The 142863-nt window shown below is 33.6% G+C and overlaps 13 protein-coding genes and 2 long non-coding RNA genes across 24 annotated transcripts; 10 read left to right on the forward strand and 5 right to left on the reverse strand.

The window, feature by feature from the left end:
• The first annotated feature begins 12183 nt into the window (after positions 1-12183).
• On the forward strand, positions 12184-19661 carry LOC7494569 (uncharacterized protein At1g32220, chloroplastic). The gene is made up of 10 exons (XM_002305254.4): positions 12184-12479; positions 13289-13418; positions 13519-13607; positions 13689-13744; positions 13830-13885; positions 14785-14878; positions 17902-17981; positions 18223-18265; positions 18716-18807; positions 19312-19661. The coding sequence occupies exons 1-10, from the start codon at positions 12418-12420 to the stop codon at positions 19489-19491; spliced, it is 882 nt and encodes a 293-aa protein (XP_002305290.1). The 5' UTR covers positions 12184-12417; the 3' UTR covers positions 19492-19661.
• Positions 19662-20808: 1147 nt separating this feature from the next.
• On the reverse strand, positions 20809-21650 carry LOC112327156 (stress-induced protein KIN2-like). The gene is made up of 3 exons (XM_024598763.2): positions 21514-21650; positions 21234-21302; positions 20809-21051 (listed from the first exon to the last, which is right to left on the reverse strand). The coding sequence occupies exons 1-3, from the start codon at positions 21565-21567 to the stop codon at positions 20977-20979; spliced, it is 198 nt and encodes a 65-aa protein (XP_024454531.1). The 5' UTR covers positions 21568-21650; the 3' UTR covers positions 20809-20976.
• Positions 21651-27220: 5570 nt separating this feature from the next.
• On the forward strand, positions 27221-29693 carry LOC7468373 (proline dehydrogenase 2, mitochondrial). Its single transcript, XM_002305255.4, has 4 exons — positions 27221-27888; positions 28406-29051; positions 29144-29384; positions 29487-29693. The coding sequence occupies exons 1-4, from the start codon at positions 27304-27306 to the stop codon at positions 29524-29526; spliced, it is 1512 nt and encodes a 503-aa protein (XP_002305291.4). The 5' UTR covers positions 27221-27303; the 3' UTR covers positions 29527-29693.
• A 2446-nt stretch (positions 29694-32139) lies between these two features.
• On the reverse strand, positions 32140-35953 carry LOC7468374 (probable inactive ATP-dependent zinc metalloprotease FTSHI 3, chloroplastic). Of its 3 annotated transcripts, none has more exons than XM_002305938.4 (5): positions 35803-35953; positions 34542-35505; positions 33544-33867; positions 32863-33163; positions 32140-32593 (listed from the first exon to the last, which is right to left on the reverse strand). In XM_002305938.4, exons 2-5 carry the CDS (start codon positions 35385-35387, stop codon positions 32394-32396), a joined length of 1671 nt encoding a protein of 556 aa, XP_002305974.1. In that variant the 5' UTR covers positions 35388-35505; positions 35803-35953; the 3' UTR covers positions 32140-32393. The 3 variants fall into 3 exon arrangements, with proteins under 3 accessions (XP_002305974.1, XP_024455043.1, XP_024455044.1); XM_024599275.2 differs by having other exon boundaries at positions 34542-35718; positions 35803-35902; XM_024599276.2 differs by having other exon boundaries at positions 34542-35896.
• Positions 33163-33689, forward strand: LOC127905196 (uncharacterized). The gene is made up of 2 exons (XR_008058978.1): positions 33163-33343; positions 33421-33689. It is a non-coding gene; the product is annotated as an uncharacterized LOC127905196 (long non-coding RNA).
• A 6809-nt stretch (positions 35954-42762) lies between the features above and the next one.
• LOC7494570 (dimethylnonatriene synthase) lies at positions 42763-44718 on the forward strand. Its single transcript, XM_002305256.4, has 2 exons — positions 42763-43741; positions 43909-44718. Exons 1-2 carry the CDS (start codon positions 42812-42814, stop codon positions 44527-44529), a joined length of 1551 nt encoding a protein of 516 aa, XP_002305292.3. The 5' UTR covers positions 42763-42811; the 3' UTR covers positions 44530-44718.
• A 2686-nt stretch (positions 44719-47404) lies between these two features.
• LOC7468375 (uncharacterized) lies at positions 47405-55133 on the forward strand. Of its 5 annotated transcripts, none has more exons than XM_024600196.2 (9): positions 47405-47619; positions 48461-48671; positions 48824-49019; positions 52154-52324; positions 52409-52525; positions 53653-53850; positions 53943-54002; positions 54088-54186; positions 54564-54683. In XM_024600196.2, the coding sequence occupies exons 2-9, from the start codon at positions 48550-48552 to the stop codon at positions 54651-54653; spliced, it is 1053 nt and encodes a 350-aa protein (XP_024455964.1). In that variant the 5' UTR covers positions 47405-47619; positions 48461-48549; the 3' UTR covers positions 54654-54683. The 5 variants fall into 5 exon arrangements, with proteins under 5 accessions (XP_024455964.1, XP_024455963.1, XP_024455962.1 ...); XM_024600195.2 differs by lacking the exon at positions 54564-54683 and adding an exon at positions 54710-55133 and having other exon boundaries at positions 47408-47619; positions 48438-48671; XM_024600194.2 differs by lacking the exon at positions 54564-54683 and adding an exon at positions 54710-55133 and having other exon boundaries at positions 47408-47619; positions 48447-48671.
• Positions 55134-62447: 7314 nt separating this feature from the next.
• LOC7468377 (S-adenosylmethionine decarboxylase proenzyme) lies at positions 62448-65167 on the forward strand. 3 transcript variants are annotated; one of them, XM_024598904.2, is made up of 4 exons: positions 62448-62619; positions 62705-62776; positions 63473-63630; positions 63718-65167. In XM_024598904.2, the coding sequence occupies exon 4, from the start codon at positions 63874-63876 to the stop codon at positions 64957-64959; it is 1086 nt and encodes a 361-aa protein (XP_024454672.2). In that variant the 5' UTR covers positions 62448-62619; positions 62705-62776; positions 63473-63630; positions 63718-63873; the 3' UTR covers positions 64960-65167. The 3 variants fall into 3 exon arrangements, with proteins under 3 accessions (XP_024454672.2, XP_052308485.1, XP_002305295.4); XM_052452525.1 differs by having other exon boundaries at positions 62710-62776; XM_002305259.4 differs by lacking the exon at positions 62705-62776.
• Positions 65168-69084: 3917 nt separating this feature from the next.
• LOC7468378 (uncharacterized) lies at positions 69085-73589 on the reverse strand. 2 transcript variants are annotated; one of them, XM_002305939.4, is made up of 7 exons: positions 73409-73589; positions 71947-72066; positions 71720-71863; positions 70985-71131; positions 70471-70568; positions 69765-69975; positions 69085-69446 (listed from the first exon to the last, which is right to left on the reverse strand). In XM_002305939.4, exons 1-7 carry the CDS (start codon positions 73488-73490, stop codon positions 69361-69363), a joined length of 888 nt encoding a protein of 295 aa, XP_002305975.3. In that variant the 5' UTR covers positions 73491-73589; the 3' UTR covers positions 69085-69360. The 2 variants fall into 2 exon arrangements, with proteins under 2 accessions (XP_002305975.3, XP_024454687.2); XM_024598919.2 differs by having other exon boundaries at positions 71720-71866; positions 73409-73584.
• Positions 71099-72261, forward strand: LOC127905242 (uncharacterized). Its single transcript, XR_008059099.1, has 3 exons — positions 71099-71231; positions 71399-71594; positions 72168-72261. It is a non-coding gene; the product is annotated as an uncharacterized LOC127905242 (long non-coding RNA).
• Positions 73590-87119: 13530 nt separating the features above from the next.
• Positions 87120-90004, forward strand: LOC7494571 (protein MICROTUBULE BINDING PROTEIN 2C). Its single transcript, XM_002305260.4, has 5 exons — positions 87120-87505; positions 87592-87675; positions 87862-88221; positions 88831-89049; positions 89546-90004. The coding sequence occupies exons 1-5, from the start codon at positions 87296-87298 to the stop codon at positions 89741-89743; spliced, it is 1071 nt and encodes a 356-aa protein (XP_002305296.4). The 5' UTR covers positions 87120-87295; the 3' UTR covers positions 89744-90004.
• Positions 90005-110584: 20580 nt separating this feature from the next.
• Positions 110585-111552, forward strand: LOC7468382 (stress-induced protein KIN1). The gene is made up of 3 exons (XM_002305264.4): positions 110585-110752; positions 110851-110919; positions 111191-111552. Exons 1-3 carry the CDS (start codon positions 110693-110695, stop codon positions 111263-111265), a joined length of 204 nt encoding a protein of 67 aa, XP_002305300.2. The 5' UTR covers positions 110585-110692; the 3' UTR covers positions 111266-111552.
• Positions 111553-113734: 2182 nt separating this feature from the next.
• Positions 113735-114688, reverse strand: LOC18097634 (NAC domain-containing protein 101). The gene has a single exon (XM_024599649.2). The coding sequence runs from the start codon at positions 114686-114688 to the stop codon at positions 113735-113737; it is 954 nt and encodes a 317-aa protein (XP_024455417.2).
• A 9009-nt stretch (positions 114689-123697) lies between these two features.
• LOC7494572 (stress-induced protein KIN2) lies at positions 123698-124568 on the forward strand. Its single transcript, XM_002305262.3, has 3 exons — positions 123698-123842; positions 123933-124001; positions 124276-124568. The coding sequence occupies exons 1-3, from the start codon at positions 123783-123785 to the stop codon at positions 124348-124350; spliced, it is 204 nt and encodes a 67-aa protein (XP_002305298.1). The 5' UTR covers positions 123698-123782; the 3' UTR covers positions 124351-124568.
• Positions 124569-127755: 3187 nt separating this feature from the next.
• LOC7468380 (NAC domain-containing protein 101) lies at positions 127756-128709 on the reverse strand. The gene has a single exon (XM_002305940.2). It carries the CDS (start codon positions 128707-128709, stop codon positions 127756-127758), a length of 954 nt encoding a protein of 317 aa, XP_002305976.2.
• Positions 128710-142863: the final 14154 nt, after the last annotated feature.

Genomic DNA, 142863 nt, shown 5'->3' on the forward strand with positions numbered 1-142863 from the left:
AAAAAAAAACCGTCAATATTTTAAATTTTTATTTTCAATTTTTTTAAAAAAAATTCATGCTTTGAAAAAATGACCGCCACCATTTTAAATTTTAAAATTTTAAATTTTGAAAAAATAACCGCCAACATTCTAAGATTTCAAAATTTGAAAAAAATAATCCATCTATAAATATTCTCATATACCTTAACATTTTTTCTCATCATTCCATTGTTTTCTCTCCAATCAAAAATATATTTCATTAAAATTCATCATGAATCATTCTAATTTTAATTTTTATGATGCTTTTGATTTTGATGATGATACTCCTATGTTGGCTTTTCAAGTTGCTGCTGCTGTGGTTGCTGAAGAAAAATCGAATAATCAAGGGCGGAGAACAGGGTATCGTGGCTCTATTCTTGGCCACAATATTGTCAATCGTAATAGAAAGGAAGGTGAGTTAAGGTTATATAATGATTATTTTGCTGAAAATCCTAAATTTACTGAAACTCAATTTCGAAGAAGATTTAGGATGAGTCGTCGTCTTTTTCTTCGAATCGCAAATGCAGTGGAAGCTCATAATCCATATTTCAAACAAAGGACAGATGCTCTTGGTGCTCTTGGTTTATCTTGTCTTCAAAAGGTAACTGCTAGCTCACAGAATACTTGCATATGGTATTCCTGCAGATCTTACTGATGAATATCTTAAATTGGAGAAAGCACTGCGATAGAAAGTCTTAGAGCTTTCGTCAAAGCAATTGTAGAAGTTTTTGGTGATTGGTATCTAAGGGCACCAAACGAGGCCGATATTTGTCGATTATTATCAATTGGAGAGCAGCGTGGATTTCTAGGGATGTTAGGGAGCATTGATTGTATGCATTGGAAATGAGAGAAACCCCAATTGCATGGCATGGGATGTATACTGGTCATTGTCGTGAACCAACTATAATTCTAGAGGCGGTGGCTTCACAAGATCTTTGGATATGGCATGCCTTTTTTGGAATGCCTGGATCATTAAATGATATTAATGTTCTTAATCGGTCACCTATCTTCGCTGCACTTGCTGAAGGTCATACTGCTCCTGTCAATTATACAATTAATGGGCATGAATATACAATGGGATACTATTTAGCAGATGAGATTTATCCTAATTGGTCAACTTTTGTTAAGACAATCCCAAGGCCATTAGGAGCAAAGAGAAAATATTTTGCAAGTAAGCAAGAGTCTGCAAGAAAGGATGTAGAGCGGGCATTTGGAGTGCTCCAATCTCGTTTTGCAATTGTACGTGGACCTGTTCGATACTGGGATGAAGAAACGCTTGCAAATATTATGAAAGCTTGCATAATAATGCATAATATGATTATTGAAGATGAAGGAGCAATGAACCTTGGATTTGACCATGAACGTGAAGTCAATTCCTTTATATCAGTGTCACATGGTGAAATACCATAACTACATGATTTTCTTCAAACTCATAATCGAATCAGGGATAGAGCAACTAGCTCTCAACTACAAGAAGATTTGGTTGAACATTTATGGGAACAATATGGTAACGAGTAGAATCATTAGCTTTGAACTTCTTATGTCATCATAATTTTCAAGTTTTTTATGTTTTTTTTCCATTATGGTTGTTGTCTTTTAAGTTAATTAATCCTACTTATTGTTGTTTTTCATTATGGTTGTTGTCTTTTAAGTTAATTAATCCTACTTATTGTTGTTTTTTATTATGGTTGTTATCTTTTAAGTTAATTAATCCTACTTATTGTTGTTAAGTGTTAGAAGAACTTCAAAAAAGTATTATGAATTGATACCACTTTTATAACAATATATTTAAAATAACCAATAAATTTTTAAATATTTAATAAAAAATACATTACATTAAACAATAAATAAATCTAGTTAATTAAAAATACATTACATTAAACAATAAATAAATCTAGTTAATTAAAAATTAAAACCCCTCTTTTGTATAATTTCTAACTTTCTATTTTGAAAATACGCTGCAGAAATTGGATCCAAATTAGAAATATCCATTTTCATAATTTGTTCTTCTTTCTCAATCATGTCCAATTCTTGTTTCTCTTGACTTTGTTGAATCATCATAGCTTGTTGCTCTAACATAATTTTTCTGTCTTGTTTCTTCTGATCCTCAATTTCAACTAGAGTATCCCTGAATTGTTGTAAGAGATTTGTTGCAGTTGTCTCCCCAACTTTATCTTTTCCTTGTTTACGTTTAAGTCGTTCCTTTGCAGCCTTCTGACCAATTGGTCTATCTTGATAAATCAACGGTTCACTGTCTTCTCCTAAACTAACAGAATCAGGGGTAGATGGAGTTGATGAAGTCGAACTTGCATTGACATGACTTTTTTGTTTCTTGTTTGACCTTTGATGTTGACTTGCACGCTCAAATTGTCATTTGGGTCCTTTTCTTAAGATAACCCAACAATGTTCTAGTTGAAATCGTTTGCCAACGCAAGAAGCATACTATTTGTCGAGTATCATTAATCTGGTAAGTAAAAAATTAGAGAAATTAAATAATGTTAAAATATATGTTAAACAATTTAACATGAAAACGAATAATAAAATTACCCTTGATTCTTCGGTCATTCCACTTTGCTGACGATTTTCAATTTGAGTAACAAATCCAACAAATTTACCGACTTCTCTATTTATTTCTTGCCATCTATTTGAGATGCTTATTTGGGAACGATTACTCAAGTTTCCTCCATTCTCAACAAAGTAAGCATGTACTCGAGCCCATAACTGTTTTGTTTGTTGTTCAACTCCTGTAATTGGATCTTTGCTTGTATTTAGCCATGCAGAGACAAGTAAACAATCTTCCTCTGGTGAGAAGTTTTTACTTCTTTGTGATTTTTTTCTTGTATGGACATTCAAATTCGAGTATGTTAAGTCATCAATTAATTGATTAGAATCACTTGGTTGAGAGAGAATATCTTCTGACTCACTCATAAGAAAGTTGGTGAAAGAGCTTGGAAAATTTGAATCCATCTACATTAAAAAAAACCTCAAGTTAAAACCTTATAAGAGAGTATAAAAGAAGCGCACATTCAATGTCTAGCAATTTTATAGTTTACATACATGTGAATTAATAACAAGCATTGCATCCTACTTGTTCTAACATTACAATTTGACTATTTTTTGGAACTAAGAGAGGATTAATATAGTGGTTTAATTGTATTTTATACAAGACAAAATATAATTAACCTCAAATTAAAACAAACAACCAAAAATAAATTTTAAATATGTCACTCTATATTTTTATCAATATCAGCTACCATTATTACTTCCTTTTAATTTTATCAAAGATAACAACATAAATAAAAAATTGTTTTCCTTAACCCATATCAAAAACATAAAATAACAAAGAAATAAAAATCATCACAAATATCAAATTAACAATAAAAAATCTACAAAATCAAGAGATATTAAAGAGTAAATATAAAAAGCTTTTAAATAAACATACCTTTTAATTTTAGCTAATTAACACAACTGATGTTATTAATTAATCAGAGAATAATTGATTCTTGTTTTTCTAAATTTGAGAGAAGAGTGAGGCACAATACAAGATTTTAAAAAAAAACAAGTTTTTTCCTTCCTTTTAAAGAAAAAATAAATACTGTTGCCAACGACTATAAAAATAACCGTTGGCAACGTTAACTTAAATTTATCTCTTCTACATGAACCTGTAGAAATGCCTCTGCTTAAATTAAAAAGTCATTTTGGCTTCTTTAATGGCTGCTCCGTTGGAATAACTTAATAAAAATCCTAAAGGTAAAAATACATGTTTTTGAATTTAGCTCTCCATTTGCATCTCCGGTTGGTGATGCTCTAAAACTTAAAAGAGTTTCAAAATTCCAGGCAAATTAATAATAATAATTTAACATAAAGTTTTGTATTTACGTTTATCTCATGTGATGTTTGATAAATTAACTGATTTGCCACTTGATGGATGTGCTTGGTTATCTGGATATTCCTGCTCTGCTGTCAGATTTGTCATGTCCACCCTCAGTACTGGATGGGCTTATATTCTGGATCCAAATAACACTTTTGGTTCAGCTTGGACTTAGCCAGTAGTTTGGGCCCTTTATTTCTTTTTGCTCAATTAATTTATTTCGCCTCTCGAAGAATTTCATCTATTAATTTTAATTTCACAATTCTCCATATTTCTCAAAAGAATTTAAAGAATTTTTATTCAGTGTCGTTCCAGAAGAGTGTAATAAGAAAAGTTAATAGATATAACTCAAAAATATATCTAAGAAAATAATAGAAAATACTTAGATCGATGAACAACCAAAGATCTACATGCCTAAATTATTATTGCACAATATAAAAAAGAAGATAATATTCATCTAGTTATAAATATTTATTAAACACTATAAACTTTTTCTAACAAGGAATTTTTTTCAAGTTAAAAAAATAGATGCAATTACATGAAGTAATGAAAAGTCTTCGCATGAAAACTAAACTTTTTATGAGTTGTGATCCTAGCTAAGACGTGTAGGTTTAATATAAATCTTGTATCCAGATTTATTAGTTGTTGAGTTTGACCAATAACTAGAAATTTATCTAAAAAAACAAGTTTTTGGTGAAACGAAAAACTCTCCAATACTTAAAAATTTAGTGTTATCCTAGAATAAACAAATATACTTATATAGAATATGTCAATAAATTATAAAAAAAATTATGTGTGGACAATTTTGTATTTTAACTTCTTATAACTCAAAAAAATATTTAACGTGTAAATATTGGAAAAACACTATATATGCTGACTTAGAAATACTATTCACTAGAATAATGTAATGAATGTTGTGCCTCTTTATCCAAAAAAAAAACTTAACACCAGTTATCAAGGGCATTGAAGTATTTTCATAAGGCTCATTTGTCTTACTAAATCAACCAAGAACAAATAAGTTCTTTTTTTTCCATTTAAAAGCACAATGAAACGAATATATTACTTACTTTTGGAAGCAAAAAATTTAAAATTGGTGTTAAAGGTTATTTTTGTATTTCTATAATGATTTTTCTCATTATTATAATATCATCTAAGAGGCAATTTAGTTTTTGATCAAATATAAAAAAATAATAAATAATTAAAATATACAGTGAAACGATGAAAGTGCCCTTAAAAACAAATTTTTTAAAACTGGAGTTAAAGGGCTTTTTAATCTTTTCACAATGATTTTTTTTGTTTTTGAGTTAATTTATAAGAAATTTGGTATTTGACTAAATTAAAAAAAAAACAAAACAAAAATGTTAGGCGTGTGAAGTGCACTCCTAAAAGCGTGGGAGGGGGCACATGCAGTGCCTCTCAATGTCAAAAAATACCCTTCCACCATGTCACTAGAATCTCCTACATATCCTCTCGGTGGAGTGATGCGTGTCGGCTATGGTGGTTTGATTTGTTTTTAGTAAACCTATATTTTTTTTTCTCTTTTTTTCTCTCTCCTCGCTTGAAAAGTACATTTTGGTCCTCTTTATTGTTGGTATTTCAACTTCAATCATTATTCTTTTTATTTCAAATTTCTATTCCTGATCCTTTTATAGAAATTTTATTTTTTTTTCAATTTCGTCTATCAATTCCATCACATATATTGTTTTTTTCCAAGTTGGTCTTTATTCTTTTAATTTTTTAATTTTTTTCATTGGTCTTTTTGTAAAAGTTTTATTGGTTTTCAATTTCATCATTAAATGCAAATTTATTGTATTAAGTTTTTCAATTTGGTCCTTATTGTTTTGATTTCTAATTGTTTTTCTTGGCATTTTTGTAAAACATTAATTTATTTTCAATTTCATCATTCAATCCAAATTTATTGTATAGTATTTTTACCAATTTGGTTTTCATTCTTTTTATTTTTTCCCATGTTGTTAATGTAATAACTCAGTTATTTCTCATTCAATCGTGACACATTGGTCAATCAAACAACATGAAAATAGAATTTATAATATATATATATACACACACACATCATCACGCCTATCGATACTTTCCACAACAGTGTTTATAGATCAATTCTAAAAGTATCATTAATCGATATCGTGCAATGCTCGTATAATCACATAATTCGAAATCTTAATATAAAAGAATACACAATACGATGCATTCATATCATTATATCTTCATACTTATAAGTCCACATCCCTGTTTCTAGAAAGTCATCATTACAAGTCTTTTATAAAAGTGCCGATCGACAAATACCTAGTCATTATATTGTTATACAAAATGCATATCACCTAAATATATGATTACATAATTTATAACAAAACACGTGGAACGAAGTTCTATGCACCTTGACTGCATGACGTCTCTGTTACAATTCAATTGCAATATAAGAATAAAAGAATGATTCTTGAAATAATAATAATAATAATAATAATAATAATAATGAACAAAATTACATGATTGAGCATTTTACTATTAACTTGGATAGATAAATTCTTATTGTGAACTTCATAAAGCAAGGTCATTAATGATTTCATCGTCTGATAATAATCTTATACATGCATCCCAATCATTCAACTTGAGCTCTAGAGTCCAAGGTTAACCCTTTCCCCGGTCTGCCTTGATTCAAAAATCTGAATACTATTAACCAAACACAAACTCGATATTCTATTATGATTATCTGATATAGGTTCTATTAGCCAAAACTAAACACTTTATTCAATCTCGGTCATCTGTCATGGATACCATTAGCCGAAGCTAATCACATCGTTCAATTCTAGTTATCTGTCATGGATACCATTATTCAAAACTAATCATGTTATTCGATCCTGATTAACTGTCATGGATACCATTAACCGAAACTAATCACATTATTCAGTCAATTATATCATGAGTAATCTCACACGACCATGTTTGAGTAGCAACAATATGCATAAAATCCATTGTAAAGATTTAACATAAATACGGATAATGGTGAAGACCACCTACCTGCTCCTCCCATGGAGTGTCGTCGTCCGTCTAAGGTCCAATCCCGGTCGCATCTCCTGATACATCAAATGATCACCAATCAATATTTTCGCATCCAGTAACCTCATAGACTAATACCATACACATTTCAAGAATACACATGTTCACATGCAAGTGTTCTTCATATCATATACTCATACAATGAAAGTCATAATATCCAGACATTTCTCTCAATTTAAATGTAGGTTACCCACATAAATCCTAGGGTTTAATTCTTGAGTCTCGTAGTGGGGTTAGGCAAAATTGACGATGGAATCGTCAACGAGAACTATATCATTTCTGTCATGAAATTTCATCAACGAAAACTAAGTCACTGCTAACATAAAAAATCGTCAGCGAAAATTAAGTCATTGCTGACATAGAAAATTATCAGTGAAACCTAAGTCATGGTTGACACATGCAATCATCAGCGAAAAATAAGTCACTACTGATCTAGAAATCATCAACGAAACTAAGTCACTGCTAACACAGAAAATTATCAGCAAAAACTAGAAAATCATCAGCGAAAACTAAGTCCCTGTTGACTCAGAAATCATCAACGAAAATTAAGTCATTTCAGGCACTACTTTCCCCTATGTTACGCCTAAAGTTTACACTAAGCTTTCCCCTCATTTAAGGTTTATACACTCAAAATCATTCATATTCATCCATATTTTGTTTTTGTAAAGGTCCGCACTTGTGTCCTTTCATTCCTTATTCTACTTAAATCTCATCATTTAGTTGTTTAATCTTGAATTAAAAAAAGTGTAAGAACCCTAAATCTTTCATTTTGAGTTTTCTCCCTCTCCATTGTCCGAAATCATGAAGTAACAACCAAGAAAGTGGTACCATTCTTACTTCACGATTTTAAACAATTCTAGGGAAGGTTTTGGGTGAATATCTTCTTCTCTTCCTCTCGATTTTCTTCTCCCTTTCTTCTACTGTTCCAGCCGGCCCTCTAGGCTCTTTGTTCTTCATGTTTTCGGTTATCACTCCTTTCTCTAACTCTCCATTCACTTAAACACTTAAGAGAAATAGCATGCAAGTTGGTTTGGTTAGGTTTTTTTTCTTTGAAGGGGAAGAGTTTCTGCATCTAAAGCTGCTGCCTTTTTAAATGGGATGGTGATGTTTTGATGTTGGTCATCCTTATTCTTATTCCTCTCTTTGGTTAACTTATGGTCGGTCCCCCCTACAATTCTCACCTAGAATAGGCCGGCCAATACCATTTAATTATTTTAGTTTTTGCAGTTAAAGTGATTTTTCTTTTCAATTTTACCCTTTAATCAAAAAATTATTTTTATTTTAATGTTAAATTTATTTCTCATTCTTTTGATTTTTTTGTCCTTTTGCTAAATTGAATTTTCTTTTTAATTTCAATCTCCAATCCAATATAAAATTTATTTTGTATTTCAATTTTGATAATCATTCTTTTAATTTGTTATTTTCTTAATCCTTTTTTGTTTAATTGAAATTACTTTTTTGGAATTGAACTTTATTTTTTCAGATAGGGTGCTTCGAGTCTAATGACCCGAGTCAAAAGTTTGCAAAGTTAACATGAGTTGATGTTTTTTTAAATGGGCTTTATAATTCTCTTTATTTTTTTTCTACCGTGTTAATCCAATCTCATGATTTATGTGACGGGTTTGACAGAATATCCCAGGTTGGCTCAGCCTTGATCACTAAGGTTATAAGTTTATTATGCTAACTTAAATTGACTAGAGATAATTTTTTAATGTATTTTTTACCCTATTTTATTATTCTATATTTAATGGGCCGTGAATTGAGTTGCTTTATTTGTCTCATTTTAAAAACATTTTTTTTCTGAGGTTATCCTGATCACTTTTCTTTTTATATTCAATCCATCTACTATTGTTTAATTAAAATAAAACCAACTTATTCAACCCAGTCGGGTCTATAAATCGAGCCTCAAATATTTTTTTCTTTTTTTAAAAATGTTTTGCAGCACCAAAACATTATCTTATATAAAAAAATAATTTGTCCCCATGGCAAATCACGACCATCAAACCTACTCACGTCTAATTAAAAATTTATTATAAATAGTCATCATCAATGAGCAAAACTAATCGGAGCTAACTTAAAATTATAAACATGTAATTTGATACTTAAATTAACCTAATTCATTATATTTATTATTATAACAATATCTAAATGGTGTGGGGGAATCACTGTTCCCCCACACCTAAATCACTGTGAATTATAAAAGTAATCCACAATGTTTTTTTTTTCAACTTTTCTATTTTTTCTTTTTTTTGCATTTATTTTTTCTTTTTTTTCATTTATTTTTTTTTGCCAAAATTATTTTTGTTGATTTTACTTTTTAAATATTGACCTGGTTAAAATTTTCATTTTGTAATTTTTTTCTTTAAAATACTGTGGATTGCTACGATATTTTTCCACATAGTTTTTCTATTTTATTTCTTTATTTTTCAAAATTATATTTGTCGATTTTTTTTTAATATTAAGCTGATTGAGAATTTAGTTTTATAATTTTTTTCTTTAAAACATTGTTGATTTCTACAGTGTTTCTCCGCATGGTTTTTTTTTTTATAATTTGCTCCGAAATTATCTTTTTTTATTTTATTTTTTAATATTGAGCTGATTAAAAATTACAGTTACAATATGTGAGGAAAGAACTGTAACTTTCCTCGAAAATTACTGTTGATTGCTACAATGTTTTTTCCCACATGATTGTTTTTCTGTTTTTGTTATGATTTTCTCTAAAATTATCTTTGTCAATTTTATTTTTTAAATATTAAGCTGGTTAAGAATTGCAATTACAAGTAAATACAAGTTTTTTCTCACAAAACACTATGGATTGATACAGTTTTCCTCACATAGTTTTTTTCCAGTTTCTTTTGTGTTTTCTTTTTTTGTAATATTTTTTTCAAAATTATCTTCGTCGATTTTTTTTTTAATATTGAGTTTGTTAGAATTTAACTTTGTAATAAAGCTTAATCATGTGGGGAAAGCATTATAGCTTTCCTCATAAAACATTGTGAATTGCTACAGTGTCTCTCCGCATGGTTTTTTTTTTGTTATAATTTTTTTCAAATTATCTTTTTAAATTTTATTTTTTTAATATTGAGTTGTTTGTGAATTACAATTACAAGTAATTACAAATAAGGCTAAATCATGTGGGGAAGCACTGTAGCTTTCATCACAAAACACTGTAAATTGCTACAGTGTTTCCAACATGATATTTTTTTTCTTTTTTTGGTGTTTGTTTTGTTTTTTTTTTTTCTAAAATTGTCTTTGTCGATTTTTTTTTTAATATTGAGCTGATTAAGAATTTAGCTTTGTAATTTTTTTCTTTAAAACACTGTGAATTGTTGCAGTGTTTTCCCATATGATTTTTTATGATTTTTTTCAAAATTATCTTTGTCGATTTTTTTTGAATATTGAGTTGGTTAAGAATTATAATTACAATAAAGTTAAATCATATGAGGAAAGCGTTGTGGTTTTTCTCACAAAACATTGTGGATTGCTATAATATTTCTTTAAATGGTTTTTTATTTTATTTTATTGGGAAAAACGCTATAGTTTTCCTCACAAAACATTGTCAATTGCTACAACGTTTTTCCTCATGGGTTTTTTTCCTTCCAAAATTATCTTTGTTGGTTTTTTTTTTAATATTAAGTTGGTAGAGAATTTAGCTTTGTAATTTTTTTTTGCTTTTTATTAACTGAAAAGCTAAATCATGTGACGAAAGCACTGTATCTTTCCTCACAAAATACTATAGATTACTACAAATCATTTTGTTTAGTCTCTAAGTTTTGTATTATCAACACAACTTTTTTTTCCGTCAAGAAATATTTACTCCATCATATCTTTAATTTTTATTACTTATTTAGCGCTGGTTCACAATTATAAAACTATCAAGTGCATTTGTTTTATAAGCTCGCGGCCATGTCATCTCGTAGAATACTCTAAAAGGCGTGGGGAAAGTACTATAGCTTCCCCCATGCCTTTTATGCATTAGTGTTTCACTGTGCACAGTGAAACTCTTAACTGTTTTTTTTTTGTTTTTAATTTTTTTTTTGTTTTTTTCCTGTTTTTATTTATTTATTTTTTGTTTTTTATGCTTTTATGAGTTTTTTTTTTTGGTTTTTTTTATTTTTTTTCTTTTAATGAATTTTATTTTGTTTAATTTAGTTTGTTAATGTGAATTTTTTTTTTAGTTATCAGACTTTCATGACACGGATCTCGGGTTTGACGAGTTAACCCGAATTTTTTTTTTTTGCTTTTTTCCTTTTTAATCAATTTTTTTCATTTAGTTTAGTTTGTTAATTTTTTTTCGTTTAACCCATCGATTTTTTTTTCTATTTAGTTATCAAACTTTCATGACGCTAATCCTAGGTTTGACGGGTTAACCTGATTTGACGGGTTAACTCAGTTGATTCAGATTTTTTTTCTTTTTCCTCATTAGTAACATGCTTATGTCTTTTCTTTGTTTTTGGTTTTTTTATTTTTAATTAATTTTTTTTTAATTTACGTTGTTAATGTTCAATTTTTTTCTATTTAGTTATCAAACTTTCATGACACGGATCCCGGGTTTGACAGGTAACCTGGTTTGACGGGTTAGCCCAGTTAATTCTGGGTAACCTGTCAATTTTTTTTTTCAATTTAGTTATCAAACTTTCACGACACGAAACCTGGTTTGATGGGTTAACCTGGTTTAAAGGGTTAACCCAGTTAATTCAGATTTTTCTTTTCTTTTTCTTCATTAGTTTTTTTTTCTATTGGTTTTTTTTCTAATTAATTTATTTAATTATCACACTTTTATGACACGACCTTGCAGCCAGACTCGCATCCAAGGCTATTGGGTCTAGTATTGCAGTTAGACCTACCGGGTCATGTAAATTTAATGTCATTATTAATATTATAAATATTACTTTTGGGTCAGGTGTTACAGCCAAACTCAAGATTCTTGAATATAGTTTTGCAGAAAGACCTAACACTTTTAGATATTAGCTTTTTTTTGGTATTTTTTATACAAAAAAAAATTAACCCGTGGCATCGCGCGGGTCATGTAACTAGTTTTTTATTAGAACCCGTTTGGTATATTGACTGTTTATTTGCTAAAATTTATTTTTTATTTTTTATTATTTTAATATTAAAAATAAATTTAAAAAATAAAAAATATTTTTATATATTTTTAGTTGTAAATCACTAATATCAACCACCCTGTAAGAGAGAAGTCAGGAGTAAAAGAAGCAAAGAAAATTACTGGTAATTAGTGAAGACACGTTCCATGTCTATGTCGCGCCACTCTGGTAGTTATAGCTATCGAAGGTGGCAACGAAGCCCGCCTTCATCTTCATCTCCTCAAAGAACTAGATTCTATCCTATACTTAGATTTCTTCTGTCCAATAACTCAAGCAATCTGATTCTCCGTTTTCTTTTCTTACTCCAAATTCTTAAAAGCAAAATAAGAAAGTGAAAGCATAAACAACATGATGAAGACCATCATTTCACGCTTGCTACATTCACAGTCTCCACCATTTCTTAAACCCCAGTAAGTGCTAGCAATTTCTAAATAACATGTTAGTGATTTTGTTTTTTCATTTCTTGAAGTTATATGGCTCTATTCTCATCTGGGTTTTTATCAATTTTCTGAATTGAATGATATATCTATAATTGACTTGCTAAAATTACAAGAAGTTAACTAGGTAGGAGGAAGTTTTTTCTGATGATTAAATGAAGGATTGAAAGTGTTAATTACTTACAAGAATTTGTGTTTGTCAACACGGATATGACCACATTTGATGACCATTAAACATACATGGCTGGATTATTAATTAGCTTTTTAATGATTAAATAGATCAAAGATGAATTATGGTGAAAAGGGAGATGGGATGATAAAATGTTGTAATTATAACTGTTCGTGAATCTGCTATGCATGTTAATGAGTGATCATTGGAGAGGATATTCGTAAAAGATATGAAGGATGCTGGGTGAAACAGGGGTATGCTTTTGGGGCTCGTTGCAATTGTTAATGTGCTTGTCAAGTTTAAGGAGATAGTTTATCTAATGGTCAGTGTTGGATGTATCTGAAGGTGATAAAAGTACCATAATGTGGCTGAAGCGAATCATACATGAATTTTAATGGACCCGATGTCATACTAAAATGATCTATTATGATTGATTCACACTTCTTTCACATATTTTCTTGCATTTTTTTTTATCCAAACCAGAGATTTTAAATCATTTCATCCTGAATTTTTCCCTCAATAGACCGAATTTATATTATCGCATTACAGCTTTCGTTTATTACACCTGCTCCTGGTTTTTAATCCATTATATCTTCATGGAAAATCATTTCAGTTGTTACCGAGACAGTTCACTGTTTGCAGCTAGAATTGGAAGATTCTTGTCTACAGGCTCTGAGAAGGTTGATGGATCATCAAAACTTGAAGAAGCAGAGAGAGAGGAATTTACACCTCCAAGAGAAAAGGTTTCTTGCTCTGTTATAAAGAGACACCTCTCAGATGATTATTCTCTATTTAGAAGTAGTTGATATTATTTTCTTGCTCACTAGAAAGCGATTGGTTTAGCTACTTGTTTTAGGTGGAAATGGATTTGTTGGGTCACATATATGCATAGAAGCTCTAGCCCATGGTTTGAATGTATCCAGCTTGAGCAGGTATTACTTCCTTAATAGGGATCAAGAAAGAACTGAAGGTTTTAGAATACTGCCATTGCTAATTCAACTTTTACTTATCAGGTCGGGAAAATCTTCTCTACATGATCCTTGGGCTAACGACATAGTCTGGCATCAAGGTTACCCATGAGTTGTATTTTCGTTGTTCCTTCCCTCCTTATTGGAATGTGAAGAGTAACACTCCTTTTCATTCTTTGCCGACAGGAGATCTGCTTTCACCTGATTCACTAGGGAATGCACTGAATGGAGTGACCTCTGTGGTATGAGATCTTTTAATCAGTTCTCTTTAGTATTAGATAGCATGATCAGAAGATGAAAAGGAGAAGAAAAGTTGAGTTCAAGTACTGATATTAATCATATAATTTTGTATTTGCAACCGCTGATATGGTCTTGTCAATCATTATGGCATGTGTTGGTTCTTTTGAGTCTTTTGACAAATTAGAGCATGTTGTTATTGAATAGACTATATTTGTTAGTAAAAAATGACAGAATGATCACACTTTGGTTAGTTGCAAGTTAGAAGTTTGTAACATACAAGTACATTCGTGAAGTTTTATGTTCCATGCAGTGATACGTATTGGATTATCATGTGCATTAATGATAGGGTTTTTTAGAGGAGAGATTTTTAGTTGTTAACTTGTGCTTGTCATTCTAATTTCTGCTAAGATTACTTTAGCAGTTGGTTTACCTAGTGTGGAGACCTTGTAATTATCCTGTCTGTTTTTAAAATGAGGTATTAACTTCTCAATTAGTTTCATAAGAAAACATTAAATCTGATTACAACTTGACAAAGTAAATGCTCTAGTTCTTCATCAATTGTAAGTTTGAGCTGTGAGAATTCTTTTGATGCTTGGATAAATGCTTCAACATTATTCTAGTTCTTGTTCTACTGCGAAACTCGCAACGATTGCATCTTTAGTGATATGATTTGTTTCATTTGATGGTGTAAATTTTTGTGGGTATATTGCTTTGAGACTGCTAATTTGTATATCAAAATGTTGTGGCATATATACACAAACACAAATTTTTGCGCTAAGACACAAATGCCTCTCTAAGTTTGTTGAGTTTCAAAACTTTGTATTGCAATGAAAATCCACTTTTAAATAACATTCTTGGGTAGATGTTGGTTGTTGTTTTGATTTTAAGTCAACTTTTGTAGATCTCATGTGTTGGAGGTTTTGGCTCAAACTCTTACATGTATGACATCAATGGAACTGCAAATATAAATGCTATTAGAGCTGCCTCAGAACAAGGTTTGGTCTTTTTCTCTGAACATTTCCTTTTTTTAACTATTTAATCATGTCCTAAATATTCAATATATGCCTATCATTAATTTAATTTTTCAGAAAATTTCTGTCATAGGATTGAAAGATTAGTTGGTGATTTATGCAAGAATAAAAAAGCAAGGACAAGAGAAGCCGCTCTGGCTAGAGGATGAACTAGGAAGTAGAGAGATTGCCGTTGTTTTTTTTTATCAGGAATTATCATCTTTAATAATCTTTGAGTTATTGCCTTAGGTTGATAAGTGCCTCCACATTCTACCAATAGTTATTGGGCTCACATGCCACATTTAGTAGGACAAGACTAGTCCATTGGCTCGCGCTATGACATAAGATCAAGCAAAAAAAATTTTAAGCGCAAAAAAAAAAAAGACTAGGCATTGGTGACATATCTCCTAAAAAAGAAATAGATTTTAACCATAAATTGAACAATATTTTTTATCTAATATTGAGATTGAAAAACATTTGATCTACTTAGGTTAACGAGGGTTGACCTGTGAAATTCACGGTGATAATCTTGAAAAAAAACAAATTGAAAAGATCAATCATTAATTAACTCAATAATAAAGGACAAATTAGGTAAAAAAAACAGCATTAAATTAAAAAAAAACCTAATTAAACACGAGTCAACTAAGCAAACTCGCGACACACGTCATCAAAGTCAATAAATTTTTTATTCCAGAGATTATTTTCATTTAATTATATGATAATGAAACGCTTGATAATTGTTTTAGGAAACATTTTCTTTAAAAGTAAAAAAGTCATGACAGGCACGTGGCGCCAAGATAGCAAAGGTAGATCATTGATAATAAATGGTGAAATTGCATTCTTTTAGGTTTGAGTTAAATAAAAAAAATAGATCATCGATAACAAATGATGAAATTGTATTTTTTTTTTAAATTGAAGGGTAGAAAAAACATTAAACAAAAAAAACAAACAAATAATAGTCCGGTGGATTAACTTGTTAAACCTGGAAAATAAAATAAAAAAACAAACATTTTTTTTTTAATTTCTTAAGGGGATGGACAACAAATGTTTATTTTTTTTTTTAAAGACAACAGACGATATGCTTTTGCTTTTTGCAGAATCTGGTGACCAGAAATTGCTGGAAAAACAGGGCCTAGGTTTTTTTGGCTTAAAAATTCATTTTCAATTCATTTTCGACCCAAAACACTTAGAAAACACCTTGAACATCTTGATAAGCCTATCTATGGCCTCAAAAAACAAAAAAAAAAGCTCAAAAAACCGAAGTTAACCCGAATCTAAAAACATTCCCACGGTCAAATCTATCTCCTCGGGAAATGAGAAAGAAAAAAACACCTAGGTGAAACTTTTCTCATGAAATAGAACCCATTGACACTGATTTAAACCATTTTTGTGGTTAGAATCGTCGTCAACGGCTACTTTCTCTCTCTACGCTGAAATCTGGCTGTCCTCTCTTGTTCTTCTCACAAAAAAAAAAAATTTGAAAAATGAGAGAAATGAACTTTGGTACCAAAATTGAATTTCTAACAACTAAAGGGACCGATCACCTATAAACCGAAAAAGATGGGGGCTTTTGTATGGAATTCAAAGCCGCCACCTATTGTAGCCGTTTTTTTTGCTTTAATTTTCTATCTTTCAATCCAATCCTCTCTTTTAAAAAAAGAAAAAGTAATTGAGTGTTAATTTGGGCTCAAAAGAGCTCAACTGTGCAAAAAAAATGTTTAAGGACTAATTAAAAGTTTAGAAAAAAATACACTATTCCAATGCAGCGTGATTTATGAGAGAGTGAACAATGCATTATCAACAGTAAAAACACCACACGGTTTAGTTTTTGTTAATACATGATATAGGATTTTTCTGTAGTATGTTTATCATTTTCCTGATAATTGTATAAAATATTAGGCTGTTTAGCTGGGATAATCAAATATTTGGACATGCATGCATCTTGTATATTATCAAGATAACTTGTTAAGCTATTGCATATTTAAAGAATTGTACATCTATTAGTTCTATGTAGCAAAAGTCCATAATTTTAAGATTGGTGAAGATAAAAGCAGTTGGATAAAGATGAATTGAAAGTACAGGGACAAAAGAAGTTCAACACTAAAAAGAGAAGGAATACGTTTACAAATCTGATCCCCCTCCCTCTTTATAACTTCTGCTTGGAGCGCTGAGATTTTCACCATTTTAAGGGAATTTTGGATCAGGGAAACCCTCCAGTAGACTCTTCTTTTCCTTTTACATAAAGATTCATGAAAAAAAATTAAAGGGTTTGTGACTGTAATTGTTTAAGCTTTGTTTAAGTTTGTTCTGAATATTATTCTCTGAGGTCCTTGATAAAGCTGAGTATATGTCATCTCTGGAATCCGTAGTCCACAATCAAAACAGAAGTAATGGTTATTCTGCTATGACATGGTGAAAACAGTTGGGAGAAGTCTTTAGTGAAGCTTATACCATTCGGTTCTGTTATAAAAATATATTAGAAAGTATTTTATCTGTTTTTTTCTCTTAACAGAGAGAGATCATTATGCATGTTGAGTTAGGGTTTGCTAAAATCTGTCGTTTTGGTGCTCTAGTAAAACTGCGATTGTAAAAGTTAATGATATCCTTATTCTCATTTAGATATCCTCTCATACCAAGATTCTATTACCTTTTCCTTCATGTTCTATACTTTAACATTTTGTTAAGGTATTTATAATGATGGATGTAGTTCTAAGGTGGAAACCTCCATTTCATGTTTGATTGAAATAGTGAGCTGCCTGCTTGTTTTCTTCAATAACTTGCTTGATTCCTGCAAATATTTTTCCTTAGTAATCTAATGGGACACAGTAAGGATTTAGTGGTCATGAATCATGATTACTGAAACTTGTGTTCATGTGGAAAACATGTTTCAGGTTAATTTGATGGCTGCCAAAATGTGTTGTTATTCACCTTTTGCATGCTTTTCCAGGTTTACATGTTGAGAATTGATAAATATTGCTGGAATCCTAATTGTTCATGGATGTCTTCAGGTGTCAAAAGATTTGTATATATCTCTGCTGCCGACTTTGGTCTGGTGAATTATTTACTAAAAGGATATTTTGCTGGAAAGGTACAATTTGTCTACTCGTTCATATATTATTTCTCTATAATTAAGCTTCTTGTTATTAGGCCAAGCAAATTGTATGATATTTCAGCACTCGTAGTTCCTATACTTGTCCAGTCCCTTACAGGACCAATCCACATGAAATCTTTTCATTTCTATACATTACTTGTAATGCTCAAAGATTTGTATCTTTATGGCATCAGTTTTTTCAGATCATAACTAGCTTCTAATCTTTCTACTTATGCAGAGATCAACAGAAACCGAACTACTGGATAAATTCCAGCATGGAGGTCAAGTTTCCCATTCTCTTGCTATTGAAATTTGACATTTGGATAATTCTCACATTGCGTAGTAGGGTATTAGTCCAACACAGTTTCAGTTTTATTTGTATAGTCCTTGAATTACAAGTGTTAAATTGAAGTTTCAATTGAAATTTATTGTTCTTGACAAAGTCATGCCCAGCTTTTAAGTCCTTCTATTAACATCAAAATTGTATCGCAAGAACTTGTCCTGATCTGTTACACTGATCTTCTTCCTTATTCAAACTTTCCATGAGTTATACAGCTGAATCTTTACTATATATTGTAAGTTCTTGCTGGCTCCATACACCGGCAATTGATATAAATGAGCATTTGAGGATATTCTTTTATTTTCTTCCTATTCTGGCAGTTTGTACGGTGAAGTTAGAGAGAGCAGTTTAATTCCTATAACCACTTTCCTTTTATTTTTTTTCATTACAGGTGCAATACTCAGGCCAGGTTTCATACATGGTACTCGCAGGGTTGGGAGTGTTCATTTACCTTTAAGTATCATCGGGGCTCCACTGGAGATGGTAATGCACAAAATCTATTCCCCTTTGACGCATTCTTCTGATTCTGTGTCTTACATATTTTACATTCTTCTAGAAAGGACTGATATGCAAGTAATACATGGTTAGTCTTCTTTATTTTAATTTTCATGAGAAGTTGTTTAAGCAAAAAGGAAAGATAAAAATGAATAGGAAGTGCGCTTTGTCTGTGGAGAGTGAACAAATGCAATTGTAGCAGTACTGATGCACCATAGTGCTGTCCTTGGATCTAGCATTCCAGAAGTATTCACCAATTAGAAATTTCTCCTTGGATGATAATTGTTTCTTTGGGATGCCATGGTCCATGTTTAGCTACATGTTTGATATAAAACACCCTCTACTCATCATGCTGGTTAATACCTTTTACATATATACCTTCTAATTGTATTTAAATCCACTCCATTATGCAATTACTTGGTTTCATACTCTTTGAAGCTCAAGATGATGATAATTTTATCTTCATATTTACAATTAGTATATGGATTGCAGGTCCTCCGACATGCTAAACCACTGACCCGACTCCCACTCATTGGTCCTCTTTTTATACCGCCTGTAAACGTCACTTCAGTGGCAAAGGTTGCTGTAAGAGCTGCAGTTGATCCAGCATTCCCTTCTGGCGTTGTTGATGTATATGGTATACGACAATATAGCCAGCAAAACCCCGCTTAGGCTCAGTCTGTGCTTTTGTTTTTTTTCCTTTAATACAAGTACAACAATGATGTAGCTGATCTTTACTAGCAATGCCACTGTCCTTGAACATTATAATCTGATCCCAGTTCCAATTGAGATCAGATCATTTTTTTATAAAGATTTTATGCAATGTGATGCACTTGATTACACATTTTTTGCTTCTAGATTGTTTCAGGATAGCCCACACTAATATTGACATTAAAGAAATAACTTTTTTTTTTTTATTAATGTGGGTGTCCGGATTAGCTTGCGCGTACCTTGACTAATTCTACGGGTTCTAAAATTAAAAACCACGTAAGCCTTAGTAGCTCTAAAGAGACTCGAACTTGTGATTATTAAGGAGCAAACTCAAGGTTGAGCTATTCTTATTAGAAATAATTTATTTTTACAATTAAGGGAAATGCGATGGTCATTGACTAAGTATCATTGAGACCAAAATAAACCTATTCTAAGTTTCTAATTGGCACTCGAAATACGAATTTACTCACAGGACAATAATTGTCTGATGTGTTGCTGATCTATTTAAGATCACTGTTCATGTTCATAGATGGATGCACAGGATTGTGCCCGGAGTTTGGCGGCTCTAGATAAAATGACAGAGATCGGAGTTTGATAAATGCAATCTCGGTCCTCTACCCTGGTGATGGAGGAGAAGCAATGTGATGGACGTAAAGAAGACCAAGAAGAAAGCTTAGGCATTGAGAAGACAGGACGAGCAAGAACGGAATCAAACCTGGGCTGAACATGTTAAACTTTGAGCTCCTAGCCATGCATAGACTGAGATGATATTACAGGAATTGGATTTCGAGAGTTTCAGATGTCACAAGAGGATGGTGCCTAGCTACTAGGGCAATACCAAGCTTGTCCCATAAATCTGAACTGTTCCTGAGGAAGTCTTCTTCAAACTACGAGGCTGATTTCATCCAACAGTATGGTAGTGATCAAAGGCTCGCAGATTCAGATCCTTAGAAAGGAACTGAAGTATCAATTAGTTTCCATTTCCCAAGAATTTCTCCTGCAGATAATTTTACCCCGTGAAATGTAAATTGCCTGTGTAATGCTGTATCTCAGTGTCTGTTTTTTAACAAAATCATTACTCGGTCAGAAATCAAAGCTACTTGATTAATTAAGGTGGATATGTTCCAAATTGTAAGCATCTTTCACTGCTATCAGCTAAAAAATTTGCTGTGTAGTTTTGCAAAGCCTCACATTGCATGACTGGCAACATATATTCAATTCAATTCAATTTAATTTTCATCATTCGACATGTGGAAATAATGCCATCTGAAGAAAAAAAAGAAACAGGCTTCTTGTTTACTTGATGCATCTCAAAATCTAGGGAAAAGACACGTCTTTCCTTTGAGTCGAGTGCTATCAGCTCTCATAGAGCAAGATTAACAACTGGAAAGGTAGCAAGATTGCAAACAGAAAACCTAAAAAACAAAGTGGGGATCCAAATCTCTCTCATTTGTTTGCACTAACTTTGCTCTTAACAGTTTCAGCAGCTCCTTGTGCTTTAGCCTTTATTTGCTGACCAGTCTGCAATTCAAAATAATGTGTAAATATTAACAAATGACAGAGTAGTGATGTGGGATCTATGAAAGGATAATCTCTGAGGCATTGATTGAAAGATAATCTCTGAGATTGTTCCTTGAAAGATTGAGAGGAAACTTGTATTATATATGACTGTCAATGAGCATGGTGGAAAAGAAGTCCTGAACCTCTTGGCATGATTCCATGGCAGACTGGGCAGCATTGGAAGCTTTGTCCATAAACTGGCTGGTCTTTTCCTGAAAGGAAAATATGATTAAAACACCTCTATATTCACCTAGAAAAATCTGGGAAACACACTGTATTTAATTATTCATGTGACCATGCTAGCTACTTCATATCATAATTCATATGCATGAAGGACAAGGCATGCATGCCTTCCATCTTGTATCATGCCTGTAAAAACTGCTTCAAGAAATAGTATATTATGAACATATGGAGGACTAAAACCTGAGCTTGGCCCTTGGCTTGGCCAGCTTGGAAACTAGTGCTGTGAAAATCCATTCTTTTTCTGTTTCTTTTTGAAAATACAAATGCAAACAAAATGAGGCTCGAGTATTCAACTATAGAGATGAAAATCTTTAAAAATTGAGATAACGGTTGATTTTTAAAATATTTTTTATTTAAAAATGCATCAAAATAATATATATATATATATAAAATAAAAATTTGACATCAGCACATCAAAACAATTTAAAAATTTAAAAAAATAATCTTAAATTTTTTTAAAAAAATTTAGAGAAACATCATTTAAAATGCAACTCAAAATGGTTAATATATCTTACTTTATTAGATCTTTTTTTATGGTTTCGGATGATTATCAAAAGAGATAAGTATTTCTTTAATAAGAAAGTTTTATGTTAGATGTATGCTTCAATTTAAAGATGATAATAGATATTCACAAGTCAAAATTCTTTGTATTCATGATTTATCTATTATTTATTGGAAGTAAAAAATTTAAATATTTATATTTATCCATTAAGTTCGGTATCATATAGATATAATATCCAACTATTATTTAATATAAACAAAATAATAGTATATATATTTGAAGCGTGTGGGTATATATGAGGTTATGTTTGAATTGATTTTGGTAATATTTATACCTTATCAATTATAAAATAATTATAAAAAGTCCCCACTCATTCTGTTCCACGTGCCATCAAGGCAGGGAGCCACGTGGTGTGTTTGTGGAGTAGAAGACTTCTTTTTCAAATTGACTAAAAACTGTGACGTGGAAGTGGATTGCACTGTCCTAAAGGTCCCAATCATACGGTTGAGAAATTACAGATCCTCCGATCATGGACCCAGTCAGATCCTCGTCATCTAAATCTTAACTTATCTTCCAAGTACACGTGTAACGGCGCGCTTATAAGTTACGAACAGATGTCTTTCTAATTTTAGTAAGTGGTAAAATTTTCTTTCTTACAGCTTCTCTTTTCACAGTCCAACAAATGAAATTTCACTGTCTGCTACAGAAATGATAAGATAAGAAAGAAGTGAAGTTAATGTTGTTTTTTAAAGTAATTTTTATTTAAATATATATTAAAATAATATTTTTTATTTTTTAAAAATTATTTTTGATGTCAGCGTATCAAAATGATTTGAAAACATTAAAAAAATATTAATTTAAAATAAATAAATAAAATTTTAAATTTTAAAAAAAACACTTTTATAACATAAAAACAAATTTAAAAATACTTTGAACTAGTGTTAATCTATCCAGGATTTTATCTTAATTGGGTTAAAAATAATAATTTACTAGGTCAAATTTAGATAATTTTATCAACCCTTCAATATCTAAATTGATATTATTTTAATTTTTTTAAAAAATATATCATTATAATTCATTCAAATAAATTTGTTAAACCCATCCTGAAATAATTCAGGATAACTGTCGCTCTTAACTCACCACAACTCACTACGGTTGATTTTGTTCAAAATAAATCATGTATTATTGAAATTTTGAAAATGTAACAACAATTTTGAGATTTCGTATTCTCATGGTAAACAACTAAAATTAAGCTGTTTTATATTAATACTTACCTTTAATATCCAAAATTAGCTTTGTGATAAAAATTTAAAACAAGGAAATAGAGATTAAAACAAGCTTAAAGTTAAAAAAATAAAATAAAGAAAATGCCTTCAACGTAATTTAATTTTAACAAAATCCTTTTTTTTGTGCTAATAAAATTCCTATTTTGATAATTAAGATAATATAAATCCAAAGATATTCTTAACAAATTATTAAATGTTTTGATAAGTTTACTCAAAATAATTTAATTTAATTTCAACTCACTGTTATGACTGGAAAATCAGGATTTAATGTTTTTTTAATTTAAAAACCTGTTTTCAACCTATTTTTTTACCCAAAACATCTTAAGAAGAGTGATAAACTTATCGGTGACCTCTAAAAAACGAAAAAACCACTTGATATCAAAAACCAAACCGAGTTCAGATCTATTTTTTTTCACGAATTTTAAAGGTAAAAAACACATATTATGAACTTCCATAATCAAATAGAACCATCTAACACAAATATTGACTATTTTGATGGTCTAAATTGGTGTCAACAACATCTTTCTCTCTTTACTGTTGGAATTCGGTGACCTCTCTCTCTACTCTTTTAATCAAAGATTAAGAAATAATAAAAATGAACTTTTAAACTAAAATTAAATTGGAAAAATATTGAGGTACCTGTCACGGGGTGCGCCGCGACGTTGTCGGCAACGGCGGAGGCATTTATCATGCCTATGATGAGGTATTGTGTTAGAAAGGGTTTTGGATTTAATCATAAAATTATGATTAATGTTCAGGAGTCGCCACCTAGTATTATGGTTACTAGGAAATTATGGTCTGTGAAAGTCTGAGTAAGGGACTAATTGTACAAGGGAAAAACGCATCACCCCCAGTGCACCCTACCTAAGGTAAGTTGCATTGTTTTTCTAGGTCGAGTTTCTATTCGTTGGTATTTTCTAAGGTTTAAGACAGATCTCTCTTCATGAGAGAGTCTCTACCCTATCGGATTAAATCCTAACCATTCTAAAGTTAAAATTTTAGCATCACATTTATTTTATGTCTTATATCTTTAATCCCTGAGGGTGTATTTTATTGTGTAATTTTACACCCCATGGGTATTAAAGTCTACATTTGGACCCTAAAAAAAAGATTGTAAAAGAGTTTTTGATATTTTGACCAAACCGTAATGGATAATTATAAACTAGTTACGATATTTATTTTGCATTTTAAAACATGAGAAAAATGCAATTTTTGTTTTTATAAAGATATGCTTGGAAACATTTTAGGATTTGGTCGTATGCATGAAAACAAAACATTTTTCTTTGTTTTTTTGAAAGAGGAAATTAATTTAAAATATTTAAGATTTTTTTTTAAAAAAAATTTAGAAATATTTTGGAGGAAACCAGGTATTTTAATACCGGATCTGTATCTTATAGTGTAAGTATATAACCCAATATAAAGCAAAATTGGTAGAAAAACATGTTGGAAAATTACAAATTGTTTTTGAAAAGATTTTTGAATTTTTTTTTGGAATTTTTTTTTAAAGAAATTTAAATATTATAATATAATATAATATTATAAAATATATGGGTTGGGCCAGACCAGCTAACTGGGCTGAGCCCAGCTGGATTGGACCGATATCGACCCAACAAAACTGACCCTTTTAGGGGGGTGGACCGGCCCAACCATTTGGGCTGGGGTGGAATAGGTCTGACCCACCTTCAAAGTTAATTATTCTTCCATTGCATGCAGAATATCTTCTGCATGCAATGGCCATGAGAACGGGGAAGAAGAAAAGGGAGGCCACCTGACACGAGTGGGAGGAGCTGCTGGTCTGGGTGGCTGATGAGAGGTTGGCGGCGGCGTTGGTGGAGAGTTTTATGGCTGGTGTCGGCTGTGGGGTGAAGGAGAGAGAAGAAACAAAAATTGCAGAGGAGAGAGAGAGAGAGGAGGTCACGGTGGCTGCTCTGCCGCTGATGAGGAGCTGGGTTGATGGAGATGATAGTGGTCAAGCCGGTGGTGACGGTGGAGGTTGGTGCTGATGTTGTTGCTTCCGGTGCTGGAGAAGGAAAAAAATGAAAATGGTGGTGCTGATGGGCTGCTGCCGTCGCGGAGGAAAAAGGAGAAGCAATCGGTGGAGAGGGAGAAGTGTGGTGGAGAGGATGGTGGTCAAGCCGACGGTGATAGTGGTGGTGGCTGAAGGCACGATTGAGAAGGAGAAAGAAGAGAGAGAGAGACGATATAAAAAAGAGAAAAACAGGAGAGGGTAACTGGTTTTTTGTCAACTTTGGACTCGATTTGCGTCAAGCCATGAAATCCACCTCTATTTATAGGAGGTGGAAGATGGTAATCTTGTTTACACGGGGAGAAAATTGTAGCCATTACTTCAGTTGGGAAGGTCCCAACTATTGGTTCAAAGTAAGCACCATGAACTGTTAAATCTGACAGTTTAAGGCTATTTGAGGTGGCTATTTTAGGTTGGTGTCGGGGGTATTGTGTTGTCATTCAGAATGAACGGGCCATATCCGAGGATAGAGAGTTGTCAGGTGATCATTTTGGTTCACGATTGTCAAATTTGATGGACATTTAAGGCATTAAATGCATCTGAAATGTAGCCACCCCGGGCAGCTTTTCAGCTAAAAATCAGAGAAGATAATGAAAAGTGACCAGACGATGCGTCGTGTGGTGTTTTTTTAATTCAAAACGGCGCCGTTTAAGGTTAAATTAGGGATTTTTTTCCAACTTCAATTTAGTCCTTCAGCTTTCAATTGTTTTCGATTATAACCCTAATTGACCCTAAACGTTTGATTTAGTGCAATTTAGCTCTTGAAAAACTTCAATGTGAACCCCAAATTTACGAGTCTTTTGCATTTTTGTCATTAGTCTAGGATTTATGCAATTTAACCCCTAATTGACCATTAAACTTTCAATTTATTCAATTTCACCCCCAGTTTTTGTCAATTAAGCTCTCATAGTTTGGCGCTTTTTCCAGATTGGTCATTGACTGCGATTGTCTTCAATTTGACCCCTAATTGACCTCAAAACTTCATTTTTTTTTACGATTTGGCCCTTGATTTCAATAATTGATAAAAATTAAATTTGGTGTCTTAAAATTTCAATCTTCTCAATTAAAATTGGGCCCCCAAACTTAAGTTTTTACCAATTAAACCCCTAATAAAATTAATTTGACCATTTTAAAGTATAATTAAGTCCTTACACTTAATTAAATCCTTTAATTGGACCCAAATTAATTCTTAAACATAATTAAACTTTAATTTGACCCATGATTAAATCAAATTGACATATTAAAAATTTAATTATATCCTTAAACTTAATTGTTATGCAAATACGTCCAATGAGCATTTAATTTGACATTGAATTTGTATTGTTTCTTCATTGTTGGGCATAATGAGGTACAATGTCCTCCAAAATTACAGTTGTCTTTCCCGGTCTGTTTTCCTCACGTTGCCAGCCTTTATTTTATTTATTTTATTTTTATTTTGAAAAAAAAAATGAATTTTGAGGAATAACCCATAATTGGGTTATGATAGTACTGAAATTTTATTATTTGCGTTATTTTTAAAGTGTGAGGACTAAGTGTATCTTTTTTGAAACATTTAACACGCCACTTATGTTTTATGTCTTTTTCAATTTGATCTATATTTTTCTAATTATATCCTTGATTAAAAAAATTTAAAGTAATTAGTTTTTAATTAGGATTAAATCACCCAAAAATAAAATTTAAAAACTAAAATGAATTATTAAAAAATAAATAGTAGATCCATGATATTTTGTAGATGTGTGAACATTACAGTTAAAATCTCACACCTTTTAGATTTTTACTTAATTATTTCTAAATAAAAAAAAATCAATTTTTATGTCCTATAAGTAAAATCCCGGTTGTAATCAGAGTCTTTACTTTATATATATATATATATATATATATATATATTCAGAGTCCTGAAGCATATTTACTCCACTTAATAATAATAATAATAATAATAGCAACAGCAGCAGTTGAGTAAAACTCAAACTTGCTTACCTCATCAAATCCAATAGAATAAATAAATTAATTAATAAATTAATTAGCAGTCAACTATCCTTCAAATATTTCCTATATAATCTCCTCCACCATGACTCATTCCCCTATCTTTCTTATAACATAGGATTTCTCCTAAAAATTTGAAAAAATACAAAATAAAAACCTTGATCTCCACTTTCATGGCCCCAAAACTTCTGCCACCAAAACAACTCCAAAACCTCCGTTTCTTTATCACAAGGTCTCTCCACACCTCCTCCTCCTCGTCCTCGTCCTCTATATCCACCTCCGCCGCAGTCTCCCCTCTAAACTTGGCTGAAAAACCTGAACCCGCTTTTCAAAAACCACTCACCGCCATTCAAGATCATGCAAAACCATCATCTATCCTAGACTTTCATGACCACCAAAAACTTTTCTCAAATTTGCCAACCACCAAACTCTTGCATGCATCTTTAAATCTTTACCTGGCTTCTATAAGTCCTATGGTTGATTTTGGGATGTGGGTTATGAACTCTAGGCTTATGGAGACAGATAATATTTTACGTGCTGCTATGATAAAGACCGTAAGGCATACGTTCTTTGAACATTTTTGTGCTGGAGAAGATGTTGTTGAGGCAGGAAGGTGTATTAAGAAAGTTAATGAATCTGGTTTAAGAGGGATGTTGGTTTTCGCTGTTGAATATACAGGTGATAATGATGCTTGTGATCAGAATTTGAAAGGGTTTCTTGATACTGTTCAATCTGCCATGTCTCTTCCTCCATCTTCTGTAAGATTTCAATTTTCCTTAATTTTAGCCCTTTTCGTTTATCAATTTAATTTTACTATCTTTTTCCAATTTTTTTTGATCCGTTAATTAGTTCATATTAGCCAGAGAGTAATTTACTTTTGAAATTAGATACGGGTCCTGCAGCATATGCTAGTTTTACTGCTTGGAATGCAAGCAGAATCCTTCAAATACAAGTGTAAGCAAGTTGTGTCCTGTTGGACTCCACCTCTCATGGTGTACAATATTGACCGTAAGAATTTGGAAATACATGCATCACAGAAAATGACAGCAAGAGCATAGCCAGATTAGTTGAATATTCTTCTTGAGAGGTTTCCTCTCAGAAATTGAACACACTAGCTACAAGAGCACATCTTTCCTTCGGTTTTATGGTCCGGGTATCCTCGGGCTAGCTTTCGTGTATCCTACCAGGTTTCTTTTGTCTTTCTTTGATGTTGTGAGAAAGAAAACAACCCAGATGTTGAATGCTAATTTTATTATTTTTGTGTACTTACATCAGGTGAGCAGTGTGGTGGTAAAGATCACAGCAATTTGCCCCATAAGCTTGTTAGAGAGAGTTAGTGATTTGTTAAGGTGGCAACAGAGATATCCTTCTTTCAACCTTCCATGGAAACAGAACAGTTTTCCACTTTTTTCTGATTCAAGCCCCTTGTATCATACTCTTAAAAAACCAGAACCATTAACCCCACAAGAAGAGCACGATCTCCAATTAGGCCAGGAGAGATTGTGGAAACTATGTGAAAAAAGTGTCCAGGCCAATATCCCATTAACGGTGGATGCAGAGAAAACAGCTATTCAACCTGCCATTGATTACTTGACATATTCGGCAGCGATCAAGTACAACAAAGATGATAATCCCATTGTGTATGGCACGATTCAAGCCTACTTGAAAGATGCAAAAGAGAGATTGTTACTTGCAACTAAAGCTGCTGACAAAATGAGAGTCCCAATGGGGTTTAAGGTAGTGAGGGGTGCTTACATGTCTAGTGAAAGTAAATTAGCCTCTGCATTAGGTTATGATTCTCCCATTCACAATAGTATTCAAGAGACACATGCTTGCTACAATGATTGTGCTTCGTTCATGCTTGAAAAGATCGCTAATAGCTCGGATGCAGTCATTCTTGCAACACATAATGTTGAATCAGGTAAAGATCTCAAGGAAACATATATATGATAAATTACAGCTATTGTAATAGAAATTGGATTTGATACAGGATGTTCTGTGTACATTCTATAGGGAGATTGGCAGCAACGAAGGCACTAGACCTGGGGATTAGAAAGGGGAATCCAAAGCTTGAGTTTGCACAGCTATATGGAATGTCAGATGCACTTTCATTTGGTTTAAGCAATGCAGGTTTTCTAGTTAGCAAGTACATGCCATATGGACCTGTTGAGAAGGTTATCCCTTACCTTCTAAGGAGGGCTGAAGAGAATAGGGGACTATTATCTACTTCAAGCATTGACAAGGAACTTATGAGGTGAAGTACTTTAACACCGACTCAAGAATCTGAAAACAAATAAGGGTTTTAGAAAATGGTCTCAAGTCACAATGGTTTTACTCTTTTTTTTTTTCTCTGCAGGAAGGAGTTGAAGAGAAGACTTAAAGCTGCAATCTTCTGAAGTGAAAGTTCAAAGCTTTGAGCGACAAGCCGACAACAAGGTCTAGAATTGGAAGATGACAGAAAATGTACATATGTAATCAAAAGCAAATTGCTCACTAGAACAAAAACAGTTCACGTTATCTTGAAAAAATAATGTTCATAGCAATCTTGCAGCAGATTTTATTATTTCTTCTCTCTGCTCTCACAACAACTCGACAACATTCTTTCCTTACCCTCAAAGGGACAAGCCTGATAATTTGGATCTAAATGTGTAAGCAAAGAGAGCTTTCATGAGTTCAGTAGAGTGCTTGGACATCAAAGCTTGAAGGAGACTTGCTATAATTAATTCTGTCATTCAAATTCACATGGTGGGTAATCAGCAAATTAACGAGTATCGAAAAAAATGATTTCTAAGCAATCTGAGCCCAACATTGTCACACTACAAGGACAGATTCTTTTTTTAAAAAAGGACATTTGAAAAGGGCATTGTTTCCATGAAATGAATGGCTGCAATTAACCCCAGCTAGGAGTCTTTTTAATTCTTGGTGTTCATTATGTCCTTTCCCCCCCTAAATTAAGGAGTCACTGCTTATGGTGGAGTGATGTGGAGATCGGAGCACTTATTTTTTGTGGTAGGTCAAAAGATAAAATTGCAACTGAAGATTAGATGACGTGAGAAAAAGATCCAAAATGTTTTCCGGCTGACTCAGATTTAAGAGGGATGTTTTAGAATGATGTAATCATTGTTTTTTAAAGTTTTTTTTTTAATATATAAAAATAAAAGTTTATTTTAAAAAATTAATTTTAATATTCTTCAAACGGCAAAATGATGGTACGTATAATTTGGCCTTGAAAAAAAAGAAAGAAAAGCACACCTAAATTAATCTTTGCTTCTCGGCAACTTTCACCTTCATCTTGTGCGTCTTCTGTCCATTTTTCTCCCCAATAGGAACAAGCAGCGTATCTTATCTAGTAGATTTGTGTGTTCATCATAGTGCACTAATGCTACGGAATGGGCTTCACCATAATGTAGTGCCTCAAACTCCATTCCAACTCAAATAATTTAAGTCTATTTCGTGGATGACAAGACAATTATTAGGAATAAACAAACTTATCACAATCTCCAACATTTCCAGCTGTAAGATCATGACTCTTTTCATTCACACTGCTGTGCAACATGCTTGATGGGTTCACAAATGTGCAATGCATTGGAAAATGAAGAAGGGAAATTAATTGAAAAAAAACAAAACAAAATCAGACAGCTAGAGAATCAAATTAGGTGCATAAAATTCAGCAGAGAGACACAAATTTTTCACATGACATGAAAGAACTTAAGGTACATGAAATGTAAGGAAAGAAAGTCCCAACAACTTGCTCTAATAGTGGATGTCAAAATCATACCAATTGGAGTCCCAACTAGTTGGGAATACACTTTATTTGCCGTGACAGATGAGCAGAAGAGCATATCATTTCCAAGAAAATGACAGGTATAGATAGAAACCAAATAAAAGATTCCAAAAGCCATCTACCACTGCCCATCACAGCTTAGCTAGCTGCCTTGAATGCTGATGTTATCGAAAGCATGATAATGAAAAGAGAGTTATTGCCAGTCCAGGGAGATGATGTGGCTGGTTAGATCCACATGGGCCAAGTCCTTGCAATAGTTTTCCAGGAGGAGATTATGACAAAAGGGAAGGTGAAAGTGATTCTGTAGAATTTTCTCCACTATAAGATTCAGAATGATGCAATTGCATATGAAAGCAGCAGGAAACCCAGTAATGAGCCCTCTGGCTCAATAGGACCACTCACATCATAAAAAGGGAGGTTCACACATTCAAGCCACGCCGGGGGGGGTGGGGGTATGAAAACGACTAATCAGCGACCAACAGAAAGAACTAGCCTGATTGAACAAACAACACGCTAGAGAAAAGTTTTTAGTGGACAAATCAAAATGTTCTGCTGTTAAGAGGATGTGATCAAGGATGACTAAGTTGGTAACCATACCAGGATGATTGAAAGTGATAAGGACCAAATTACTGATAGCAAAGGGACCCCTCAGGGCATATTGGCATATTTGGCCACAATGCGACCCTATGACAGTATGATCAAATAGTGCAGCGGGGATAAAAAGTGTCATCGAACTAATAAGGAGTGCACTCTGGTTCTACTTGACTAAGCCTCGTGATCATCCAAGGAGTTTAGAAAGGAAAGTGCAAAGGATTTCTTTACGAACCACATAACGTGGTAATATTAACTTGACAGATTTCCATCACAGATCTTGATAACATTTGTCACTTGATTCCATATAACCGGATCCATGCTGAAGATATGGAAAGAAAATGTTATACTACATTGGTATGAAAAAAGATGTACATGAATAACAAGAAAATTGCAGCCAATAAGTATCTCGCTACTATTTTTCATGTCTTCTACTTTCAGGATTGGAATAGAGAGTGCAAGAAAGTGGGATTATATTTTCAGCAGCATACTTTGTAGCATAAACGCAGTTAATGTACTCATCATTTACATGTCATCACATAGAGGGGATCAACCAAGAATTGTTATGAATCATGATCCTCTCAGCCTAAGTATATTGGACACTTCAAAATCATCTAATCTTGGGGTGTGGAAATTGAAAAAGATATGAACCCAGTATGCTTTAATGATAAAATGTCATCTGACTTGAAAGCATACATTATAGATGGTTATTCCAGCACCCATCACACAAACACCAGAATGACAATTCCACTAATTTGAATATGTATCTTGTGGTAAATTTATCGATAGACATCAAAATTTTGTACATATAGACCCTAGAAAAACCTAAATAACCAAAAACAAGAAAATGTAACCATAGTAAAAGTAAATTGAAACAAAACCTACTTTTCAGCTCAGGGTCTGGTAACCTAAAGAGCCTTGCAAACCATCCTGTCTTGTGTCAATCGTTCCCATCAACGAAGGAATCCATGGGAACAATTTGCCCAGCTCTTTGCTTATTGTACTGGGCCTTAGTTGCCTGTCCCCGATTCCAAACTTTGCTCTTTCAATTGCTTCCATTACATCTTCCCTTGTCACAATGTCTCCACCTGCAAAAACCAAACTTACTCGATTCATATTTAATAATAAATGATATAATTATTCTCGAGGTATCTAATGCATAAAGCTTGCAATATAAAAGAGGGTATACAAAATTGGGGAGTGGGGTAGAATTACTCAATGAAGATGTAATGAAAAAGAATGGAAATAAAATGATGGCCCACCACATGAGGATAAGGCTGCTATCTGTAGTGGATTCAAATTGTCATTGTAGATGGTAAAAGACCAGATAACAGCTTATTTATAACATAAACCTTACCTCTTCGAGCAGCAAGTAAAGCAGCTTCATTAATGATGTTTGCAAGATCAGCACCTACAAACCCTGGTGTCAATGAAGCAACTAGATTACAGATAAGATCTGCATCTTCATCTATAGGAACCCCTCTCAAATGTACAGCCAAGATCTTTCTCCTTCCTTCTTCATCTGGTTCTCCAACAACTACCTTTCTTGAAAAGCGACCAGGCCGGCAAAGGGCTGGATCCAAAGCTTCCGGCCTATTAGTTGCTGCAATAACCACCACTTTCATTTCTGACTCAAAACCATCCATTTCAGTCAGCAACTACAGAGGCAAAAAAAAGTCAGTTGCGAGGGCAAAACTTTTATTTGGAACAAAATATTCAGAAATTTTGGAGGAAAATCTTAAGTCAGAGGATTTAGAGTAACAATGCTAAACAATGACAAAACAAGCAAGAAAGCCAGTTGATTTATCAGAAGTTCTGACAAGAATATAATATGCAAGGTTAGACATGTCTCTGAAGTTTAACATAGTAATTTTAGCAATGCGCATAGTGCCTGACAAACATATGTAATATGTAGATGAAGTTGCACACCAATAACGCAAAAGATTGCATAAATATAGGATTCAGTAAACTACAATACATCCAGTAAAAAAATGGAAACACTGCAAGAGATGCAAGAAGGTTTGAATGATTAGGTTACCTGGTTTAGTGTTTGATCTCGTTCGTCATTGAAACTTCTACCACGTTTTCCCCCAACTGCATCAAGTTCATCGATGAATATAATTGACGGAGAAGATTTTCTTGCTGCATTAAAGAGATCTCTAATCCGAGCTGCTCCTCTACCAACAAACAACTCCACAAATTCACTGGCAGAGACACTGAAAAATGGTACTCCTGCTTCTCCAGCAACTGCACGTGCCAGTAATGTCTTCCCTGTTCCTGGGGGACCAACCAGCAATACACCTCTAGGTAACTTTGCTCCCAGTTTTTGATAATTCATTGCTCCTTGCAGACACAAAACTATCTACAAAGCATGAATCACATCAATGAGTTTAACATAGATATTCTAGAAAGATCCATCAACATAATGGAACCATCAGTGTCCGTAAACAGAAATCTTGCAAGACAACAAACAAAATATTGAGCTGGTCTCAGATTCAGATTCGAAGTAGGAAATATAATTAAAAGAGAAGTCAAGGTATCTATACAATTCTTTATCAAGCAGCTTCAGCAAAGATCAAGAAATCTCCAAGAGGATATAAGATATGGTTGGACAAGAAAGCAGCAAGACATCACCTTGCTCAGACTCAGAAAGCCTCATGCATAACTTGGGAGTTAGCAAAGAAGTTCAAGTGAGATTAAAACTAGCTTTATGACGTGTTCAAATGCAGACTTATAACCCCATTAGCATCATATGTAACAACTTCAAGAGTTCTTTATAGAGCAAATACAGCTCGATTACAAAATGGTTAATGATAGAGATACATAAAGTTAGACTCATTCGTTAATCCCCTCCACTAAATCTTATTATTCTATTACAATTGTGCAGATGAACATAAAATTTAAATAGACTATGACTCTTGACACTTGCTTCAGTAATAAATAGATAACTGGAAGTTTTTTTTTTTTTTTTAGAATTATATCTGAATATCTGATATCATTTTATTTCGAGGAAACTTTAAGAGGGGAATTGCTTACCTCCATGAGTTCTATCTTAGCAACATCAACACCCTCCACATCATCAAAAGTGACTTCCTGATTATTTGATCGCCTCTTTCGTGCTGGGCTATTAGCAGCAGAAAGTTGGCGATAGAGGAGCCACATCATAGGAGTCAAGGGAATCCACAAAGATATTATAGTTATAAGCAAACTCCTTATTGACATCAGAATTGATTGAGGGGCTGAGCTGTATGCTGTTCCCTTTGCTCTCATCAAAGTAAGAAGAAATTTCTCGTCACGATCTACTTTCCTTGTAGAAAATTGCCACTCTGGGGTGGAAGCTCGTGGCCTTGAAAATTTCTTAAATACATCTACCCTTGATGCCAGACCAGTTTTGCTCACAACACGTTCTATTGCAACTGTTTCAGCTGCATTCTCATTTGGAAGATTTAATACTGAAGATTTGTCTTCTGAGTTTTCAGTACCCACAGAGTCTGTGTTATAGTATATACGACGAGATCCCTCTTCAAATAAGACGTTTGTAACATAGCCATTTTGAAGGCTGGCTATCAATTCTGAATAAGGAACAATCTTTGGAGATGGCAACGCAGTTAATCTCAAAAACAAGTAGCACATTCCCAATGCAACAGAAATTGAAGTGTAAAGTGTCATTCTTCTTATATTCCTTCTCAAGAACATTCCAAAATCATTCAACATCGACCTAATCGAAACTCCCTTCAATCTTATCTTCAATAGCCGCAGTCTTGTTTTCAATCTAAGTGAAAACCTCTTCCTCAAATTACCATTTCCTCTTTTCCTCAAATGGCTCTCTTCATCTCTACTTTTTTCACTGCTCAATGGCCTAAATGAGCTCTTACAAGACATCCCATTTTGAGACTTACAACCACCACAAAACCCCGATAAATGAACCCCGGTTTTTCCATCATAAAATGATGACCTAAACTTGCTCCTCCAAAGCAACAAATGTTGGAGTTTGCCAGCACTGCAAAGTCCCAAAGAAGGGATCAACACTGGACTGTAACAAATAGTTGAATTTCTCTTCAAAGATTTAGTATTTCCATTATTGACTCCAGAGTTCAGTTTAAAATTCAAGAACCCGTTATTGCAAACAGCAGAAAAAGAAGCCATGCCTCTTCAAAACAACAACAACTAGCTTTACCAAGAAAATCAAGAAATATCCATTACTAGCATGAACCTGTCATTTGGGATTCCGCAAGAAATCATACATAAGAACCTGCTATAAACCGTCGAGACCTTAAAGAATTGACGTGGTTCTTACCTGGTTTTTGTAGAAACTGGAAACAAACTGAGGAATGGGCAACTACTGTATTTGTGCTTGTTCAGCGGTGAAGATAAGAAAATTTTTTTGGGTTTATAAGAACCCGAGGATTGGGTTTTTTCACTCTATAGCAATAATCACACGTGTGGTGCCTGTACTATAGTTGAGTCCCCATATTACTAATTTGATCAGTTGAGTCCTTTTAGTAGTTAAGGTTTAGCAACTCCATTGGCATTGATCTTTGGAACTGTCATATTGAAAAAACGTTTCGAGTTTTATCTCAGATTTTAAAACTCTTTAAAATTGAGAAAATAAATAAATTTATTCCCGTTAAATGTTTTTAAATGAAAAATTAATTGATAAATATCATCAATTTTTGTCTTTTTAGATAAATATTTTTACACATAATTGCTAATTTTAGTAAATAATAAAAGGTAAAAAAAATAAAACTTCAAAAAAAAAAACGAGTTGAACTAAGATAATAATGACAAAAATGAGGATTTTAGCGAGATAGAGAGATGAGTGAAATTGAGAGAAGAAAGTAGGTTATTGGAGGGAAATTTTCATTCGTAGGATGGAAATGTTTTGATTTATAAGAGGGAAAAAAACTTATTCTTTATTTTTGTAAATTAAATGGATGGTTTGGGTTCTTACATTTTTTTTTTATTTTAAGATTATCTATCTTTTTCTTGAGTATAAAACAATCAAATTTCATTTCCTAAACTTTTTTTTTTTCTTTTAGAAGTTAAAGATGAGACTAGATTTAGTCAACTGAATAAGGACATGGTTTGAAAGTATGATTGAGGTTAATTTTTAAATTTTTTTTTTAAATATATTAAAAAAATTATTAAAAAAATAATTTAAAACAAAAAAATTCAAAACTTATTGAAATTATAGTGCAAACACACCTCGAAATAGACATTAATAACTGTTTGTTTTTGCGTTTCAAAAGCGCTTTTAAAAAAATTAAATATTTTTTATTTTTTTCTTTACTTCAAATTAATATTTTTTTGATGATTTTAGATCATTTTGATGCGCCGATGTTAAAAATAATTTTTAAAAAATAAAAAAAAATATTATTTTGATACATTTCCAAGTAGAAAACACTTTAAAAAATAACCGTAACCACACAAGTGAAATACCCACTAATGATGTCGGAAAAAAATATGTGTGACTATAAAATATGTTATGAAGCTAGCATAGTTAAATTTCAATAACATGCAGCCATAAAACTTCTTGATACAATCCCAAATTATATTAATAACGAAATTATTTCTAAGCATAGGACACCTTCGACCCGTTGATTATCCTCCTCGCATTGCCTTTTTCTTCCTCTTCCATTTTCCCTTTTCCTCTGGCTTCAACCGTCGACTTATAACTGGAACAAGTGTGATTGTTATTTACTATTTGAGTTAATTTACTATTTAGTGTCTTATGTTAACTTTGTTTTCTTAGAAAATATTTTACATGTAAATTTTATTTTTTTTGTTTCAAGAAAAAAAACTTGTTTTCGAATTTTTTTTTACTATAAAATATGTTATTTTTCATTGTTTGATTATATTAAAAAACAATTTAAAAATAATTATTAAAAAAAGACAAGTTAAAGCCAAAGAGCACATGCATATTCATAAAAAAGAAAGGTCAACCATCTAGGTGGTGCCCCGGTGGTAAGAGATTGGGACCAAGAGATTTGCTCCATCTGTGGTCTCGGGTTCGAGCCCTGTGGTTGCTCATATGATGGTCACTGGAGGCTTACATGGTCGTTAACTTTAGGGCTCGTGGGATTAGTCGAGGTGCGCGCAAGCTAGTCCAGACATCCACGTTAAACTAAAAAAAAAAAAAAATCTGGATCTGGACCTCTTGTAAATCCTTGCAAGAAGAGAACTTTTTGTTGTTGGAAAATTTGTAGGTGGAGCTATGCATAACAATGTACAGAAGGCAAGATCTGGACCTCTTGTAAATCTTAATGCTTGGACAGTTCATCAAAAGAGTCTGAATCTCTGGAAGGCCCAAAGCTCAATCCATCAGTACTTGGTCCAATGTTGTCAAGCTAGCTCACTATGCTCAGTGGTGCCCTTGTTTATCAATGCTCTGCTCAAATAAAATCATGCAATTAAGCCCTTATTTCTTTTAATCTTAACAAAACTTGCCCAATTAGACCCTCAACCTCTTAGTCTTAAGTCAGAAATCCACGCAAGACCAGTTAATTAATCATGAAGTACAATCAACCACCACCATGAAAATCATAGATCGGCAAGAACTCAGTCCAAACAAACATCAATAAATAAAAAATAATAATCATTTAGGGACTTAATTATCAAAATCAACAAAATGGAATTGGAAAGAAACAGGGACTAAAACGAATAAAAAAAAAGAAAAGCTAAAAAGTTGCTGCAGTGTGGGTTATTGGAGGTTCGAAAAAGTAACAAAATAGATTTGAAATATTAGTAAATTAAATGTATTGTCAACAAAATTCTTCATTCCTATCACCATATAAAAAAAATGGGCGGAGATTCCTTGATTGTTAACCAATCATCCCTCATCATATTTTTTTTATTATTATTATTAATATGGGTGTCCGAGTCAGTTTGCGCATACCTTGACGAATCTTACGGGCCCTGAAGTTAACGACCATGTAAGCCTCAAGTGGCATTGAGATTTGTGAGACTCGAACTAATAACTTTTAGGGAGCAAACCTAGACTCTGACCAGTTGCGCTACACCCCTCAGAATTCCTTCATCATATCTTAAAACTGTTAATTCCGGGACGATTCACTATTAAATAGTTTTTGGGCTTACAAGGAAAATATGGCTGTGATTATTGTATTTAAAATATCTTTGTATTTGCATTAAAAAACGCTTTATTAGTTGTTCATATCAATTCATCTTAACAAGGAAAAACTAATTTTCAACAATCTTATCAATCAAAAACATGGAAAAACCATACTATGATACTTCGATTATGAAATCTAATATCCTATGATGTGTGAAATCTGTATCCTATGATGTGATATTGACATGTGCGTGACTTATTAGTTACATGTGTTCCATGTATTATTCATTTATTTTATTGAATAATTGAATTGTACTGAAATTTTTCCTACATTATTCTAAAAACCTAACTATACGCAGTAGGTAGCTAGTCAATTGTTTTTGTTCACATGTTCAGATTATGCTGGAAACCATCTATTTTAGTTTTTGTTTTTAAATTTTTCAAATTGTTTTTTACTGCTATTCATTAAAGTTCTTAATTTAATTAATATTTTATCAATCATAATGTTTCTTTTAATATTTAAACAGTCTTGTAAGCTATTTTCATAATAAAATAAAAACTTTTCAAGAAATATACAACTCTACAGTTTAGAGATATAATATTTTTGAAAATCAAGTAACCCTATCAAAATATAAATGAATATAGATTGATGACATTATTTCTTGTCTGCTGACTTTTCCTTTATATTCATGAGTTCTTGATGGCAACAGAACAATGTGGGGATGCAAATGTTTTCCAGCCTATAATCTCCCGAAACATCAATTCTGGAGCTGTCTCCATTTATTAGCTCCAGAATTAATGTTTTTTTTCCCCACTGTTTGCAAAATAATTGAGCAATTGAGACACGTGGAATCGGAATCACATAGGAGCCGCCAAAAAACGAATACTTTCCATTCCAATTTTTCTTTTTCTTTTTTTAATTTTTCCTACCACATGTCACAAGGATATATTTTTTTATTAGCGTGAATGTTCGGGCCAGTTTACGCGCATCTCGACTAATCTTACAGGCCTTGAAGTTAATAAACATGTAAGCCTCCAGTGGCCATTATAGAACTCGAACTTGAGATTATAAGAAGAGCAAACCCTTTAAACTCAAACTCTTACTACTGAATCATCTACTTAATAGTTACAAGGGATATATTTTTCTTGGTCAAAGGGATGCCTTGTGAAGGAAACTAAATTACTTATTTGCTGGAAAACATGGAAATCATTGTGTAGCTTCGTTGTTGTTTATATGAATAGTCAAGTTTTCTTTTTATTTCAATTCAGTCACTTATTGTTTTCCTATTTCTTTTTTTTTTAATTTTCATTCTATTATTTTTTTAATTTTATCCTTTAATTTTTTTAACAGTCGTTCGAATTATTTTTTAATTAACTAAATCACATTAAGACAACTCTGACACGATTTAATTTAAACATGTGCTAAGAAAGGAATCGAGTTAAGAAGTTTTTTTCAATCAATTTTATTATTTGTTTCTCAATTTCATCATTATATTTTTTTTACCAGTCAACCTTGTTGATTTTGGACCAGTTAAATTGATTAGGTTAATTAAATAGTTACAAGTATTATATTTTGCTTGGTCACACGGATGCCTTGTGAAGGAAACTAAATTACTTATTTGCTGGAAAACATGGAAATCATTGTGTAGCTTCGTTGTTGTTTATATGAATAGTCAAGTTTTCTTTTTATTTCAATTCAGTCATTTATTGTTTTCCTATTTCTTTTTTTTTTAATTTTCATTCTATTATTTTTTTAATTTTATCCTTTAATTTTTTTAACAGTCGTTCGAATTATTTTTTAATTAACTAAATCATATTAAGACAATTCTCACATGATTTAATTTAAACATGTGCTAAGAAAGGAATCGAGTCAAGAAGTTTTTTTCAATCAATTTCATTATTTGTTTCTCGATTTCATCATCATATTCTTTTTACCAGTCAACCTTGTTCATTTTGGACCAGTCAAGTTGATTAAGTTATATCAGAACAACTTACACTTGATTTAATTTTAAACACGAACTAGACAAAAGTTGGGTTGATAGATTTTTTAATGTTAATTTCATTAATTTTTTCTCAATTTCATCATAATCGTTTTTTTTACTAGTCGATTAAGATACATTTGAACCGACCAAGTTAACTAGACCATGATCAGACAACTTTCACATAATTTAATTTTAAATTCGAGTTAGATAAGGAATCGGATCAAGAAATTTCAAAGTTAACTTGTTAAACGGTATTTAATAAAATTAAATATTAAATAGTTTTTTACTATGAAAATATTTTTTATTACATAAAAAAATATTTTAATCTAATCCATAATTAAAGTAATGCCAGCTTGTAAACTAGTGTACAATAATATTTTTGAAAAATGATAATTGCTGCTCATAAATACTATCAGCTTGTATGATTGCTTAATCTTTTGTCGGATCTCACTCATTGTTTGAAAACTTCTTAGGAGCAATTTAAAATCATAAGAACTTAGGGCCAAAACTTAGGTTATGTTTTGATTAGAGTTTTAAAATAGAATAAATAGATACATAAAGAATAAAAATGTATTTGATTGGAAAGATAAAAATAAATATATTTTTATCATTGTTTTAGAATAAAATAAATTTCTGTTGTTTGGTTTAGCTTTTTTTTATATATAAAAAAAGTCCAAGTTTTAAGCTTATATCCTCGTGGATTTGAATTCATGCTACAAAGATTTTCATATTTGGTTTAGCTTTTTCCAAGTTTGAAGGAGTAATACTTCATATTATTTTTATATGCTTTCATTTTTTTTATTTTTTGTAATATAATTTTATTAGTTTGGGTGTAGATTTACATGTGATTTGTAAATGAGTAATGTTAAAATAATTGTCTTAATTTTAAAAATTTAAATTGTTAAAAGAGATATGATAAATGATTTTATATTATTCTTCAATATATCTTTTAAAATGAAAATTTTTGGACTTTTAAAATGTATATGTTTATTTTTTTTTTAATTTACGTAGAGAAGAATGTTGATTGTGGTGATATTAAAACTTTTATGGCTTAGTCATTAAAACTCTAACATTATATAAAAAAAAAACATCTCAACAAAAAATTTAAACTAATAAATGAAGTTTAATAAATGATTTTATATTATTTTTTGACAAATAAACTTTCCATATCATCATCTTTGAGATTCTAATTTTAGAAATGGTTACTAGAATATTATGTTATGTATTTTAATGTGTATTTAAATCATAGTTTACTTAAAACTTGATTGGAGAGGAATTTAAGAGGTGTTTGGAGTGTGATAACGGTTATTTTTCAAAGTGTTTTTTACTTGGAAATACATCAAAATAATATTTTTTATTTTTTAAAAAATATTTTTGACATCAGCATATCAAAATAGTTAAAAAACATAAAACATAATTTTAAATAAAAAATTTAATTTTTTTTAAAATATAATTTAAAACACGTTTTCAAACTAGCTGAATTTTCAAGAATACACGAAAGCTGATTCAAATACATGTTTATCATTGTGAATTAAAAAAAAAAAAAAAAAAAAGAAGAAGAAGAAGAAGAAGAAGAAAACTAGGCTATGCTATTGCAAGGAAGGTAATCATGCTACGCCACTAAAACCATGCATGGACCCAACGACCCTGCCGCAGGCAAGCACCGGTCAGAGCAACGGGATCCCTTCTGCGTGATACACGAGCAGAAAAGGTCAAAAGAAGAGCAAGAAACCAAGAAAAACCCTTCTCCTGAGATATTTGGGATTTTCAGCTTCTTATGAGGTCCACTCGATTTTGGACCGACAATTATGATAACCCTTCTCTTTATGTTTCTTACTACAAAGAAGAGGCTGGTAGACCCCACTATTAATTGAGCTACATGCTCATTGGCTAAGACTACTTCCTCTTACTTGAAGGAAGGAGACCAGTGGACGATATTCATTCACAATTATTTATTTTTAAATCATTTAAGTATTTCAACATTAGCTTAATATGTCACATTAAATTAAAAAATTTATATATAATCTTACTATTTAATTTTACAATTCAAGTTTAGATTATATTTTTCATGCGGTGTCAAAAAATTTTATTTTTTAACAACCTTGCCACTATTACTTTACTCGTGCTTTATATTACTTTTTATGCGTCGTCTAATCTAATTGACTATATATAAATTATGGGTCTATAAATACCAACCAAAGCACATTAAAACCATCTTCTTTTCCTCCCTGGATTTCTTTTATATCCAATTCCAAATGATTCTTGAGGCTCTCATTTTGGTATTTCTTTATGGTTTCTGGAAAATCCTAGCCAGAAATAGTGAAGGCAAAAAATCAACCAGAGCCCCTGAACCGTCCGGGGCATGGCCGTTATTTGGTCACCTCCCTAGTCTAGTTGGCAAAGACCCAGCATGTAAAACCCTTGGAGCCATTGCCGATAAATATGGCCCTATTTACTCACTCAAGTTCGGCATTCATCGAACCCTAGTGGTCAGTAGTTGGGAAACAGTGAAGGATTGCTTAAACACCAATGACAGAGTTTTGGCTACTAGAGCAGGCATAGCAGCAGGGAAACATATGTTTTATAACAACGCAGCTTTTGCATTAGCCCCGTACGGACAGTATTGGCGAGATGTCAGAAAGCTGGCCACTCTTCAGCTTCTATCAAATCAGCGGCTTGAAATGCTTAAGCATGTCCGTGTATCAGAAGTAGACACGTTCATCAAAGGTTTGCACAGTTTTTATGCAGGAAATGTGGACTCCCCTGCGAAGGTGAATATAAGCAAATTGTTGGAAAGCTTGACGTTCAACATAAACCTTAGAACAATAGTCGGGAAGCGATATTGCAGCAGCACATATGACAAGGAGAACAGCGAGCCCTGGCGTTACAAAAAAGCCATAAAAAAAGCCTTGTATCTGAGTGGGATTTTTGTAATGTCGGATGCGATTCCATTTCTTGAATGGCTTGATTATCAGGGGCATGTAAGTGCTATGAAGAAGACTGCCAAGGAACTTGATGCCGTGATACGAAATTGGCTGGAAGAACATCTTAAGAAAAAAATAGATGGCGAATTGGGAAGCGATCGTGAGAGCGACTTCATGGACGTGATGATCTCTAACCTTGCTGAAGGTCCTGATAGGATTTCTGGCTATTCGCGTGATGTTGTCATCAAGGCAACAGCTTTGGTACGTTTCCTAAGTACTGTAAGCCTTTAGTACCTTTTTGTTTTTGGCTGGCAGGTGACGGGGCGCACCGCAGAGACCTTCCAGTCTCCTACCAATTGTGCTAGCGCTCAGGTGGTAATTGACTTACAAATATTTTCATTTTCACACGTTTTGTGGTAATTTTGCAGATTCTCACCCTCACAGGAGCAGGAAGCACAGCAACTACATTAGTTTGGACGCTGTCCCTATTGCTAAACAACCCAACCGTGCTAAAGGCTGCTCAAGAAGAGCTGGACAAGCAAGTAGGAAGAGAAAGATGGGTGGAAGAATCAGATATACAGAACCTCAAGTACCTCCAAGCAATTGTGAAAGAAACCCTGCGCTTATACCCTCCAGGCCCCTTAACCGGAATACGTGAGGCCATGGAAGATTGTTCTATTGGTGGCTATGATGTTCCTAAGGGCACTCGACTAGTAGTTAACATATGGAAGCTACATCGAGACCCTCGTGTGTGGAAAAACCCAAACGAGTTTAAACCTGACAGGTTCTTGACAACCCATGCTGATCTTGATTTTAGGGGTCAAAATATGGAGTTCATTCCTTTTAGCTCTGGGAGAAGATCTTGCCCTGCCATAAATCTTGGCTTGATAGTGGTTCATCTGACACTTGCTAGGATCCTTCAGGGTTTTGATTTAACAACTGTTGCAGGCTTGCCTGTGGACATGATTGAAGGCCCAGGCATTGCCTTACCGAAGGAGACCCCTCTCGAAGTTGTCATCAAACCACGCCTAGGATTGGAGCTCTACTAGGTATCAGTGTCTTTGCCTTCACCACTACATGCATACATCAATAAAAAAGCTGGTTTAGGCATCCTAACAAGTCAAGCGTATGAGCTTGCGTCAGATTATGCTACTATTCTATGTAATGAAGCGAATACCAACATATGTGTGATTTGTGGTGTTGGCTATGAATAAAATGCCCTTTTCTTTTGATTTCTACTGGACCTTTCTTTCTTCTAATGGCCAGAAATTGGTTAGAAGATACTGAGATTTCTGCTGCAGTCTCAACAATCATAATAAAAAAAAATAGTGTTTTCACCTAGAAACGGTATAATACTTTTTTTTTCTTATCTTTATTTTTTTTAATTTGCATTTTAATTTATTTTTTTTACAATTTTTTTCTAAAAATTATTATACAAAAACTAAGAAAATGATTTTTCATTATAACGATTGCAACATTGTTCCATTCTTCTGCTATATTAAGAATTAACTTGAGATTTTATATGTTTTTATTAACGTATTTCATCTTTTATTATAGTTTATTATATCTAAACATCAATTTTTTTTATTTATAGTAATATTTTTTATTCAATGTCAAAAAATATGTTAATAACATCTATATACTAATTTTTTGTGTTAGAAAAAAAAATTTAATCGATCTGTAGCGAGGCGAGTTGAATAGACGCGTTAATACTTTATTTTTTATATTTATTAGCACAAAAAGTTCTTGATATATTTAATTAAATGTATGTATAAAAGTTTTGATTTATAATTAAAATTAAAAAAAATACTTCAAAAAATTTATATATATATTTTTTTTACCAAAAACATTACTTTAACTTCAGCCAAAACGAAGATCAAATAGCTCTGTTTGTTTTAACTCATGACCTCATCATGAGTCCATAGCCATCCACCTACAAAAGTATACAACTTTCAAGGTAGTGTCACTGTCATGTCACTTGACATGCCAGTACGAGGCACGTCATTTTTAAAGAAACTTTATCGCATTTTAATCTTTAATTTGGATCTTGTTTATTTGTGAGACTCAAATAAATATAGATTCATTAAACTTTTTTAAATTTAAAAATAATAAAATAATTTTAAAATACTAAAAACCCCCCACAACCAAGGCTTTCGTTAGCCCTATCCCAAGCTTTCAGAGCTTGAAAAATTCATTGTGCAAGTCTATAGTGGAATGTGTCTTGGTCCACAATACAGTTGTATAGGGTTGTCAGGCCCAAGCCGTTGGGGTAACCTTAGGAAAATTAAAAAAAAAATATTTGAAGTTTTAATATTTCATATAAAAAATTTAAGAAACAATTAGGTTTGGCTATTAAATTAGTATTACATTGTAAACCACTTAAGTTGAAAAATATATTATCCCACATTGAAAACATATTATCTTAGCCTATTAAGTTGAAGTATTTAAACAATTTTTTTTTTATCACACATTGAAAAAATACAATTTTTTTCTTGTGAATATAGAGAATATATATTAATGGGTTTCAAATCTCACATTAAAAAAATAAAACATTCTTCTAATATTTATATAGTGAACTTTGATAGGCTAATAACCAACTAAAAAAGATGAAAAAAGAAGAGTCTCTGGCTAGGGAAAAAAACACATTTGATAAAAAAAAAAAACAGGTCTCTATCAAATTCTGCCGAGTCACCCGAGTCCCGGGTTGAACTGCCAGGCCGGCTCTGATAACTATGCTTAAACAACAAAAAGTGAGCTTGAGAGCATTAATTATAACTCATTCCCTTTTTCTCTTGTTCAATAAAACAAGTTAATTAATCCTTAAAATTTCAAAATATAGATTTAGGTTCGCTTTTGCACTATTATTTTTTAATATTTTTGAATTTTATTTTTGATCCAGGTGCCTAGGCTTGGCAACATGTCATACCCATTTATCTTTTTCTTTTTTTGAAAATATAAGAATTCACTTATAATTGTTCTAAAAATATATTTATTTTGTATTTTCATCTTTGTCTTTTTAACCAAATATATTTTTATCTTTTCTATATTTCTTTTTTCTATTTCGGGACATTAATTACACGCATCCCTAAAATTCACTCTTTTTTTTTTTATTAATCTCTAATTCTAGTGAAGAAATAAGCTACAAAATTGCACAAATTAAGATAGTCAAAAGGACAATAAATCTTTTACATATACAATATTTTTTTTTCCTACAACATAATGTATCAATTCAAAAATTCAAAATTTTTGTCTTATGATCATATATTTCAAATTTTCATATATACTAATAGTTGTAATATAGAATAAACTCTCATTGTAACAAACTTTGACAATTAGATCATGCAACATCTCAAATTTAAAAAAGCATGAACCCTTTAAAAAATTATCTAACACTTGGATAAAAACATAAAATTAATGTTTTTCATCCACAATGCATATACATAGAAGGAAAGTTTATTTTTGAAGATTTGAAACAAATCACTTAGAAGGTCTGACACAGTTGTCAGACCTAAACGTTTGAGATTGGTATCTATACCAGACTCAAGCGCTTTAAGTCTGGTAAGATCTTTGGATATGACAAACATGTTTAATTTGACAAACAACTAAAAAAATAGATAATTGTGCATTTTAGTTGTTAGAATAGAGAAAAAAAAACATAAATAATTTATTACCAGTGACAATCTAACTATTATTTGTTTACCATATAGATAAGAACATAGTTGTGTATTCAGTGAGATAACAAATGATCAGATTTAGCTACTGTAAAACTCCATATATTTTTTTTAATGGTACGAGCGATACCTATTTGCTGAGAAAGAAAAAAAATCAAAAAATCATCTCGCTAAAAAAAAAAAAATTATTATTATAATTCATAATAAAATATCTTTTGATTTTTCATTCGTATCATTTAGCTTTTATTATAATAATGATAATTTTGTCTGCCATCTTCGGTTCCACTGTTGATGGAATTTCTATAGAAACAACACACGCATTAAGCCTCAATTGACTTGCAAAACCTACCATTCCTATCAAGGATACAGCTTTTCTCTCTCTCAATTATACAGATTATATATAGATTGACTAGAAGAAGAAGAAGAAACGTTAATCTTTACCAGGCTCGAAAATCCTTAAAAACCCAGGTTTGTTTTCTTTGTGCTTTCTACATGCAGTGATAAACTCACGTTTTTGAGATTAATCCATTTGATATCTATGGAAAAGGTTTCTGGGTTTTAATTTTCAGCCTTGTTGATTCATGTTTTCATGATCATTGCTTTCTTTTTCTTGTTTGCCGGTTCTTTTTTAGAAACGTTCACTGTTACGGGGATTTGGGATCCTATGGCTGATTTTGTTTGGTTGGTAGAAAATTGTGTTTGAATTCATGTAGGCTTAGAGAAAGTTCCATTGTTTGTTGTTTAGCAGATATTATTTTATTATGGTGTGGTGTCTAGTACTATGAACTGGACATGTTCATTATTAGCATTGATAAGCTTCTCGTTATTTGTTTTTTTGCATTTGACTTACCTGGTTGTCCATACTTGTAGCTGTTATCTATTGTGCTTCTCTCAAGGTGGTTTGCTTTGCTTTGGTTTATGTTTGTTATTGTTATTGTTCTTATCAGTTCTAAACAGCTACGCTGCTGCTGTCTTTCTATTTATTGAATTATATAAGTTCCCGTCATTGTGCTTGGATGTTTGCTACTAATTAGGCATCTTCATCAGTTATGAAACATTCTTGTATACATTTATACTTGATAATTAACTCTTATAATTGCTATACTTGTTTTGGTTTTTAACTACCAGAATGGTTGCTAACATGCTTTCCATGGTTTGGCTGATTTGATACTCGTTTTATTTTCATAACACTCTAGTTACTAGTGAGATTTGAGTCTTTTTATTTTAATTTGTGTTTATGTGTTCAATGTGTAATAACTAATAGTATTAGTTGTATGATTTTTCAGCTGTTTCAGTTTTGGTTGTGCAGGTGATCTGAGATTGGTTAGTGGATTGCCATGTCAGTGAGACTTAGGTCTTCCGCCTTGTGGCATACTAAAGTTTCTTTGAAATAGTAGCATGGAGAAGAAAATAATAGATGACTATGAACCAGGGCCACTTCCTTCGCCAAGAAAGATGGATAGATTTGGTTTTCTAAAGCAAGAGATTAATAATCCTCCTGATGGTTTAGCCAAGGGAAGGTAAACTTATGAGTTTGACAGGTTTCTTTTTCTTCAGTGAATCACTTCCAATATTCCAAATGAGTTAATGCCAAAGGCTTATTGATGGATCTTCCTTGCATACTAATAGATAGTAATGTTGATTATTGATTGTGGACATAAATTTTTTTCAGGGAGGAAAGAAGGGTAAGAAAATGGAGGAAGATGATTGGGGTTGGAGGGAGTGATTGGAAGCATTATGTTCGAAGAAAACCTCATGTTGTTAAGAGGCGCATAAGGAAAGGAATCCCTGACTGTTTAAGGGGTCTTGTTTGGCAGTTGATTTCTGGAAGTCGAGACCTTTTACTGATGAACCCTGGGGTTTATGAGGTACTCCTTCACTTGTCTTGACTGAGATAAATAACCTGAAATCTTTTTTCTTACAATTCTACTAATGAGATATTATTTGTAACATTTAATGGGTTTTGCTTGAATTACCCTTGAGCTTGCAAAATTATTCATGTTTAGTTCTTCAGATATTACTGGACTCCCTCACTTCTTCCTTTTTCTGAACATTTTGCACATGGACATGTTCACTGCAACACATGGTGTAAAAGGCACAAGATTTAAAGCTATCAGATAACAAAATTTAAAACCAGATGATTAAAATTTAAATCAAAGTCCATGTTGATGGATGAAATCATGCATTGTTTTTCTTAGTATTTTCAACTATTATTCAATAAATATGATTCAGAGGATTAAAATCAACTTTGGCCCTTTCTGAGTGGATGGTATATCAGGTATGCTAAAAAAAGCCTTTAGTGGTGGCAGTGCTTAAAATTCCAGGGCTTAGTTTGTGATGGCCTGATATACACATCTGATGATTTGGATGTGTGAATTTCTGAATTGTGCTTGGGTGCCAGAAAGACCTTAAAATTCTTTTTGATGAGTGAATGGATTTCATAGTTCAAAAACCAACCAAAAACAGGAAATGTTTCTGTTTACAAGAATTATTTACACCAAAAACTATGAAAGACAATTAATCTTTACAAAATTGCAGAAACAAAATCTTGAAAAGTTTGGATTACTAATTGCTTCCTGCAAAATCTTAGTATCCTGAGGCCTTAGATGGAATGTTTGAACAATGTTCTTGATTCTGTTTTCTACATCTGCTGGTACAGAATTATGAATCCTTGGGTTTCTTTCCTTCCAAATACAATAGATAAAGGAACATCAAGGAAGCCTCATAACAATAGATTGAAAGGACTTTCTGTGCGAAAAGATTTTTGCCCACCAGAACTCAGAGTTCTAATCAGAAACCTCCCTATTATTCCCACAAATTTGGAGGATTTTCTTCCAGACTCTTTTAGAGAACACATAAGTGAAGAAGAGGTGATTACTCTGTTCATCATCAGCATTGCATTACACACAAACTGGATCCATGATCCTGCCCATTTTGATCTGCCTCTTCTTTGTAGTTAATCTGTCCAGAATTGTTAGCCAGCAAATAAAGCTGTGCCTTGGAATAAGGAGATGCCCCCCAATCAACTTAAACCAGTCCACTCTGCTTCCTTTTTTTTCCCAATCACATCCCAAGCACTCTTAGCAGTGAAATGCCCGTTAGTAGGGAATTTCCATGTAACACTATCCCTTTGCAAAGGAGAAAGGAAGAGAGAGCCACAAATACCATGTTGAATAGCTTCCTTGGCATCGACCCAGCAGTAGGCAATTTCCATTCATCACTCGTGAAAGCTTTTCTGCAGAAGGCAATCCAGATTCAAAAATGATCCTCTGACCATATTTTTTGACAAAGGGTCCTCAAGTATGCCAAGAGTCCCACCTGAGATAGATATTATCTCCATTGCTTACTGAATGCTCTACATGGTCCTAAATTAAAATTTTGAACCCAATTTTCTTAAAGTTCAAGAACAGTCATTAGGGACATTTAAGCACCACAGGCTTTTGCCCATACAAAAAACCTTAAAATTGCCTATATTTGCCATTTACATGATATTTATATCTCTATTTTCTCCTTCCCTGAGGTATCTATGTAGTGTATCTTGGAAGTGATTGTCTGGGAAAACTTGTTTGGCAATTTTGTCTTTTGCCATAATTGTTAATTTTGAAGTTTTAAGTAATAAAATGAAAAATAAAGTTTACATTGGACATGTACTAGGTTGCATGTTTAGTTAGTATAGTAATTCTCACATACATTTGTAAAGACATTTAACATTCAAATAGTATTGTCTTGTAGTGATGTACGACAGCCTTGTCATTTAGATTTCAGGGGAAAATTGCAATTTGTTCTGGAGTTGAAACTGAAAGCAAAAGGGGATGACATGGGAGCTGTGGGAACAGTAACTATGAACATTATCTAGGGAGCTGCTTTGTTATATATATGTATGAAACCTTTGACTCTGACTAGGGTCCTACAACTCTCGCATGGAAGTTAATTGAGTCAAAGTAAGACTTTTCATATTCTTCTTGTAAGATTTGGAGAAGGGATATTACTTTTCTGTAGCTCATACTGGCATCCAATCATTTGTCCTTTTGGGAATTGTTTTTGGGGTGTGTGTGTTTGAGGTAGTATTTATTGCGAGTCTGGGACTGACCTGTTTTTTTCCAGGAATCTTAATAACAGGTAGACAGATGATTTTCTTTCTTTTATTCTTTTTCAGGAATCTTAGAAACAGCTAGAAAAAAGGATTTTCTTTCTTTTATTCCTGTTTTTGACAATTTTAGTTTTCCCTCATGGTGGATAAGAGAGTTTCAAAAAGTTTTTTTGCTAATCCTTTCTAATAGCCCTTGTCTATTATCTGAACCCACATCAAACCAAATTTGGAAGGATAAATTGCTTTGTTAGATAAAACTTCTGTTTAGTGAGATAAAACTTCTGTTTAGGACAGTCCTTAGTTGGGTAGACACTAATGACTTTTTGCAGGTAACGTACCAAATAAGGCACTCTCTCCTGATGTGTGTTGATGTGCTTTCATATGAGAAAAACACGAGTAATCTGTTATCATAATTCACTTGCAAAGAGATTCTACTAGAAGCATTGACCTGGGATTTATTCTTAGAGAATGCAAGTTCTGTTCTTTTTAGTTATGTTGTCCTTAAGCTTCATTTGCTTAATAGCATAAGTGAGTTCTTATGACACAGCATCCTGCTTTAGATTTTACAATAATTGATTACTTATGCAATCTTTGGCCTCCCATGCACTTAAAAGCCCAGCATGTGCTTTTGTACTTTATTGAGTTGTTTGGTTTGTTTAATTCTGCAGTGATCCTTTCTAGATTCGATTCTCAAGTTGTTGAAGTGGGTCAGTAAATTATCTGTTTTGAAGATAGGTGGCTGGGAATTATCTGTTAAGAGATTAAATAAATGAACAGTTGGTTTCTTATCATTATTTGAGCTTTTCATTTTAATGTTTCATTTCATGCTCTCTTCCCTCTGTGCTTTCAGGGGCACACTGCCACACTCAGATTAGTTTGTGTCGTAATGTTGAAACTATATGTTTATTGCAGCAACTAGTTATATACGAGACATCAGCATCAGAGCTGGATATAATTCGTGATATTTCTCGGACCTTCCCTTCACATGTTTTCTTCCAGCAGAGACATGGTCCAGGTCAAAGGTCTCTCTACAATGTTTTGAAGGCTTACTCTGTGTATGATAGAGATGTTGGATATGTTCAGGTCTGAGACTTGTGTATCATTTGGCTCTTAAATTTACTTAATATACTGAATGAAGAAATGAAACTGCAATTGTTAAAAATGCAGGGTATGGGGTTTTTAGCTGGTTTGCTACTCCTTTATATGAGTGAAGAGGATGCATTTTGGTTGTTGGTTGCATTGCTGAAAGGAGCAGTCCATGCTCCAATGGAAGGATTGTATCAGGTAATTCATTTATATGAAGAGCTTCTTGTTAACAATTGTATAATAGTAGTTAGCTTAGAGTATTGGCTGTAAGATTTTATATCCCTACAATCAAAGATATGTATCACTATTAAGTCAGCGCACTTGACGCAATGGAATTTGCATTTGTACATCTCAACAAGCTTTAATGTGGGACTTGTTGAGGTGACTTGGTGTTTTGGGCAGAGTGCCAAAAGGAAGTGTAATTATCCATTCACTTCCTTGGCAATGCATATACCATATAATGGTGTTTATCACTTACAACTTTTCACTTAATAGCAGCTCATAGATCACATCCTTTGTTAGCACCAAAAAAGGAAAAAAGAAGAAGAAGAAAAAAGAATTGTGACCTCTGCTTATGATGTCAGGCTAGAATTTCCCCTCTCGCACTTGCACTTTGGGATGTCTTGATAAGGAGCTGGAAGCTGCTGCTTGATATTTTGTTAAGCCAAAATTAACATTGCAAGCTGCACACTAATCTACATCACAATTTCAAATACCTGTAACCTAGAGGGGGTGGCTTACTGATTCCTCAAACTCAGGAAAAGGCCACCACAATGGAGCCTTAACTTTGACCTCATACTCCTTGTTATGTGAAAAAAAAAAAAGATATCACAGGTTTAACTGTAGTTACCAAAATTATGAATCCACTTGTTCTAATGGCATCTATCATGGTTAATCAAACTTTTTTCATTATTATTATTTCATGTGATACCAAAAGGAGGGCTAATCCTTTTCTATCTAGTTATGGTGGCACCCTTTGCAGATTTTTGTGGTTGCTTCGAGTAGATTGTTCTTTGAAAATTCAAGTTTTTTTAACTACAGTAGGTTCACCACATGTTTCGTATAAATGAACTGCCTCGTACTTAGAGATAGAGAGAGACGAACTTAATGGTCATCAAACTGCCAAGCTTTATTACCATGTGAAACCACCCCATCAACCGTTATTTTCCCTCTTCTTGGTAAAATTTGAGCATGTGAACCAACTGTAACTTGCCTTTTACTGATTTGAACTGGAGTCCGAGGGAACTGCATTCCATCTACTATCCTTGGGCTTTTAAAATTACACTTTCATCCTGTGAGAACTTGTATTTTATACTTGTGTGCAGGTGGGTCTGCCTCTTGTTCAACAATATTTGTGTCTGTTTGACCGCTTGATGAAGGAGCATATGCCAAAACTAGGAGAGCATTTTACCCAAGAAATGATAAATCCTAGCATGTATGCAAGCCAGTGGTTTATAACTGTTTTCTCATACTCTTTTCCATTCCACTTGGCTCTTCGAATTTGGGATGTCTTCCTGTACGAGGTCAGTTATTAATATTTTTATATCGTTTTCCTTGGAAGGATCATTACATGTGGTCTGGATGTTATATGTCTCTGTGATATCTTATTTGCCAGGGTGTTAAAATTGTTTTCAAAGTGGGTCTGGCTCTGTTAAAATATCGCCATGATGACTTGGTGAGTATTTCAAGATCTTTTCTCTACTCTGAAAGAAATAGCCCCGCACAACTTATCTTATAATTGGTTTTCTTTTTGTTATCAGGTCAAATTGCCCTTTGAAAAACTTATACATGCTTTGCGTAATTTCCCCGATGATGCAATGGATCCAGATACATTATTACCTATGGCGTACTCCATCAAGGTTCTCTCTTTCTTTGTATGGGTAGCGTGTGTGTTGCGCAAAATATTGAGTTTTATTTGAACTTTATGTTCAAGCATCTCATCACACTAACTAAACTAGTGTTGTTTCCATTTGACGATCTTTGGATTTCAATCTTTCAAGTCACTAAACAGATAGTATCTTATGGTAATATTTAATGAAAGTTTGCTGTCTTTCAGTATCAATCCCGATCTTTAAGCTGCCAAATAATTACTAATATAATCAAGTATGTTTTAGTGGATATGAAACTACTTTTTCTGTGTATCTTATGTTTTGTACTCTTGATGAGAATGCTGAAGGTATGAAATATAACCCCGAGAATGGGTAAGAATTATTAATTTTTGGAACATGAAATACAGGGGGAGCCATATGCATTATGTCCAGGCGATTGGACACCCACTCCTAGCACTGTAATCTGTATAAACTTTCCCGCACATGAACTGGCTTAGTTTTTGAAGCCAAATTTTACTCATTATTCATGAAGAAGGTGTGGATTTTTTATCAGGTGTCCAGGCGATTGGAAGAACTGAAACAGGAGTATAACAAGAAGGATGGAAAGCCAAGTCTGTCTATAGAAATTAAGGGGAATCAAAAGCAGGTGCAATGAAGGTTTTTCTCTTCTTTCGTGGGAGAAAAACCTTGAGTTATTCATACATTTTGATTCTTTTATTCTTTTGTCTGGAACCATCTTATAGTTTGAAAATATGTACATCAAGTGTGGACTTCTGTCATGGCTTTGATTGTTCATAGCTGCTTGGTGAAGTTGAAATGTCCATGGAACTTTAGGGTGACACAAGTGGTCACCTCTAGTCATCTCCTACTAGGATGGGATTCTCTTTTTAATTGTAATCTATTAACTATGATAGTGATAAAGATGATGACTAGATTTGGTGCCTTTTCAGCAATGATTACGTATAATTTCTGTATAATTAATTCTGGTGCGTGCCTAATTCCCTGGATATGCCTTCCACCTTGTTAACCCCAGATAATTTGTGTGCTAGACTTCCAACGGTGTGTGGGAGTGTTTTTTTTTCTTTTTCAAGTGTTTTTCCTTTAAAAAGGTATGAATATTTTTGAAGTGTTTTTTAATAATTTTGATTGGTTAATGCCAAAAATAAAAAAAAAATAAAAATTATTTTAATATATTTTTAAATAAAAAACTATTATAAAAAAACATTAATTTAAAGTAAAGAAAAAATAAAAAAAAAATTAATTTTTTTTAAAAACGTTTTTAAAATTAAAAAGAGTTAAATGTATCTGTCGTCTGCACCTGACCTGCAGATATAACATGGTTGCATTCATGGGAGCCCAGTGATCAAGAATCACTCTATCGGTAAGTTCGATGCATTTGCTGCATTTAGTGCCTAGTATGCTAGTACTGTTGAACTTCCCACCTAACATTCAAGAGGTAGCATAGGGCTCTGAGCTCCAATGAAGCCACAGTCTTCACAGAATATGCTCCTAACAAGAGTATATTCATGCAATTCGGCAGAAATGCTGGTATGCCCTCCATTAAAATATTGGGAAATATGAGAAAAGTATTTGCTAGAGGATTGAATCACGGGGAGATTTTTTACTAAATCATATAAAGATTTTCATATTGATGTAGAAAAGTTGGTTTGAGAATATCATAACTATGAATTATAATTATATATATAATATATATAAAAAAAACTACTTGAGCTTTTGAAAACAACATTTCAATTCCCGCGTACTGAGTTTGATACCTATTTTTGTATGCTTTAAAAAATTATTATTTTTGAATGCTTTTTTATTTTAATTCCATTCTCTCATTGTGTTAAAGGAATTTAAACCTCATAATTTATTTTGTTTCGTGTTATATTGGGTTTTTATGGTGTCGAAAAAAAATACTACATTAAATTAATGCTTGATTTTTCATAGTAGAATTTATTTTTATCAATTTATATAAAAGTTTAAGCACTACGGATCGTATTTTACACACAAACAAAATGTTAAGCCTGTTTTTTTTACTATTAACTAGGCATGGAAAAATATAGTTTAGTCTATGAAGTTTTAAACTCTTCAAAATTTGGTTTTTATTTTTAAGGATTTGGCATTTCAGTCATGTACTTTTTTTATTTTATGTTTTAGTCCCTATTTAGGGTAGAGAGACACTTACCGGAAAAAAAAAAGGAGATATAAAGTGTTTGGTTAATCACATTTTGACCACCAAAAAACTCGATTGTGATGCCAATAGGGTCGTCTTGAAAAGAGAAGTTCAATGGTAATGATGTTTCACCTTGAACATGTTGTAAAAAGTAAATTGTGATCTATGAATCTTTTTTTTATTCCGTTAGATTTTAGGTTTTTAGAGTTGTTGTAGCATTTTTAATTTTTTTAGGGTTTAAAATGGATTTGTTGAGGTTACTATGATGTTTTTTTAGGTGTTTTTATATGAAAACAAGTTGAAAATTAGGGTTTTCAAATTCAAAAACTCAAACCCCTACTTTTCCAGTCATTGAAGGTGGTTAGAAAGTCAACTAGAGGATGATGAGTCATCTACTCAGGCTGACGATGCGTCGTCCTCTATTAAATCAAAAACACATCATTAACCTATTAGAAAAAACAATAAAGTTTGCCTAGCCTTTTCCTTAGGTACCTAACGCAGGAGGAAGCACAAAAAATATAACAATAACAAGAGATAACAGATTAATAGCTGAAATAGGGTAGAACAAAAGAACCCTAAATATATAGTTTTATTGTTGAAGAGAAAACTCTATTATAGTTGTCTCTTTATAAGTTTTACATTGTCTCTTTATAAGTTTTACAACTCCTTAAACAACTCTAAAATCCAACTTAAACAAATTAGAAAATCTAAAAATAAAATAAAAGTAATAAAATTTCTAAACAAACTAGAAAAAATAAAATTACCAATCTCAATATTTGATTTTCTAAACTAAATAGGAAAAAAATAAAATCAATATAAAATAAAATATTTTCCTAAACTAAATAAAAAATAATAATAACTAAGAAAAATGATTTTTCCCCAAGTATCCTCTTGCATTAGTTTTTCTGGGTTGTAGAGAACCCATCCTCAAGTTCAGGTTATCACGTTGTCGTTGTTATCAACCACTTAAAACAATGTTGGTGTTGTTGCACTCCTTTGACTTGTTCCACATTACTATCATATTGTAATGGTATGTCTAAAAGTAGATGACATATACTTATACACACCACATCACAACAAAGAATTTCAAAATATCTCTTGTCTATAAAAAAACAAAACAAGACAGAATTATCCACAATTACCTTAATGTTTTTATTTAGTCAAGGTAGCTTAGAAGGCTTAGGTTGGATCTTAGTTTTCAGTTAGAGCTTCTTTACTGCCTTTGCGAACACTACATTCTCGCAGCTACAATTATTTTTTTATTAAGTTATAGACCTTATTTTTTTTGTGCACATCAAGTGAAAGGTGATAGTGCATCGCCAATCTTCATCTGAATCGCTCTTATGAGTCAACAAACTCATTTGGATGACTAAGTTAGCATCACCAACTCCTTACTATCTGAGTCATCATAAACAAGATTAGCCACATCATTTGCAAGCTTTTCTATCAACAGATTATTACCGGAATGACTTTTTAGTTTGCTGCACTTATTTGTCCAATACCTCCATTCAACCACATCTATAATAATAAATTTAAAAAGTTAAATCAAAACCCTGACCTATTATTTGTTGAGTTTATTGAGTTGGTTTGGCTTGAGGGGTGGTTGGATTTTAATTATTGTTCGGCCATTCTTTGTAGTACCGATCTATCTAGGAACTCTTACAAATTGCCTTAGCAACCTATTGTTTCTCGATTGTCAAAGCCTTCTTATATGTCTTTGAAATTATTCACAAAGATTGCAAGCATGACACATCCTAGATGGACCGCCGTAAACTACTTAGATATCTTGCCACCAACTACTCTTAGTGTTTCTGCTAAGTTATTCATGGCCACTAATTTACAGAACTCATCAATATAATCATTGAAAATTTTATCTCATTGTCTCGATGTGTAGAGTCTTTGGTACAAAGTTTGCATATAGCCAAAATGAAGGAAGTGCTCATTTATTGTTTTTTTTTTAATCTTATCCAAAACACTGATTCTTGGCTTCCCTCGCCTCTCCCATGATCTCTTTAATTGTTTCAACTAGGCAAAAGTCTGGCCCTTCAATATGATCAAAATTAATCTTACTATTATCTATTATGGAACCTCTTTATATTAAAAAATCAATTCAACTTTGTTCAACTAATCGATGAACTCATATGTATGTAAAGTTTCTAAAAAAAATCAAGAAATGTAATTTGAAAACTAAAATCCCAATGATGTTATTCCTTATCGAGAGGTTGCCTCCTTTACATTTGCCTTTAAAATGTGCCTTTTTGTACTAGCTAGAGACCCTTGGTTAGACTTTTTTCCCCTCCAGTTTGGGGTCTTTCTGCTAATCGTCAGGTAAGCTCTATAATCTGCCTCTACATATCCTTTATCATGAGCTCTTGGATGTTTTTCTCTCTCGAGAGGAACCTCTTCATCCTCTCCTATTTGAAAACACTCTACTTCATGACCACTTTCTACCATAGTTGTTTTGCAGCACACAATAAAAAAAAAAAATTAACTTTGGATTCCAGCACACATCAAGTAATAACTTGAGATTATTGGGTTCGGATACCAACTAACGCAGACAGAAGCACAAGCAATAGGACAATAGCAAAAGAAAACAAATTAATTGCCAAAACATGGTAGAACACAAGAATCCTAATTCATAGTTTTATTGTTGAAAAAAAAAACTATATTATGATCTGCCTCTTTAAAAGGCTTACAACTCCCAAAAACTAATATAAACAAACTAGAAAACCTGAAAAATAAAGAGAAAGTAATAAAAAATTTAAACAAATTAGAAAAAAAATATCATCAATCTCAACATTTGATTTCCTAAACTAAATAAAAAAACATATAATCACTAGAAAAGAATATATTTTTCTAAACTAAAATAATAATAATAATAACTAAAAATATTTTTTTTTCCTAAAAATCATCTTGCAATAGTAGCCTCTTAGGTTTCTTTCTTCTTCTTTTTTTATTTAAAAAAATTAAATTAAAATTATATTTAAGCGATTATCCAATTATGACATTGTTTTTAAGAAGTTAATGTTTTTTTTCCTTCTATGAGTAAGAAAATTATATATATTTTTTTAAAAAAATACACATTTTTTCCTTTTTTATTCTAAATCATTATAGTTTTGTGAATATTTTTTTTGATTTTGCTTTTACTTTTTATACAGTGAAGTATGATGCTAAAAAAATTATTTTATTTCTAAACAAAAATAAATTATATAATTTTGATAAAAAAAGTTTTTCTTCTATAATCGCATTTTTTGTCTTTCCTATTAATTTTTTTTATTATCGTATAATTAATAAAAAGTAACTTCAAAAAAGTTCCCAGCAATAGTCCACAATAAGTGTATTATTCTTATATCTTTTCAATACAACCTCATTAATATTATCAATTCGTTTTTTTTTTTTAATTCAAACGATTCTAATAAACTATTTTGTAATTCCCTCCATACAATCAAGTATTTTTATAAAATCTATTTTCACCTTCCTGTTTTAATTTTTAGACAGTGTTAATAACTTTTTATTATTATTTATTGCCTCATATATTACAAGTACACATGAATTTTTTAATTCATAATTAAAAAACAATACAAAAATATTCCTGCGTTTTTTTTTAGCTTAATCTTACTCGTTTAAGTCCTAAAATGCCTAAAATCATCTCATTAGAAAACTAGATGATCTCTTCTCTCTCTCTCTCTATATATATATATATATATATATATATATATATATATATATATATATATATATATATTAAATAATGTGTGGGGAAAATATAATAATATAACCTATATATTATAATTATACTTATAATAATATTATAATAATAATAACATATACTAAAATACTCTGATTTATTATTTTTTTTCGTTTCTAATTTTTTTTTTGCTGTTTTTATTTTTTTTTCTTTGTGTTTTTTTCTTTTAATAATTGTTTTTAATTTAGTTTGTTAATGTTATTTTTTTATTTAGTTATCAGATTTTCATGACACGGATCCCGAGTTTGACGGGTTAACCCGAATTTTTTTTTTACTTTTTTTCTTTTTAATTAATTTTTTTCATTTAGTTTAGTTTGTTCATATTAAATTTCTTTCTATTTAATTATCCGACTTTCATGACACGTATCCCGGGCTTGACAGGTTAACCTGATTTGACGATTTAACCCAGTTAACCCGTCAATTTTTTTTCTATTTAGTTATCAAACTTTCATGACGTGAATCCCAGGTTTGATGGGTTAACCTGGGTTGAAGGGTTAACCCGGTTAATTCATATTTTTTTTCTTTTTCTTCATTAGTTTTTTTTCTTGGTGTTGATTTTTTTCTTTTTTTCTTTGTTTTTTTATTTTTTATTAATCTATTTAATTATCATACTTTTATGACACGACCTTGCAACCAGACCCACATCCAAGGCTATTAGGTCTGGTGTTGTAGCCAAACTCACTTAAACTTAGGTCATGCAAGTTTAATGTTATTATTAATATTATTTTTGGGTTAGGTGTTGCAGTCAAACCCAAAACTCTTGACTATAATTTTTTTAAAAATCTAATATTTTTAAATCTTAATTTTTTTTATTTTTTTTATATAAAATTCGCGGCATCCCACGAGCATGTAATAGTATATATAATAAAGCCAGTGGATGGATGTATTGGCTTACTGTAGCTTCTATATTTAGAATAAGGAAAGGGGAAGGTCCATTTTGGCCTTGACGAAGGGAGATCACATCAAATTTGAAAGTGGGGTCCATATAGATGCTGTGGGGCCCAAGAAACGGAAAGGGCAAAAGAGGAAGAGACAAGAGAGCCAGCCAATACACGACTGTCGGTCTGCGTGTGAAGAGCGATACGTGGTGTCGGCCCCACGCGAAAAAGGCATCTTATCATCACCCCCAAGGAAGTGCCACAGCCACACATTTTTTCTTGAGGCTCTCTCTTCCTAGGGTTTCTATTCCACCTCCACGTGGAAGCTTTTGTGCGTTTCTCACCGTTCGAATCGCGAACACCTCGGCCACAAATCCGAAGGGGTTTTTAACTGAAAATAAATTAAAATATTTTTTATTTTTTTATTATTATATTAAAAGTATTAAAAAGTATTTGAAAAAACATTAATCTACTAATTTTCATTGACCTACGAGCCGGAACTTATTCAAGAAAATAAGTTCAAATTATGTTTATATCCTCCATTCTGGATTGTTCGTGGGTGCTGATTTCAAGGTTCACCAACTCGTTTTCTTGTTTTTTCTTGTTTTTTTTTTTTAAATTTATTTTTTTTTTATTTGCAAATTTCTTATATATAGCCACATCCATATGATCCTGCTTAGAAATTATCTACTCCTTAGCACCACGCTTCCATCTTGATTTATGTACATTATTAAAATTGTTTCAAATAAAATGAATGTATGATTTAAAAATATATTTTTTACTTGAAAATATATTAAAATAATATTTTTTTTATTTTTTTTAATATCAGCATATCAAAATAATCTGAAAATACTAAAAAAATATTAATTTAAAATAAATTTTTTTTTTAATCTTTTTAAAAATATTTTTAAAATGCAAAAATAAACAAGATTTAAAAAGATACCCGAGCCTTTCTTATTTAGAATGCAGGGAGGGAGTGGACATTTTAATAAATTTTTAATTAAAATATAATTTGACTAAACAAGTGGGCTACTTCTATTCATTAAAAATAAAATATAATTTTAAAAGTTAAGAATCTTCTTGTTCATAGATAAACCTTTGTGCCTTTTCTTGCGTGGCAAGAAAACAAAGATGCATTCCACCACAAACCCACAATCTAAAGAAAGAAAAATCAAGAGACAAAATCGATTCTCTTTTTTATTTTATTATATAATTTAAACAATATATTTATTTAATCATAAAATAACCTTCTTAAAATTGCATTTGTGCTTTCTACCTCCGAATGCTGATCTTGCAAGCCTCGTAGAGGGTAATTCAGTAATTAAACCATAAAAAGTAAATAGTGGGCAATGAAATCTTCGAGGAAATTCAGGCGAGATTAGCAACAAGTTTTTCGCAGTGGCGAGACCGTAATTATCTGCAAATCCCGTGCTAATTTCAAGACGTCCACTTCCATCCTGCCCCTCATCCTATATAAATACAAGGCCCGTTGCCCTCTCAAAACTCACAAAACAAGAACCCTTCACGTTCTTTAACAATCTTGCAGATTTAAGCTCTTAAAAATCTCTCTTCTCAAAAACAAATCTAGAGTTTGTTGATTTTGTTATTGGTTTTGCCTTTTTGTCCTATAAAAAACCAATCTTGATTTGTTTCTTGAACAGGTATATACATATCCTTTTGTTATCTTTTTATTTATTTTTTCTTATCTTGTTTTGTAATTTGTTGATTTTGTTTTGATTTGTAGAGTTTAGTTTGGAGTTTGAGAAAGAGGGAGTTTTTGAAGGAGATTAGTTTTTCAAGATTTCATATAATTTATTGGTAAATGTTCTGATTTTGTTATCTTTATCTATTAACTGCATAGATTCTTGTTAATAGATTGATTGAGTTTGTGTAATTATCTTGTGTCTTTTATTTGCAAGGATCGTGAATCTGGTTTATGCTGCTTGGAATTAATTTTGGTTTTGGACGGAATTGTTTTTTTTTTAATTGCTGATAAGATTTAGGAATAGAGTTGCGAGTTTTCTTAGAATACATCAATCAAATTTTTATTATGATGTCATTTATAGCTGTTTATCCATTGGTATTAGGGATGCTAATTTATTTTATTTCGTGAATCTGTTTAAACCTCATAATGCAAATGGTCTTCAGGGGTTTCCTTTCCCTTAAGCCATGATTGATCAATACCTTGTGCCCACATAAACATGGTCTGTTGAATGGATTTGGTTTCTAATCGCCTACGTGTCTGTATTTTGAATATATGAACACAGTTGTTTGCTAATGCCCTCTACTTTGTTTTGCTCCCTTTTTTTGATGAATTGCTCTGTTGTCCTCCATGTCTTATTGCTCTGTTTTTTTTCGAAATTAAGATTTATGTATTGCATTTGGAATTCTGCTGTTATGCTAATGCTTACTTATGGTTTCTTCTCATTCTATATGACTGTAGACCTGTTTCCTTTGTTGCTATTTTGCAAGATTGTGTCTCGTGCTAATTATAATCCTGTGTGGTTCTTGCAGACAAGACTGAATGATCCATGGAGTCTAAAGGTGGCAAGAAGTCTAGTAGTAGTAGTAGTAGTAAATCCTTATTGTACGAAGCACCTCTCGGCTACAGCATTGAAGACATCAGACCTGCCGGTGGAATCAAGAAGTTCCGATCTGCTGCTTACTCCAACGTGAGTTTGAAGTTAATCATGTGTTTTCCTTTCGGGATTTTATTATGTTACTGGCTTTCTAATTTTCTGTTATGTTTATTTGTGCAGTGCGTTCGGAAGCCATCCTGAGATTTTCCAAGTGTTGACATAGCCCCTTTTTAGCTCTTTCATACTGTCTGTTGTCTTTAGTCTTTTTTTCTTTTCTGCTTTCCTCGTTCTCTCGCACTCTTTTCTGCACTTGTCATCTGTTTACTGTGAGGTGAGATGGCACAGCCGGTCTCTGCAATCGGATTTGAAGGTTACGAAAAAAGGCTTGAAATTTGCTTTTTAGAGCCTGGCTTCTTTTCTGACCCTGAAGGAAAGGGCCTCAGGTCTCTGTCCAAGGCTCAATTGGACGAGATTCTCAAACCAGCTGAATGCACTATAGTTGATTCGCTTTCAAATGACGAGGTTGATTCGTATGTTCTGTCGGAATCCAGTCTCTTTGTATACCCTTACAAAGTTATCATCAAAACTTGTGGGACTACTAAACTGCTCCTTTCGATCCCAGTGATCCTTGAGCTCGCTGATGCCCTTTCACTCACTGTATGTTCTGTGAGGTACACTCGTGGGAGCTTCATATGTCCCGGGGCTCAGCCATTTCCGCATCGTAACTTCTGTGAGGAGGTAACTGTCCTCGATGGCCATTTCAGTAAATTTGGTTTAGAGAGTGTGGCATATGTGATGGGAAGTCCCAACTCAACTCAGAAATGGCATGTTTACTCTGCTGCTGCTGGTATGAAGAGCCATTCTGGCCCTGTTTACACGCTGGAAATGTGCATGACTGGTTTGGACAGGAAGCGAGCATCTGTTTTCTACAAAACACACGCCAGTTCAGCTACTGTGATGACTGAGGATTCTGGAATAAGGAAGATCCTTCCGCAATCTGAGATCTGCGATTTTGATTTTGACCCTTGTGGTTACTCTATGAATGCCATTGAAGGGAGTGCAATTTCCACAATCCATGTCACCCCAGAAGATGGTTTCAGCTATGCAAGTTTTGAGGCTGTGGGTTATGATTTTCAAGATTTAAATTTGAGGCAGCTGCTTTATAGGGTTTTGGTTTGCTTTGAACCGACCGAGTTCTCCATTGCATTGCATTCTAATGTTGAGTGTGACGAACTTGGAGCGATGTTTTCCCTGGATGTGAAAGGTTACTCTTGTGGAGGGGGGAACTATGAAATGCTCGGGAAGGGTGGATCGATTGTCTACCACAGCTTTGCAGCGACTGGAGGCTGCTCATCTCCCAGGTCAATCCTGAAATGTTGTTGGAGTGAGGATGAGAAGGACGAGGAAGCTGAAGAGAAGTAGTTCTTTTCAGCAATGTTTTTTTTTTTCTTTGTTTACTTGATGTCATGGGGTTATGATTCTGAGTTTTAGAGGCATTTGTCCATGCCTTGAGTCTTTCATTACAATTTATTTCATGTCTTGCTCAATAACGGGTTCTGGTTGTCAGGCCTTGAAGTTGAAAACAAGTGTTCTATAATTTCAAGTGTATGCTATATTTGTGTTGGTGCTATTGCCCTTTGCTTATCTTGATTGCATGATGCATGTGTGGCATTGACTGAGATGAACATTTTCGGAGGCTTTTCAGTTTGACCGTCCCGCCTCCTATGAAAATCCTGCCGCACTGACTAAAGAAACCATCTTTCTCGATCCGCAAAGAAAGAAGGCTTGTGCCGTTTCCGTCTTTCATTCTGAAATGAGGCTCCTGCCTGTTGCCCTTTGGTTATCTTTTTTGCATGATGCATGTGACATGACCAACAGCATGATGCATGCTTGAGTGCTCGCAGTTGAGGTTCCCTTGACAAGTTATCATTTGTTCCTTTCTGAGACGAGTGTCCGCTGATTGCCCTGCTTCCATTTTAATACAAGGAAAACCTAAGAAGTGAAGTTGTTTATGTGGACGAGGTTTGTGTTTAGAATTCATCACTGTCTTAGCGTTATTTTATAAAAAGTATTTTTGAATGTAATTGGTTTGATATTTATATATGTTTGGATGAAATTGAAGTTGAATAAAAAATAATTTAATGTTTTTGATTAAAAATATTTTTCAAATTGAGGTTATAAAATAACTAAAAAAGATATATATTAATATTTGTGTTTTTAATTTAAATATTATAGATTTAACAACTCTTATTACATCATTAAATAAACAATACTTTATATCAAATATTTTTTATTGTTCCATTAACCTATCTACAATTCCATCACGTACGAAATTCATCCAATAAGGACTACAATTTTCATGGTTTTTTGAGCGTACAACAAAATCAGGTAAAATATCATAAGAAACAATTGCGATCTCCTTCTAATTTATGTAATGTCATTTAAACACTAGTTTTTCGAGTAAAACACAATTACAAAAATTAGATTTTTTTTACTGGGTCAGACGTTGTCAAATGCATTTAAGTTTGGGTCGGACCCGATCTGGCCATGAACAGTGGAGACGTGTTCTGCAGAGTGAGTTAATTCACTCTGCACAGACGCGACATAGGAAGAAGCAGATTGCATCTGCTTTCAGTTAACCTGGGTTCAAAATGTAAATGATAGTAGGTCTCATACACAGTAATTAACGTTTTATATTTTACCAAACGTTAATGGTTTGCTTCAAAAGCAAAAGCAACCACAAAAACAAACACTCTAAGAAAAAAAAAAACTAGCTTTTATGGTTGAGTTTTGTATATCATTAGATTGTATCTAACCTCAATTTCAATTTTAACCACAAAAACAAACATATTCTTAGGTGTTTAAGAGTGTGATGACGATTGTTTTTTAAAGTGTTTTTCACTTAAAAATATATGAAAATAATATTTTTTTTATTTTTAAAAAATTATTTTTGAATCAGTACATCAAAATAATCCGGAAATACAAAAAAATAATTTAAAATAAAGAAAAAAATAAAAAAAATATTTTTAAAACACAAAAATAAACAGAATTTTAAAGAGCTAGCATGCGGCATTTAGTTGCTTATGTGTTCAAAATCTAGTTAGGGTTTCAGCACCATTTCCATACGCAAGCAAAAGAAAATAAAGGTGTAGATAAAAAAAATTAGAGTCTGTTTACAATTATCTTTTAAAGTATTTTTTACTTGAAAAAATATTAATTTTTATTTTTTAAAATTTATTTTAGACATAAGCAAATCAATTAAAACGATTTCAAAATACAAAAAAAAGTTAATTTAAAACAAAAAAAATCAATTTTTACAAAAACATTTTGCCACCATAAAAATAAACAGTGTCTTTTGTTGTTAAATATCCTTTGTCGTCGTGATAGCTTATGGTTGTTAAATTGCTTTTCACATTAAAAGGATATTAAATTAATATTTTTTATATTTTTAATAAACTAATGTTAAAAATAAAAGAAGATCTAGAAAGATAATATGTTAATATGTATTTAAATGAAAAACACGAAACACCACCATGTAAAGCACATTTTATAACACCTTTTGACATTGCTGCAACTGAAGTACGGCGGGGTAAAGCATCGTTAAAAGCTGGTTGCTGGGAAAAGTTGCATGTTGATTGGAAGAGAGGAGAATCAAGCAGCCAAGCTTGACTAAACTGGTATAATAATTGAGGAGATGGGCATATGATGCCAGAATAAAAAGAACGGCACCATGCGTTGGACCAGTTGAGGTGGGCGATACAAGTGCCTTTCAAAGATTTGTGGATTAGTCGTTCATACCTAATGATATGACCGGAGAACAAATTCTGCATTTCTGCACAGGACTGGAAAATTCATGAATGGTCTTCGTTTATGCATCTGCGTGGAAGCCACCTCTGATTGCGTGAGATGAGACCATTTACTTTTTCAACTTCGGTATGTTCTTTAATTTTGTTGGCCCTTTCACTTTCTCCGATGGCATTTTCCGGTGGAATAACATATTCAAGTAAGATTGCTTGCTAGGTATGTCATGAGCTATGGCCCACTAACCTATCAATTGATAAATATATATATTTTTAAGGTCAAGACAACCTGATAACAAGGGCATGCTATTCAAGAGTACAAGTTCGTGTCGCATGGCATGAAAGAGCAGGGAACCATCAGAAGAATCATTCAGAGTGACCGAATGGGAAGAAACGGGTGTCATCATCATATTCCGAGGACAGTGTTTTTAGGGTAATCTTGGTCAAAACTTGAACTTGGTAGCAGATTTGCCCTATTGGCATGTAAGAATCTCATGTCAAGTCTAGCAAAAAATAAGTTCGATGGCTTGGGCATCTGTGCACAGTGAAAATCTCATGCTTCACTGCATCCTGTGGTTCAGATTCAGATGTGATTTTACAGCCTGGAGGCCTTGATGTCACCATTCAAGAACTCGCATACACACCGTTGGGGATTAATTGTGTAATTAGCGCAGGAAAAAAAATAGCAAGGTAACATAGGATAAATTTTTTTTTGACAAAATAACACAGTTTTCATGATATTTTAGTTAATATACATGACATTTTAATAATATTGTATTTTAGAACCGTAATATTTATCAAAATATCGTTGTTATAAACTGTAAAATTAATTATAATTTTATGTTTTTCAATTTAGATTTAAATTTTAATTAATATTATGTTTTAAAAGCGTGACAATGATAAAATATACTATTTTACTATCTTTTTCAAACTGTGCTATTCGGTTAAAATCTTACATTTACTGTGCTAATTTTATATAAAAAAAAATATCCCATCAATGGACGAATTTTATCCATGGAAGATATGTATGAGTTTCTAAATACACAACCTGGTGGGGGTGCACATCAACCATATAAACTGCAGATAAAGACAGATACATTAACTTCTAATCTATCCAAACACCAGACAAAGACACGAGAGCCGCATCTGTCATGAAAAGCCTGGCATATCAACTGACAATACATTGAGTAAACACCACTACACACAGACATGACTTGACCGCACAAAGTGTGCTGAAACATGCTGGAAGTTCTCCTTAATTAGGTTTCTCTTTCGTGGTTTTAGCTAATTCCTTCTTGGTACTGGGTTGTGATTATCAGTGGTGGCCTTTTGTTTTTCATTTTTGTGTTGGGAGAGCCTATAATTGATGTCATAGTAGTTCTATATGATCCATATGTTATTTATAGATGGGACTTCAGGTTAAACAGTTCTATGAACACTAAAGAGTGGAATTTGCCAGCAGAAATGAAATTTCAACCTTTAGATAACAAAATGCCACGCTGGTACTCTACATCTCATTATCAAGCGCTACGTCATTTTATCATCATCCATGGATAAGGCCAAACTTCTAGTTCCCTGAGCTATAACATCTATTGTTTTTTGATGAGGCATTTCTGGTGGGAAAATTGCCAAAACCTGATGTGGTTCAATGGAGTCCTCCCTCATGTTCACAAAAAAAAAAAAAAAAAAATGCAGCCCTCCCTCCATTATTGCAGTTTGGGCCACTAGAACTCGTTACTGAAAGGAATTGCAAGCAGAAAGCATCATAGAATTAGCATAACAAATGGTCGCTTCAGCAACATTATGCAATTTGACAATTCAGTTAATCACCTGAAAAATTGTACATTTTTGTAGATAGTTATGATAACTCAAGAATACAGTTGCTGATCTCTAATTAACTTGCCAGGTGCAAAAATTTTAAGCGCTTAGAATGCCGGCCCCCTAATTTCTTACATTGCAAAAAAAATCAACACGTTAGGGGATGCTTCAGATTCTGATCATATTTGTATGGCCTCTGCAGCACTCAGTAAGGTCGAAACTTCCTAGCAGCTCTCAATTGCTGAATCCGCTTTCTATCCTCCTCAAATTTGCTTCGGAGAGCCATAATTTCTGCAAGGAAATTTTACTGTCAACTTGCTTCACAAGAATTGATAAAGCAATAAAGATGCCTGATTGATCTGAAAATCAACCTTAATACTTTATAGCAGAAAGACTCAACTCATCCCAAATAGCAACAGGAAGCAACAGCATGTGCCGTGGCTTCTTAGATGAAGAGAAAAATATTCTCATTTATGTTTCAAACAAGTGCATGCAGATCATTAAATGGTCCGTATATATCAGGAAAATCCTCATAGTTACTTTAACTAGGGATAGCATATTGCACAAACAAAAAGTACACTAATTTGCTATTTGTAAGATTCATCATACCACTCCTCTGAGCTTCTCTTTTCTGAAACCGGTAGAATTCTAGCCCAACTTCCTTGGGCTTTTTCTTGGTCATCTGATTCTCCACAGCAGCCGGAGCAACAGAGCCCACAGTAATTCCACTTTCAGAAACTGTTGTCTTTTTCCTTCCTTTGTGATGTTTAACAACTGTCCATCCCCCTTCTGCAGCTTGGTCTTCTCTTTCTTTTCTTTCCTGTACATGACACATCAAGACAAATGAGAAAAAGAAGGACCACAATGACATGGAAGAAAGCCTAAATCTACCACAAAAAAAGAGCAGACTGACCACATAATCTGCAAATGGAAAGCATACATTTTAATTTCCAAGTAAAGTGAACAAAAAAAGGAGAGTCTGTGAGAGAAAGAGAATGACATTTTTTTTATTAAATGCTGAAATATGCAGCACTATAACTAAACATCCACTTTAGAGAAATTCTTCCAAATATGTTTGAAAGGATGAACAGCTATATCACACATCAACATTTGTCAAAAGGAAACCGTGACAAGCATGCTTTCCTGCAGGAATGTTTTTGTACAAACTCAAAGCGAGGTATTCAAAATTGAGCCAGACAATGCACGCACAGGTCTGTGATCACTCTTAAAGAAACAATAGAAGTACTAAGAAACAAAAAGGAAAAGGATTCCACAAAATCAAGAGTCAATCTCAGAGGTGCAAGCGAGACAATACCTGTTCAAGTTTTTCCTCATGGGAAATTATGAACTCGTCTAACCTTTGTTGCAGCACCTTCAAACCCGGTCTACTTTGATGGTAATCTGTAAGCCACTCTGTAATGCAAGTTTAAAGTCAGGAAACTAAACAATGAAGAAACATTTACATTGATAAAACCAATACCAGAAATTAAACTGATATTGCACATGGTGAAACCTGTCAGAGAATTAAATTAAGCAAAATTTAGCTAATACCCTTACCCCATTCATCACATGCAAATCCATTATGTCATGCCATAAAATAGAAATCAATACTTCTATGCTACTCAGCCAACACAAAATAAAAAGGATGTGTTCAGGTTTACTACCACGCACTAATTACACTTATCTCTATCTGATGGTGAACAAAACAAAACTTCATGGAGAATATTCGACCATTTATTTTTATTTGATTACCAAATATTTTTACTATTTAATAGGATTTTATGAGATTGAAGAGCTAAAACATATCACACGATATGATTCATACATACTTTTCATTCCTTTTGAGCAGTCCTCATCCACAGAAGAAATACAATATGCTTCACCATGATCGGTCTCTCCCCTCTTTTCCAGTATATTCTCCTCCTCCTTTGATGTGTCATGCTCCTTTTTCTTTTTCTTAGATTTCTTGGATTTACCTAAAAAGAATGAGAGGAACACGTGAGACAACACTAAAAGAACACAATATAATGTTTTCAAGAGAAATTCTGCATAACCAAAGGAATTGTTTATTTACAGGTTCTGTCATCTGTCCTAACTTCCAAGAACATCATCACTTTTCCCTTTGGAAATTTAATATCTCCTTTTAGCTTAATAAAGTTTTAAGGTAGAAAACAATATTATGACTAACAAAGAGAATAGTATGAAAACTAAACAGATGTTCTTTATTTTATTGCTTGATGTAGATTACAACAATCTCAAGTTCAAGAAAAAGAAACAAGCCAGAAGGGAAAAAAAATAGAAAACAAAAGGTGGCAGCACTTTGGTGTGCATACTCAAAGAGAGTTTTAGACAGAAAGGACATCGTGAACAAAATCACAGAGCTCCCATTTTGCCAAATATGGTATTTAATCAATTGAGAGACTGCACCAGCGAACCCAGGTATGCACTGACGCAATATGTCTTAGCAAAATGGATCAGCAAAATAACACAATATCTTAGTTACATTCTGCCAAGATATAGAATTTCAAAACATATTTCACCTAGCTAAAATCCTATTGCCTTACATTTTTGTTCATTAAAACCATCTTCGGACTCAGAACCAAGCTGATCATATTTGCCAACCAGAGCATTATTTTGCTCCTCACTTCTCTGTTTCTTTTTCCTCAGTTTGTTCCTCTTCTTTTCTCCTTCTGCTTTAGTCCGGTCATCTTCTGAAACAAGAAAAACTAATCATTGAGACAAGATTATTAGAAATCTAGTAAGCAAACAGTTTGCAATATCTAAAACAAACCTCTACTGATCTGAATAGCATCACCACCATCAAAGGTATTTCCCTTCTCCCTTTTCCTCTTCTTCTTCTCTGCTGGCTTGTTCACTTTATTCCTTTCATCCTCTCTCTTTATCATTGCATCTGGAAAAAAAAATGGTCAAGCAAAAATACCAGCAATAATTTCAGTATTTACATTTTCAAAATAGCAGCAATTTTTGGCATAAGTTGTACATGATTTTCAGGTAAATAACCATGGAAGAAACCAAGAAATCTTCATTAATTGCATCCCCCTTATTCCGACCTAAATCAATGAGTAAAATTTCACCCAATTTATCTCAGTGAAGTGAAATGATTCAGTCCCTGTCTAAGAGTGCTATGGTGCCCAGTGCCCACAGGTGCAACAACCCTAAACAGTCCCTTAAGTATAGTGATTCTGAAATTCATTTATATGTCAAATGCTACTCATTGTGAAGTTTATTTCATTTTGTAAAACCAGCATCTTACAAAAAGAAGCTGTAACGTTATTCTTGGCTCTAACAGAGCTCTTTTTTGTCCCTTAACCAAACCATCTCATGTCTGCTACTTTTCCTTCAAGAAAAACCAGCTATTCTTTTAAGTAATATAACTGAAATATCAAAAAAAAAATTAATGGTAACCAGATTACGATGAATAACAATACATCTAGGGCAGTTTTACCCATTTAGCATAGTAGTTCTCCTTCACTCAAAGGATATATATCCCAGTGTATAGTAGTGGATGGAAGAAAGGTCAAGCAGAATATCTATTGTTTGATAACCATGCTGACAAATTAGCCGAGCACATGTACTGCAAAACACTAAAAATTCCATTCATTTATGTCTACCACCACCACAATTTTTACCACTATAGGAGAATCACCTCATTCACCACAATTAGAATTTTTAAAAAAAAAAATGCACTGATTTCTTGACTATTAAATATTTGTTTGTGAAATTTTCAATCTGTTGTGTATATATAAAAAAAAGACGCAAGCTTGCAGCAACTAGTTCAAGCTTGGGTAATCTTTATCAATTAAAGCTCCAGCTTCCATCTTTAACGAAAAGTTCAATAAGGACAATAATGCCAAAGAATACAAATCTTACAGGTTTGTTTAAAAGCACTTGAACTACCCATTTTTGTGTTAGCTACTACGCCAGAACTTCACAGTTCATCATTCAACAGCAAAATCCCTTGTGAGAAAACAATTGCATTACCTAATTCTCACCACCCTAAACTCATTCTCTTTAAAATTTTATACCTAAAATTGAGAGAATAAACTAGCTTTCTCAAAACTGGTTGTTCATAATAAAAATTCATGCTTTCCTCTATGCATCTATAACAAGCACCAAGCAGATTGAACAGAAAAGGTTTTTCCAATAAAACCCTCAAGTTAGAATCGCACAAAAGGCAAAAACTTGAAAGATAGTAAGCTATTGAGAGCAAGAAACTTTGAATGAGGAGATACCATTTTCACTGAATTTGCTGTTATTAGCCTTCTTGCTCTTTTTCCGCTGTTTCTTGTCTACTTTTTCTTTCAAGTTCCCCATCTCGCTTGCAAAGTCTTGGGTTTTTTTTCCCCTTCCTCACAAGAGTCGCTGCTCGCCAGAAAATAGCAATAGGAGAGAGGCACAAGCCAAAACCAGGGCGCCACTTATGATGCCCCACTCCTTAGTTCTGTAAAACAGGCCCCCAGGTTTCCATCCATAATTAATTTAGTCCCCCTCTCAAGTTACTTTTACCACTGCCCATTCATTTCTAAATTTAGGCCCCCAGGTTTCTGAATTATTTTTTAATGTTTGATAGTGTAATGAAAAATAAGTTGGAAAAGATTTTCTAGTGTTTGGTTATGTCATGGAAAATGAGCTGGAAAATAACTTATTAATATTTTATTTTTCTCAAGTTTATTAAAATAATAAGGAAAAAATCTTACAAATTAAAAAGTTGAATGAGAATGAAATTGAAAAAAATTATAATTTTATAAATTATATCAAATAAAATAAATAATAAAAAAAATAATAGAGATCAAATCTAAAAAATAAAAAAAAATAAAAGATGAAGAAATTAAAATAATAATAATTAACATTTCATAAATTATTTCAAATAAAATAAGTAACAATCAAAAGAATGAGGACTAAATTTGATAGATAAAACATTTCAATAAAAAAATGATAAGGGAAAAGCAAATAACAATTATAAAAATGAGAACCAAAGTTAATATAAAAATTAAATTTTAAGAGATGAAATTGAAAAATAAATATTCAAAACAAATATATATAGGAATCAAAAGTTTGAGGACCAATGATATAATCAGTAAATAATATGATATTTCTAAATTTTTCACAACTTCCAGAAAACAAACACAACCTAATTATATAAGCTAAATAATAGTAGCAGTAGTAGTAGTATAATTTTATTAATTTTATGTTTTTTTATTTAATTCAATTGGTTTCAATCTCAAAGTTCTTTTTGCATATGTCATATTAGCATTATTTTCAATGCTAAAATCCAATTGTAATTAAAAAAATAAAATAAAATTATATACATCTATAATTGGTACACAAATACATCGTTTTATACATTATCACTTGCAATGAAGGCCAAATTATTATAATGCTTAAAGCTGAACCAGCGTAACTAATATAAAAAAAAAACATAAATTCCAAATATAATAATAATAATAATAATAATAATAATAATAACAGATGGTACCGTTGAGAAATATATTTGATATTTTTCGGTAATACAATGTGGCCAAAGTCCCTAAAACAAAAAATCAAGAATTTTCCCCAAAATAAGCTTAAGCTTCGAATATTTATGGTCTAATTGAAACAAGTTACAAGATTGATGAACTGAGATGTAGTTTTCCTATTGATGTTGTGGAAATAATAAAGACTGCTTGTCTTTTTAATAATTATTATATTATTATAGTTATAGTATAAATCAATTACTTTTTTACCTTTTTTTTTTCAATCATTTTATACTTTAAAATTTAATTTACTGGGAATTACATTTTATAATTTATTATATTTTATTTTATATATAGTTAGCTCGATCTCATAACTCATGTCACTTGCGTTTGACAAGTTAACCTAAGTTAATTTAGATTATTTTTTTTTGTTTTATTTCTATAAGGTTATCTCAATCTTATTACTTAGGTCACAGTTTTTGCAGATTAACTCGGTTCAAATTATTTTGTTATTTTTTATATATATTTTTTAATTTTATCTTTCAACATTTTGTAGATTTTGAATTAGACTTCATAATTTTTTCTTCCATTTTGCTTTCTATAAAGTTATTTCTGTCTCATTATCAGGTTAGGAGTTTGGCGAGTTCACTTGAGTTGACTCATGTTATTTTTTTTCATCATTTTTAATTTTATCATTTAATATTGAGATTGTTTATCCTGAGTTGCGGGTTAATTCGAGTTTTTTTTGTCCTTTTTGTAGTTTAATCTTTTTCTCAATTTCATCCTTTAACATTTGGTTGATTTAAAATTAGACTTCATATTTATTTTTTGTTTTTGCTTTCTATAAGTTTATTTCAATCTCATTACCTGGGTCACGGGTTTGGCTAGTTAACCCGGGTTGACTCGAGTTTTTTTTATCTTTTTTTAATTGATATTTTTTCAATTTCATCATGCAACATTGGATTGATTGAGAATTGAGCTTTATAATTTTTTATGACTTATTTTTTATGCAGTTATCATAGTCACATGATCTGGGATACAACTTTGACAGGTTAACCCGAGTTAACTCAGGCTGTTTTTCTGTCTCTTTTTTTAATTAAATTTGTTTTCAATTTCATCCTTCGCACATTAGTTTAATTGGGAATTCGGTTTCATATTTGATTTTGATTTGCTTTCTTTGGAGTTATCCTGGTCTCATGATTTGAGTCATGAATTTGATAGGTTAATCCAAGTTGACCCGAATCAATTCAATATGTTGTTGTCTCAATATATTTAAAAAAACATGTTGTCTTGAGTTTTTCTAGCCAAACTACACTTTTAATAGTTTTCCGCGTTGTCTTTGAACCGGGTCATGTCATCATGTTAACCAGGTCACATCGAGTCAACTCCCATATGATTTAATTTTTTTTGTTTACTAGAAAACACGTTTGTAACACCTAGATATTTTTTTATGTTAAAAATAATAATTTAACCCACAGCCTAGGACTGACAATGATCTGGTTACACTATAAACTAAACACAAGAAGAGGTTTTGCTATTTGCTTTCTTTGGAGTTATCATAGTCTTATGATTTGAGTCATAAATTTGGCAGGTTAATCCAAGTTGACCTGGATCAATTCAATATGTTGTTGTCTCAATATGTTTAAAAAAACAAGTTGTCTTGAGTTTTTCTAGCCAAACTACATTTTTAATAGTTTTCCGAGTTGTCTTTGAACCGGGTCATGTCATCAAGTTAATCAAGTCACATTAAGTCAACTCCCATATTGTTTAAATTTTTTTTACTAGAAAACACGTTTGTTACACCTAGATATTTTTTTATGTTAAAAATAATAATTTAACCCACAGCCTAGGACTAACAATGATCTAGTTACACTATAAACTAAACATAAAAAGAGGTTCTGCTAGAAAGGGGAGATTTAAGGTTTTTGGGTGAGCTTTAGAGAGTAAAATAAGGGTTAGGGTTTTGGAAAAAAAAAAAAAAGAGGGGAAAAGGAGAATTGAAGGGGGCTTGATTTTCTAAGCTTCCAACACTTGAGAAATCATCCATTTAAGGTAAGAAATACCTTCAAATAGATTAATTGCATTGAATTTGAGTTTTTGTTAATGAATTGTGAATGTTATGCTTTTGTGAGGATGAAATTGTATTGATTATGTAACGGATGAATGTTTTTCATATTGATTAATGATTATTAGCATGAATTAAGAATGAGTAGTGATTTATTGTAAAAAAATAAATTGAAAAGATAAATGCTCCATTTATTGGCTTGGTTTCAGCAATAGAGAAAAAAAAAAAAGGTGACTGGAAATTTTGAATGCAATTAATTAAGATTGATGAAGATTTTGGGTTAGGTGAATATTGATGGATAGGAAAAGAAAGAATTTTTTTTTTAAAAAAATAAATTAGTTGTGAAGAAACAAAAGGAAAATTTATATTGGTTATAGGAAAGGAAACCAGTTAACTTCCTAAAGAAAAAAAATGAAAATGAATAAAATAAAAGAAATTGACATTCCTGGGATTGATGCCCTGTTTAATGAGTAATTTGAGAAACTAACTTCCTGGTTAATGACATTTATGCCCTAGTTAGTGGGCGAATAAGGAAATTTAGTTCCTTAGAGAATTAATATCATGATAAATAGAAAATTAGAAATCATAATTTGAATATTAGTGATGGGGGGTGTGGGTTAGTTACTAGTCTCTAGTAATTAAAACGTTAAAGTAGAAAAACAATTTACAAAATCCAGAAAGCAAGGCATTCATCATTTAACTTCCATTAATCTATCCAAATAAACAAACTCTCATTAAATTTATATATTTACTTCATACTTCTTAATAAATATATTAATAAACCTTCATTTTGTGCTCAATATATCAACATATAGTTATGGGGTTTTACTTGGAAGAAAACACAATTTTATTCTAAGGTTAACTTCCTTGGGTTGGGATTATTATCTTTCTTTTTTTTTCTTTTTTATATATATACATATAACTTAAAACACAATGCATCTTTAACCCATGTAACGAGCTTTAGGCTAATGACTCCCAGACCTGTAGGTCTTAGGGCATTGGGTGTTGAGACACCCCTTCAAGTTTGGTAACTCGGGTTGTAGATATTGAAACGTAAATAGTACAATGCTTGATTCCCTTAAGCTTTTCTCCTCAACCCATGTAACAAGCTTTAGGCCAATAGATCCCAAGTTACTTGACTTTAGGGTATTAGGTGTTAAAACACCCTTTCAGACTTAATTGCTTAGGTCAGGGAGGCTACGAAACCAAACTTATCTATGTTTTTATTTATTTATTATATTATATTCATTATCATTTTTTTTCTTTTCTTTTTCTTGCAAATTATATATTATCTCTTTCCCTTTGTTGTTACCTTTAACAAAAGAACATAATTAATGTAATGATCCAATGTGCAACCCACAAACATGTGTTAAAATGTGTGTGTAAAAATGATGGTTTATAAATACTTGTTAAATAAGTATATGAGCAGAATCAAGTAAAAACAATGCGAGAGTTTGTAAACCTGAACATTTCATAAGAAGTGTGTGATAGATCTTGTTATGAATGTTTACTAAGATGCGTCTCAAGAGTCAATACTCCTTACTCTGCCATCTTAACAATAACAACAAAAAGTTTCGTCAAATGGTTTTAATAACAACAAAAAGGTTTTTTTTTTAACTTACGACTACTACCCTCCCCCCAACCAAAATGAGACATTGTCCTCAATGTTTTAAGGTAGAAAGGTAAAGTATAGAAAACATCACCTGAAGCAGCGACTACTGACAAACCTGAAACACACTTAAACAAAAATAAGAAATAATAAAATAGAAAAAAAATATTATGCTATTAATAAAACCAAAAGACACAAGTTTTTACAAACTAAGGCTCAAATCCAATCTAAGCTTTTTACGGTTTTCCTTGTTTGACTAGTCTATTCGACTCACGGAGGAATCAATTATAGGGATGAAAGCTTGCAACTGATTAATCAGTTGTTCAGTAGTAGCAGCAAATATTATAATTTGTTGTGCCGAAGATGTAAGAAAATTCTGTTCCACAACATGATCAAGAAAGGACAACAAATGATCATAAAAACCATTAACATTTAGCAAACCTATAGGTTTATGGTGAATGTTCAGTTGGGCCCAAGAGGAAATATGAAATATCTCTTCTAATGTGCCCAGACCACCTGGTAAGGCAATGAAGGCGTCATCATGATCAAACATTTTATCCATTCGTTTAGACATTGTGGAGACCTGTATTTCCTCTCCAATTGTTTTTCTAATGATATCTACTTTGGCTAAAGCTTTTGGAATGATACCTAAAACTTGACTGCCTCCTAAAAATACAGCTGTTGACACACTCCCTATTAACCCAAGGTTGCCTCCCCCATACACTAAATGAATCTTTCTCTCAGTTAGTACCTGATCAAGATGATTTGCTGATTCTAAAAACTCCTTTTCTTTCCTAGGACTGGATCCACAAAAAACATAAATATTTTTTATTTGATGACCTGAGGAACCTGCCATTTCTATACACTTTTGTATTTGTTAAATGTATGGGTTGAATAGAAATAAAGGGATGGAAGAGAAGATTTTATAGATGAGAAATTGAAAATGCAATCATACCACCTATATGTAGGCCAGCTGGAGTCATTCTTTTTTTTTGTTTTTTTTTTAGAACATGTGTATGTAAAGTAGTTATGATTGTGGCTCATATCTTCCCTTGGTTTTACGTCCAAGAACGACTTAAACACCCTTTATAGGTTAGGGATAAGCTTCCCATCCAGTTTTCTTAAAAACTGACAAACAAGGTCTTTTTTAGTCAGATTCCCAAGACTATGTCGATCATGTTCTTTATGAAAATGGGGTCATAAATCATGAATTGCACGATGCACATCTTTAATAGAATGCGTCTCAAGAGTTAATAGAAGATTATCTAAAGACTCCTTACTTAGGCCATCCTTAATGAATTGTATTTTATCTTCACGGTTTATAGATATCATTCCTAAAGAACGACATTGTGTATTATAAGTCTATCTAGCACATCTGTGACATATTTTTAGTCGTTTTGCATGACGTTTCTTTGCAAAAGTGCTTTTACCTGTTCCAGGCATGTATGAAATAAAAGAATTGGAAGACTCACCTGATAAGCGAACCTTTGCTTCAATCATCCAACGAATATCTTTAGGAATTCCATGATTCATTAATAACCTCAATCTTTCACACCTAGTACGATAAATTTTTGTAATCGTATTTTGAGGCAAAGCGGGAAAATACCGTTTCAATTTTTCAAGAGTGATGTCCATTTTTAAAATGAGAAGTGGAGAAGAGATACAGAGAAAAGAGAAGGAGCAAGGAATTAAACAAAAATATACACAGATATCAGTTATCATGCAAAATTGAAAGAACCGATTTAAGAGTCACAGAGTACTGTTATCCGCCATTTGACCGGGGTTGGAGAAAGACTAGCAAAACAAGAGTCATACAAAAAAGAAACACAAAAATAATGTGAGAAAAACAAAATAATCAATCTTTATATACAGGATCTTTCAAACCAATAGACTCATCTTCACTAGGAAAGTTATCAAAGTAAGCTTTCAAACAATGTCCATTTACCTTAAAGACATTGTCATTCTTTGGATTCTTAATATCAAAGGCCCCATAAGGATACACATGTTTCACAATAAATGGACAGCTCCATCTTGATCTTAGCTTTCCAAGAAATAAGTGGAGTCGAGAATTATAAAGCAAAACTTTTTGACCAACATCAAATGTTTTTCTCAAGATTCTCTTGTCATGAAACTCTTTGATTCTTGCTTTATGAATTTTTGAATTCTCATATGCATCATTTCTTATTTCCTCAAGCTCATTTATTTGTAATTTATGCAGCTGGCTAGCATCATCAAGTTTTGAATTGAAAGCTTTGATAGCCCAATAAGCTTTATGTTCAAATTCTACAGGCAAGTGACAAGATTTTCCATAAACCAACCTATAAGGTGACATAGCTAATGATGTTTAAAAAATAGTTCGATAAGCCCAAAGTGCATCATTAAGTCTTAAAGACTAGTCTTTCCAATTAGGGTTCATTGTTTTTTCCAAGATTTGTTTGATCTCCCTATTAGCAAGTTTTACTTTTTCACTTGTCTGATGGTGATAAAGGATGACAACTTTGTCTGTGATTCTATATTTCTTCATTAAAGACTTAAATGGCTTGTTGCAGAAATGTGTTCCACCGTCATTTATCATGGCTCGAGGGATTCCAAACTGACTCAAAATATTATCTTAAAAAACTTGATCACTATTTTGTGATCATTGTTTCGACTTGGAATTGCCTCTATCCATTTTGAAACATAATCTATTGCGACTAATATGTACACAAAACCAAATGATGGAGGAAATGGACCCATGAAATCTATACCCCAACAGTCAAAGATTTCAATAACAAGAATATGATTTAAAGGCATCATATGACGTTTTGAAATAGATTTTTGATAATTTTCACAAGTTTTGCAGAATGCATGCGTGTCCTTGAACATTGTGGGCCAATAAAATCCACATTGTAAGATTTTTGCAGTTGTCTTTTTTAATGAGAAATGACCCCCACTTGCCTTAGAATGACAAAAGTTAATGACACTACTTACCTTATTATCGAAAATGCATTTTTGAAATATTTGATCAGGACAATATTTGAATAAGTAAGGGTCATCCCAATAAAATTTCTTCACGTCGCTCAAACACTTTCTTTTGTCTTGGGTATCCAAATGAGCTGGCAAAAATCCTGAAGCAAGAAAATTGATATGATTAGCAAACCAAGGCATTGAATTGAGAGAAAGTAAGGATTCATCAAGAAAGTAATCATCGATTGATGTGATGTCAGATGTCGAATCTATTGTCAATCTTGACAAATGATCCGCAACAATATTTTCAGTGCCTTTCTTGTCTTTGATTTCTTCCTGAGAATAAATCATTTGCAAATCTTCATATTCATTGAACTTAGTTTTACTCAAAGTAGATTCAAATTGATCATAAACTAATTCTTCAAAAAGATCTACTTTTTGTAAATCGTTATCATCTCCAGGTTGCTTGCAAATGTTGAAAATATTCATCTCCAATGTCATGTTTCCAAAAGATAACTTCATCAGTCCATTCCTACAATTAATCAAAGCGTTAGAAGTTGCAAGAAATGGACATCCTAAAATAACATGAATTGAATTACATGCTTTAACAGGTTGTGTATCCAAGACAATAAAATTCACAGGATAAATGAATTTATCAACTTGTACTAACACATCTTCAACTATTCCTCTAGGCACCTTTACAGATCTATCAGCAAGTAAAAGTGTTACAGAAGTTGGTTTTAACTCACCTAGATTGAGACTTTGAAAAACCAAATATGGAAGTAAATTCACACTAGCTCCAAGATCAAGTAAAGCTCTTTCAATTTTATGTTCTTCAATAAAGCATGAAATTGTAGGACAACTAAGGTCTTTATATTTCAAAGCATTATTGTTTTGAAGAATGACACTTGCCTGTTCGGCTAAAAAGGCTTTCTTTTTCACATTTAGTTTTCTCTTCACAGTGCACAAGTCGTTAAAAAATTTAGCATAAGAAGGTACATGTTTAATAGCATCCAATAAAGGTATATTGATCCTTACCTGTTTGAAAGTTTCAAAGATTTCAGAATTGTGATTGACTTTCCTTTGTTTGGTCATAACATGAGGAAATGGAAGTGCTGGTGAGGAATCAGTCTTTTCTTTGCAATGTTCAAGTTCAACCCTTTCCTTACCCTCAGAGATTAACTCATCTTCTTTCTCATAAGGTTCAAGAATGAGTTTTTCAATAACCTTACCACCGCGGAGAGTCGTGACTGATTTAACTCGATCCATGTGTTAGCTTCCGAAGCTATTTGGATTATCCTTTGGGATTTTGCTGTGATTGAGATGAAAACTTACCTTTCTCCTGAAAACTAAGAGCAGATGTGAATTTTATAAGAGTATCTTTTAAATCTACCATGGTTTGAGCATATTGAGTGTTGATTGTCTCTTGCTTTTCAATGAATGCATGCAATGTTTCCTCAAGATTTCTTCTATGAGGGGGAGTATAAGTAGGTGCATATCGTTGAGAATTTTGAAAATTATGGTGGGCTTGAAATGGTGGTTGTGAAGTTTGTGCATTATTATTACCACTCTTCCAACTAAAATTTGGATGATTTCTCCAACCAGGGTTGTACGTTTGCGAGTATGGGTTATGATTTGACTTTTGGAACTGTTTAAAGCATTGGCCTGTTCATGGAGACATTCCTTAAAAGAAGACAAAGTTGGACAATCATTGGTTGAATGTTCATTCGTTTCATAGATTTGACACACAATATCTTGAATAGATTTTAATTAACCACTATTTCTAAATTCAAGTGCCTCGGCTTTTCTAGCTAAAGATGCAAATTTAGCTTGGAGGTCATAATCTTCCTTAAGATTGTACATTCCTCCACTAGATGTATGAGGTTGGGTTTTACCTGGTGCCTCATAAGTGCCTGTAGTGTCCCAATTTTAAGCATTTTCAGCTAACAAGTCTAGGTACTCATTGCTTCATCAGGTCTTTATTTTCAAAAGTTCCATTGCACATCAATTCCACATTTGTCTATCTTTAGGTGTTAACCCTTCATAAAAATGTGAAACCAATCTCCATGTTTCAAAACTATAATGAGGACACGTATTAAGCAAGTCTCTATACCTATCCCAATATTGGTAAAATGTTTCTCTTGGTTTTTGAGTGAAAGTGGTGATTTGTCTATTGAAAGAGTTTGTTCTATGAGAAGGAAAAAACTTCTTCAAAAACTGTTGTTGCATTTCATCCCAAGCACGAATGGATCCTGACCTAAGATTTTGTAGCCATGTTTTGGCTTTATATTTTAATGAAAAAGGGAAAAGCTTTAATCTAATGGTGTTCATGCTATAATTTAAGTCATTATAAGTGTTACAAACCTCTTTAAATTCTCTCAAATGCAAGTATGGATTTTCTAGATCTAAGCTATGAAAAGAAGGTAAAAGTTGAATAATGCTTGGGTTAAAATTGAAGTGAGATGCATCAGGAGGAAAAACTATATATGATGGTGCACTTGTTCTTGTTGGATTCATGTGACCTCTTAGTGTTCTAACACGATTATTCTTCTTATGAAGTGACTGGTTATCTTCTTCGATCATGTTTTCAGATGAGGATGAAGATTTCCTAGAAAGTCTACCACTTAATGTGCATAACCAAACTCTCATGCAAGTACAGAAAAAAAAAGAAGAAAAGGAAAAGGAAAAGGAAGAGGAAGAAACAAAAATTAGAAAAACAATAAAAGTGAAAAGAAAAATAAAATATATAATTTATACAGTAACTTACCTCCCCGGTAATGGCGCTAAAAACTTGACACGATCAAAGAGTTGATGTCTTATCCCAAGTGCAGGAGTGTCAAAGTAATAAATAACCCAGCAAGACCGGGGTCAATCCACAGGGAGGTCAACTATATATATTAACAAAGAGTTAAAGAGATCTTTGTGATGTGAGATTTATGTGAGGATTAAACAAAGGTAAAAACAATTGTCAATGTTAAAGGATCCACTAATGGTATTAGAAATAAGTATAGTATAAACTCTTTTTATTACTCAACTGGAAACCATACACAAATGGGGTTACAATCGGATAATTTATCCTTAATAGTTCATTATAAATTTTTAACATGATCATATTAATTATCTTATTTTAGTAACATCATAGTTTTAAATATTGTCAGGAATTCATGATGCTAACTTATGTTAACAACAAATCAAGTTCCTCTCATAACAACGATGCTAGCCGAAAACTATGAAGGATCAAGCATTTATTGTACCAAGTGTTATACAACACAAATCTAGATTAATCATTTAACAAGTAAGGTATTAAGAATTAGTAAGATAAAAAGATTAGACATATTAATAACAAACTTTATTGGATATAAACATTGAAGTCCATGTTGAGTTTATATTATACATATTATAACACCATTAGTGAAAAATTTTCACCTTGACATAATTAACTTAGCTAGATATAATGAAGAAGAAGAACATAAATAAACAAGACAAGAACATAATCTTGATATAAGTTAACTAAGAGTAGTAAAGGAAATGAGCAAGAGATTAATGAAATTAAAACATGAAATAAAACTTGAACATTACAAAGAGAGAAAGTAAGAAAATGATCTTGATATGAAAACCAAGATGCCTAAATGTATGACAAATGCATCCTTTTATAGGCTAAAACAAACTATTCATTTTGTAATTAACTATTGAATTAGTGGTCAACTATTGGCTTAGTGGACTTAGTGGTTTAGGTATAGATTTGTTTTATGGACAAAATGACATTGTTTCAATCAGAATTTGGCAACGTAGTCTTTATGAAAGTTATAGACATTTGTCTCAGCTTTCCACCCAAAGAAGAATGAGCTCAATTGGACTTCTAGAACCCGAGATATGGACTGAACACTGAATAGTGTTTGGGCTGCAAGACAAATTCAAACTTCTTTTTTTATGCTAAGATTTGGACTTCAAAACGGCAGAATTGAGTCTTGGACTCTTCATGAATGTTTTAAGCCTATGTCTTAGCTTTCTATTCATATAAACCAGACTAAAATCCAAGATTTATAACTCTAGATATGATCCAATGATTGAATGATGTTCCAGTTTGAATTGAATCACATATCTTTTCTAAGCTTAGCCCTTTCTTTGTCCTTTCACTTTCAATAGTTAATCACATCAATCAATCCTTTGAATTGTGAGATATGTCTGCATTTAAAATGAGCATTTACCATAAATTAAAGCTATTTTATATTATCAAACTTGTTATTATAAAACATGCTTAAGTTAGGGAATTTAATGATACTTTAAATGTAATATGATGATATAAAACCTTAATGAGAATGCACTTTTAAGTATTAATCAGTTAGGCTAAAAATAAACATATTACGTTCTTAGTGTTGGCCATAAGGGTGTCATGTCATAAAACAAGAGAATGGTAATAAATAATTTATTAATGAACTAAAATTTGGATATATATATTAGGTTGGTTTAGGGTCAATTGTGTAATTCAATATATACAAATACTATATAAAAAAATTGCGCACGCATCAACATGTGGGTGGCCCTGCTTTTTCGGGAAATGCTTGAGGGACTGTCTAGTGGTCAAACACCGCTTTCTGCGATGATGTTTGAATTGTCTTGGCATCGCCTCCTTGAGGGAGGCGGTGCATTTTGACAAAGGCTGCCTAATTTTGTGCTTGTGGCCTTCCCCCCTTTCTTCTCTCTCATTTATTTAATTTCCGCGCTTGCCTCTTCAAAATCTTAAAGAAGTCCTTAAATTTTTAATCTCTTTAAATTTGATCCCTTTTCTTTTGATTACCTTTTATTTTATTTGTAATAATTTATATATAAAAAATTCCTTTTTAATTTCAGCCGCCTTTAGTTTTTTAGTCTTTCAAATATAGTCCATATTCTTTTGATTGCTATTTATTTTGTTTAAGATAATTTTTAAAATTGGATTTTTTTTACAATTTCATTCTTTTTAGTTTGTTTTTCCTTTCAAATTTGATTCTCATTCTTTTGATTGCTGTTTTTCTCACTTTGATCAAATTATTTTTCATCCTTCAACATTAAATTAGTTTGAAACTGAGCTTATTAGTTGAGTCTGGGTCTAAAATTTCATGAGTTGAGAGTTTTAGAGATTAACCAATGTTTAGGAGGTTTGCCCGGGTTGTCTCGGTTTTTTTAAATTGATTTTTTTTATTCTTCAATATTAGATTGGTTTTAATTTCTTTTCTCTAGTTTTGCCATTTACTATTGAGTTATTTTATAGTTGAGCTTTATAGTTTTATTGAATTTATTTTTTTTAACAACCTTTTTTTCTACCTTTTACTTATACAAATAATCATTTAATTGAATAAAATATTTATTCTAGGAAATAAAGTTATTAAACATAACTAATTACATGACTCATATTGCAAGGTTAAATATCTTAACTCAGTTATTTCTTGATAAAATATCGATTTAATTAATTCAATGTGTGTATAAGCGTTTCAATTTAAGATTAAGATTTTTTTTTTATATCCAAAAATATATTGGAAAAGCATGTATATCCATTCTTTTTTTAATAGCTATGGATTTTGATTTTATAATGATCACATCTTGTTAGAGATGATGATATTGGTGAAATGCAAGTTATAGTTAAAATTAAATTAGATAATATTGTAAGTAAGTTAATATTTGTAAAATATTTTATAAAATTTTATAAGTTAAAAATATTTTTTAAAATATATTTAAATTTGAAGATTGATTATAAAATATTTTTTTAATTAATTTTTTTATAAAATATTTTATAAAAATAAACATGAAGATATCTATAAAATATTTTACTATAGATATTTTACGCAAAACAATCCATCCTAAGTGTAAATTTACACAATAGGGAAAGAAAGCGTTAAAGCGTGTTTTACGAAATTTCAAAATTGAAGTCCTTAGTCCGTACTGGTAAACTCTCTCTTTCCTGTGAGCCTGCAATTGCAACTCCCTTTAAATTTCCAAGAAAGAAGACTCTCTCCCTCAAAATTCTCAGTAAAGAAGAGTAGAAAGAAAGGAAAGGAAGAGGAAGAGGATGTACGAGGCTCAACGTTTTGTAGATTTGCAGCAGAATTCCAGCAATTTTGGAGACCCAAAATCATGGCTTTCCGAAGACAGCAACAGCAATTCTTCCCCGACTCACCACCCAAATCACTCTCAACTCGCTTCTTCTGCAGGTGGGAATGTCGATCGTGTCCTCTTCAACGATCTTGTCGAAATGGTTCCCCTCGTCCAGTCCCTCATTGTAATAATCTCTCTAACTCATTTTCTTGTTCATTTCATCCTCAAGTTTAAACAACTTTCTATTAATTCGGTAAAATTTTTGTTCAGGATCGAAAAGTGAGCACTTCATTTACACGGAGAGGTTCGGTGATTTACACCAAGACTCCTTCTAGAGAATCCTTATCCAAAAAGGTAACAATTTTTCTTTCTTTTCTTGTATAAGTTGAAATTATTAGTGTTTTATAGTAATGGGTTTTATTTGTTCATTTATTTTGTTGCTTCTCCTTAATGTATTTCTTTATACGATGATGATAGTTCTGTTAAGTGCTAGTTAAAAAAAGAAATCTGAGTTATTTATTTATTTTTTTGGTGTTGAAGATGATTGATCCTAGAGGCAGAAATACTTGCCAATCTATTCCAACAAAAAAGAAAATGGACCATGGTGATAAGGATCAAGGTAAAACTGCTAATGATAATCAAGATGCCGATAGCTTCGCTATCCTTTCTTCCTCCAGGGCTGTGCCGACAGGGAAGGATGCCGAAGAGTTAATCGCTTTGAGGGAGCAAGTGGAAGATCTGCAAAGGAAATTGTTGGAGAAAGATGAGCTTTTGAAATCAGCAGAAGTTTCAAAGAATCAGATGAATGCTGTTCATGCCGAATTCGATGAAGTCAAACTCCAAGTTGCAGAAAAGGACTCATTAATTAAGTCCACCCAATTACAACTCTCCAATGCAAAGGTACTTACTTACATTGCTTGCATTGTTTATTAGCATGCACAGTGAGCTTTTTTTAATTCATTTGTTTCACAATTAGGTGCTATAGCGATTGACAATCAAAATTATGGTCTTGCTGGTGTCATATGATGCGTTTACTTTTTAACTCCAGTGACCTTAGCAAATTTCTAATCTTTCAAAGGTTGCTCAGGAGATTTTCCTTCCAAGTTTTTGACATTTTATGCACTCCAAGTTATATGCTAGCTATGTGATCCATTTTGGTTCTAGACAGAACTAAATGGAAGACTACCTTTTGATGTATGAAACATCGAAATTCAGGATTTTAAATTGCCTTCAAATAATGAACGTTTGAATTTATTGTTAAGTGTGTGTGTGTGTGTGTGTGTCTATATATATAACTTGAGAAATATGATTTGTGTTTCATGTGATACAATGGTTAATCAATATCAAATCCTAGAAATGATCTATGTTTTGCAATTTAACTGAGTTGTATATACAACCCTATAAATGAGATTGGAGCAAAGCTACATGCCTATATGAAATTCACTGTAAACCTCGCTCTCTTGTTTGAGGTTATGCCATCTTGTTAGTAAGAGCAGTTGTTTTCCACAGATTAAGCTCGCAGACAAGCAAGCTGCACTTGAAAAATTACAATGGGAGGCGATGACGTCCAATCAGAAAGTGGAAACACTCCAGCAAGAACTAGACTCCATACAAGGAGGCATTTCATCATTTATGTTGGTATTTGAAAACTTGACAAAGAATAATTCCATTCCATATGCTGAAGATTACGATATCAAACCTTGCTATTTGGACCAGCTTCCTGATATTGTAAGCTCACAATCTCCTTCTTGATGTATATTTTAATCTGTTTCTCTCTTTGCTTTTCTCCAATTCACTGTAGGTCCCCCACCTCCCTATTTAAGATACTGTTGCAGACAAAGCATGCGTCATGAATAAGAACTTGTGGACTATCAACAGTTAAAACCTTGGTTGATCTTCAGTAGACAGACTGAATTTGCATTTTTTATTATGAAATACATGGTTTTGCTGTGAATGCTTAGTTTTCCACATAATGTCTTTGGGAAAAAATTGCAATGGACTAAATTTGTACGAGGTCGTGGTCTTTATTGTTGCTAAAGAGTTGATGAACATGTGATGTGTGATGTTAAACATTTGGAAGTTGTGAAAGCTTTTTTCTTCTGTGATGTGTGATGATAAACCTAGGCACTCAGTGAAAAAGAGTTTATATCCATGCCTTCATAATTTACTTCTGTTATTGATTGGATCATATGTACACTTGGATCTTCAAATTCGTTTTGTACAGGATGATTTAGATGACAGGGAGATGCAAAAAATGGAAGAAGCAAGAGAAGCTTACATTGCTGCTGTTGCTTCTGCAAAAGAAAAGCAAGATGAAAAATCTATTGCTGCCGCAGCCAGTGCCAGATTGCATCTTCAATCATTTGTTTTCAGATCCAATAATATGAAAGACGGAAAGGTTTCCCCAAGACAAATACACTAACTTCTATTCTTATGAGCAAACACTAGAGAAAGGCATGAAGAGCATGTTCACGAAGAATCAGGCATATCCACTTGTGCAATATATTCTGCATACACTACCCAAGACATGACCGCACAAAGTGTGCTGAACTATGTTGAAAGTTCTCTTTAATTATTATTTTATTTCGTGTGTGTGTGTGTGTGTATGGTTGCAGTAAGTTGCTTGTCGGAACTGGATTGTGGATGTATTATGATTATCAGTTCTATGGTCTTTCGTTTTTCATTTTTGGCTCAGGCGAACCTATCATTTGATGTCAAGCAGTTCCATGGATTTCCAAAAATCATGAAGATGGTAAAGAAGCAAATGCTTAAGGAACAATGATGGGACTGCAGGTAAAATAAAAGTTTTTTGGGTTTTTAGTATAGTGATATATTTTTTTTTGGGTGAAGTAACACAATGAAGAATATATTCGGGGATATAGCAAGAAGATATTTGGGGATATAATACAGTTTTACGAGTTATAATTGTTACCTGCGACATGCTAGTTGCAAATGACATCTGTGACTTTATTCAAATTTAATAACCAAAATTCTTTTCTTTCCCTTTCTCCTTTTATTCCCCCTGTCTCCACATCTCTACATCCACCTGCCCCTCCCTTCTCCTGCTGTTAACGACCTTCTCTTCTCTCTATCTTTCTCCACCATAAAACACACCCAAAACACCATAAAATCACCCATCTCTCCCTCTCCAACATGAAACACACCCAAAACAACACCACGAAATCACCCATCACTCCCTCTCCACCGCGGGTCAATAGATTACCAGCCAAAACAACTAGCATTGATCACCATTATCACTCACATTCTACATTTAGAGGTATGTTTAACATTTTTTCCTCGATTAATTTGATGTAATTTGTGCTATGTGTGTTAATTTGATTTCATATAATGTTAGGGTTTTGAATTATGGATTTTTTGGAAAATTCAGGGTTTTTTGTAATTAGGTTAATTAGATATAATTTGAGTTGATAATTAGATTATTTTGTAAAATAATAAATGATTTTAAGTTGTTGATTGTGAATTAATAAAATTATTTTGTTAGAGTTAATTAGGCAATATTTGAGAGAGAATTTTGGGCATTTGATGCTTTAATTGATGAGTTTCAATATTGTCGTCCTCTAATTAGTATTGACAACACTCATCTTTATGGTAAGTACAAGGTAAAGTTGTTGTTTGTAGTTGCCTATGATGTGAATAATGGAGTTTCTCTGTTATATTTTGCTATTGTCAAAGAAGAGAAACAATGTTTGGAGTTGGTTTTTAGATTTGCTTTGTCGATATGTGATTGACGGTCACATTAAGTTGTGTATTATATCAAATAGACATGCAGTAATTAAGAATTTCGTAGCACAAACTTTTCCTAAGCCTATTGGATATTATTGATATTGTTCACAACACTTTTGAGTAACTTCAACTTTAAGTTAAAATATGTTGCCTTGAAAAATATAATGTGTACACATCCTTCAAAACAAGAGTTTGACATATTATATTAGGATTTGGTGGAGACAGATGATGTGTGGCTTGTTTGTATCAGTTATAATGCAAATATTTTTTTTAGGTGTAATGATATTTTGTGGAGCGCAGAAGTTGTGATGTATTGTGGCCACTAAAGGTCCTAATTAAATTACTTGTTGATGCAACAACTTCTAGATCACACGTGATATCTCTATTTGATCTTGGAGCTGGATTGTTTTAATCCGAGACACCTTCAATAGTTGGTTTTACAAGAGAAGTGCGTGAATCGATTAAAATCAATGAAGCAATTAGTACTTGTGATAAATGACAACTATATCATCAACCATGTTCACACCTAATTGCATATTGCATTTTACAAAATGTGGATTATCTGTAATTTGTTGATGATTTCTATTACAACTTGTTGTATAAAAAATGCTTATAGTCCTTGTTTTTAACTCTTGCTTGGTATACTATTGTGATGTGCATATATTGGTATAGACAGATATATATGGATGTCCAAGTAGATGGGGAATGGATGAAGGTAAAAAAAAATCCACCCGATGAAGTGTCATAAATACTTAAATATTTTTTCATCTATGCTATTTTAACGATTCTGTTTTACTGTGCTATGTTAAAAAAAAACTCGGTAAAATAATGATATTTTACATTGAAGGGTGTAATTGACTAACAGAAGTAAAATTTCAACCTACCAGAGGACAGAATGCCACACTGGTATTTTCTCATTTCAAGTGCTCCATAATTTTATCATCCTCGATGGATAAGGCCAAACTTCCTTGAGCTACATCTAATTGCCTTTGGATGTGGAATTGCTGATGCTTGTGCTTTCTTTGGGGTAAATAGCCAATACTTAATGTGGCTCAATGCAGTCGTCCATCAAATTTGAAAAAAGTAGTCGTCTTCCCTTCCTTGTTGCAGTTTGGGTTACTGAAAAGGAATTGCAAGCAGAGAGCATGATCGAACTATCATAACAAAGGTTGCTTCAGGAAAAAAACTCGATGGGTTACAAGATGCTTCAGATTCCGATCATATTTGTATGGCCTCTGCAGCACTAAACAAGTTCGAAACTTCCTAGCAGCTCACAGTTGTTGAATCTGCTTTCTATCCTCCTCAAATTTGCTTCGGAGAGCCATAATTTCTGCTAGGAGATTTAACTATTAGCAATGAAGAGAAATATTCTGCTCTTTTCTCTTCTATGCTTCGTATATATCAGGAACCTCCTCATCGTTATTTTAACCAGGTACGGCATATTGTACAAACAAAAAGTACACTAATCTGCTATTTGTGAGATTCATCATACCACTCCTCTGAGCTTCTCTTTTCTGAAACCGATAGAATTCTAGCCAACTTCCGAGCACTTTTTCTTGGTCATCTGATTCTCCACAGCAGCCGGAGCAACAGAGCCCACAGTAATTCCACTTTCAGAATCTGTTGTCTTTTTCCATCATCCTTCAGCATGGGCTTCTCTTTCTTTGCTTCACTGTACATGCCACATTAAGTTAATATAACATCTTATGAAAAAATTAATATGATTTAAATAAATTATAGATGAATAAAAAATTAAATTAAAAAAAGTTTAGTTGATATATTTTAGAAAAATCCCAAAACCCTCTAAAAAATTCTATCCCATATAGAAAAAGAACAAACTTTCCTTATTGTTTATATAACAAAAAATGAGAAGTTAAAAGTGGTTTCATGAGGCACTCAAGCTTTTAAAGTTCTAAACAAGTTTTTTCAAAATTGAACAGTTATTTCAGCTGAAAAGACATGATTTAAAGCCAAAACGTTGAGATATAATTCTAATTTTATAGAGGGTTTAAAATACATAATTTAAAGCCAAAATATTCTGATTTAATTCTGATTTCATAGAGAGTAATTAAAGTTGATAATGAAGGAACAAGGGGCTAAAGAAGAGTGTTTTAGTTTGATTTTTCCTGCACTGTTTTGGATAGGATTCTCTGCATATTTTAACACTAGTCTTAGCTTATTTTTCCAGCTTAGCTCTCCTGGTTTTAAAGCTCTACTTCCTCTCTTAATTTTCTTTATTGTAGAGAGATTCCGAGTAATATTTTCTTAGTTTATCGGACATTATTTATGAATGCATCTAAACAAGGGTGTTGTTGTTGCAATTCTTGTTGAAGTTAGTTATTTTGCATAATAGAACTTCAAGAACAAAAGATTAGTTACTGATAAACAATAAATTAGGGTTGAATATATTCTAAGAACTTTAACAAGTAACTCCTCTAAATTAATTCTGTTGAAGTATAATCTCTATAAATATTTGGTGTCCATGCGAGGATTGTGTTCCTATATCTTATATACAAGTCTATATATGCTAGCTTTGTTTGATTCAAGATTATCAAGTTTTTATATTTTTGCATGATTATAAACTAAATAAATATACTCATTCATTTAATCATCTAATCATCTAGTGATTTAGGACAACAAGCAAATCCTTCATGTCATGCTCCATGAAAGCCATAAAACAGAAATGGACGCTTATATATATGCTACACAGCCAAGACAGAATATAGAGGGTGTACATGTTTACTACCATGCGCTAACTATACTCGTGGGTGTCTGATGATGAACAGAACAGAACAAAAAAAAAAAAAAAAAAAAAAAACTTCATGGAGAATATTTGAGCATTTAGTTTTATTTCATTATTAGAGATTTTTACAGTTAATAGGATTTTATGACATAGAAGTGCTAAAACATAGCGCAAGCTATGATTCATACACGCTTTTCATTCCTTTGGAGCACTACTCATCGCCGGAAGAAATAAAGTAACCCTCATCGTGACAGGTCTCTCCCCTCTTTTCCAGTGTATATATATATATATATATTGTCTTCCTCATTTGATCTGTCATGCTCCTTGTTCGTTTTCGTAGATTTCTTGGATGGATTTGCACAAGAGAAAGAGAAGAACACCATGAGACAACACACGAAGAACGCAACGTACGTACATAAGAGAAATTCTGCATAACCAAAGAAAGGAATTGTTCATTTATGGCTTATGTCATCTGTCCCAACTTCCAAGAACATCTTTACCTTGCCCTCTTGAGTTTCATTATCTCCTCTTGGTTTAATCAAGTTGTAAGGTAGAAAACAATAATATGAAAACAAAACCGACGTTCATTATCTCAAGTTCAAGAAAAAAGAGACAGCAAAAGGGAAAAGGGAGAGAAAACAAAACGTAAGGAGACAAGATTACAAGAGATCTAGATAGCCAAACAATTTGCTATATCTAAAAATTGTAAAACTCTACTGGTCTGAATAGTATCGCCACCATCAACATTATTTCCCTTCCCCCCTTTTTCTTGGCAGGCTTGTTCATTGCATCCTCTTTCTTTATCATCCCATCTGAAATAAAAAAATGGTCAGGCACTACTACCTGCAGTAATTTAATACACACTCATTTGTAAAATTCTTAATATGTTGGATACAAAAAAAAAAAAAAAAAGAAAAGAAAAGAAAAGAAAAGAAAAGAAAAAGAGCTTGCAACAACCAGTTCAAACTTGGGTAATTTCTATGAATTAAAGATCCATCTTTAACCATAATTTCAATAAGGACAACAAAGCCAAACAATTGCAAATTAAAGGCAATCAATTGTTAAAGCATCTAATTCATTTAAAGAATGGAGAGGTACGTGGAGGAAGACAATTATTTTTATTCATCAAATTATTTCACTATATCAACCTTATTACTTGTATGCCTTGAGAGAAAGATTTCAAAGTAATTGAAAGCTAATTCATGCATAATTTTTAAAAACTTTAAATCTTTTAACTATTTATGAACTTATTTAAGTAACACCTTTCGTCTTTCTATACAAATAAAATTATCAATTTACCCTTCTAAAAAAAAACCAACACTGGAGATATTTAATGTACGCCTACACACATCTAACTATTAACTGAAATAATAAAATTATCATTTTATCCTATTAAAAAAAATTCATAGCGTTGATGCTAGGGATATTTCGATCTTTTCATGAGGTACATTGATCATTACCAGATTGATCAGTGATGAATTATCTTTTTAATTTTTTAAGTATAATGGAATGACTCAATTACTTTTAAAAATAAAATTCTTAATATTGGCATCCAAAGGCTTTTTAGTCATTACACTTTTTCAACACAGTAAAATGATTTAATTACTCTATAAAGAAAGATTTTTAAAATTTGCATCTAAGAGCTTTTTAATTTTTTCAACCATTTTTTTATTATTATTATCAAGCTGGTTGAGAGTAATTTGGTCTTTTAATAAACATAAAATATTATTAAAATGAAAAAGTGGTCGGCGTGTGTGTGATGCCTCCAGGTGGCCAAAAATACCCTTCTATTATGTCGTTGGAATCTTCGAGGCATCATCTTCTTGTTAGGCGGCGCGTGGCAGTGGCGGGATGGATTGTCACCAGCATGACTTTTTTTTTCTTCCTCTTTTCTCTTTCCTCCCTTTGAAAATTGCACTGACCATTCAAAATTTTAGAGCTGTCCTCTTAGTTACTGATATTTCAACTTCGATCTTTATTTTTTGATTTCTAATTTTTATTCTAGGACTTTTTGTAAAAAAAATATTTGTTTTAAATTTGATCATTCAATCCCAATTTGTGATATTTTACTTTTTTCAATTTGGTCATTCTTTTGATTTTTAATTCTTTTCTTGACCCATTTGTATATTTTTTTTATTTGTTTTCAGTTTCATCCTTCAACCCAAATTTATGACATATTATTTTTTTAATTTGATCCTCATTATTTTGATTTTTTTGTCCTTTTGTTAAAGTGATTTTCTTTTCAATTTCACCATTCAATTGAAAATTCATAGTTGTCATTTAATTAATTTTTTATTTTAATTTTGATTCCCATTCTTTTAATTGGTATTTTTGGTATGAGATCCTTTTGTATGATTAAATTTCTTTTCTCAACTTCATTCTTCAATATTTTATTGGTTTGGGATTTGGTTTTGTGGGTTTTCTATGTGTTGTGCTTCCAGTCTAATGATTTGGATCATATGTTTAAAAGTTAACACGAGTTGATATCTTTTTTTCCCCACTTATTTTCTTTTTCAATTTCATTGCTCGTCATTGATTTTTTTTTTTTTTATAAAAATAGGCTTTGCATTTTCTTTGATTTATTTTCCATTGGATTATCCCTGTAATATCCCAATAATTTAAAGCTGAAATTGATGGTAATTGTTTTTTTGTATGCCATCACGTTGTTGATGATTCTTATAACAATATTTAGGAGTTCATTGGTATGGTACATTAACCATATGATTTCATAATATAACATCACAATAAAAAGAATACCCGTATATATATCCATAACATTTTATTTACACGTTCATACTTCCATATTCGTGTTCTATTACAGTTATCAGCACAAGTCTTTACAAAAGTGTCGAATGATCATTTCATGACTAGTACATTTGTTACACAAAATCCATAACATCTAAAGCATGAGATTACACAGATTATATAAAAACATGTGGACTCGTGGAATGGAATTCCCATGCACCTTGTTGGTGTGATGTCCTTGTTAGATAAAGATAAATACATGCATTATGAACAATTTATAACATAGAAATAAATAACTAAGGAAATATTAATATTACTTTTCATTCATAGCCTAAAAGGGTATAATCCTTTCATTACTCTTTATAGACGTAATACAACCCTTATTCTTTCATCAATTACCAAAGCTAATTATAATATTCAGACTCGGTCATCCGTCTCGGATGTTATTAACCAAAACTAATAATCAAACTTAACCCGATCATCACTCTAGGATGCCATTAGTTGAAGCTAATCATAATGCTTTTTCCAACCATCCTTCTAGGATGCCATTAGCCAGAGCTATTCATCAAACACAACCCGATCATCTTTCTAGGATGCCATTAGCTGAAGCTAATCATCGAACACAACTCGACCATCCTTCTAAGAAGCCATTAGCTGAAGCTAATTATCAACACAACCCTGTCATCCTTTTAGGAAGCCATTAGCCGAAGCTAATCATAATACTCATTCAACATTTCATAATAGTTCAGTATTCATCACAACACAATAATAGATCTTTCATAATGAATTCACTTTGGAGAATTAACATTATGCTAGAAAGGGGTGGAAGCCACCTACCTGCTCCTCCTATGGAGTGCCCTCGTTCGGTCAAAGGTCCGATCCCGGTTGTACCACTTGGCATATCAAATGATCATAATTAGCACACTCGTATCAAGCAACCATATAACCATTGTCATACATATATCAAGAATACACATGTTCACATTCAAGTGTTCCACACATTATACAAACATACAATGAACATTATCATATCAAGACACTTCTCTTTATTTTAAACACTACCACTCACGGACGTTCTAGCATTTAATTCTTGAGTTTCATAGTGAATTAAATCAGACCGACGATGAAATCATCACAAGCATTAAATCATTTTTGATATGGAATTCATCAACAAACTAAGCTGCTACTGTCGCAGAAAGTCATCAGCGAAAACTAGGTCGCTGGTGACACATAAATCATAAGCAAAAACTGGGTCGCTGATGACACATAAATCATCAGCGAAAGTTAGGTCGCTGGTGATGCAGAATCGTAAGCAAAACTAGTTTACGACTAACGCATGAGACTCAAAATTCGTCAACAACAACTGGGTCGTTGGCAACACAGAATTGTCAGCAAAACTAGTTTACGACTGACGCATGGGACTCATAATTCATCAGCGATAACTGAGTCGCTGGTAATATAGAATCGTTAGCAAAACTGGTTTATGATTGATGCATGGGACTCAGAATTCGTCAGCGACAACTAGGTCACTGGTAATACAAAATCATCAGCGTAATTGGTTTACGGCTGACGCATGAGACTTAGAATTCGTCAGCGATGACTGGGTCGCTGCTGACCCAGAATTCATCAACGCAACCAAATTCCACAGCTGACGCATGAAATTGTCAGCGAATACAATTTACTGTTGACTTAAAAATCATCAACGAGAACTGAGTCACTGCCAACCCAGAATTTGTCAACAAATCTATGTTGTTGCCAATTTCTGAATCGGCAGCGACGATTGAGCCATTTTTGGTTTCACTCTTTTCCTCGGTTCAACGTAAGGTTTACACTAAGCTTTTCCTCTTTATAACATAGTTCAACCTAGTTGGACATAGACCGTTACCAAATCACATTTAATTTATCAGAAGATTATCTAGTAATACACAACCAAGTTTCAACATGTTTGTCCTACAAAGGTTCTCTTCACCATCACTTCAAGATCGAAACCCAATGTTGCCGTAACCATGCTTTCTATGTTTTCAATTCCATCGTACCAAGTTCATCAACACAAACTAATAGTCAATTCACTTTACAGAAGGGTTCCATTTCCATCCTTTGTCTTGTCCCTCTAAAGGTGTTCATCCTGCAAGGTTTATGGTTTCTCCTTATTTCCTTCAGCCTGACATTGCTGTCCATTCTTCCTAAATTTACACATGCAATTCATCATTTTTATCATGAGTACATTCACAACCATATGCTACAATTACACCTTCATTCACTTGGTTCATAACCATGCAAATTCATTAATCACATCACAAAATCAAAGCATTAGCATAGTATGGTTTCTGTTTCAACTCTAACATGCCTCTCAAGGCCTAACAATATCACAATTCTGCACATGCCATCACTCCATTTAACTTTCACACAAGTTCTTCTATTATACATGCAAAATCAAGACATTAACACAATTATGCATTTTGTTTTGGTTCAAGTATATTCCTAGGAGTTTAACAAGAGTATCATTCATGCATTTCATCATTTCATTTCACAATCTGCTCATTTCTTCACTTAGCATGGTATGGTTTTCTACTTAGATCAAACATTCAAAATCATTCATGTTTCCTTTGTAAAAGGGTCTGCACATGTGTTCTTTCATCTTTTATTCTACTTATATCTTTCCATTTAGTTATAAGTTCTTGAGTTAAGGTGTAAGAACATTACTCAATTATTTTAGAGTTTCCCCCCCTCTTATTTTCCCAAACCATGAGGTAACACTCAGCCAAGAAAATGATATTAGTCTTACCTCATATTCTTAACAATCCTAGTAAAGGTTTTAGTGGTTTGTTCTTCTTCTCCTTTTCAGTTTTCTTCCTTTCTTCTTTCTGTCTGTTCCAGCCGGCTCTGTAGGCTCTTCCTTCATCTATATTTTTGGTTTTCTCTTATTTTTCTATCTCATCTCTCACTCAACACTCAAGAAAGTTGGCATGCAAGCTGGTTGGGTTCAGTTTTCTTCTTGGGAGGGAGTGTGTGCTACATCAATGGCTGCTTTTGGTTTTGGGGAGAGGTTTAAGCTCCTTCTTCTTTCATGTTTTCGGTTACTTCTCTTTTCCTTTAACTCTCCCTTCTTCTCAAACGTTCAAGGGAGGCACATGCAGTTGAGTTGTTAGGTTTTTTTTTGGGAAAGAGAGAGGTTGTTCCAGTCAGCTGCAGCTGGTTTTGGGGGAGAAAAAAAGGTCACTTTTTTTTCCTCTCCCGCATTTGTTTCCTTTAGTTCTTTCCTAGCATAAGTCAACTTAATACTATCTTTTTGTTGGGATTTACATTCTCTCCTCTTAATATAAATTTCATCCTCAAAATTAAAGGGACTTGTATTTTATAATTGACTGTTTGAATAGTTCGAGATACTTCTTTCTCATTTCATACTCCCTTTCCCAAGTTTCATCTTCTATTTGAGCACTCCGCCATAAGACTCTGATGATGGAGATCTTCTTATTCTGTAGCTCTTTCACTCCCCAATCTAGAATCCTTGTGGGCCTCACTTTAAGCATTAAGTCTTCTTTGACCTCTACCGGAACTTGGGGTAGAGCTTGAGTGAGATCCACGTCGGCCTTTCATAGCAAAGAGACATGGAACACATCATGGACCTTGGTTAACTGCAGGGCCAAGTCTACTTTATAGGCTACTGACCCAATTCACTGCAAGATTTTAAAGGGTTTGATGTAGTGGGGAGCTAGCTTTCCTTTCAATATGAACCTCAACATGTTTTTCCACGGGGCTACCTTCAGGAATACTTGGTCTCCTACACCGAACTTGAGGGGTCTCCTCCTCACATTAGCATACTTCTTCCGTCTGTCCCGTGTGGCTTTTATTCAATCCTTGATGGTTCTCACTTTCCCTATGGTGACCTGAACTAATTCCTCGTCGTACAACTTTTTATCCTCGATTTCTTCCTAACATAAAGGAGTCCTGCACCTCCTACCATACAAGGTTTCGTATAGGGCCATCCCTATTGTGGCTTGGTGACTATTGTTGTATGTGAACTCCACTAGTGCTATATGCTCTTTCTAGTTTCCTCCAAACTCTAAGACATATGCCCTTAATAGGTCTTCCAAAACTTAGTTTACTCTTTCCGATTGACCATCGGTTTGGAGGTGAAACACAGTGTTCATATCCAATTTTGTCCTCAAGGCGTGTTGTATGCTCAGCTAAAGTCGGTAGGTGAACTTAGGGTCTCGATATGAGACAATGGATACTGAATCCTATGAAGCCGCACTACCTTATTTATGTAAATCTTGGCAAGCTTGTTCACCGAGTCCGTCATCTTTATTGGCAGGAATAACACAGATTTCATCAAACGATCTAAGATGACCCATATTGCATCATTCCCTTTCTTTCCTTTAGGAAATCCCGACACAAAATCCATGGTGATCATCTCCTACTTCGATTCTGGGATTTGTAGTGGTTGTAATAGTGATGCTGGCCTTTGATGTTCTACCTTAACTTGTTGACATATACCACACTTTAACATATATTCGGCTACTTCTCTCTTCATGTTAGGTCATTAGTAGTGATGTTTCAGGTCTCGATATATCTTGATGCTGCTGGGATGCATGGTGAATTTGGACTTGTGTGCTTCTCGCAAAACCATCTGTTTAACCATCTCGTCATCAGGCACATACAAACGTTGTCCCATCATCAATGTTCCATCATCTGCTACTTGAAATGGTGTTTCTATCCCGGCCTCCATTTTCTTCCTAATCTTGGACCCTTCAATATCATTGGATTGGGCTCGCAATATTTGTTCCCAATACGTTGGTCACACTATTAGCTGAGCTAATAGTTCTCCTCCTGAGTTAATACCCAATTCTGCACCTATCTCTTTCAATTCCGCTAGCTATTGTTCCTCCCATAGTGTTGGCTTACTCAGAGTTGCTTTATTTTTGTGTCTGAGGGCATTAGCCACCACGTTTGCCTTTCCAGAATGGTATTTTATGGTGCAGTCATAGTTTTTAATTAGTTCTATCCACCTTATTTGCCGCATATTCAACTTCTTTTGCGTCATCAAATACTTCAAACTTTTATGATTTGTAAAAATTTAGGTTTAAGACCCGTACAGGTAGTGTCTCCATATTCTCAAGGTGAATACCACAACGACTAACTCTAGGTCATGCACAAGATAATTCTCTTCATGAGTCTTTAATTATCTCGATGCATAGGCGATCACCTTTCCATGTTGCATTAAGACGCACCCAACCCTTTCCTCGAGGCATCATTATAAACCACAAAACTTTCGGTTCCTGAGGGAAGTGTTAACATTGGGGCGGTGGTGAGCCTCCTCTTTAACTCTTGGAAGCTTTCCTCACATTCCTTCGACCACCCACTTTTTATCTTTCTTAGTTAACTGTGTCAAAGGGGTTACAATCAGGGAAAGCCCTTTAATGAATCTTCTGTAATATCTTGCACTGAAGTCGATCTCTCCCACTTCAAGACTGCTTTGATCTTCTAGGGGTCTACCAATACACCTTTGGTAGAAATGACATGCCCTAGAAATGTTATCATTTCCAGCTAGAACTCATATTTACTTAGCTTCACATATAACTTGTGATTCCTTAGGGTCTGCAAGACTTGTCTTAAATGTTTTTCATGTTCCTCAAATGAGTTTAAGTAAACTAGTATGTCATTAATAAATACTACCATAAATTTATCAAGGTACGATTGGAAGACCCGGTTCATTAAGTCCATGAAAAGGGACGGAGCATTAGTCAACCCAAATGGTAATACCAAAAACTCGTAGTGCCCGTAATGAGTTCGAAATACGGTCTTTGGAACATCCGATTCCTTAATCTTTATTTGATAATATCCTGACCTCAAATCTATCTTTAAGAATACTCTGCTCCCTTCAATTGGTCAAATAGGTCATCTATCCGTGACAATGAGTACTTATTTTTCATTGTTATCTTGTTTAACTAACTATAGTCAATATAAAGTCTATGAGTTCCATCCTTCTTTTTCACAAATAGGACTGGTGCCCCCCCATGGTGAATTACTAGGCCGTATAAATCCCTTGTCTAGTAATTCCTGCGGTTGAGTCTTTAACTCATTCAATTTTGTCGGAGCCATTCGATATGGCGGTTGGGCTATGGGTGGTACCTCTGAAAAAGTATTTATGGACACTTCTACCTTTCATTTTAGGGGTAGTCCCGACAGTTCTTTTAGAAACACATCAGGAAATTCCTTTACTATATGGATATTCTTCAACTGCGGACTTTCTCCATTAGAGTTTAAGATGTATGCGAGGTATCCCATACATCCTTTTCTCAGTAGCTTCCTAGCAGTTACAACCGATTCCAAGTTGATTTGGTTGGGAGTCCTTTCTTCTTCATAGACTATCCTCTCACCCCAGGTATTTGGAACATAATGGTTTTTGTATATCAATTTATCTGGGCTTTGTACCTACTTAGTCAATCCTTGCCTAAGATAACATCAAAATCATGTAATTCTAAGGGTATCAAATCTACTTTTATTTCATACCCAGTTAGACTAACCCCCACTCCCACATACATACTATTTGTTTCTACCCTATTTCCCATCGGAGTTCCAATTATGAACCCTTTTTCTATTACTTTCACCCCTTTCTATTTTGGTGACAATTCTCCTAGCAATAAATGAGTGGGTGACACTCGGATCAAACAACACATGTACATTAAAGTTATTCATCAGTAGCGTACTTGCCACCACATTGGATGCAACCCTAACTTCTTCTTGTGTCAGATGAAAGACCCTTTCTAGGGTTCGTTCATTCTGTGTCATTGGCCTTCCTCGCCTGGAGTTTGCCCCAGATTGAGAAGATCTCACCAGATTATTCACTGTGACTGACTATTGGTGGCTCTGACTCGGCTATCTAAAGCTCTATGTCTATTTAGTATTCCTATTGGGGTACTCCTTATTATAATGGCTTCTTTCACTGCAGTAATGACATCCTTGCCCTAGATATTGACAGTTTCTCCATCTATGACCCTCCCCTCTGCATACAAAACATCACTTAGGTGAAACAGAGTAGTCTCCAGGGTGTCTTTGTTTGCACTTCGTACAATGAGGGTAGTTCATATTCTTCCAGTCACTGGTCCCTCTTGAAGGGTTTGCCCTTGAGTGAGTCTGTCCACCAATCATTCTTCCACTTGGCTGTTGGTGGAATGACACTAATAATGCTCCTTTCTTCCTATATTGCTCAAACATTCCACTCTTTCCCTTCTTCAAAAGTAGTGGTCTGCTAGCAAAATAATCCCTATCTCTTTTTTTGCCTGTTCCTTGATGCCCATGTGACTCTCTCCAATATAAGCTTATAAAGCCATGCTGCCTTAAATTGGTTCTTTCACCGTTTTAAATCGTAAAGCAATCAATCCTTGTCTCAATTCTTGCCAAAACCCAACTCTTAGCTTCATAATCATATGCTTTTCGGTTGGGACGTAGTATGGGGCAAATAATGAGAGATCATTGAATCTTCTTTCATACTCTAACACTAACATCACACCCTGTCTCAATGCTAGAAACTCTTGCTCTTTCACCTTGCGATGGTACCTGGAATAGAATTGGTTCTTAAACTCCGACTTAAAGTCACTTCAAGTAAGTGTTTCAGTTGCACGGCTTAGCTGAACAGTTTCCTACCATGTCATGGCCCGATCAGACAATTACCGAGTGACACAATTTACCTGCAAGCCCTCGAGTATGTTAATCTGGATCATAGTCTTCTTCACTTTCCTGATCCACCTCTTTACTATCTCAGCATCTTGCTCCCCCATATACGGTTCACAACTCATTTCCCTCATACTTTTGACCAACCGTATAAGTAACACCATGCCGTCTGTGGTCATGACAATCCCTGGGTGGCTTGCGGAACCTGTGTGGCTAGAATTGTTTGAGTTGTAGAGCTAGCCATGCCTTCCATCATCGCCTTAACTATTTAGACTAGGAGTCCCGAATTTGCATCAGACAAGGGCACCCTCGTTGGAACGGTCGAGAGGTGTGCCTATGTTCTTTCTTGCTGTCCCACCACCGCTAGGGGTATCTCTTCCGTCTAATTTGGTACTCATTCTTCTTGAGCTTCCGCGGTTCTTCCCTGCAAGGGTTCAAATGATCTTATTGGAGCATGAGAAACAATATTATCTAATGTATCCTCATCTTGCCAGTCTTGGGCATTTTGGCCTCTACTCCTCTCTATGAAGGGTGGCTCAGTTCGCGTCCCCGATCGAGTGCGCACCATCCTGAAATAGATCACAACAACATTATTATCATCAATCCTTAGGATCCAAACTAGGTGCTCTAATACCAACTGTAATATCCCAAAAATTCAAAGCTGAAATTGATGGTAATTGTTTTTATGCCATCACGTTATTGATGATTCTCATAACAGTATTCCGAAGTTTAACAAGATAGGATTCATTCACTGGCATAGTACATTAACCATATGATTTCATAATATAACATCACAATAAAGAGAATACTATATATATATGTATGTATGTATATATATCCATAACATTTTATTTACACGTTCATACATCCATATCCGTGTTCTATTGTAGTTATCAGTACAAGTCTTTTCAAAAGTGTCGAAGGATCATTTCATGACTAGTATATTTTTACATAAAATCCATAATATCTAAAGCATGAGATTACATAGAATATATCAAAACATGTGGACTCGTGAAATGGAATTCCTACGAACCTTGTTGGTTGATGTCCCTCTTACAATACAAAGATAAATACAAGCATTATGAACAATTTATAACATAAAGATAAATAACTAAGGAAATATTAATATTACTTTTCATTTATAGCCTAAAAGAGTATAATCCTTTCATTACTCCTTATAGACGTAATACGACCCTTATTCTTTCATCAACTACCAAAGCTAATTATAATATTCAGACTCGGTCATCCGTCTCGGATGTCATTAACCAAAACTAATCATCAAACTCAACCCGGTCATCACTCTAGGATGGCATTACCTGAAACTAATCGTAATGCTCTTTCCGGCCATCCTTCTAGGATGCCATTAGCGAAAGTAATCATCAACACAACCTGATCATCCTTTTAGGATGCCATTAGCCGAAACTAATCATAATACTCATTCAACATTCCATAATAGTTTAGTATTCATCACAACACAATAATAGATCTTTTGTAATGAATTAATTCACTTTGGAGAATTAACGTTATGCTAGAAAGGAGTGGAAGCCACCTACCTGTTTCTCCCATTGAGTGCCCTTGTCCGGTCGAATGTCTAATCTCGGTTGTACCACCTGACATATCAAATGATCATAATTAGCACACTCGCATCAAGCAACCACATAACCATCATCATACATATCCCAAGAATACACATGTTCACATTCAAGTGTTCCGCACAGTATACAAACACACAATGAACATCATCATATGAAGACACTTCTCTTTATTTTAAACACAGGCACTCACGTACGTCCTAGCGTTTAATTCTTGAGTTTCGTAGTGCATTAAATTGGACCGACTATGAAATCTTCACAAACATTAAATCATTTCTGATATGGAATTTGTCAACGAACTAAGCTGCTGTTGTAGCAAAAAGTTGTCAGCGAAAACCAGGTCGCTGGTGACACATAAATCATCAGTGGAAACTGGATCGCCGATGACACATAAATTGTCAGCAGAAGCTCGGTCGTTGGTGACGCAGAATCGTCAGCAAAACTGGTTCATGGCTGACCATGAAACTCAACATTCGTCAGTGACAATTGGGTCGCTTGTAACACAAAATCGTCAGTGATACTGGTTTACGACTAACACATGAGACTTAGAATTTGTCAGCGATGACTAGGTCATTGGTAATACAGAATTGTCAACGAAATTGGTTTATGGCTGATGCATGGAACTCAAAATTCATTAGCGGCAACTAGGTCACTAGTAACACATAATCGTCAGCGAAACTGGTTTACGACTAGCGCATGGGACTCAAAATTCATCAACAACGACAGGGTTGCTGGTAACACAAAATCATCAACGAAAACTGGTTTACAGATGACGCATGGAACTTTGAATTCATCAGCGATGATTGGGTCGCTGGTAATACAGAATCGTTAGCGAAACTGGTTTACAATTGACATATGGGACTCAGAATTTATCAACAAAAACTGAGTCATTGCCGACCCAGAATTCATTAACGCAACTAAATTCCACAGCTGATGCATAGAATCGTCAGCAAATACAATCTACCGTTGACTAAAACATTGTCAATGAGAACTGAGTCGCTGCCGACCCAGAATTCATCAACGAATCTATGTCGCTGTTGATTCAAAAATAGGCAGCGACGATTGAGTCTTTTTTGGTTTCACTCTTTCCCTCAGTTAAACATAAGGTTTACATTAAGCTTTCCCTCTTTATAACATACTTCAACCTAGTTGGACATAGACCGTTACCAAATCACATCTAATTTATCATAAGATTCTCTAGCAATACACAACCAAGTTTCAACATGTATGTCATATAAAGGTTCTTTTAACCATCACTTCAAGACTGAAACCTAATATTGCCACAACCATGCTTTCTATGTTTTCAATTCTATCATACCAAGTTCATCAACACAAACTAATAGTCAATTCACATTACACTAGGTTTTGATTTTTATCCTATGTCTTGTACCTTTAAAGGTGTTCATCATGCAAGGTTTCCTTCATGGTTTCTCTCTATTTCCTTTGGCCAGACATTGCTGTCTATTCTTCCCAAATTTAAACATGCAATTCATCATTTTTATCACGAGTACATTCACAACCCCATGCTACAATTACACCTTCATTCACATGGTTTATCCATGTAAATTCATTAATCACGTAACAAAATCAAAGCATTAGCAAAGTATGGTTTCTTTTTCAGCTCCAGCATGCCTCTAAAGGCCTAACAACATCACAATTCTGCACATACCATTACTCCATTTCACTTTCACACAAGTTCTTCTATCATACATGCAAAATCAAGACATTAATGTAAGTATGCTTTCTGTTTTGGTTCAAGTATATTCCTAGGAGTTTAACAAGATTATCATTCATGCATTATTTCATTTCATAATCTGCTCATTTCTTCACTTGGTCGGCCCTCCCCTAGATTCATACATTCAAAATCATTCATGTTTCCTTTGTAAAAGGGTTTGCACATGTGTGCTTTCATCCTTTATTTTACTTAGATCTTTCCATTTAGGTATAAGTTCACGAGTTAAGGTGCAAGAACATTACTCTCCTATTTTAGAGTTTTCCCCCATTTTCTTTGCCCAAACCATGAGGTAACACTCAACAAAAAATAAAATAAAAATGATATTAGTCCTGCCTCACGTTTTAACAATCCTAGTGAAGGTTTTGGTGGTTTGTTCTTCTTCTCCCTTTCGATTTTCTTCCTTTCTTCTTTATGTCTGTTCCAATCGATTCTCTAGGCTCTTCCTTCTTTTATGTTTTTGGTTTTCTCTTCTTTTTCTAACTCACCTCTCATTCAACACTTAAGGAAGTTGGCATGCAAGCTGGTTGGGTTTAGTTTTCTACTTGGGAAAGAGTGTGTGCTGCAGTAATGGCTATTGCCGATTCTGGGGAAAGGTCTAGGCTCTTTCTTCTTTCATGTTTTTGGTTACTTCTCTTTTCCTCTAACTCTCCCTTCTTCTCAAACATTAAAGGCAGGCACATGCAGCTGGGTTGTTAGGTTTTTCTTTGGGAAAGAGAGAGGTTGTTCCAGCCAGCTGCAGTCGGTTTTGGGGGAGAGGAAAGGTCACCTCTTTTCCTCTCCTGCATTTATACCCCTCTTAATTGAGATGAGGGTGTTTAGGTGCTGGTCATGGTTGTTCTTATCCCTCTTTTGGGTTATCTTAGGGCTGGATTCCACCCCACAATTTTCACCTAGGATAGGCCGGCTTTCCTCCCTCACTTTCCACCTACAGCACGTCGGTTTGTTTCCTTTAGTTCTTTCCTAGCATAGGCTGACTTAATATTATCTTTTTGTTAGGTTTTACAATCCCAGTCTCATGACCCGAGTAACGAGTTTGACAAGTTAATCCGGGTTGAATCATCCCATATTACCCAGGTTACATATCTGTCATGCTAACTCAGGCTGGATTGGGCCAGTAATTTTTGTCCATTTTTATTCAATTTCATCATTTCATATTTAATTGACTGAAAATTGAACTATATTGTTTTTCTTCTTTTGAAAAAAAAGGTTTTTTTCTTCAAAGTTATTGTATTTTTTTCTAACAAATTTTGATCCACTTACTATTGTTGCCTATTTTCTTATCATCTAATTAAAATAAAATGAACTTATTTGATCTAGTTCGATTTATAATCCGAGTCGTAGATTTTTGTTTAAAATATTTATGACATCTAAACATTATTTTTTTAAGAAAAGAATAATGCCATGTCTAGTGCTTTAATCTTAAAGTGTTGGTTGAGTTAAAGTAATTATTTTTGTGTGGGTAGACACACGAGACAATTACTCTAAATTTTATAATTTATTGATATGAAATAATTGTAAATTTCTTATTCTCAACTTGAATGATTAGCTTATGGCTTGATCGAAAGTCTTTAACTAATTTTGTATCCATAAATTGATTTAATATCCCGTTTAATCTCTAAATAGAAAAACACAAATGGTGTTTGTGGCTTAAGGCAACAAGGGCAAGCTCTAATTAAAGGAGGTGGGGTGGAAATACATGAGGTTACCTTCTTACTTTCAGCAGTGAATTTGTTTGATCACATAATTTAAAGGAGGTGGGGTGATTAAATGATTAAAGTAATCATTTAATCATCCCGTTTAATCTCTAAATAGTCTCACTGACTCTTGTTTAAATTATTACTTTCGTATAATTTAATTGATAGACGATCTTCATATATATCCTCAGATCAGTCTCTAATGTTGTTCTAATCATAATCAATCACTTTATTAAATAGAGCAACACATCTCCAAAAAGGGCTCTCAATGGGCCATTCTATATGCAGAGGTTGATTAGACAAGCAGTAAGGCAACTAAAGAGAGTTGATTAGATGGACTTAAAAACTATATAGTTTCTAATATACAGCTAAGAATTTGTGATAAAAAAATTTATTTTTTCTATAATTTTAAATTTGAGTCTTGTAGTTGTTAATATAATGATCATTGGAGGCTTATATGGTCGTTAACTTTAGAGTTCGTGGAATTAGTTAAAGTGCACGCAAGCTGGGTCGGACACCTACGTTAATAAATAAAAAAAAAGTGGTTGGGACTCGGAAAATGTGTTTTGAACTTTATTAAATTGTTTGAGTTTTATTTGTATCTCTGAGTATACTGGATTACGTTGTAATATTTTTTATATAATTTAATTTAAATTTTAATTAAATTGTAAATCAAATAGAAGGTTTCAAAGTTTAAGATGGAATTTAATAATAATATTAAATAGTTTATCATGAATTAAAATTCAAAAAGATTTTAATTCAAGCTGAACGTAACACGCATAAAAGCTCCACAAAAATAATATTTGTTCACGTTTATTCTATAATATAATGTGATTGAAAGTTTTTTTTATTAGAATTAATAAATTAAAAATAGTTAGAAGTGTAAGTTGAAGCCAGTCCAATATTTATCCAATTCAATATATAATTTAAATGTGTTTGGAAGTGATGGTTATTATTATTTTTTAAAGTATTTTTTATTTAAAAATTTATTAAAATAATATTTTTTTATTTTTAAAAAATTAATTTTAATATTAGTGGATCAAAATGATCTAAAAAACTAAAACAATATTAATTTAAAATAAAAATATTTAAAATATTTAAAAAATATAAAAATAAACAGGAATAAGTAACCCCAAACCATGTTCCGCCACAGAAGCGGTCAAAACTTAGCACATAAAAAAATCTAACGCCCTGGTCTGAGGGCCCCAAAATCTCAACCTCAATAACAGCTTGACACTTGTTAGTCTAAGTAATTTACACATTTCAGCCATCACTCCACGTAGCATTTTACGTGTCAAGCATTGGCCTGGTTTTAATCACTATAAATTAAGGCAACCATGGCTGCTGTTTATTACCAAAAGTTGTGTGTTTTTAATCTTTCAAGTGTTTTAGCTTTCAATTCATTTTTGTTCTCTCAATCTTTCAAAGAAATCAATAACCAAAAATGGCTGACAACACCCAGAAGATGAGCTACCAAGCTGGTGAGACCAAAGGCCAAGCTCAGGTTAACTAGCTTATGAATTTCTTTCTCGATTTCGCTTTTGTTTTTATATATAAATTAATGTGTAATGGTCTATAGCATATCGATTTTGTTTGTTTCAGGAGAAGGCCAGCAACTTGATGGACAGAGCTGACAATGCTGCTCAATCTGCAAAGGAATCAGTGCAAGAGGTTCACATATTTTTGTTCAATCTCTCTTGTTCTGTACTTTTTTAGAGAATTCATTCTCACCACAATGGCACAATGGATTGTGCATAAGATTTAAGAATGACAATAAACCAAAAAGAAAAGGCAAAAAAGAGTGAGGAGCACTCATGAATAAAATTCGCAACACTCTAAGTGTTAATAATTAGTTGTATATTTTGGCACGGATATTCTTAGCGAGTGAGTTTGCAGTAGTGTTTTCTTTTATTTTAATTTTGATAGTTCCTTCTTTGTGTAGGCTGGTCAGCAGGTGAGGGCTAAGACACAGGAAGCTGTTGAAGGAGTAAAGAATGCAACTGGCATGAACAAGTGAAGCTGGATCGATGGAGTCCAATGATCGTCTGCTGCATGAAATTTAGAAATTAAATGCAATATTAACAGGAAGCTGTTTTTGTTTTTTTTTTTTGGTTTCTGTCTTTCCTTTTGTATAAAGAAGAGAGCTCTCTGATCTGCAGTTCTCTCGTAAGTTTGTAGGCACATGCATGTTTTGCCCTCATTAGAAATTTGTTACTTTAAGGCTCATTTATTTACTGAAAAGTAATTTTTTTTTGAAAAGTGAATTTGAAAATAAATCCGGAAAAAGTGAATTATTTTCTGATATTTGGTAGTGTAATAAAAAATAAGTTGGAAAACACTTTCTAGTGTTTGGTTATGTCATGGAAAATGAGCTGGAAAATAACTTATTAATGTTTTATTTTTCTAAGTTTATTAAAATAATAAGGAACAAATCTTATAAATTAAAAAGTTGAATGAGAATAAAATTGAAAAAAATATAATTTCATAAATTATCTCAAATAAAATAAATAATAATCAAAATAATAGAAATCAAATCTAAAAAATAAAAAAATTAAAAGATAAAGAAATTAAAATAATAATAATTAACATTTCATAAATTATTCAAATAAAATAAGTAACATTCAAAAGAATGGGGACCAAATTTGATAGATAAAAATTTTCAATTAAAAAATGATAAGGGAAAAACAAATAACAATTATAAAAATGAGGACCAAAGTTAATATAAAAATTAAATTATACGGGATGAAATTGTAAAATAAATATTCAAAACAAAATATATATAGCAATCAAAAGTTTGAGGACCAAATTTGATATAATCAGCAAATAATATGATATTTCTAAATTTTTCACAACTTCCGGAAAGTATTTTCCGTCCAAATAATATGGCCTAATGTGCCAATTCCATTCTTAAATCTATTTGATTACAACAAATATTGTGCCTTCTCAAATCAATCGGTAGCTTTATTGGTGAATTTAACATAACATTGACAAGAAATACTACCGATGTTTTTATTCAGTATATTTATCGATAAATATAATATATAACTGATATAATATCATTTGTAATTTTGTCGGTGTGTTAATATTAATAATGATATTTACATTAATTTTTTTTTAACTTTTTGAAATATATCGATGGTCTGGTTTTATCGGTAATCCCATCAGTAATAGTAATATTTACAGTAATTCTTTTCTGACCTCTAGAATATACTGATGGATTAATTTAGCAATGAAAAATTCGGTTGGTAAATGTCTCCCCAATATACACGGAAAAAAACTGTTAGTGTTTTTATTTGTATTTATCAATTTTCTAGTAGTGATTTATATCATTTTGACTTGGCAATTTAATCCAACCTATTTTTCTATACACCAACAATGCTAGAGGTAGGGAACAAAAAACGTTCTATTATATGGTCTTTAGTAAAATTGTTAATAATTAGTTGAGAAAAACAGCAAGAAAAGAAAAGAAAATGTTGGATTATTAGGGATTTTGGCATAGCAAAACAAGACAGTATTAACATATGCCATGTTTAATCTGTATGAAACTTTTGTTTTCAGCTTATCATGCCTTGACAGTATCCATTGCAATATTGTACTAAAAATGTAGATGGTGTCAATTGCTTTGTCATGAAACATGCAAGAACACTTGATCACGTCCATGTTTAATGATCTTCACAGCATGGAATTCATTATCGTCTGTATTTAGACCAAAGAAATAACTCTCACCCCTTGGTGGTGGGTTTAACATGATATCTTTTTTAATATCTTTTTTATTAAAGCAAATCAGCCCATTGATGCATGAAACTTGTTTTTTTTTTTTTATAAAGTTTGTATTTGGTAATTTTATGGGTGTGGATATGTATGAACTCGAACACACAGTTTCTCTGGCAGCCTTATCCGAGTTTCAGTTTATGACTTCCTTAAATTGTATAAAACAAATTCAAGCCTACATATCACGCTAAACACTATCAGTTTAAGCATGCAAACAGAAATGTAATGATTGAAAACAAATTATTAAAATTCAAATAAAAAACTAAAATAGTGTTTAAAGACAATGTTAAAACCAAAAAGTTAATGAACCCTTTTTTTTTTCAGAAGTATATATATGCAGTGTAGGCAGGACTTTGGATGTAGATAGACTTCATCCTTAGGATAGAATTACATCAAATCAGAGTTGCTGCAGGTTTTAAACTGCGGAAGTATAGATAACGAATTCTCTTAATTAATTTCCAGCAGTAGCATTATCCATTTTAGACCACTACAATAAAGAAACCTCATACGGGCTCTCCATACGAAAAGGATTGTAGATCATCTCAACTTCATTTTCTTGAACCAGGCATGTTGGATTTGCTTGCGGCAGCTGTTGCGAAAACAACCCTCTCCAACCGCTGCTAAGGCTGGAACCAGAAACTTGGGCGTCAAGATGATAACCATCAGCATCAGTTGCAAGGGATTCAACCGGAGTCGATCCTTTTTTGGTGTAGAATTAATGAACCTCATCAGCCTCAGGTGTTGTTTGAATGAACGGAACGCCATCTGCCAAGTCAGAGCCACCATCGAAATCCAGCAGTCGAAGAAGCTCTCGATGGTAATCATCATCCTCCTCTATTGCAGAAGGCTCCTCATCATTGTCGATGCACACGACCTTATTTGGTTGCAAGTTCTCTGCACACCTTGAAGTGGATACAGTTGGTTCTGCAACGTTGATAGTTGATACAACGGAACTGACAGCCACCTGATCATTGTCAAAGTCCTGAACAAGTTGATGAGAAAACGACTCCAAATTGTCAAATGTCACCCCATTATACACGATCTCAGATTCAGTTTCGGCCGCCGCCTCGAAACCCGTGATCTGTTGCTGGTGATAGCCTTCACCAACCCTGGCCTTCTGAGATATGGTGTTTGTTGCATCATCAACACCGTCAGCTTGCCTTCTCCTCTTTTTGGTCGTTTGTGTGTGGCTCTTGTTGTCTTCTTTCCTTCTCAATTGACACAGAACGATGACTTGAGAAAGGGATGGCAAGCTATACTCGTACATTGTCCAGCCGCAGCCATGTTGGCCAGACTGAGTGCTTTGATAACTGAAGCTTTTCCTGATGGCTGTGACAGTGCAATGTTCGTCAATAGCAACACCGATGGCTCGGTCAGTGTCTTCTCTATGCCATGTTGCAGGGCCACCGGCAATTTTGCGGGTGACATGGGAAGTGGGGCTTTTCTTTTTGAGGTTAGTGAAGAAGAAGACATCTTCTCCTTGGAGCCTGTGGAAGGCGTTCCAAATTTGGAGAGGTTGATAGGCGTAGATGTCACAATCTCTAACAGGAGCGGAGGTGATGAAGAGAGGGTTGGTGACCTTTGGGTAGAGATAAAATTGGACCAGTTCTTGATCAGTGGGAGAGAAGCGGTAACCAGGGAGTAGGGTTTGCGGTACAGAGAAATCCATTCTTATGTAATTTAGTTATAAAATACAGAAGAAAAGTGAGGTGATGCTATCTCCCCAGACTCGTTTATATATGATGCATTTTTAGGTTTTTTTTCGTTGTTGTGGCGGTGGCGCTTCCAAAGGTCTTTGAAAATCTTTGTTAACTAAATTAACAGAATTCCTTTTTTTTTCCTGAAAGGAGTCAGTTAGAGTCCGTTAACGTTAAAGCTAGCAACTGAACTGAAGTGAGTCAGATATGTAATGATTGAAAACAAATTATTAAAATTCAAATAAAAAACTAAAATAGTATTTAAAGACAATGTTAAAACAAAAAAGTAAATGAACTTTTTAATATAGAGTAGCAAACATATATAAACGATAAACCCATTGTCAATACAATACGACGTCATATAAAACGAACAGCGCCAACAGTTGAGAAAAAAGGTAGGAATTCGATAGCCACAAACATGATTTTATTGATAAATTGGCAAAGTGTTCCTTACAGATTGTAGCTTGTATGGAAACTTATTTACACGCTAACAGATTGTAATTAAATGATAAACAGAAAAAAGACCGTGTTGAATATGAAAACTGATATGCACAGACAATTAATTAACTCTTCCCTCCGTCAGTTATTTGGTTATAGAAGTCCAGTGTAGGCAGGACTTTGGATGAAGCTAGATTTCATCCTTAGGATAGAATTAAATTAAATCAGAGTTGCTACAGGTTTTAAACAGCGGAAGTATAGGTAACGAATTCTCTTAAATTTCCAGCAGTAGCATTATCCATTATAGACCACTACAATAAAGAAATCTCATACGGGCTTCTCCATATGAAATGGATTGCAGATCATCTCACCTGTTGCGAATCTGACCACAGATTTCTCACCCATAGACTTGCGATCATCAATACTACCAGCCTAATCTGCATCTGTAAACCATGTTGAGTTAAACCATGTAGAGCAAAGGAGGAACCTTGAGTTATATGGAAACCGTAAGATGATGTACCTTTAAAGTAGCGTAGAATGCGTTTAACCGTAAGCAAAATATCATCAACATACACCATGAGATAAAAGATATTAGTATCATCAGATAAGATAAACAGGGAGGTGTCAATCTTAGAGGCAAGAAAACCAATGGAGAGTAGAAAGTCACTCAGACGAGTGTACCATGCCCTCGGTGCTTGTTTTAAACCATTCAACTTGTGCAATCGCACACATGAGATGGAAGAGTAGGGTCAACAAAACTTGGAGGTTGTTTCATGTAGATCTCTTCAGTAAGAAAAGAAATGCATTATGAATATCAAGCTGATGAATCTTTCAATTGCGTGAAACCGCAATGGAAAAGATGAATATGACAGTGGCTTGTTTAATAACTGGATTGAAAGTTTCAGAATAATTAATGCCTTCTTGCTGGGTAAAGCCTCTAGCAACTAGACGGGCTTTATAACGCTCAATGCTGCCATCAACATGACATTTGATCCGATATACCCATCCGCTGCCAACAACATTCATCGAAGGATGAAAGGGTATTAGAGACCAAGTGTGATTAGAACGCAATGCCTTGATCTCATCACACATAGCATTATGCCAAACGGCATACTTGTCAGCATCAGAGAAGACAAGAGGTTTAGAGGAAGGAGAGAGCAGTGCCCGGGTGGAAGCTGTATCAGTGGTAGCAGAACCCACTAGATTTGCTGTCTTTGGTTGCCACGACCTAAGGACCATAAGATGGCGGCTGATCAAGGGCGGTGATGCAGGAGAAGATGGTGGTAAGGTGTCCTACTGTAGCGGATAAGAGGAGAAATTAACCACCAGATTCAGACCAGCTGAAGAGGCTGTGGGAGAATCTGCTGCAAGCAGAGGGCTGGGAGCAACAACAGGGTAATCAGCAGAGGTAGATTCTGTAACAGCTTGAACATTGGCCAAATAAGGAGAAGCAGAGGAGGAACCATAGGGCGTCCCAACACCACTAGAGGCATCATGCTGGAGGGTAGGGGAGATTGATTTGCAACCTGTACTTGTAGCAGAATGGTTAGATAAACATGTATGTGATGATGGGCAAGGGAAGGGTGGAGGCTGTAGTGTTTTGGTAGTGGGTGGCGGCAGAGCAAAGGTAGAGGAGGGATGGTGAGGTGCAGTATGGGTGGTGAACAATGGGGAATGGATCAGATTTGGGAGGAGGGCAGTGGCATGTTGGGTAAGGGTTGTAGCCGAAACCTTTGCAATCTGTTCAGAATTATCAAACGGAAAAACATGTTCATAAAAACGGACATGACGAGAGATATAAATACGTTGAGATACAATGTCAAAACATCGATAACAAAGGTGAGAAGAGTTGTAACCAAAATACACATATTGAGAGGAATGAAATCCAATTTATGATTGTTATAGGACGTAAAAATGAAAGTAGAGACATTCAAAGGTACGCAGAAAATGATAATCAGGAGACCGGTGAAACAAACAATCAAACGGCGATCGATTTACAAGAACAAGAGTAGGCATGCAATTTATGAGATAGACCGAACTATCAAAAGCATAATTTCAAAACCGGAATGGTGCTTTACATTGTTCTAGAAGAGTAAGGCCAGTTTCCACAATATGCCTATGACGATGTTCTACTGTGCCATTTTGTTCGTGAGTGTGAGGACAAATCAGACGATGATGAATACCAATGGTCTGAAAGAAAGTGGATAGTTAGCGATATTCACCGCCCCAATCAGTTTGAACATATTTTATTTTTAATGAAAATTGACGCTCAACGAGGATTTAAAACTGGTGGAAAACAAAGTAAACATCAGACTTGGCAACAAGGGGATAATACCATATATATTTTTTGTGCATATCAACAAAGATAACAAAATAACGATAGTCATCCGAAGAAAATAGGGGAGCAGGACCCCATACATCACTAAAAATTAATTCAAGCAGAGCAGAAGTTTTGTGACTTGTAAGTCCTAAAGACAAACGCGATGATTTTTCTAATGGATAACTTTGACATTGAAAATTAAGATGTTATTACAAATAATCTTATTTTTTGAGACTAACAATTGAAAAATACGAGAGGTAGGATGACCTAGTCGACAGTGCCATAAATCAGCAGAAGCAGAAATGCCGGGAGACCAATAGGCTTGAGGAATTGACGGGATGGAAGACCTGGACAAAACATAGAGACCATCTTTACTCTGACATGAGAGGAGTACTTCATTGGTGTTGAGATCCTTGACATAAAACACAAATGGGTGAAATTCAAAATAAACATTGTTGGCGCACGTGTGGTATCTAAATGTGGCAAATATTGGGAGACAAGGAATTCTTGTCTTTTATCAGTTAAATGGAATGAGAGTCGCCACCTAGTATTTTGGTCACTAGGAACCTAAACTGGTCTTAGAGATCAGGTACGGGGACTGGTTGTGTAAAAGGGAAGGTATTAGCACCCCAAATACGCCCTACTTAAGGTAAGCTGCATTGTTTTATTGTCTGATAAAATCTAAGGTCTTGTCGTGTTTTCTAGTTGTTGGTCCGTCTATGGTTTAAGAAAAGTCCTCATCGGTAAGGAGATCCTTATCTTATCGGGTAAACCTAACCGTTCTAACGTCAACAAAAGAATTTAATATCTGGAATACGTCTTACGTATAAGGTCGTAACTCTAGATACTAAAAGAAAACAAAATATTTTTTTTAGAATTTTTGAAATATTGGCCTAGTTCTCGTGACTTTAATAAACCGATTATTAAAGCCAAAATGCATGCTAATAAAATTTTTTGAATCTTTGTTGTATGAAAATATGATATGATTTTTTTTAAGATACTTGGCCGTATGCTTGAAAACAAAAACATTTTTTGTTTTTTGTTTTAATTTTTTAATTTTTCAATATTTTGACGAAAACTGGGTATTTTAATAATGGATTTGTATCTTTATGGTGTAAAAATACAAACCAATACTAAAACAAATTCAGTAGGAAAATCACAGATTTTTTTGAAATAAATTTTGAAGAAAATTTTCTTTTTGTTTTTTTAAAATGGGCCAAACTGGGTCGGGTCTGGCCCATAAAAATCCAAACCATCACATATTGGGCTGGACACAGCCCAATAAAACACAAATCATTACAGAAAATTTTCTTTTTTTTTAAATGGGCTAAACTGGGTCGGGTCTGGCCCATAAAAATCCAAACCATTACATATTGGGCTGGACGCAGCCCAATAAATCACAAATCATCACATATTGGGCTGGACTCAGCCCAGCCACCTAGACTGGGTTGAGTGAACCCAGACAAGTTACTGTGCCCGTGCACAGTTACGAGTCCAAAACATAATTACCCGGTTACCGTGCTCATGCACAGTAACAGGGTAATTATTTCTTCTTGCTTGCAAAACGTGAACTGTGCACGTTCTACATGCAAGAACATGAAGCTAGAAACTAATACAAGGGGAATAGGATTACCTGGAATGGAGGCACTGTCGTTCACGGTGCTGGTGGCTCACGGTGGTGTTGGTGTCGCGGCAGCTGGCTGTGGTGGTAAACGCTGCTTCTTCTTCTTCTCTCCTCTGTTTTGGTTTGTTAGTGTGTTCCTCTGTTTTTTTTGTTCACTCTCCTCTCTCTCTTTCTCTCTTTCGTTCACTCTCCTCTATTTTTTGGTTTCTGTTCTCCTCTCTCTGCTTTCTTCTCTTGCTGCCTTTTTTGTTTCTTACGCTGTCCCTCCCTCTGTTTTCTCTTCCTTACGTTCCCCCTCTCCCTGTTTTTTTTTCTTCCCATCTATTCGGTTCCTCCTCTGACTTTTATAGGCAGAGGATGCAGGTGTTTTTTGGTAACGGCCGATGTGTATCATAGTGGTGAGGGTGTCAGTCGCGAGACGTGCCTCCTGATTGAAGCTGCTCCACTGTCGCTGCTAAAACATCTCCCCTACCTTTACTGCCCAATCATTTGCTTTTAAGAAGACAATGAATAGTGCTCCAAGAAACGACGCTATTTCAAAATTCAAATGGATACTTCTGATTGGGTCATTGAATTTTTTGCAATTTTGTAATCAAGCCCTCGGAAAAATTGTAATTGGATCTCTTGATTTTAACGTCTTTTTCGGTTTGGTCCTTGGTTTCGGATTGTTTCAATTAAGTCCCTAATTGGCCATCAAACTTCAATAATTATGCAATTAAACCCCTGATTTGATCAAATCAACTCTTCAAAATTATAATTGGACCCATAACTTTAATTTCTTTCAATAAAAGCCTAAATTGACTTAAAAATTAATTTTTCTTGCAATCAAACCCTTCATAAATTCAATTAAACCTTAGATAAAATTTAATTGAGTGAATTAAACCTCAAATATTGACGATGTTGCTTACGATGTATTAAACAATGTATGAGTTTGTGATATTACATGAGAGAAATAGTCCATTAATAACAAAGTTTAAGTAGTATACTTACTGAATAAAAAGTCTCAGTTCATCGTAGTTAAATAGCACATAATTATGTGCTTGTCTGAATTCCATTTTAGACAAATATCTTCCCCTAACACAATTTTTTTGTGCGGGTTGTCCTGTATTGAAGAATATTGACAAGTTCCCACTTGAAGACACTTTACTACCATCGTCATGCCTTGGTACGTGATTGATTTGTGTTCTCAAAAGAGGCTCGAAAAAGTACGAGATAAATATTGAGATCTCCTCAACAATATAGGCCTCACATATCGAAATAGTACGGAATAAAACAAATGTTTTCAATTAACAAAAACAATAAAAATAGTATCGAAGATTACATTGTATATGTAATCTCTAACCTCTCGAATGGATACATCCATCTATACTGGACTGGGCCTCCAACTTTTGCCTCATATAGTAAATGTATGGGTAGATGCTCCATCGAGTAAAAAAATAATGGAGGAAATATCATCTCAAGTTTGCATATTATCTAGACAATAATCGTTTCAAGCCTCTCAATATGCTGTGTTTGCAACTTGCTAGAGCATATATCTTTAAAGAAATGACTGATCTCCATGAGTGCATCTCATATCCCCTTTGGCAATAAATTATGATAAGCTAATGAAATGAGTGTTTGTATAAATATGTGGCAGTCATGGTTCTTCATTCCATACAATCTGCAATCCTCCAAATTAACCAACCTTGATATGTTCGAGGCATGTCCATTGAGAAAACACAAAAACACAGACTCTTCAGCCATTGGTATACCAGTAGTTGTGTATTTTTGTCTAAGGTGAAGCTTGCTTTGGGCTTTGTGACCCGTGACACAACATTAACCAACTTCGTATTTTTACGGTGACAAAACAACGTTATATCCTTTCTAGCCTTGATGTTGTCCTTTGTCTTCCCCTTCACATTTATGACCGTGTTGAAAATGTTCTCAAACATGTTTTTTTTCTATGTGCATGATGTCAAGGTAGTTTTTTATATGCTATAAGAATCTTTCTCCTGCCAGTTCTGGGTTTATAACGGGAATGCTCACATATCGTGCACTCGGTCAACTCAACATTTTCAAGGTAGTACAAATGCAAAAGTTTGGAAACATGTTAATTTTCTGGTATCCTAGACCGAGAGGTGTTATCATGCAGTTAGCACTATAGAAGTTCTCTTTCAGCATGTTCTCTTTAGGTAAAATGCTTCTTGCCCATTCGACAATTCTATCATAACCGACCTCACTCAACCTATAATTTGACTTGATGGTAAACACCTGTGCAATGACTGATAATTTACTGTGATTTGTGCAGCTATCCCATAATGGTTTGTCATAATCTTTCAAAAGATAAAAAAAAACCTGGCCGTGTTTGCATTAGGTTCTTCATCTACGATTGGATATTGATTGGCATGACTTTGATTCATTCTCATCACATCTATAACCATAGTCGTATAAAGATTATTGTTGTCAATTTCAACTCCATGAATATTGCTAGCAATAGAAGTTGACATAACCATTCTTTCTACCATGATCTCGTGAGGAACAAATGGTTCTCTGTGCACATACCAACACATGTATCCTCCATGAACTCGTTGTGTAAAAGATGCATCGTTACAACATCTGGATGGAGCAACTTTTTATTTTACACCTCTTACATGAACACCTAATACCACCTCCACTAATATTTATCGGAATAGATGTTGTGTAAGTAATAAAACCCTGAACCCCCTTACAATAATCCATCCTCCACAATTCTTGGGGTGAATCTCGATACATCCATGAACGATCATCCATGACTTCTATCAAACCTATATATATCAAATAATAATGACAACAATATGTATTAATTAACTACGTTAAATAAATAATCAACCTACTTTCATATTTCTCTTAATTCATTATCAGTTATCTACGTACATACAAATTTGTACAGATTAATTTATGGAAATTACAACTCGGTAATAAAATTGACAAAATATAAAACGGACTCGTTAAGCAATCTATTATTTATATCATCACAACACATCTAAGTCAGTAATTTGACATAAGCTTCAACAATTTACAAACAAATATAATTTTATAAAATCTAAAACAAACCATAACATGTACAACAAGTTTGTATGAGAAAAAAAAATAAAACAAGTAAACACCGAAACAAAATACATATACTATAAAAATATACAATAAAAAATTGACATTTCAAAATTGTGTTCAAATTTAAAAAATGATAGATTTACTTAAAATAAAAAATCTGCAATAAAATTGCTGCTATAACTGGAGGGGAGGGGGGGCTGTTAGTTGTAGATTTGGGGGGGGGGTTTGTGTAGTTGCAGAGGGGAAGAAGGAGAAATTGAGGAGGAGAGGATTAACGGCTAGGTCATATATTAACTATTACTGATGGAATTACTGAAGGAAACACTCCATCTGTAAATCCGTAAGCAATTCTGTCGGTATAAGTGACACGTTACTGTATGGCTTTCCCTGTTTGAATGCAATTGTAATTCCGTAGATAAAAGCGTCTACAAAAAAATTACATGTCATTGTATTTTTTGGTTTTTTTTAAATTCCTTTTATTTCGACTACAATTCCCTCGGTATTTACCAACATAAATATTCCGTCGTTAAATACCGATGGAGTTAACGATGGAATAAATTCGATCGATAAATATTACCCTAAAATACCGACAGAATTTTTCTATCGGTGATTTCGTTTGTATTCGTAGATTTTCTGGTAGTGGAAGCAGGTGATTTTTATTTTATTTTTCTATGAGGTTATTATAGTCTCAAAAAAATATCTTGACATTGGTTTGTGCTTAATTTTATAAGCGTCTAATTTTTTATCGTATAATTAATTAAAAAATTAGTTTTTTAAAAATAAAGTTCTTAAACGTAGTGGAGTCCATCACCCTATATGATGAATTTCACAGGTTAATTCATGAAGACAGGGTCAATCGAATATATTGTCGTCTCAATAAAAAAAAACTAAGATGATTTTTTTAAAAGTCAAACCATGTTTTTAACTGATTGTTTGGGTTGCCTATGGACCCCCAATTAAGTAGATGAGTTATGTCAGGACAACTATCATATAATTTAATTTAAACTCAAATTAGAAAAGGAATCAAGTTAAAAGGTTTCAAAGTTAATCTATTAAATCGAGTTTAATAATAATACTAAATAGTTTTTCATCCCTAAAAGTTCAAAAAGATTTTAGTTCAACCTCGAGCATAACTCTACCCTCTAAACTAATGTGACCCTACTCCAATGATAAAAGCAATTACTACATTATTGGCTGTTGTAAAAATTCCACATAAATGCTCCATCAAAATATAAGGATTTCATCCCTTCAAATAATATTTATTCAGGTTTATTTGACAATGTTTTTGAAAGTGTTTTTTTGGGGGAATAAATTGAGAATAGTTAGAGGACTAAGTTGAAGTCAGTCCAATATTTAGAAGCGGTCAAAACTTGGCACACAAAAAAATCTAACGCCCTGGTCCAAGGGCCCCAAAATCTCAACCTCAATAACAGCTTGACACTTGTTAGTCTAAGTAATTTACGTGTCAAGCATTGGCCTGGTTTTAATCACTATAAATTAAGGCAACGATGGCTGATGTTTATTACCAAAAGTTGTGTGTTTTTAATCTTTCAAGTGTTTTAGCTTTCAATTCATTTTTGTTCTCTCAATCTTTCACAGAAATCAATAACCAAAAATGGCTGACAACACCCAGAAGATGAGCTACCAAGCTGGTGAGGTCAAAGGCCAAGCTCAGGTTAGCTTATGGATTTCTTTCTCTATTTTGCCTTTGTTTTTATATATAAATTAATGTGTAATGCTCTATAGCATATCGTGTTTGTTTCAGGAGAAGGCCAGTAACTTGATGGACAGAGCTGACAATGCTGCTCAATCTGCAAAGGAATCAGTGCAAGAGGTTCACATATTTTTGTTCAATCTCATGTTCTATATATTTTTTTAGAGAATTCATTCTCACCACAATGGCACAATGGATTGTGCATAAGATTTAAGAATGACAATAAACCAAAAAGAAAACGAAGAAAGAGTGAGGAACACTCGTGAATAAAATTCGCAAAACTCTAAGTGTTAATAATTAGTTGCATATTTTGGCACAGATATTCTTAGCGAGTGAGTTTGCAGTAGGGTTTTTTTATTTTTATTTTAATTTTGATAGTTCTTTCTTTGTGTAGGCTGGTCAGCAGGTGAGGGAAAAGGCACAGGGAGCTGTTGAAGGAGTAAAGAATGCAACTGGCATGAACAAGTGAAGCTGGATCGATGGAGTCCAATGATCGTCTATTGCATGAAATTTAGAAATTAAATGCAATGTTCATCTATTCAGCACGTTGTTTTTGTTTCTGTCTTTCCTTTTGTATAAAGAAGAGAGCTCTCTGATCTGCAGTTCTCTCGTAAGTTTGGAGGAACATGCATGTTCAATTGTTTCAGTTTATGAAATCATAACAGTGCCAGCTTAGTGCTTCATCAATCGACCCTATATGTCCAAATGGCCTAAAATGCCAATTCCATTCTTAAATCTATTTGATTACAACAACTATTAATTATGCCTTCCCAATTCACAATCCGCAGCTCCGATTATAGAGACTTCGTGTACTTTAGGTGTATTATGTGTTTTTTTTATACCATCACATTAAAAATTATTTAAAAAACACTAAAAAAACTAAATGTATTTTTAAAACATAAATAGTGTTGAATTAATTCTATTGTTAGCTATTATAGCACAAGTAATTTCATTAATGTTCTTGTCATCGTTATAAAATCCAATCTTGTTTGACATGTTAATTAATCTGGATCAATTGGATCAGTATCTTGAGCGGTGATATAATAAAATCCAATCTAGATTGACAGGTTAATCCGAGATCAATTGACCTGGAGCCTTGAACGGTTTTACCTAGATGAAAATTAAAATTGTATTTAAACTCAGGTGAGACTTGATATATATATATATATATATATATATATATATATATATATATATATATATATATATATATTAACAAAATGACTTCAGGGATAGAAATTCCCTTCTTCTTTACTGTTCTTCATTTTTCTTCCGTTTGTTCTTGAGTCGTTTACATTTTTGAGAAAGTTTTTAGAAAAACTCAGTCCAATCTCGCTCCCTATTCTTCATTATAGGTAATTTATTCTTTCATCTCATAGGTTGCTTTTTTTTTTTTTTTTTTCCATACCTGATTATGGCCGGGTTCAAAATGACAGTCCCTTGGTTGAAAACAAATTTAGTAGCTCACTATAAAGTCTATCACCCAGTTCCATTTCAAAGATGCCTAAGATTCTATGGTGACAACTGACCATGTTAATTTCATTTACAACATTTTGACATAGCTATTCAACTAGGTCCATTTTCCTGTACATCAACAAAGCTAGCTCAAAGTAGGGAACAAAAAACATTCTTATTCTACTACGTACTATATGTTGTATAGTAAAATTGTTAATAATTAGTTGAATAATATATTGGAAGAAAAATAACAACAAAAGAAAAGAATAGGTTGGATTATTAGGGATTTTGGCATAGAAAATCAAGACCAATATAGCATACACCATGCTTTATCTGCATGAAACTTTTGTTTTAAGTTTATCACGCCTTGATAGTATCTTTTGCACATAGAGGTTAAATCCATCGACATGTTAGAACCGACTCTGTAATACTAAGTTTGACCAAGGCACCCTATTTTGTTGCTCGGTTAAATCGTCTGCAGGTACATAAACTGCTTGAAAAGAAGTTATAATTAAGGGATTTTTATTACATATTTCAAAATTAAAAGATTCAAGAAAATTCTGCCTTTTGATCTGAAAATTTAATAGCGAGAATTGAAGGAGCACATCCCTTAACCATACCAATCCCACCAGCTAGCAGGAATCATACTGTGCATTAATTCATTAGCTCAAGTTGCAGAACTGGTAGCAGGGCTTCTTGGCATGGAGTTATTCAATTTGTTTTAAGTTCAGTACATGTTCAAATGTTTCAGTTTATGAAATCATAACAGTGCCAGCTTAGTGCTTCATCAATTGACCCTGTATGTCCAAATGGCCTAATATGCCAATTCCATTCTTAAATCTATTTGATTACAACAAATATTATGCCTTCTCAAATCAATCGGTAGCTTTATCGATGAATTTAACATATCATTGACAATAAATGTTATTTATGTTTTTATTTATCTGTCGGTATATTTATCGGTAAATATAATATATTACTGATATAATACTATTTATAATTCTGTCGGTGTATTAATATTAACAATGATATTTACGGTAATTAATTTTTAACTTTCTGAAATATATCGATGGTCTAGTTTCATCGGTAATCCCATCAGTAAGAGTAATATCTACAGTAATTCTTTTCTGATCTCTGAAATATGCCGATGGATTTAGCAATGGAAAATTCGTTTGGTAAATGTCACCGCAATATACACGGAAAAAAACCATTAGTGTTTTCATTTGTATTTTTATTAATTTTCTAGTAGTGATTTACATTATTTTGACTGGGCTATTTAACCCAATCCATTTTCCTACACATCAACAAAGCTCAAGGTAGGGAACAAAAAACGTTCTATTATATGCTCTATAGTAAAATTGTTAATAATTAGTTGAGAAAAACAGCAAGAAAAGAAAAGAAAATGTTGGATTATTAGGGATTTTGGCATAGCAAAACAAGACCAGTATAACATATGCCATGTTTTGTCTGTATGAAACTTTTGTTTTCAGCTTATCATGCCTTGACAGTATCCATTGCAATATTGTACTAAAAATGTAGATGGTGTCAATTGCTTTGTCATGAAACATGCAAGAACACTTGATCACGTCCATGTTTAATGATCTTCACAGCATGGAATTCATTATCGTCTGTATTTAGACCAAAGAAATAACTCTCACCCCTTGGTGGTGGGTTTAACATGATATCTTTTTTAATATCTTTTTTATTAAAGCAAATCAGCCCATTGATGCATGAAACTTGTCTTTTGTTTTTTTATAAAGTTTGTATTTGGTAATTTTATGGGTGTGGATATGTATGAACTCGAACACACAGTTTCTCTGGCAGCCTTATCCGAGTTTCAGTTTATGACTTCCTTAAATTGTATAAAACAAATTCAAGCCTACATATCACGCTAAACACTATCAGTTTAAGCATGCAAACAGAAATGTAATGATTGAAAACAAATTATTAAAATTCAAATAAAAAACTAAAATAGTGTTTAAAGACAATGTTAAAACCAAAAAGTTAATGAACCATTTTTTTTTTCAGAAGTATATATATGCAGTGTAGGCAGGACTTTGGATGTAGATAGACTTCATCCTTAGGATAGAATTACATCAAATCAGAGTTGCTGCAGGTTTTAAACTGCGGAAGTATAGATAACGAATTCTCTTAATTAATTTCCAGCAGTAGCATTATCCATTATAGACCACTACAATAAAGAAACCTCATACGGGCTCTCCATACGAAAAGGATTGTAGATCATCTCAACTTCATTTTCTTGAACCAGGCATGTTGGATTTGCTTGCGGCAGCTGTTGCGAAAACAACCCTCTCCAACCGCTGCTAAGGCTGGAACCAGAAACTTGGGCGTCAAGATGATAACCATCAGCATCAGTTGCAAGGGATTCAACCGGAGTCGATCCTTTTTTGGTGTAGAATTAATGAACCTCATCAGCCTCAGGTGTTGTTTGAATGAACGGAACGCCATCTGCCAAGTCAGAGCCACCATCGAAATCCAGCAGTCGAAGAAGCTCTCGATGGTAATCATCATCCTCCTCTGTTGCAGAAGGCTCCTCATCATTGTCGATGCACACGACCTTATTTGGTTGCAAGTTCTCTGCACACCTTGAAGTGGATACAGTTGGTTCTGCAACGTTGATAGTTGATACAACGGAACTGACAGCCACCTGATCATTGTCAAAGTCCTGAACAAGTTGATGAGAAAACGACTCCAAATTGTCAAATGTCACCCCATTATACACGATCTCAGATTCAGTTTCGGCCGCCGCCTCGAAACCCGTGATCTGTTGCTGGTGATAGCCTTCACCAACCCTGGCCTTCTGAGATATGGTGTTTGTTGCATCATCAACACCGTCAGCTTGCCTTCTCCTCTTTTTGGTCGTTTGTGTGTGGCTCTTGTTGTCTTCTTTCCTTCTCAATTGACACAGAACGATGACTTGAGAAAGGGATGGCAAGCTATACTCGTACATTGTCCAGCCGCAGCCATGTTGGCCAGACTGAGTGCTTTGATAACTGAAGCTTTTCCTGATGGCTGTGACAGAGCAATGTTCGTCAATAGCAACACCGATGGCTCGGTCAGTGTCTTCTCTATGCCATGTTGCAGGGCCACCGGCAATTTTGCGGGTGACATGGGAAGTGGGGCTTTTCTTTTTGAGGTTAGTGAAGAAGAAGACATCTTCTCCTTGGAGCCTGTGGAAGGCGTTCCAAATTTGGAGAGGTTGATAGGCGTAGATGTCACAATCTCTAACAGGAGCGGAGGTGATGAAGAGAGGGTTGGTGACCTTTGGGTAGAGATAGAATTGGACCAGTTCTTGATCAGTGGGAGAGAAGCGGTAACCAGGGAGTAGGGTTTGTGGTAGAGAGAAATCCATTCTTTGTAATTTAGTTATAAAATACAGAAGAAAAGTGAGGTGATGCTATCTCGCCAGACTCGTTTATATATGATGCATTTTTAGGTTTTTTTTTTTGTTGTTGTGGCGGTGGCGCTTCCAAAGGTCTTTGAAAATCTTTGTTAACTAAATTAACAGAATTCCTTGTTTTTTTCTGAAAGGAGTCAGTTAGAGTCCGTTAACGTTAAAGCTAGCAACTGAACTGAAGTGAGCACACGGTGCCGGACAAGAGAAGCGGAGCTGAGGTGTAGTGTTTGTACGTATAAAGAAAGGAGAGAGTAGTAGTAGTAGCAGGAGGAGGAGGAGGGTATGGGTGTGTATATGTATGAACTCGAACAGACAGTTTCTCTGGCAGCTTTATCCGAGTTTCAGTTTATGACTTCTTTAAATTGTGGAAAACAAATTCAAGCCTACATATCAGGCTAAGCACTATCAGTTTAAGCGTGCAAACAGATATGTAATGATTGAAAACAAATTATTAAAATTCAAATAAAAAACTAAAATAGTATTTAAAGACAATGTTAAAACCAAAAAGTAAATGAACTTTTTAATATAGAGTAGCAAACATATATAAACGATAAACCCATTGTCAATACAATACGACGTCATATAAAACGAACAGCGCCAACAGTTGAGAAAAAAGGTAGGAATTCGATAGCCGCAAACATGATTTTATTGATAAATTGGCAAAGTGTTCCTTACAGATTGTAGCTTGTATGGAAACTTATTTACACGCTAACAGATTGTAATTAAATCATAAACAGAAAAAAGACCGTGTTGAATATGAAAACTGATATGCACAGACAATTAATTAACTCTTCCCTCCCGTCAGTTATTTGGTTATAGAAGTCCAGTGTAGGCAGGACTTTGGATGAAGCTAGACTTCATCCTTGGGATATAATTAAATTAAATCAGAGTTGCTGCAGGTTTTAAACAGCGAAAGTATAGGTAACGAATTCTCTTAAATTTCCAGCGGTAGCATTATCCATTATAGACCACTACAATAAAGAAATCTCATGCGGGCTCTCCATACGAAAAGGATTGTAGATCATCTCACCTGTTGCGAATCTAGACTTGCGATCATCAATACTACCAGCCCAATCTGCACCGTAAAACCATGTAGAGCAAAAAAGGAACCTTGAGTGACATGGAAACCGTAAAATGATGTACCTTTAAGGTAGCGTAGAATGCGTTTAATGGCGGCCCAACGAGAATCTGTAGGAGAATGCATAAACTGACAGACTCTGTTAACAACAAAGCAAATATCTGGTTGGATAAAGGTAAGGTACTGAAGAGCATCCATGATTTGACGAAATCGTGAGGGATCAGAGAATGGATTATCTGGCAGTATAGTAACTTTTAAAGCAGAGACTGGAGTATCAACGGTTTGCAAGAAGTCATACCAACCCGAGTGAGGATGTTAAGAATATATTTGTGCTGGCGCAACATCAAACCCATACTTGTAGACTGAACTGCAATACCTAGAAAGTAGTGAACAATGCCTAAGTCACGGAGCTTGAACTTAGAGCTTAGTAACTGTATTAGGTGATGAAGCATAACAGAGTTGCTACCCATAAGCAGAATATCATCAACATACACCAGGAGATAAAAGATATTAGTACCATAAGATAAGATAAATAAGGAGGTGTCAACCTTAGAGGCAAGAAAACCAATGGAGAGCAGAAAGTCACTCAGACGAGTGTACCATGCCCTCGGTGCTTGTTTTAAACCATACAACGACTTGTGCAATCGCACACATGAGATGGAAGAGTACGATCAACAAAACCTGGAGGTTGTTTCATGTGGACCTCTTCAGTAAGAAAAGAAATGCATTATGAATATCGAGCTGATGAATCTTTCAATGGAGAAGACTAATATGACAGTGGCCTGCTTAATAACTGGGCTGAAGGTTTCAGAATAATCAATGCCTTCCTGCTGGGTAAAGCCTCAATGCTAGATGGGCTTTATAACGCTCAATGCTACCATCAACACGACGTTTGATCCGATATACCCATCTGCTGACAACAACATTCATCGAAGGATGAGAGGGTACTAGAGACCAAGTATGATTAGAATGCAACGCCTTGATCTCATCACACATAGCATCATGCCAAACGGCATACTTGTTAGCATCAGAGAAGGCAAGAGGTTCAGAGGAAGGAGAGAGTAGTACCCGGGTGGATGCTGTATTAGCGGCAGCAGAATCCACCAGATTTGCTGTCTTTAGGTGCCACGGCCTAAGGACCATAGGATAAGAGGAGAAATCAACCACTAGATTCAGACCAGCTGAAGAGGTTGTGGGAGAATCTACCGCAAGCATAGGGCTGGGAGCAACAACAGGGCAGTCAGCAGAGGTAGATTCTAGTAGTGGGTGGCGGCAGAGCAGAGGTAGAGGAGGGATGGTGAGGTGCGATATGGGTGGTGAATAATGGGGAATGTATCATATTTGGGAGGAGGGTAGTGGCATGTTGAGTGGGGGTTGTAGCTGAAACCTTTGCAATCTATTTAGAATTATCAAATGGAAACACATGTTCATGAAAACAGACATGATGAGAGATATAAATGCGTTGAGATGCAATGTCAAAACATCGATAACCAAGGTGAGAGGAGCTGTAACCAAGAAACACACATGGAGAGGAACGAAAATCCAATTTATGATTGTTATAGTTGTCGCACCCTCGCGAGAGTGTGGCGTCGCGATGACCCTTCCTAGAGCGGGGAATTGATTTCGGGGTCTTTGTTTTGTGAAAAAAGGAGTCACCACCTAGTATTATGGTCACTAAGAACCCTAACTGGTCTTTTAGAGATTCTAAGGCAAGGGACTGGTTGCGTAAAGGGAAGGTTTTAGCACCCCTAGCATGCCCTACCTAAGGTAAGCTGCTTGGTGTTTGGTTTGTCTTATAATTGCTATGGTGTTGGTGTTCTCTAATCAGTTTTTCTAGGATAGGTTTGCTATGATGAATGGACTTGTGTTCAAAGTCTAAAAGCAAGAACCCTTGGCCAATATAGATCATACCTTTAGATATGTCTACAGAGTGCCAAGAGAAATCGATAGCTAAATAGAAATCTAAGGAGATTCAATGTTCTTAAAAGCTCATTTTCCCTTAGTATTTCAAGTGTTTGCGACTCGTAAATCGCAAGGAAGAGGGATAAAAATTTAGAAATCTAAGGAAATTCAGAGCGCTTTAAAAGCCTATTTTTACCTTAGTGTTTCATACTTTCATGGCTCGTAAACCGTGGAGTCAAAAATTAAAATGTCCTCAATTATAATCAAGGCTTCTTTCAAGGATGTGTGATGACTTATTATTCCTAGAAAAATATTTTGGATATTAACCACTTGAGTTTTTTTTTATCCAAGCATTAACAGTGAACAATAACAACTTATTCCCAATAATATTTTGGATATTAACCCCTTTGAGATTTCTTTATCCAAATATTAATAGTGAATAAAAAAATTATTCCCTATAATATTTTGGATATTAACCCATTTGAGATTTCTTTACCCAACTATTAATGGTGAATAAAGACGAATTCCCTAAAAATAAAATTTTTATATTTTTGGAATATTGGCCAATACCCTTTGAAGTTTTACAAACATGTTGTAAAATCCAGAATGCAAGAAAATAATTTTTGTGTTTAAGAATATATATATATATATATATATTTGCTGCATTTGCGTTGAAAACCGGGTATTCTAAATACGAGATTTGTAATTTTACAATATAAAAACACAAAAAAGACAAAATAAATACACATGCCTTGCCTGGTTATTGTTCAAGTGAATTAAATTTCACTTGAACAGTAACAAATGCAACTAAGAATGCATACAAAAGCTGGGAATAAAAGACAGCTTACCTGGTCTACTAGCGATCGAGTTTTTTTGCCTTCCGCTGCCTTCGTTCGTAGGTTCTTCTTCTGTATCTTCGTTCCCCTTGTTCTCCTCTTTTTTGTCTCATTTTTTGTGTTTTCTTCCTCTCCCTCTCTGGTAACTGAGATGGACGAAGATAACGGTGCTGAAGCTTCTATGCACAGTCGGTTGTCACTTCTTCCGGGGACAACGAACACGATGGCCACGCTGGTTTTGGTCTCTGTTCTTTTTCTTTACTTCTGCTGATGCTCTCTGTGGAGATGATGAGGGCGATGGTGATGAAGGCGTGTTATGCTAGTTGAGTTCACGCGCCTGCCTCTGTGTTTTTCTGCTTTCGACAGTGTCATTGTCGGCTCTCTCTCTCGTTACTCTTCTCTCTTTTTTTTCATCCTTTTCTTCTCCCCCCTTTTTTTCATCCCCTGTTCCTCCCAGCAGAGGAGGTTTATATAGCCTAATCACATCTCTTATTAGGAAACGAATATTACATTAATTCTAGGATATAATCTTGGGTGATCAAATAAAGCAAAAATAGGAAACTAAAATATTATGATTCCGATTCTGTGATCATCAATCATTACTTTCCACATTAACACCTCATCCTAGCCATCTGTGTTAGGGATAAAATCCCAGCCATTAGATGATGGTGAGGTTGCTCTCTCCATGTCATTTTGTAGCTGGCACTAAGGAGGCACAAAAGCTGTTGTCTCCTTTGGATTGAAGCTGAAAAAAAACGTGATCTGCAGCTTCAAAATCAAGCGAGAGAATCATGGAAACCAGCAGGAAGTTGTAGAGAAAAGGAAAGAAATCAGCCGGGATAGCTGTGCAGAAAAAAGGAAAGAATTGCAGACGAGGAGGCACTGTTCTCATAATGCAAATGGACAGTGCTATGTTAATTATATTTTCATGAAGGGGTTGTGCAGTATGTGTCAACACAAAGGGTAGTACGGCATCGTCTTTTTTAAAAAAATGAGAGCAAAAACAGGAGTTATGTCTAAAAGAGGGATGACGTCGTTTTGTTTTTGAACTGAAAGACAAAAAAACAAATAAAGAAACAACATTGTAATCCAGCATGACTAATTTTCCTTTTCTAATCTAATCCCCGTTCTTTAATTTCTTCATTCGACAAAATTTCTTCTAATTTTATTGTAACACCCTCAAATTATAATGTCATGAAATCTCAAATATTTCTTTACTAATGTCAAGTATTAAATAGTATGTCTAAGATTATGAGATTTTTTTTTTGAAATTTCGGCAGAGTTTCCTTTGTTTTCTGATGTTACCAAGTTATCGACTAGACTTCATTCAATCACAATACTCAAAACTTCCACTTCGACCCAACCATCCTGGATCATATCCCATCTCATCAAATAATATTTCACATAACTATACTTCACTGTATTTTCTCAACCTTACATCATCAACAAATAACACATTAACTACAAACAATTACAAACTCAAAAGATTCATATTAAACTAATTATTACATTAACATGCATTTATCTTCTACACATGCAAGATTATAATTACTAAATTTTCTTTTTGAATAGTTTAATAATATTAGTTCACATTTTAAATGTATAAGTACCAAAAACAAAACATATGCAGGATACATATATTACAATCTACATATAATACAAATTACATATAAAGCAAATATATTACATTCCACAAAATAAACAGATTAAAACACAAAGCCCATATTTAACGCTCCGCATCACCTCGTGAAAAACCTGTATACATAACATTAATAAGAAATAAGGAAGATAACACATTAAAGATGATAAAGCTATTATGTTCACAAGTCTTCCAAATTATATCAAATTATCTTTCATCACCAACTTACTATATATCAACATTAATAGCCCATTCATAATTTATTAATCATATACTTATAGGACCTCTGTGACCAACACTCATTGATTAATTTTTTAATTTGGTAATTCACAAATTTTACCTCAAACCCGGCTAACCCTCTTAAATAGCCAACTATCAAACCGGTAATTCCATACGAATTACCCAACATCCGGCTATTCTCTATCAATAGCCAATACAACCGGTAATTCCAAACCAACCGGTAATTCCATACTAACCGGTAATTCATACTAACCAACTAGTAATTCCATACCAACCGGTAATTCCTACTAACCAACCGGTACTTCTATACTAACCAACTGGTAATTCCATACTAACCAACCGATACTTCTATACCAACCAGTAATTCATACTAACCAACCGGTAATTCTTACTAACCAACCGGTAATTCATACTAACTGGTAATTCATACTAACTGGTAATTCATACCAACTAACCGGTAATTCAATTATAATACCAACAATTTCTTCATCTACTTCCTTCATATCAACATGTCATAAACAACTCATAACTAATAATGAAACTTTGAATTTTAAAAGAAAGTGATGAATCACTTACCGTCTGCTCGTGATGGCCCAGCTCCTCCTGCCTGATGCCCTGCTCCCGGTACAACTCCTGAATCAATCAGATTGCACTACATTATTAATCCATTATCATTTCTCCTACATGCCTAAATTTGAAGCACATAATATCTTTTATTTAATTGGGGTTTACACCAAAATTTTCATTCATTTGTCACCTCATTTTCAACATATAGTTTTAATCAATTTTCTTCTTTTAACTCACTTAAAGAATTCTCCCATGAACTTTTCCTACCATTTATTTATTCTTTCTTTTCACATTCTTATGATGTTTCTTCACTTATTTATATTTTGAATACTTCAAATAAGATAAAGAACATCATTTCTCAAACATAAAACAATCAAAACCTCATTCCTATATTTCCTCATCCTTAATTACAAGTTCTTTTCTTCAACATTATTCAATTTCTTTCTTAATTACTACTTACATTCACTATTTCTATACTATTCTACCTCAATTCCATCATGTTTACTATTTTTCTCAAAATCCCCAAATTCTCATAAGAACCCTAATTTTAAAAAATCCAGATTATGAGAAATTAAATCAAATTTAATTGTCATTGTTTGATAACTTACTCAAATAAACCCAAAAACACTTCATTCAAGTAAGAATCTAAACTTTTCATGCTTACCAATCTAAGTTCTCCCAACTTTTCTTCTCCTCCTAGTGTGGCCAGCCCTCCTCACCTTTCTTATATCTTCCTTCACTTGATTCTTTCTTAATTTAATGTTCCAAGTCTTTCAATCTTACAAGTTTCAAAGCTCTCTCTCACTTTTTCTTGTTTTTCTCTTAACTTCTCACGTTCTTCTCTTATTTTCTTTCTTTTTTTCTTTCCACATTTGTTACTGCCCAGTCGGCAGTTCATAATAGAAAAGGGGCTGCCTTGTTTTATTTTTAATGGCAAATTACTATTTTACACTTAATGAGTCTTTTTGCTTCCATTTGACGGTTCTTATTCTTTGATAACACTAACGAGCTCCGTTCATCCTAAAATTTTAACCAGATTTTATTCAATATATTTTAAGGTTCCTCATAAAATTTCAGCTCAATCTGATGGTCGAATTTAAAATTACATCCAATAACGTAAAACTAGTCAAATTGTGATTTTTCATCAAATTTCTGATTTTCTCTAAAAATTCTGAAATTTTAACCCAAGCTAAGGAATCATATTAGAAGGCTCCATGCAAATTTTCAAAATTTTTTGATAACCCGATCGGGAGTTACAAATTTTTTTTCTTTTGTTTTACATGAAACTAGTCAATTTATAATTTTTCGCCTAGAGGTTTTACATTCTCCCCTCCTAAAAAAAATTTCGTCCTCGAAATTAAATTCATACCTATATAAGAAAATTATCCAGGATACTTCATCATCATTTCGGACTCGCTCTCCCAGGTTTCTTCTTCTATTTGAGAGTTTCTCCACAATACTTTTACTAACGGCACCTTTTTATTTCGTAATTCCTTTATACTTCGGTCCATAATTTGAACAGGTTGTACCTCCATAGTTAAATCTTCCCGCACTTCCATCGGAATTTGTGGCAAAATTCGTGTAGGATCTAGGTCTGCTTTCCGCAACATCGAAACATGAAACACATTATGTATCCTATCTAAATGTGGTGGCAGCAATATTCGATAGGCAACCGTCCCAATTCTTTCTATAATTTTATATGGCCCAATATACCTAGGTGCTAATTTTCCCTTCATTCCAAACCGAATCACATGCTTCCATGGAGCAACCTTTAAAAATACCATATCTCCAATTTGAAACTCTAGTGGTCTCCGTCGATTATCTGCATAGCTCTTTTGCTAGTCTTGAGCTTCTTTCATCCTTTCTTTTATCACCTTCACCTTATCAACCGTGATCTGCACCAGTTCAGGTCCCAATAATTTTCTTTCCCCAACTTCATCCCAACATACTGCAGTTCGACATCTCCTTCCATACAATGCTTCATATGGTGCCATTCTAATAGTAGATTGATAACTATTGTTATACGTAAATTCTACTAATGACAAGTGATCCTCCCATTGACCTCCAAACTCTAGTATACAAGACCACAACAAATCTTCTAAAATCTGTATTGTCCTTTCAGATTGCCCATCAGTCTGTGGATGAAAAGCTGTGCTTAGATTCAATCTGGTACCCAAAGCCCGTTGTATACACGACCATAACCTTGATGTAAACCGAGGATCCCTATCGGATACTATAGAAAGTGGTACACCATGCAATCTCACCACCTCTTTAATATATAATTGAGCTAGTTTTTCAACCGAATCCCCCATCTTCATAGGCAAAAACAAAGAAGACTTTGTCAGCCTATCCACGATCACCCATATGGCATCATGTCCTTTCCTGCTTTTCGGTAACCCAGATACAAAATCCATAGTGATATTCTCCCATTTCCATTCTGGAATCGGAAGAGATTGTAATTCTCCAGCCGGTCATTGATGCTCCACTTTCACCTGCTGACATATGGCACACTTGGCCACATATTCGGCTATCTCCCTCTTCATTTTTGGCCACCAGTAACTCTCTTTCAAATCTCTATACATTTTTGTGCTCCCTGGATGGATCACCAATTTAGTCTCATGAGCTTCTTTTAAGACTTCACCTTTTAAAACTTCATCTTTTAAAACTTCATCATTAGGTAAATATATTCTTTTTCCCATCACTACGAGCCCATCATTTGACACTCGAAATAAAGAGTCTTGGCCAACTTTTACATTATTCATTTATTTCATCACTTCGGGGTCTTCACCTTGAGCTTTTCGAATCTTTTCTCTCATGTCGGATTGTAGCACTAACGTTGCTAGTAACATTCCTCTTGAAGTCACATCCAAATGCACATTTAGCCCACCTAGTTCCAAAAGTTCTCTATCACCTCGCACTAGTAAACCACCAATAAAAGCTTTATTCTTCCGACTCAAAGCATCTGCCACCACATTTGCTTTTCCCGGGTGATAGTCAATAATACAATCATAATCTTTGATCAACTCCATCCATCTCCTCTATCGCATATTCAATTCTTTTTGTGACATCAAATATTTTAAACTTTTGTGATCTGTAAAAATCTATACATGTACCCCATACAAATAATGTCTCTATATCCTTAAAGCAAACACCACAACTGCCAGCTCCAAATCATGTACTGGATAGTTCACCTCATGTGTTTTCAACTGTCTGGATGCATAAGCGATTACCCTTCCGTGCTGCATAAGTACACAACCCAAACCCTTACTGGAAGCATCGCTATACACAACAAATCCCTCATGTCTTTTTGGTAAGGCAATACTAGGGCTGAAGTTAGCCTGGATTTTAACTCCTGGAAACTTGCTTCACAATCTTTTGACCATTCAAACTTAACTTCCTTCCGAGTTAGTCGAGTCATTGGAGAGGCTATTGTGGAAAATCCTTTTATAAATCTTCTATAATATCCAGCTAAGCCCAGAAAACTATGAATTTCAGTCACATTCGTAGGTCTTTCCCATTTCAATACTACTTCTATCTTTTTCGGGTCCACACTGATACCCTTCTCCGATATCACATGACCCAAAAATACCACTTCATTTAGCCAAAATTCACACTTACTCAGCTTCGCATACAACTTATTTCTCCTCAAGGTCTCTAACACTTCTCTCAAATGATATGCATGTTCCATTTGTGACGAAGAATATATTAGTATATCATCAATAAACACCACTACAAACTTATCCAGATAAGATCGAAAAACCCGATTAATCAAATCCGTAAATATCGCTGGGGCATTAGTTAATCCAAAAGGCATCACCACAAATTCATAATGCCCGTAGCGAGTTCTAAAAGCTGTTTTCTGCATATCTTTCTCCTTTATCATCACCTGATGATACCCTAACCTCAAATCTATTTTTGAAAATACACATGCCCCTTTTAACTGATCAAACAAATCATCAATTCGCGGAAGGGGGTACTTATTTTTTATAGTCATTTTATTGAGTTGTCTATAATCTATACAGAGCTGTAATGTTTCATCTTTCTTTTTAGCAAACAGCACAGGAGCCCTCCAAGGTGAAACACTAAGGCGAATAAACCTTTTATCCAACAATTCTTGCAACTGTATTTTTTATTCCACCAATTCTGCAGGCGCCGTTCGATACGGTGCCTGAGCTACTGGTGTAGTTCCAGGCAATGTTTCTATCGCAACTTCTACTTCTCTCTCAGGTGGTAACCCGGGTAATTCCTTTGGAAATACATCTAGAAACTCCCTTACTCTATTTTATCCAACTCTATTTCTTTCTTTTCCAAATCTACTACATAGGCAAGATAAGCTGTACATCCTTTTCTTAATAGTTTCCTAGACGTCACAACCGAAATTATACTATTTGGTATGACGTTTCTCTCTCCTCTAAACTCTACCCTCCTACCACCCTCATCCTAGAGAGTTACCGTTTTAGTAAAACAATCTATTTGGGCTCTGTAAGTTACTAGCCAATCCATTCCCAAGATCATCTCAAAATCATATAAGTCTAGTGGTAATAAATCTACCCTCATTTCAACATCTCTTATTCTTACCCGACAACCCTTGTAAACATACTCAATAAGTACAGTTTTCCCTAGAGGTGTACCAATTACTACCCCTTTTTCCACTCTTATAGGCTGCATTTTCAATTTATCTTCACATTTTCTAGCTACAAAGGAATGGGTAGCACCAGGATCAATCAATGTATATACATGCTGAGATTTTAACAGTAAAGTACCTGCAACAACATTAGTGGCAGCTCGCATATCTTCTTGAGTCATATGGAAAACTCTCCCTTGAACTCCACCTCCTTGTACTCGAGGTCGGCCTTGAACGACACTAGTCCCAGACTGGGTAGGTCTACCCGGCCTGTCCACGGTCGCAGACTGCTGCTGACTCTGTACTGAAAAACCCTGTCTCTGCACCTTCCGCATAGTCCTCTGAGGACACTCCCTCTTACGATGCCCAGGCTCTCCACAATGATAACATGTGTTGCTACCCAATTTTTGACCCATCTTTTTGTTAAGTTTTTGAAAACAAAATTCAAAAATAGCGAAAAACAATGAAAATCCAAAAAATATGTTTTTAATATATTTGCATCGTTTTTAACATTTTCAACGTTGTCTAAAAAAGAATTTAAATTTTCAAAGGTTTTTGGAAAGCGTTCGACTTTTCACGCGTCATTTTTAAAATCATTGATTTTCCTCATTGAGTCGACGTTGATATTGCTCGTTTTCAAACAAATTAAGAAAAATCAAAATTTACAAAAAAGAAAGAAAGTTGAGGGACCAATTTTGAGGCCCAACAACATTTTGCCTATAAATAGTTGCCTTCAACACACACCAAAGAGAGGGGATTTTGAACATTTGGGGGGAGAAAAATTGAAAAAGGGGAGGGGGGCCGGTTTGAAAAAAAGAAAAATAACAAGGAAACCCTAAATCGATCTCTTCTCCAAGGAGCCGCCGCAGCCCCCTTCCCCTCTGATTTTTTTTCCTTCTTCCACAGGCCTTCCCTTTCCCTCAGCTGGTTCTCTCTCAACCAACCCCTCACTTCTCTCTCGGCCACTCCTTTCCTAGCCCCTAGAGAACCAGCCACCGCTGATCTCCCTCCCTCATCCCCACAGACTCGGCCATCTCCTCCTTTCTCAGCCGACCCATCGACCTCCCTCTCTGGGTCAACGAACAGACCCGGCCACAGACCCACAGTCTCCATCTTCACCAGCTACCACCCAACAATTCCTTTCTCCTGCAGTGGCAGCTGAACACAGCAACAGCCCCCACTCTCTTTTAAAGGATTACATGTATAGAATTGATGTCAAGGTTAAAGGATTAAACAATGATAAAACAGATGTCAAGGTTAAAGGATTCACTAATGGTATTTCAAATAAATATAATATAAACTCTTTTTATTACTCAATTGGAAACCACACACAAAGGAGGTTCCAATCGGATGATTTATCGTTATTAGCTCATTATAAAATATTAACATGATCATATTAATCATCTTATCTAAATAACACCATACATATAAATATCATCAGGCATTCATGTTGCTAGCTTATGTTAACAACAAATCAGTTCCTATCATAACAACGATGTCGGCCGAAAACTATGAAGGATCAAGCATTTGATGTACCAAGTGTTATACAACACAAATCTAGATTAACCATTTAACAAGCAAGGTATTAAGAATTAGTAAGATAAAAAGATAAAACATGTTAATAACAAACTTTCTTGGATATAAACATTGAAGTCCATGTTGAGTTTATATTATACCTATTCTAACACCATTAGTAAAACTTTTTCACCTTGACATAATTAACTTAGCTAAACATAATGAAGAAGAAAAAAATAAATAAACAAGATAAGAACATGATTATGATATAAGTTAACTAAGTATATGAAAGGAAATGAAAAAACATAAACAAGAGATTAATATAACATGAAAGAAAACTTGAATATTACAAAGAGAGAAAGCAAGAAGATGATTTTGATCTGAAAAATAATATGACTAAATACATGGCAAATGCCTCCTTTTATAGGCTAAGATGTGGAACTATTGCTTGGTTGACAAATTATTTGGTTGGTGGCCAACCATTGATTTGGTGGCTGGTTTTTGACATTGTTGGTTGTTGGTTATTGACATTGTTGGTTGGTTATTGATATTGTTGGCTGGCCAAAATGTCATTGCTAACATCAGAATTTGAGCCCTTTGTTCCATGAAATCTGTGGGAAATTGTCTTAGCTTTCCAACAAAAAAAACTAGAGCTCATTTGGACTTCTAGAACTCAAGATACGAGCTGAAAACCGAACAGTGTTTGAGCTGCAGGACAGGTTCCGACTTCTCCGTTGTTGGTAATATTTGAACTTGAAAACGGAAGAATTGAGTCTTGGACTCTTCATGAAAGTTTTAGGTCTATGTCTTAGCTTTCCATCCATATAAAGTAGACCTAAATCCGAGTTCTACAACTCCAGTTATGATCCAATAACCGAATGGTGTTCCAGTTTGGAATTGAACCAACATCTCTTCTCTTAGCCTAGCCCTCTTTTTGTCTCTTCACTTTTAATAGTTAATCACATCAATCAATCCTTTGAATTGTGAGATATATCTGCATTCAAAATAAGCATTTACCATAAATTAAAGATATATTATATTATCAGACTTGTTATTATAAAACATGCTTTAGTTAGGGAATTTAATAATACTTTAGTGTAATATGATGATATAAAGCCTTAATGAAAATGCACTTTTAAGCACTAATCACACCCCCCAACCAGCTTATTACTAGTTCCTAGTAATCAAAGCGTTAAAATATAAAAACAATTTGCAAGTTCCACAAAGCAAGGCATTCATCATTTAACTTCCATTAATCTATCCAAATAAACAAACTCTCATTAAATTTATATATCTGCTTCATACTTTTTAAACAAGATATTAATAAACCTTCTTTTTGTGCTCAGTAAATCAAAACATAGCTATGGAGCTTTTCATGGAAGAAAACAAAATTTTGTTCCAATGTTTAAGGTTAACTTCCTTGGGTTGGGATTATTATCTTTTTTTTTTTTAAAGCAAGAATTTATAACACAATGTATCTTGAACCCATGTAACGAGCTTTCAGCTAATGACTCCCAGACCAGTTGGTCTTAGGGCATCAGGTGTTGAGACACCCCTACGAGCTTAGTAACCCGGGTTGCAGATACTGATACGTAGATAGTGCAATGTTTGATTCCCTTAAGCTTTTCTCCTTAACCCATGTAACAAGCACTGGGCCAATAGCTCCCAAGTTAGTTGACTTTAGGGTACTAGGTGTTAAAACACCCCT

Source organism: Populus trichocarpa, chromosome 4 (assembly GCF_000002775.5).
Source record: "Populus trichocarpa isolate Nisqually-1 chromosome 4, P.trichocarpa_v4.1, whole genome shotgun sequence".
NCBI lineage: Eukaryota > Viridiplantae > Streptophyta > Magnoliopsida > Malpighiales > Salicaceae > Populus > Populus trichocarpa.

Coding starts and splice junctions, on each gene's coding strand:
- LOC7468378 (XM_024598919.2), bottom strand. CDS start 73,490: ATGGGGAACTTGAAAGAAAAAGTAGACAAGAAACAGCGGAAAAAGAGC. Junction 71,867..71,946: donor TGCTATTCAGATCAGTAGAG/GTTTGTTTTAGA, acceptor TTCTTGTTTCAG/AAGATGACCGGACTAAAGCA. Junction 70,569..70,984: donor CTGCTCAAAAGGAATGAAAA/GTATGTATGAAT, acceptor CTTGCATTACAG/AGTGGCTTACAGATTACCAT.
- LOC7494569 (XM_002305254.4), top strand. CDS start 12,418: ATGATGAAGACCATCATTTCACGCTTGCTACATTCACAGTCTCCACCA. Junction 13,608..13,688: donor AATGTATCCAGCTTGAGCAG/GTATTACTTCCT, acceptor TTTACTTATCAG/GTCGGGAAAATCTTCTCTAC. Junction 13,745..13,829: donor CGACATAGTCTGGCATCAAG/GTTACCCATGAG, acceptor CTTTGCCGACAG/GAGATCTGCTTTCACCTGAT.
- LOC7468373 (XM_002305255.4), top strand. CDS start 27,304: ATGGCCCCAAAACTTCTGCCACCAAAACAACTCCAAAACCTCCGTTTC. Junction 27,889..28,405: donor TGTCTCTTCCTCCATCTTCT/GTAAGATTTCAA, acceptor TACTTACATCAG/GTGAGCAGTGTGGTGGTAAA. Junction 29,385..29,486: donor ATTGACAAGGAACTTATGAG/GTGAAGTACTTT, acceptor TTTTCTCTGCAG/GAAGGAGTTGAAGAGAAGAC.
- LOC7468377 (XM_024598904.2), top strand. CDS start 63,874: ATGGCACAGCCGGTCTCTGCAATCGGATTTGAAGGTTACGAAAAAAGG.
- LOC7468380 (XM_002305940.2), bottom strand. CDS start 128,709: ATGGATTTCTCTCTACCACAAACCCTACTCCCTGGTTACCGCTTCTCT.
- LOC7494572 (XM_002305262.3), top strand. CDS start 123,783: ATGGCTGACAACACCCAGAAGATGAGCTACCAAGCTGGTGAGGTCAAA. Junction 123,843..123,932: donor AGGTCAAAGGCCAAGCTCAG/GTTAGCTTATGG, acceptor TGTTTGTTTCAG/GAGAAGGCCAGTAACTTGAT. Junction 124,002..124,275: donor CAAAGGAATCAGTGCAAGAG/GTTCACATATTT, acceptor TTCTTTGTGTAG/GCTGGTCAGCAGGTGAGGGA.
- LOC7494571 (XM_002305260.4), top strand. CDS start 87,296: ATGTACGAGGCTCAACGTTTTGTAGATTTGCAGCAGAATTCCAGCAAT. Junction 88,222..88,830: donor TACAACTCTCCAATGCAAAG/GTACTTACTTAC, acceptor TGTTTTCCACAG/ATTAAGCTCGCAGACAAGCA. Junction 89,050..89,545: donor TGGACCAGCTTCCTGATATT/GTAAGCTCACAA, acceptor CGTTTTGTACAG/GATGATTTAGATGACAGGGA.
- LOC18097634 (XM_024599649.2), bottom strand. CDS start 114,688: ATGGATTTCTCTGTACCGCAAACCCTACTCCCTGGTTACCGCTTCTCT.
- LOC112327156 (XM_024598763.2), bottom strand. CDS start 21,567: ATGGATTTTCACAGCACTAGTTTCCAAGCTGGCCAAGCCAAGGGCCAA. Junction 21,303..21,513: donor AAGCCAAGGGCCAAGCTCAG/GTTTTAGTCCTC, acceptor TTTTCCTTTCAG/GAAAAGACCAGCCAGTTTAT. Junction 21,052..21,233: donor CCATGGAATCATGCCAAGAG/GTTCAGGACTTC, acceptor TTTGAATTGCAG/ACTGGTCAGCAAATAAAGGC.
- LOC7468375 (XM_024600195.2), top strand. CDS start 48,550: ATGGAGAAGAAAATAATAGATGACTATGAACCAGGGCCACTTCCTTCG. Junction 48,672..48,823: donor GATGGTTTAGCCAAGGGAAG/GTAAACTTATGA, acceptor AATTTTTTTCAG/GGAGGAAAGAAGGGTAAGAA. Junction 52,325..52,408: donor GAGATGTTGGATATGTTCAG/GTCTGAGACTTG, acceptor TTAAAAATGCAG/GGTATGGGGTTTTTAGCTGG.
- LOC7494570 (XM_002305256.4), top strand. CDS start 42,812: ATGATTCTTGAGGCTCTCATTTTGGTATTTCTTTATGGTTTCTGGAAA. Junction 43,742..43,908: donor TCATCAAGGCAACAGCTTTG/GTACGTTTCCTA, acceptor GTAATTTTGCAG/ATTCTCACCCTCACAGGAGC.
- LOC7468374 (XM_024599275.2), bottom strand. CDS start 35,651: ATGGCTTCTTTTTCTGCTGTTTGCAATAACGGGTTCTTGAATTTTAAA. Junction 33,868..34,541: donor CTAAGATAGAACTCATGGAG/GTAAGCAATTCC, acceptor CATGCTTTGTAG/ATAGTTTTGTGTCTGCAAGG. Junction 32,594..32,862: donor TTTACTTGCTGCTCGAAGAG/GTAAGGTTTATG, acceptor TGGTTTTTGCAG/GTGGAGACATTGTGACAAGG.
- LOC7468382 (XM_002305264.4), top strand. CDS start 110,693: ATGGCTGACAACACCCAGAAGATGAGCTACCAAGCTGGTGAGACCAAA. Junction 110,753..110,850: donor AGACCAAAGGCCAAGCTCAG/GTTAACTAGCTT, acceptor TGTTTGTTTCAG/GAGAAGGCCAGCAACTTGAT. Junction 110,920..111,190: donor CAAAGGAATCAGTGCAAGAG/GTTCACATATTT, acceptor TTCTTTGTGTAG/GCTGGTCAGCAGGTGAGGGC.